At 40.8% G+C, this 144,179-nt stretch overlaps 3 protein-coding genes across 3 annotated transcripts in view; 2 read left to right on the top strand and 1 right to left on the bottom strand.

Moving 5' to 3' along the window:
* The window catches only part of mllt3 (MLLT3 super elongation complex subunit), an 80,367-nt gene extending 57,679 nt beyond the window's left edge, over positions 1 to 22,688 (top strand). The window contains exons 8-13 of the mRNA XM_036146115.1: positions 8,099 to 8,168; positions 10,667 to 10,805; positions 16,740 to 16,836; positions 16,948 to 17,016; positions 17,306 to 17,377; positions 20,952 to 22,688. Of these exons, the coding sequence (XP_036002008.1) occupies positions 8,099 to 8,168; positions 10,667 to 10,805; positions 16,740 to 16,836; positions 16,948 to 17,016; positions 17,306 to 17,377; positions 20,952 to 21,083 (579 nt within the window). The 3' untranslated portion in view covers positions 21,084 to 22,688. The remainder of the gene's footprint in view (positions 1 to 8,098; positions 8,169 to 10,666; positions 10,806 to 16,739; positions 16,837 to 16,947; positions 17,017 to 17,305; positions 17,378 to 20,951) is intronic.
* Positions 22,689 to 55,905: 33,217 nt separating this feature from the next.
* Positions 55,906 to 57,251, bottom strand: LOC105938470 (histone H2A.Z). Its single transcript, XM_012880219.3, has 5 exons — positions 57,117 to 57,251; positions 56,755 to 56,832; positions 56,511 to 56,624; positions 56,305 to 56,434; positions 55,906 to 56,227 (listed from the first exon to the last, which is right to left on the bottom strand). The coding sequence occupies exons 1-5, from the start codon at positions 57,117 to 57,119 to the stop codon at positions 56,166 to 56,168; spliced, it is 387 nt and encodes a 128-aa protein (XP_012735673.1). The 5' UTR covers positions 57,120 to 57,251; the 3' UTR covers positions 55,906 to 56,165.
* Positions 57,252 to 75,863: 18,612 nt separating this feature from the next.
* Positions 75,864 to 135,851, top strand: lrch4 (leucine-rich repeats and calponin homology (CH) domain containing 4). The gene is given in 19 exon segments (XM_036146114.1): positions 75,864 to 76,281; positions 112,237 to 112,381; positions 116,250 to 116,379; positions 117,126 to 117,231; positions 117,851 to 118,100; positions 119,885 to 119,981; positions 120,412 to 120,523; positions 120,654 to 120,718; positions 121,315 to 121,364; positions 126,594 to 126,746; positions 126,987 to 127,055; positions 127,221 to 127,275; positions 127,378 to 127,441; positions 129,645 to 129,746; positions 129,861 to 129,958; positions 134,678 to 134,701; positions 134,703 to 134,816; positions 134,962 to 135,039; positions 135,278 to 135,851. Coding segments are annotated over 19 exon segments (2,124 nt in total). The 5' UTR covers positions 75,864 to 76,109; the 3' UTR covers positions 135,518 to 135,851.
* Positions 135,852 to 144,179: the final 8,328 nt, after the last annotated feature.

Here is a 144,179-nt window from a genome sequence, read left to right as displayed (position 1 = left end):
TTGTAGCGTCAGCCAGAAAAACTGACGTATATGGGGTATAAACGCAGCTCCATCTTGCACAAGTTATGGTGCATTCACACCCAACGCGGTGACCGTAAACTTCCTGGCTGCATCACGCGGTGTTGACCACTGTGCATTTTGCATGCAGAGACAGGTGACATTTGGTTCACCGCGCTTCACCACTTCATCCGCTTCTATCCACTTGTCTGTTCAATACGTCAGAGCGTTGAGGCTCTAGACAGCACGTCGGACTTTTATGTGCACAAGCATCCAAGTTGAGGCCTTTTTGACGCTGAAAAGGCGTTTGGTCTGGACGCAGCAAGGCCGCTGCATACTCCACGACAACAAAGAGGTTGTTTTTATTGTAGTCGGGGGAGGGGCCTAATCAAGAAAATTAAAGTTACGTTTGATATTTGTATATGATTATTGTTTTGCACTTAACCAGAAAAAAGCTATGTGCCTTAAAAATATAGCAGTGAGATCAAAAATGGTGTAATTTATCTTGGTGTCAATACTGGGTTTAAAATAATTGTGTCGTAACAACCCTAGTATCTCTAAACTTTGTTTTAAAAGTCCTAGTGACTAAAACTTTTAATCTCTGTTTAGATCCACTTGGAACTCTACTCCTATGTTCCTTATCAGACCATGGCTTTGATTGTAAACAGCATCTAATACATTTACATTAAAAGAATCCTGTTTTCCAACAACGCCTTGCACCACCAGGAGCCCGTGTTCACATAGAGCTCCTATCAGCCTAAAAAAACCTACCTAGGACTTCAGAGTGAGTTAGGTGACTGCTGAGAGCAACTTTGAAGAAGGAGATGACAGGAAACTTTCCATCTTAGTGAGGAGGTTTGGTTAACCCCATTGCTGGGTGTGACGCTGCCTTTCAAGAGCTGTGATTGGTTGACAGTACAAGATAGAAACGACACAAGTGTGTTCCTAGTGATCAACAGAGGGAAATTAACCTATTAGACTGGATGAAGATGAAATTTAGCAAAATTAATTGATTGTCACACATCATCAAAATGTTTGAACTCACCTTCTTTACATCCTCCTCTTTATTTTGATTTGCTTATTTATTTTTACTCACCCGTCAGTTTACGACGAGTCACATTAATATTTGATTTTAATGTGCACTCACCTTTCAGCATTTTACTGGGATTGCCTTCTTGTGTAAAGCGGTTGGATTTGGCACAACGACTGACAGAAAATGGAGAAAAAAAAGTGAAAAAACCCCGAAAGAAACAGCGCCTCTGTCCCACACAGCTCTGGAAGGAGACTAGAGTAATGTTGAAAACTTATTTCATCCCTGGATCACGGCACACATACACAGACTTTGAAGCGTATCGCCGCAGATCAATGCATCTTTCTCTCTGCGCGTCTTGGTGCTTCTACACATCAGCCTGGAAAGTGAGAAGCGCTCCGTGCAACGATCAAAGCCAGGAGACGGCATCACACAGCGACCTTCTAGATGACCATTTAGGCTACTGACATTATCATGCAATACAGAAATTATTTGTCACCTCTTTTATAAATATTCTTTGTAAATTTCTCCACTTTCATGATTATCCACTGTTTTACCTATTATTTATTATCCTCAGTAAAATGAGGTTAGGTAGAGGCGCCTTTAACACGTCGGGCCACTGAAACGTATTAATTTCCCCCTCTGGGAACTATAACGTTTTTCTTATCTACATATTAATAATTATATGATTGTTCTAGAAGTTTATGTGCCCATTTCCTCCACTGTTTAGGTGGTGGATCAGCCAATCAGCTCTCTCCGTTTCCACCATCTTCCCTCCTTAAGACACTCTTAGCCTCACTAAAAGTCCTCCTCACCACTCCTAACATTTTTCACTTTAGGAGCTCTCTTAAGGCCTAAGATGCTTTGTGAATAGCTTTTATCTTACCGAGGTAAAATTCTAAGGAAAATCTTAGAATTAGATTTGGATACAGGCACTGGCATTTACAAGCTGTCTCCTCTAATTGCTCATTCATGCTGGGCCAAAATAGTAAGTCACCAGCTCTCTGTTTACATTCTCCCATGCTCTTGTGTGCAGCATATATGCAGGACAACATTTTATGGTGCGGTGAGGCATCTTAAAGATGTTATGCATTACCGTCATCTCAATGGTTTCCGTTGTCTATGATGTCTGGGGAGCATCTTTTCTGGCTACACCTCCTTAATTGCCTGTACCAGCAGTTTCTGTTGTGGATTGTTTTCCATTTATTTCAGTTTTGATCTCTTGCAACTTTCTATCACTAACAGGCAGACGGCTGAAAACTGTGAACTTGCACATCTATGTAATTACAGTCAGACAATTCACCTAACATTGAGTCAGTGACTTGGATGCATAACCCAGTTACATTGAATTACTCACGAGACAAAAAACCCTCCAGGCGCCCCCGATAACCACTTTTTGCTCCATCACCTTCTCCTCCTCTTTCTCCTGAACTCTCCCCATCTGTCTCCTCCTCCTCACTCCTATGACTGGCATTATTCTGTCCCTCTACATCAACTCCATGACCTCGATTTAAACTGACCTCCTCAGCTACAACTAACACCAACAGCAATAATAAACATTAAAGAATGTACTGTGTTAGAAACTAATGCAATAGAAAATAAATAAATAAATAAATAAATAAGCAAAGCTCTAAACACAGTAAGGGAATTACTCAATTTATTTCCAGTTTTCTTGGGCTTGTAAAAAATTGTTAACGTAGAAGCACAAGAAAACAGGATGTAGCCTATAGTTATTAAAATATTATCCTTTGAACCCGGGGTGCCGTATAGGGGAGAAAGGTTAGGACAATTCCAAGGGCCCCTGACTGTCAGGGGCCACCAAAAAGAACATTCTATAAATGTATATGAGGTTTTAGGGTGATCTAATTCCTGGCACCACACCTGCTTTGAACACAGACTCTCCCCTGTAATGTCTTTCTTTTTCTGATCAGCCAGTATGGATTGACATTAATTTTAATTGATAAAGCAGAGTAATTATTTATACACATATAGTGTAAGCTTTAATATTCTGTGTGCCCTGAACACATCCAAAACACACTCATAATATCTGGCAGGTGTGGGATGGTACCATGTAGGGAGTGTTTGCTAACCTGTAGTCATGCTCGGTCCATTGCCGGCCTGGCTGACTAATCACACTGACCTCGGCCTCTCCAGTAAAGGACTGCAGTTCCATAGTTAAAAAAACAGCAATAAAAAAACTGTTAATTTTGTGCACAGGCTGCATCATGCAGACATTTTCTCCACTCCACTTGTTCCTTTCTCCTTTCTTTCCAGCATCTTTTCTACTTTAGCTCGCTCCAGTTTCTTGCTTGCTTGTTTTTTTTAATTATGAGGGGCCGTTTGTATCTCGCATATTGACTCAGCCTGATGTTGTACTGGGCCGCCTGGGGCCACGAGGGCGACTTTGCGCCTGTGCATCACCTTGGCTGGGTTATATTATTGGGCAGAAAGAAGTCGGACCACCGACCGGTTCGGCCTGAAACAGACGGGCCGGTCAGGAATCCTCCCAAACCTCCCTGCCACCTCGCCCCTGGGTGAAACTGACTTTAGCCACTAATTCCGTAAGACAATTGCCCTGTAGAGTGGATCCCCCGCAGCCCTGTTTCCCAGTCCATTTGAGAGCCCCAGAGGTGATGTGCTCCTCCCCATGGCCTTTCCTCGTCTGGTTTACAGCCTACAGCCTGTCAGCCTCTGTGCAGGGTTGCAGGATCTTCTCACAGCAAGCAGGGCGCTTGCAGCTGCAAATTCCTCACACAGTGTTAATGGAAAACAGCTTTTGGGTCACAGACGACCTTTTATTTATTTTCTTTTTTTAACTGCTCGTGCCACCCCCTCTATGTCATTGAAAAAAGTGCCGCCCCGATCGGCTGCCCGATACGCCGGTGCCAGAAAATGCACGGTTCATATTTAGATGCATCAACTTGGAGTGTGAGTTCTTTGCTGCTGTCTACGTAAGTCAAACAGGCCCGTGTTGATGTGTTATCAGCTCTGTCTGAATGCTTTGTCATGCTGAGCATCCCATAGGAACTCTGTTGACTCCTTAAGCAGATGCAGCACAGGTGCTTGGAGCTCTGAAAGCCTAGGAGCAAATTTGGTCAGATAGTTAATCATGCCAAAAACAGTTTCCTAATATGTTTTTGTTTCTGGATGGTTCCAAGTCTTGAACAACTGCAAACTTTTCTGGATCCAACTTTAGTCCATCCTTTATGATGTGATGACCAAAATAGCTGACTTCAGGGAAGGCTGTCATGAAAAAAAAAATCATACTCGATACTGATACTGAGAAAAATGCTCAATACTGAAAATCATTTTTTAAACTGTGGCAAACATTTTTTCAAGCCACAGGGTTAATTATGGTTAAGAGCAAAAAACAAGAACTATGACACAATTTAAATGTTCTTAGTTAGTGCAAAACAAATATGTAGGAGACAATTCAGCTCTCGTTTAGAGAAATATATGATTTAAGTCTCACTTGACTTTTTGGCTAAACAGTAGACCAGATAACTGTATAAGTGTTAATATCCTTTATGGAAGAATGTACCTTTGATTAAACCTTGCACTTATTTTATTTTGTATTTTTATATGAAGGGTTTATGCAAATGTATTCAGCAGCAGCATGTACAATTTCTGTCATTCTGGTAATTTTGCATCATATTTCCTTTAGGGCTCAGTTCCATCAGCAGGGTAGGTTCTACAGGTTCCTACTTTTTTTCTGCTCTAATTACCAGCTTTAGTCTGGCTACACTATAGCCTTTATTATAATTAGCCACATTAACCTGCAATGCCTTTGAAACTAAACAGAGGAGTAATTGAGGGGGACGCGCAGGTTTGTGTCACTGCTTCACCATTTAGCAGCCGACTGAACTTTTCCTGCGTTAGCATGTCCTGCTGTAGAGCAGAGGATTGTGTGGTTCAGAACTGCATACCTGGGAAGCACACCTTAGCAGGGGAACTCAAACTAACAGAATACCATCATTGGTCTGTATGTGGGTGTGCCTCGATTCAGGAGCTGCATCCTTTGTAGGACCCAGTCTATGTGGGCTGGGTCCTTCGCTGGCCAGCCGAAGGTTTGTCCCGGAGTCTCCCTTTACACACTCATGAAGGCTTGCAATGTTTTGTTTAAAATAGTATCTTATAATCTTTTTATTTTATTCTTACTCAATCAGCCAAATATTCAAATAAATTTTATTTTGATAGAGAAATATATCACAAAATAAAATGCTTTGATAACAAATACTTTTGTGTAATTTATTAGTAAAAATTTTAACAGCTTAAACACTAACCCTATAACCTTTTGAGCCTTTTAAATAAATGTATTAGTAAAGAATAATAATAAGAATTAACCAAACATTTACGCTAGATATCTGAATGATTTATTTCTGCTCTTAACTCATTACGGAAAGCCAACGGGAGTTTGTCAGCAATGGGCCGGGAGACAGGCAGTCTGCCTCGGCATTGCGAGCTTCGACTGCCTGGTGAGAAGACCAAGCCGCAGAGGACATGTCCAAGCACTTTTAAAGTTAACAGACCAATAAGCGAAATTTCACCACTAGGTGGGCTGTTGAGCTCTGTCTGTAGACCATATACAAGATGTATGACAAGCCACGCCTTTCTCTACCTCCACTCCAGCTGCAAGGTGGCCCCCCTTTCCCCTCCCTTTGTCACGCGTCACCTCATATGTGCATATTTGCAGAGGATAAATACACAGCAAAACAGCATCACCTTTTGAAGGAACATGTCTGGTGAAGAAGTCCCTCATAACTTCAGAATGTTAGCAATTATAAAGCAAGTTAGCTAGAGTACAATTCAATTCGCCATTTTGTTCCTATGCTGCACTGTTCTGATGGTGGCATTATATGGTGGCTATGGTGGCTATGCCCTGAGTGGCAGCTGTTCACATGTTCATACATGCACGTCCGGCCTTGTAAACAAGAGATTGGAAAGCAGCTCAGAGAGATGGTGTGTGACATCATACCAAATTCTGTCTAAAAAGATGCGTTTTGTTCTTCACATCACTATTTTTCAGTTCTTTCTGTCTAAAATAAAGACATTTTGCCAATTGCTTCTTTAAGCGATATGTCCACACACCGAGCAAATATGTCGGGTGTACAAAGCTAACTTCTCACCTAAAAGTTTTTAAAAGTTACTTTTATGTCACAGAATGCTTAATATATCCAGCTTTATTCACAGCATTTCACTCCTCTGCCATTGCTGTTTCTGACCCATCCTTCAAATCAGGGAAAAGAAGGACACATTTGTTAGCTGCACTTAAAGGAGCCTTTGATGGAGTCAGTAATTGGGACTACCATCATTACAGCACTGTAATATAATCGGCTTACAAATGCGGCCTTCAAGGGATGCAGCCCCTGAAACAAGACATACACTGTGTCCATGAAGCTAATATTTATACTTATAGCAATAGCTTATGTCCTCTGTAAGGTTTAATACTTCCATGTTGCAGATACAGGAGCTTTACTGACCTTTTTACGTTGCTCTCAAACATCAGTGTCATAGCAGTAACTTGTAGTGTTAGTGTAGCCTGCAGCATCATTCAGCATTTTCTTTTTTCTCTTCTGTCTGCCTTATATGGAAAGTTCTTCTGAACAACACTTTTGTTCCTACCTTATGGCCATACAAACAGCTGAAATGAGCTTCTTCCACTGTGTGGTCAGGAATCCCTTAATGATAGGATGATGAGCTTGGCTATTTGGGAGGTGTTCGGACTAGAGTCGCTGCTCCTCCACATCGAGAGGAGTCAGCTGAGGTGGCTTAGGGTGTTCCAGGCAAGTCACACCTCAGGCAGGAGGCCTGGGGGTGGCCCTAGACACGCTGGAAAGACTTTGTCTCTCAGTTGGCCTGGGAATGTCTGTTTGGGTAAGGTGTCTGGGGAGAAGGAACTCTGGGCGTTTCTTATGAGTTTGTTGCCCTGTGACCCGGTCCAGGATCTGCAGAAGACGACAAGAATGAGCATACATCCAAATCTATATCATTATAGGCCAGTTCCATGGTCGGCAAGATATTTTCCCTGTTATAGGGTTGCCAGTCATAAACCTTCCAGTGCCATGAAGGGAAGAACTTCTTTGCTGGGCTGAGGACAGAGGAGTATGGTGGAAGGAAAACATTCAGGAGTTCTTCATATTGAAGCAATCGCTGATCTGGGTGGCATGGTAAAAACTCACATTGTCATAGACCATTACATTGCCAGAATTCCTTGTCTATTCATAATCCGGCTGCTGACGCCCAATATCCTTCACAAATGTCAAGAGATGTTGAGAGTTGTATGACCCCAGTATGGCATGACGGTGGCGAACCCCATGTAGGTTGATTGCAGCATATAACGTCACATTGCCACCACACTGGCCAGGGACTGCAATGATGACTCGTTGGTCAGTCACATTCCAGCCTCTCCTCCTCCTTTGATCAGATTGAACCCAGTTTAATCTGTAGCATATGGTCATGCTAAGGAATCCAGTTTAAACACTTTATATAGATAAATACACATAACTTTGTAAGTGGTCCTGAAAGACAGACTTATGCTGTACAGTTGACTGCAGTATGGCGCGCCTACCTGCACATACTGGAATCTTTGCTCCCTTTCTCAGTCGTAGTCAAAGGTTAATGTTGGACAGGCTGACACTGTTGACGCCTTCAAAATTCACATTGTCTTCAATGATGTTCTGCTGTCTTTTATGCAGCTTTCTTGCATTGCTCTGACAGACCATATCAACAATGAGGGTCTCTCCATTTGTGGACAACATAGGTTCCGTTATGCCACCCAAGTGCATCAGAGTGCAAAATGATGTTACAGTGGATAAAGAATGTGTTTGCAAGTTGGGTCTAACAACATGTCGGTTGAAGCAATTTTGGCTGTGACATGAAGCTGAATTTGACTTCAGAGCTTGTTTAAAAGCTCCACTTGGATAGATAAGAAGACAGGTTTTCTATACAGCTGGCATGTGTCCCCAAAAGACTCATTTGCGAGATGTGTTGTTAGGTGGGGTTAACCACTTTCTAAACAAACCCTTTATTTATTCTATTGTCTAAAAACATACTTTTTGTTCTTTGTCTCAGTCTGAACAGCCCAGCCCTGCCAGTTCCAGCTCCAGTTCAGGCTTTGCTCCCACACACCACAAACGTCAAGGTAATATACCTGAATTAAACACCTCTTACAGTAGTTTGTATTAAAGTAATTCAACAGTTCAGTGAAGTTAATATATATGTGCTAATTTACACAATATCTGCAACAGATCATGTTTAAAAACTAAAGAGCTTTGCTGTCTTACATATTTTACTCTGAGATCAGATTCATGGAAAGGTTTGTACACACAAACTAGGAATATGGCTTTGGTCCCACTTTATCTCAATCAAAATGTTTAAAATATAAATATATAAAATGGGGAAGGAGAAAGTGTAAGCTTTTATATATTTGTACATATGTTCTAGGGACACTCTACGTCTATTGTTTTAAGACTTACTAAAATAAACCGGCCCTAATTGTGAATTTTGTCAACCAGGACAGCCTTATGATTCTGTTATTTATACCTTTAAGGCCTTCTAGTAAATTTTACTGGATTTATTTTTACTGTTATTTTTTCACTGAACGTGTATCACAGAACAAAGAGATATAAGCTATTTAGCTATTACAATAAAGATTCAAAAGATCGAGGTTCAGTGTTACTATAAACATAAAATCTGTGTATTTAAAAGTACCATTAGCCAACTAGTATATTAGCCCTATCGGGTCTTTGGAGGGTTGCAGCAGGCTGCAGACTTACAAGCTGTACACCTGATCCAAAGGTCAGATCCAAAGACTCCAAGGTCCTCAGGTTGAACTTAAATGTTTCTGGCAACAGAATTGTTTGGAGGGCCTTCCTGGAGAAAGAATTTCATAGCATGACTTACACTGCTTTCAGACCGGACACAATTTCAGTGTCAAAAAGGTGTCCGACTTGGACGCTTGAGCGGAGCGTTTTTGACACAAAGTGTGGACATACTCGTCTGACACATGTTGGGAAGACCTGTCCTGCTATTTTGCTCAGATGTGGAGAAATATTTACTGTGGTAAAAGTTTTGATAACTTATCTGAGATCCCAACTTTCTCAATAATCCTCCTCCAGGCAAGGTCCTTTAATGTCTCTGTAGTGATAGCTCAACTGATCCTAGATAATAGGACGGGCACAGACAGCAACAATGAGAATGTCCTCCATTATCGACTTCCTGGCTTTTCATGGTCCTTATGTCCCGTCATACATCACATAGAGGGGTCTTTCTGATTGGTTGATTGACTGTATCCAGCTGCAAAAGTTCAGATTTTCCAACTGTAACATCTGGACACTTGAAATTTCAAAACACGCAGCACTGGGCAGGTGAAATGTGTTAAAGGACCTCTTGACAATCCTAGATGTGCATCCATCATAGGCTTTGCATGTAGACCAGATGCCCCGACGCTCAAATTTGGGTTCAGCATAAAGCTTACAGAATTGTCTGACTCAACCACAAGGCAATCATCTTTGGGCAGATGAGAAGGGTTTGGCCATATTGAGCATTTCTATCTTTGCTAAAACCAGCACACAGCATATTAGTGCTAACACTATTGTACCACCAATGCTAACTGTGCAGCAGAAGGGTGGAGGAATTTAGGGTTTAGGCTTAGTTTGCAGCCGTAGTGAGCATCTAGCAGTGATGGAATCTAGGCGACTTCCAGTCACTAACCTGACTATAAGCTCCTCTTTATACCACAATATTCCTGAGTCCAATGGGATTTCACTTTTCCCACAACAAAAATTCAGCCCAACTTAGACCAACAGCAAGACAATGATCCACTACACGTCTGCAAATCGCTGGTTATAGTGGCCTAGTAAAACTCAAGGTCTCAACCTTTATTAAAATGCTTTGATGGGATTTTAAGAAAGTTCTACAGATACAGTTGACTCTAAACGTCGATCATCAAAAGGAATGTTGGGTAAAAAAAAGGCCAAACTTTTTCACAACAATATGGGAGGAAAACAACTCCTGATAGTTCCTGCTCCTAAACATAGTTTCATAAATATTCTCACCTAGTTTTTTTGACTTTGGTGTCAGTTTTATAACAACCGCTTGGAATCTACTGGGCTTTATTGTACTCTTATTGGATTTTAATATATTCTAATTTGATTAAACCAGATCTTAGAACAAAACAGGGGTATTTTTGTTTTTAATGTTCTGTGGGATTAATTAAAAATAAAGTGGCTAAGCGGTATTTCAGCCAGTTGGTAAACATGTTTAAAGATATGGCTATATTTGATGGATGGAATCTGTATCACTATCCTTTTAATATAAACCACTAGATATGCCAACAAAGAACAAGACATGTATTTAATCCAATTCTTGTTATGGCGTCATATCTGAACTCAGCTCTTCATGGCAGCATCCCGATGTACATTTCACATTAAACAGAAGGATGGTAGCTGTCAGAAAATGTCAAATTTCAAAGTAAATGGGCTTAATTTTAGTAATAGTTGTCACTGCCTCCATGTGTTCCTCCAACATCCAAATGTTGTTTAGTGGTGCGGTGTGGTGTGTTGCTTTCCATTTATCTCTGCCTATGATTTCCTCAGTGAAAAGTTGCTCTGTGTGTGTGGTCTTGTATTTAACATTCAGTGCTTGGACCGCTGCAGTCAGTGGTGCAGGATCTGCAGTCAGACGACAACGATGAGGATTCAGAGGACATTGATGACAACGACATGGACTCTGATGCAGATCGACCAACGCAAACACGTCTCACACACCACCAACGCAGGTTAGTAACCAGCAGGGTTATTGCTGATGGACTTCTGCAGACAATCCCCTGTAGGTTTGTCCATATTTAGATATAATAGGTTCTATAAAAGAGTTGCTTTTTTAAAGTTGATGCGACGAGTCATTATTGTCTCCCCAAGCTGGTACGGAACCTGCGGCAAAAGCATTGATTGGATGTATTTTGCCTATGAGACAGACAAGCAGGAAACACCAGAAATATAAAGGATCTGGGTTAGCCCTGAGGCTAACTGTGCTATGACTACAACGCTGATGTATGAGAGCAACTGAAAATGATCCTTTAAAGTTTAGCAGCTTACTCATAGTCCCATCCCGGTGTTGAGTCTATCTGAGCTTCCCCATCGAGTTGTGTGTCCCAAGTAAAGAGTCCGCTCCTTTGCAACGCTCCGGTTTACAGCGGGTACCAATTACCACAAGAAAAACGGCTCTACTGCCTGCTGAACAATGAAGTGACAACGTGACCCCATTGATCCTCTGTGAAAGACTTAGTGGCTCATAATAAACAGTGGACCCAGACTAAAGCTGACTATTAGGTCTGAAACTAATCAGAACCAGAAGCAGGCTATGCTGCTGATCGATAGATCACAAGAAAATAGGAGTACCACAAACAGAAACTGAACAGAGCAGTTTCTGAATACATTCGCATGGACCACATCCTCGTCCACACTGTAAAAAAAAAAAATGTTTTAGAAGAGAACTATCTGTTATTTTTACCTGAACAGGAAAATTTATTTTTCTTGGCAGAAAAAAACTCTTTAAAAGAAGCAATAGTAATAAAAAGAAAATAATTGCACCAATGAATTCACGGTACATATTGTCATAAAGGATAGTAACACTTATTCACAGGTATTATCTCTTCTATCCACTTGGTATATAGTTAAGAAACAGTTTACAAAAAATAGAATTTAAAATGAGCGCTAAATTTCTTTATACTTTATACTATAGAAGTTTTCCTATAATTAAGACATTAACATACTGTAATTGGTTATATTTTTCTGCTATTTTTTTTTTAGAAAGAGCAGAATGCCTTCTAAAAATCAGAATCAACTGTATTTGCCAGGTTTGTGTACGTGAAATCTGCCCCTGGATTGAACACTCACAATGTGCTTCCTTACACAATAATACAATAATGCAGTTTAAAAATTAAACTATAGAGAACACACTAGAAACAAGCGGACAGATTGTGACAGTAGCTAAAATTGCATGGACAAAAGTAATCAGAATAAAAATGTGTCATGTAAACAAGCCAATCAGAATGTTGTGATCGGATTAAGCTCAATCGGAATGAAATTGTAATACGAATGAGAGGGATGGTTTATGCCGATTGATAATCTGATCAACATGCATGTAAACACTTGTCAAGGTCAACCTATTCCAAATAACTGACCCACGTGCGCATGTAAGCCCAATGTAAATGTGACGTAATTTTAGTGTTGTTGAGTGGCGGAAATACGTTGGCAAGTAAAACTGTCAGGTTCCCGATAAACCTTTTTATTCAAAACAATAAAAGAGCTCAAAATTATTATTTATTCAGTAACGACTCAACCATAATTAGAACCTGGTGCAAGTCCAGCCTGGGGGCTTGGAAGACAAACTTGTACAATACCGCCTTGTTTGCTATGTCATGTTCAGCAACGACAGAGGTTCTGTGTTTTTTTAGGGAAATTTAATAACCTTGCATGTCAGAGTGGTTCCGTTCTAAATAAAGCCAGGGGCATATAAACGCACATTATGATTGAATTATGTCATAGATTGTGTGCCCATATAAACTGTACAATCCGATTATTATTTTTTTATTTTTAACCTAAATACATTTCAATCCAATCGTGAAATTTTGTGCATGTAAACATAGCTAATAATGTAACGAGCACTGAGCAGAGTGCAAAGGATGCAACAGTAAATGTTATTTCCACTGTTATTATGTACATGTCGGGGGTGGGAGCGATCGTACAGGTGCACAAACACATGCAAACATACATGTCCACTGTTTGATTAGTGCAGAGAATGCTGCAATAAATTAGTAATTTATGCAGTGTTATGTACATAAGGTAGGTGGATTTGGTATACACTATGTTAGGGATGGGTAGCATTCACATTTGAACTGATATGGTACCGATACCCGGTACCTGGGAATCGATACCGGTACTTAACGGTACCTATTTTTGGAACTTTTGTGTGTTTATGTAGTAATAAATGTTAGTTTATTAATAAAATCTCTACATTTTCCAATTTAACATATTCATTTCTCAACATATAAACTTGTTTGGATTCTAGAAACGAACCTTATGAAATAATTAGTGAATTTTTATACATTGGCTGAATCCACAGCACATAAAAAAAAATTGTTTACCAAAAGGGATGAAGAGGCTCACAGCAGCACTCGCCAATATCTCAAGACAATAACTGCAGAATGATTTTGCTTTCACAAGAAGTCACCAATAACAGAAGAAAGTCGGTAGATTTTTCACTAGTCGATTTTTTACAAAAAGTCGCTGGCTTGCACGTCGCCTCACAAAAATTGCAGTGAGCGTAATCTGCAGCGCATTTTGGAAAGTGGAGCCATACTTTCTATCAGCCATGCACACTTTGTGTATTGGACCAGTGGCTACTGATGTCATCACGCTCTTCAATGCTGTGTTCATGTTTGGCATGGACAATCGCTCACTCCTCCACTTCCTCAGTGTCATAGTAATGTGTAAAGGTACCCAAACATGGTACCATTTGATTTTACATGAATTGGTACTCGGTAGTACCGACGAGATTTGGTCGGTGCCTATAAAAGTACTGTTGTGCTATTACCCACTGTTTTAAAGTTATTTAATGTTTAACAAATAACTCTCGGTCTGTTAGGTATTGTCCGGTGAATATAATCTCTTAACTGATATCAGGACCATAGTTGAAAGGGATGATTCGAGCACTGGCGTTCTTCTAACAGCAAACTCTGCACACATATAGAATAAATGAGTGACAACTTCTCTTCAATTTCAAGAATTTATTAACATAAATTAAATCAACATCCAGAAAATATCACTATATAATGCTGTTTATCTGAATTAACACTGTATTTCAATCAACAAATCCTCTCTACTAGGCTATTATAACAACTAAAACTAAAAAAAAGTGCATAAAGGCATTACTTTCCCAATTTAGATAAGTACCTCAATGGTTCAAAAACTCAGTCTTGTAAAAGAAAAAGTTGAATATGATACAAGCATATTCGTATTTGTCCATTTGCAAGAAAATATCCACAAACTAATTAGTGTTTACTATCAGAACCAATACATTCATTGAATATTAAACTCATTCTTGAATAATTAGTCCAGGAACTTTATATATTGCTATGTAGGAACAAGAGTGCATCTGTATTCTCTGGATTGAGAGTGGAACGTCTCTGCCCAATCAGTCTTCCAGCAGCACTGAAACTCTGCTCAGAAAGAGTACGCCTTGCTGAGATTGCTAGCAGTCTCTTGGCAACTGGCACTAGCCCACCTGACACATCTGCCACACATCTTGCAAAGAAGTTACACACTTCTGTGGTCCTTGTAAGGTCTGTGGTTACAATATGGTCTGCAGTCTGCACAAAAGGAATTAAGTATTTTGTTATTAGGCTTCAAATAGCTTACATAAAATACATGACCCATTTAGAATATTGAGAAATTGAGCAGTTAAAAAATCTAGTGTTAGGATAATTATTGAATAGACTACTGAATGACAAATGTAAAGTTTATGTTTGACAAAATAGCGCTATGTGACATATCTGACGGAGCTCTTCCATGACACGTTGTTTAACTTGGTCATACTCCTCTTCAACATGACTGGATTAGCCTTAAAAAGTGTGCCTTTTGAGACCACTCATCCCGGACACGTTTTACAAGCAGCATACTGGGTGACAACACCGTGACATTCAACTCTCGTGAAGTTCAGTAATATTTGCACCTTTCCTGTCAGCTCTGTGAGTTTAATAGATAACTCCTTACGTCTGACATTGCGTTGCAAGTTCAACTTTTCCAGGTTGAGTTCGCAACTAGTGGTTGCTCCATCCATTGCTGTGTTTGAACGCGGGCGGAAAACATAGATCGGAAGCACTGTTGGCTTTTGGGTCATGTAGTTCTTTTGACACACATTATAGCTTAGGCTTCATGGGGAAAAAACTACAAAATGGTGGCGTTGTTCCTAGATTTTTTTTTTATTTTATATTTTATTTTATCTTTTGGCATCAATGTAGTTTATTTGACCTCCTATTGGTTGGCTCCCGCTCCCGTCTGCTCCCGTTGATATTTAATCCTGTGCCATCCCAATCACACGATCTTTACTAATGCTGACTACCATCCCGCGGGATCCCATGGGAATCCCGTGACTCGTGGGTTTCCCGAAAAAATTTATTTACATCAAAAAATGCCTCTCCTTCAGTCATCTGCCATGACAGGAGCCATCAGCCAGGAGGTGTCATCAGATGGTTAACAACAATCATTGAGTGTTTCAAAGCCTTTACCACAACACTCCCCTGACAGCAGGTCAGCAGTGGCGGCCAGCTAATACTCATTCCCTCCTGGCTGCCAGCTCAACTCCTCCCTCATGTTTCATAGCCAACATGAGGCTATTTCTGCTCCCTCACCCAAGTCTTCGCGCTGCTCGTTTTCTTTCACTTCCTGTCAACCCCACTGCTGTCAGTACCTTCCAAGCTGACTGAGCTGAAAAACCTCTACATCAGATCTCCACTGGGTACAACCATGTCTGCCAACCCTATTCCCTGCAGTCCTGCACCAGCTCTTTGTAACAATCTGACTTCCTCATAAATGTCTCCTCACACCCTCGTCCCATGGCACCGTTGACTCAATCACAATGATTTACATTGCCTCTGTAGAGAACAGTACTACGGGTCTTAAAGTGGTCTGGATGATGTCTGGGAATTGAATATAATAATAATGATAGGAAGGAAGCTTTCTTTCTGTCACTAGAAATTTCCCAATGGGATGGTGATATTTGTACAAATAAACCATAATTGAAGACTGACTTTGTTTTAGCATTTTACTTCATTTCTAGTTATTTAACATTAATATTACTGTTAATAAGGTATTTTTTAAACCAAAATACACAATATCAGAGAATATTTGTTTCTAAAAGATCCATTTAAAATAACATGAAGCTGTATTTAGTGGAATGTTGCTTAAATAATTTAAGCATCTTTAGTCACTGTAAAGCAGCAATGATGTTAATATTTTTGAAACAAAGGAAAAATGATTGGAGTTGAGATTTTACACTCTTCAATAATCTATAAGAGCTATTTTTATAAATCTATACAGATCAATCCTGAGTTAGTTGCCTAGAATTCCAATAGCTGAAAACAATAAAACCATAAACTTTCTTGTAATAAATTGGAATAATAAGACTTTCTTCCATTGCTTTGATGCTTGTTTGGGTGAATGCTTGTATGTACAGCAGACAAACCTTTGTGGAAAATAAACTTTCCTTTTTGAGCCTCTTACTGGCTTTTTGAGTTCTTCTAACTTTATCATACAAACTGAAATGTTTTTTTTGTTTTATTTAATAACTTTGTCACTGAAGAGGGTTGACACATGGACAATGAAAAGATTATCTTCAGTTAAACCAGTAAAATCAGATCCATCCATTCCTTCTTAAAACTACTTTGATGCCTCAACAAACCCTGGGTTCTCAGGGTAACTTCCTCCACTCAGAACCACAGCTCAAACGGACGCACGCTGCTCTTAGTTTGTGCATGATTGCAGCCTTGAAAGATACAGACAAAGGTTTGATCGAGTGTAACGAAATGATAAATAAAAAAAAATTAAATGTTTTAATTACTTTTTATTTGTTATGAACTGGATGTTTCATAAGTGAATTTCTTCTTTCGGTATGTGTGACTAAAGCATTTTCTGGTTGCCTTTCACGTCCACAGGGTTAGTTTAAGTGATGGCAGTGAGAGTGATGGCTCCTCTCCCTCACCCCCCTCCCGCAAAGAGGCTCCAACTTTAATGAAGACCACCAATAACCAGGTAGAATATGAAAGAGTTCTACAGTGATGGATTACATTAATGCTCTGTACTTGAGATGAGAACCAAGTACAGCTGGGTTCTGCTCTAAAGCTCTATGTTGTTCTCCTACAGGTTCTAGAGGTGAAGAGCCCCGTCAAACAGAACAAGCAAGACAAGAACGAAAACCTAGACTGCGACAAGGTAAACTGACTGGCTCAAACGTTTTCTAACACCTGGCATTGCAGTTGTCCTGAAGAGAGCAAGGCGAGTGTGAAACACAACACAAACGTTTGTGGGCAATGAGGGTTGCTCTAAAAGCCTCATTTTCAGTCGTGTTGCTGTAAATGGTTCTGCAGGAGCGGACACAGCTCCCTTTTGTGCACAGAAACAGCCTCTCCAACATGGCTGTGTTTTTCCCTTTTATTCCGCCGTTAGTTTTGATCGGGACCTGGTGGCTGTGATGTTAACCTGATGTGGTTGTGTTTTTCAGGCATACCTGGATGAGCTGGTAGAGCTGCACAAAAGACTGATGACACTAAGAGAAGGTCATATACTGCAGCAGGTGAGCTGGGTTTGTAAATAACCCATTTCAATTCAAACTCTGCACGTGACGGCGTACTCTACATCCTGGATGAGTTCTGGGAATGTTGACTCGGAACACCCCAGTATCTCATCAGGAGTGATAAACAGGAACATAACAGTGAATTAGAATATTAATGAAGAACGCGATGAGTTTAATTCAAAAGTCCAGAGTTGATATTTTTTAGTTTGTGTTCTGCTCGCTGTGCTGATTCTGGCTTACGGCTAATGAAAACAAACATATTCACTTTCTTGGAATTGTTACTTCTGAGCAATAAAAAATATTTTTGATACAGAAATGTGGGTCTACTGGACATTATGTCCATGTTCAGTAATGTATCTGCAGTCAGTACAAGGTCCGGGCTCCTGTTGCATGAAATCCTGCATCCATGCAGCGTGGCATGGAGCGCATCAGCCTGTGGTTCTGCTGAGGTGTTCAGGAAGCGCAGGTTGCTTTGATAGCGGCTTTCAGGTCATCTGCATTGTGGGTCTGGTGTCTCTAATCTTCCTCTTGACAACAGCCCAGATATTCTCTATGGCAGGGATTTCCAGCCCTGGTCCTCTATGACCTCTGTCCTGCATGTTTAAGGTGTGTCCACGCTCCCTCACCCCTGGTGTAGATGGATGAACGATTAAGCAACCTCTGCAGCCATCAGGTGCTGCAGAGCAGATCAGGAACAGAGAAAGGTCTAAAACATGGAGGACAGGGTACTTGAGTACCAGGGTTTGGAACCACTGCTCTATGGGACCAATCAAGTGCAGTAACACCATGGTCACTGAACCAGCTTCTGGTGCCTTTGGTACTGTGGGAAATGAAATGAAATCAACATCTCGATAAAAGTTGTTGGCTGAAGGATGCATGAAGAGCTCTAGAATGTCCTGGTAGATGGCATTAGAAAACCCAGTGGACCGGAACCAGCAGACGACAGGGCACCTCAGATCATCACCGAAGCTTCCTCCAGACTCTGGGTCCTTGATTTCCAGATGAGATGCAAACTTTAGTTCAATCTGTAAAGATGACTTTGGACCTCAGCAGCAGTCCAGTTCTGTTCCTCCTTAGTCCAGATTAGACGCTTCTGATGTTGCCTCTGGGTCTGGAGTGGCTTGATACAAGGAATGGAACAATTCTAGTCTGTGTCCTGGATAGTGGTGGGCAGTGTTGTAGTCAAGTCACTATGCCTCGAGTCCGAGTCCAGGTTCGAGTCACCAGTGTTCAAGTCCGAGTCAAGTCCAAGTCATTAAAAAAAAAATCCGAGTCGAGTCCGAGTCGAGTCACTATTGACGTGTGATGTATGACATGAAGCAGTAACATTCCATTGCACCAATAACTCTTTCGCTGTAGTTACCCTTGGTTTTACTCGGTAAAACTACCGCTTTTTCCAAGTCTAAGACGTCTCCTAACCATGGTTTTTAAACATTGTTGTTATGGAACGTGCAACAGCGACTCGAGGTACGCTGATAGGCCGCATATGAAGGATGTTAAAGCCGCAAGCGGCGTCGATCGGCCCTCGCAGCCAAGCGCACTCCGGCCTATTGGCCACCGTCGCGGCTCCGGCCGGCAGGCGTTCGGGGTTCGCGCACCGCTGGCCGGCCGGAGCCGCGGCGGGGTTCGCGCACCACCGGCCGCCCGCCACCGCAGATGCTGTTACGCATTTTCCTCGCCCGTCCACCGGGCGATTCCCACAAACGTGTTCGGCAGCGTTCCCCCATGACTCACAAAAAATCTGGTGCAGACCGGTCGATGCAGCGAGGAGATACAGCCGTTGGATAATGATAATGCATTTGGCCACCGGACCGGACTAAATTGTTCGGCGGGCCGGAAAATTTATACCGATTCCTGGACGGTGACTACAAAAGGAAAAAAACGTCTGCTGACGCCATGAACACCGAGCAGGAGAAAAACATCGACTTACCTTCCTATCAACTCGGCCCGTTTCCCAGTCTTTCCGAGCCCTCGACACTCAAGCCATCGTTTGACCTGAACGTTGGTATGTTGTTCGACAGTTCTACCAGTAAAATGGGCACCTGGACATCCTCTTGTGAAAGTTTAACAGCTGAAAAGTCGATCATATAGTTGTGTCTGTTGCACGTGTAACGGCTGGTTGCTACTTGCGCTCTCACACTGTTTGCCCAACCTTAGCGGCAAGGGGTGTTGCTCATGAGATGGTGACGTCACGTGCGCGGTACGACATTTAGATATTAAAATCATACACCAAATAATATTCTAATGACATATTAAAATTATAGCCTAATTTCTCAATCTCCGAGTCAGAATGATCTGAATGTAGGAGTCCGAGTCCAAGTTCGAGTCATCAGTGCTCAAGTCCAAGTCAAGTCACGAGTCTCTAAATTTAGCTAATGACTCGGACTCGAGTTTGAGTCTCGGACTCGAGTACTACAACACTGGGGGTGGGACATAAAATCCATTTCATATGTATCAGCAGTTGGACATAAACCATCTTTAACTGAATTGATGACCCAACCTTGAGGAGCTGACGAGGTGGAAGAAGTGTGGTACCCAGACAGCTATGGTGAAAATATAACAAGGTCCAATTCACCACGCTCAGCTCTCTGTTCCAAAGGGGAAATGGGTTGGACGAGAGCCACTCACTACACAGCCTGTGCCACACTAGAAGGAAAGCATTTCATACATGAGGTTCTATATCAGACAGGTTTGAGACAGCACTCTGTAAGCAGCCAGCTTCTTTAGCAACCTGCGAGTCTCTGCAGCTCCTCCTGGGTGTCTCCTCCTGCTGTTCTTATCAGATTGTTTGTTTTTAATCAGTAACGTTCTGCTGTTTGCTTTGGCCATAATGTAACATTTCTGGAGTGAAAACCCTTTAATTCTGGTATTATAGTATTGTGAGGAACGGAATTTAGCTTTTCATCAGCTGTAAGCCAGTATCATCTAAATAAACACTTGAAATCAACAGTCTATGTAGAAAGAACCCTTTTACATTAAAACATTGAAATAAAGCAACTTCCCAGGGATGTTCTAATTTACTGGGCTGCACGGTTAATCTGACTGACCTGCAGTACATCACAAAGCAATCTTCTTACAACAGAGCAGCACCTGGAAGGAATCTGTCAGGTTTGATCCAAATGACACATTAGCCATGGGCAAGAGACAAAACACTGGCCCGTAAAGAGTTTCTGTTAAAGCTGCAGTATTAAGAAGCCCCTTTCAGATCATCGTCCTGCAATAGACATATAAACACAACACTGTCTCTTTTCTCATCTCACGCGGCCCTTCACTGAACCTAAGGGCCCTGGGAGCTCTCACCATCCTCCAGCCAGGGGCCAGAACTTCACTTCCTGAGGTGGATTCATGTGTTATTGGTGGAGGGAGCTCAACGCCTGACTTGTAGATCATGGAAGCAAAGGATGATCTGAAAGGGGCAACAGAAGTTAGCTGGATTTGTTAGAATAACATAAAAGAGCAAATCAAATTCCCTCTTGGAGAAGGAAAGGTTGCCTTGAACAGTGTGCGTTTAAAAAGGTGCTGAAACGTTGGTAAAAACATGCCGTGCTTAGCTGTTGTTTCTTGGTGTTTCCAGATCGTAAACCTCATCGAGGAGACGGGGCACTTCCACATCACAAACACTACTTTTGACTTTGACCTCTGCTCCTTGGACAGGAGCACAGTTCGGAAGCTGCAGAGTTACCTGGAAACCTCAGGCCTGTCCTGAGGCTCTGAGCGGCTATGCTGCTGAATCTTCGATCCTGCTTTGACTTTTCCTTCAAGGTTCATGGTTGCCGTGTGTCCAGCCTGCTGGTGCACTGAGTGACAAGGTCCTCCTGCTGCAGAAAGCAGCGTGAGGCGCTGTGGGGACCGAGTCCCGTCCATCAGGAGATCACCTGGAAGGCCTTGAAACTTCAGTTGAGGAGTGGTGGCTGCGTTGCTCTTAATGAATGTGCATATTGAGGCCATGTATGTTTCTTTATTGCCTTACAATATTATGTCTTATTTATTGAATTTAATTTGGAGGTGTGTGCGTGTGTTTAACATGGTTAAGACAGAATGAGACCGCGGAAGCACTTCACTAAGGGCAGATCTTACAATCGGGGGGATATTTGAAAATCACAGACTGAATCTGAATCACAGACTGAATCTGAATCAAATCAAACTGAATGAAAACAGCCCACGTTTTTTTTTAACTGGAAATGAAAAAAACCTTTCCCTGATCCAATATGTTTTATCCATCAGATATCATTTTAGAATGCAGAGGTAAGACAGTTAGGGCAATGAAACCTGAATGACAAATATGACAAACATGTTGTCACACAGGTGTGGTTTGTAAAGAAGATGCATTTGTGGTTTGAGCAGCAGAGAGGACTGAAAAACGTTCCAAATTCTCACTGCCACTGCCAAACGTTCGGCGGAGGCAGTGTGATGATGGGGGACAGCGGCTCCTCTACTGGAAAACAAGGCTGTCATCGTTAGAGGCCGTCACCACGCAGAGACTTCAACATGAAGTTCTGCAGCCAGTGACAATCACACCTCTCCACTCTTAGGGACCAAACTCTATCCTCCCGGAGGTGGATGTTCACCCCCACAGAGCAGGGCTCATCAGGATCTACGCCCACAGGATGGAACGTCCCGCCTGCATTCCTGACCCCAGCCCCGCTGAACAGCTGTGGGATCAGCTCGGCCGTGAGGTTCCCACCGGAGTCACCGACGCAGCCATGTTGGCAGACGCTGGTTAAGCAACGGGATGCCGTCCCACAGCAGTGTGTGACCAAGCTGCCCATTAGCATAAGGAGGAGGTGCCAAGCTGCTGAGCTTGTCTGGTTCTCCCATACGCCACGGAGGCCCCTGTTTGTTACAGGGAGAAATGGTTCTGCTGCCAACCGCACCAAGCCACAGCCAATAGCAGAACAAGCTGTTTGGCTGACAGGATTTGGCAAGTGTTTCATAGCTGCGACCCACAAATTCATGTTCCTGACAAACGTGGCACCATTTAAAGGGAATTAAGCTTCTCATATCAATGGGACTTATTGTCGAGCAGCATTGTTACAACAAACAAAACAACCAAACACAACTGTTGGTACTTTCTATGTTAAGTATAGTTGCGACAGATGCTACCCTTCTTGAAAATCACAATGTCCAATCCTGAGTCGTTGTTTTTCCCACAAAGTTTCTCTGCCATCCTAGGAAGTGGGCTCCCAGCACAGATCTGCAGCTGGTAGGAAGAAAAGGAGGAGAAACTGCCGTTACGCTGTCCAATGTTAGGACAGAAGTTCTGGATCACCGCGTTTCTCTGCAAATGTCATGAGGGTGGGGGATTTGGGGGGGGGGGGGGGGGGGGGGGGGGTTGGTTGGGGCAGGTACTGTTAATGGATGTGAGAACGTCCGGTTTTATTTATTTTGGCAGACTGAGTTGGCAAATCAAAGTTTTCATTCATTTTCAGCAGAGGCCGTGTTTTCTAGATTTGCCTCTGGGGACACATTTGCCAGCTAAATAAACCGAAGAGGAGCAACGTCTCTTCCAAATAAATCCTGAAGGGTTTTTCTTACCCTGTGCTCTTTCTTAGGGTCTCTTGTGTATTTTGGAGAAAAAAAAATAAATGTTTTGTATGATGTACAGAAACACTGCTTTTCAATGAACTTGTTTCTTCTCATTCCTTTCACGTTAATGAAATGCTGCGTCCACACGCACAGAAATGCTTTTGGGCTTGTTCCAACAGCAAAGGTCGAGGGTTTTATTGGGTTTATGTGATGGAACAAAGTAGTGCATCATGGTGAAGTGGAAGGAAAATGATCTCTGCAGATAATCTAAAAGCTGTGGTGTACATTTCTGTTCATTTCCAGGTGGATTTAGGTCTGTACTTTGACTAGGCCATTCTGACATGTGATTATGCTTTCATCTAAACCATGTATTTGTGGCTGGATGTTTGGGGTCATTCTGCTGGAAGGTGAATCTCCACCCTAGTCTGAAGGCTTCCACATCTTTAACAGGGTTGTTCTGTTTTAAGCTGCCAGTTCTAACCAGTGTTCATCCCCAAAGCCTAATCCTGCCACCACCATGTTTCACAATGAAGATGGTGCGTTCATGGTGGATTGCTGTGTTGGTTTTCCACCGTATAACTTTTTTTCTAATATGTTCCAGCCAACCATGAGAGGGTCAGAGCAAACTGCTGAAAGGATCTCTCATAGTTTTTTCAACAATAATGCTATTAATACCACTCCTCCGTGAATGCCAGATTTGTGCATTGCACACCTGTGAACAGATTTTCAGCTGAACTGAACATCTCTGCAGCTCCTCCAGAGACAGATTCATACTGAGATAAAATTGCGCAGAGATAAACTCTGTTTACTAATTAGGTGACTTCTGATTGCTTGTGTCGTATTTATCGGTATCAACGCAAATGGAGAAGAATAGAAATGCAACTCCACATTTTCTGCATTTTATTTGTGAACACTTTCAAAAATCCGGATTTGTTTTCTTTCCGCTTCACAACTAGGCACTACTTTGTGTTGGTCGGGCACGTAACATCCCAATAAAATACCCAAATACACAATTTTTTTCAGAAAAATAAGGTTTAAATATCCTCCAGTGACCTGTTGAGATTTGTGGTTTGTGTCACCATCATAACTCTATTAAAGATATAAATTATCTACATCCTCCCAAAATCAACTAAAGCCATGCCCCCTTTCCTGTACCTTGGAGGAAAATATAATAAAATATGTAACATTTGCTTTCAGCTTCCTCGTGAACTGCAAAGTCTCAGCAGCAGTTGTGTATTCCACTTAATTGTTTTTATCCCAAAATTAAAAATCCAGCTATTGAACTTTTTTCCAGCACTAGTTTTCTGTGGCCAGACAGAAGACAAAAGTAGTGTAATCATTCTTGTTTAAAATGGTCAGATATTGTTAGAATAGTAAATATACTTGAGGTGCCCAAAATAAATCATTACTATTTAGCCAGAAGTTCAGCTTCCAGGTTCAGACTACAACCCAGGCAGTACTCTAAAGTGGTTTCCTAGATTTTTGTATTCATTTAAGCAGTTGTTCTCGTAGGCAATGGAGTAAAAGAAGGGCAAAGAAAGAATGAATCTTAAGGGTTTGTAGGAGGGCAGGGAAATGGTTCAGAGTCCAGGCGAGTCAGCAGGACATCCTGTTTTAGCTTCCAAATACCACTTCCTCGAATAAAAGGGGAGACCTTCGAAATAATCCTCTACAGAAGAGACACAGAGACATTGATTGTCACCCTGGCCTAAGGCCAAGGCTGCAGAGAAAGGCTGCCCTCCTGCAGAGTCTGGAAGCCAGTCAAAAAGCTCCTCAAGGAAGTCATTAAAGCTGGAGGCTGATGAAAAGTCTCACTTCCCTGAGCTGTCTGAAAGAAAACTGCCTCAACTGCATCTTCTACATTTCAATTTGCAAAGAACTACACACATGCATAAAAAAAATATTTATTTATATATATATATATATATATATATATATATATATATATAATGAGCTGCTGACTCATTATATATATATATATATATATATATATATATATATATATATATATATATATATATATATATACCCCATGAGCAATAAAGTGGATCAGAAAATGGATGGATGGATATATATATATATATATATATATATATATATATATATATATATATATATATATATATACCCCATGAGGGATAAAGTGTATGGAGGACCAAGTCTTCCATATCTAAAAATAAATACAGAAATAAATAAATGCTCAATAAATAAATAAGTATACAATTAATTGCCACCAAATTAATAAATGTAGGTAGAAATTAAATTATACAGTGAGACATAAATGTATATATCTCATTTAATTAGCTTATTTATTTATTTGCCTTTGTAATAATTACCTTATTTATTTATTGTGCGTTATAATCTTCAACTTTATTTATTAATTACTTATATTTTTTAAGTATTTATTTATGTGCATGTTATAATATTTTTGTCTGTTTTATTCTTCCTTTGTATTTTTTTACCCTATATATTTCTGTGATGCTATTTATTTCTGCCTGTCCTTTTTACATTTCTGCCTGTCGTTTTTACATTTCTGTATGCATTTCTGCCTCATTATGCAAATGAGGAGGGGCTGTGTCTTAAGGGCTCAACTTCTTCCCATTGGTTGGTTAGCATTTTACTGCATCGGTCAAATCTACATGGCTTTTCCCCGCACTAAAGCATTGTTTAGTAATGTCAAACTCAGCAGTCAGACGTTCAGTGGCCGACCTCTTAAGGGAAGCTGCTAATAGACTGGAAGAATTAGAACGCTGTACATTTGGGATCTGAATTTTTTTTTATGGTTTCAGATTCGGCTTTTCCAGATCAATAACTCATCGGCGGATGATTTATTCTACAAAACAGACACCTCTCTGTAACCACAGCAAGGCAGACACTGAGCTACAACCGTAGTTTCCTCAAAACGAGTCTCCCATCGCGCTGGGTGAATTACATTGGACCCTATGCAGAGCTCGCTTGATAAGAAAATACTGTAGTTGATTATAAAAGGCACAATATGAATTATCAGATTCACATCCAGGCAATAAAAAGCACTACAGATTATCATTATTCTATCCATGTTGGTCTAATTTGTGAAGGAGGCGGAGTTTCATCAAGCCGAGCCAACATTTCCCCTCAGCTGCAACACGTGGGGTTCATGCTGCGTCTTTAAGCATGATCCAGCACCGCAGTGAAGTTGGTTTGAATTTGGATATTGGACATTCAAGCTCCACGGAGTCATCAGGATCTAGCTCATGGTTAATCCGATTGAGGGACTCCGATTTCGGCCAGCGTCTCTCAGCTGCTCCCTCCTCCCACACGCGGTGGTGCATTTAGGGACTGTCAAAAAACTTTTGAACCAAGCTCTCTTGAGAAATAAAAATCAATAAATGTATTATCTTGTGACCAGCTAAGATAAACTAATATAAATTGATGTCAATAGATAAAATCTGTAAGGCACATTTATTTTTATTCATTTTTAAGCTATTTTCAATTTTCAAGACAAAAATTGGGACTTTTCCTTACAGATGTTTTTTAGTGGCTTGATTTTATATTAGTTTTGTCATAGGTGACAAGATACGGAATTTATTGACTTTTGTTTCTCAAGAGTGCTTGGTTCAAATGTTTTTTGACGGTCCCTAAATGCACCACCGCGTGTGGGAGGAGGGAGCAGCTGAGAGACGCTGGCCGAAATCGGAGTCCCTCAACCGGATCAACCATGAGCTAGATCCTGTTGACTCCGTGGAGTCAACGGGACTTTTATAATCAACTACAGTATTTTCTTATCAAGCGAGCTCTGCATAGGGTCCAATGTAATTCACCCAGCGCGATGGGAGACTCGTTTTGAGGAAACTATGGTTGTAGCTCAGTGTCTGCCTTGCTGTGGTTACAGAGAGGTGTCTGTTTTGTAGAATAAATCATCCGCCAATGAGTTATTGATCTGGAAAAGCCGAATCTGAAACCATAAAAAAAACATTCAGATCCCAAATGTACAGCGTTCTAATTCTTCCAGTCTATTAGCAGCTTCCCTTAAGAGGTCGGCCACTGAACGTCTGACTGCTGAGTTTGACATTACTAAACAATGCTTTAGTGCGGGGGAAAGCCATGTAGATTTGACCGATGCAGTAAAATGCTAACCAACCAATGGGAAGAAGTTGAGCCCTTAAGACACAGCCCCTCCTCATTTGCATAATGAGGCAGAAATGCATACAGAAATGTAAAAACGACAGGCAGAAATGTAAAAAGGACAGGCAGAAATAAATAGCATCACAGAAATATATAGGGTAAAAAAATACAAAGGAAGAATAAAACAGACAAAAATATTATAACATGCACATAAATAAATACTTAAAAAATATAAGTAATTAATAAATAAAGTTGAAGATTATAACGCACAATAAATAAATAAGGTAATTATTACAAAGGCAAATAAATAAATAAGCTAATTAAAAGAGATATATACATTTATGTCTCACTGTATAATTTAATTTCTACCTACATTTATTAATTTGGTGGCAATTAATTGTATTCTTATTTATTTATTGAGCATTTATTTATTTCTGTATTTATTTTTAGATATGGAAGACTTGGTCCTCCATAAAAGTGGATCAGAAAATGGATGGATGGATATATATATATATATATATATATATATATATATATATATATATATATATAAAACATCACCGCCATGCCACGCTGCATTGATGCAGGAATTCATGCAAAAGGAGTCCTGAACCCTTTTCCATTGATCTTATCTAATTTTTTGAGCCACTGAATTTGGGATTTTCATTTTATGTAAGCCATATTCATCAACATTACAAGAAATAAAGGCTTAAAATATGTTACAACGTGTAATGAATCTGTGTTATATGAGACTTTCAGAAATGTGTGACAAGAAAACCCAGTATTTTTATATTTTTGCTGCACTTAAAAATGCATGTAGTGATGGAAGGGGGACTAAAGGTCAGGAGTTAAAACACAACACAAACTCTACTTGAACATACATTATGCTGTCCTGTCTTTCAGGCCAGCAAATATTATTTTTTATTTTAAGATACTACAGCAGCATTAGACACATGGAAGGTTGCTGGTCTTATAATTAGAATACCATGAAGAAGTTGTTTTTCAGTAATTCCATTCAAAAGGTGAAACTTGTATATTATGTTCAATAATTACTCACAGACTGGTTTAGATCAAGTGTTTATTTCTTTTAATTTTGATGATTATAACTGACAACTAATGAAAACCCCAAATATCAGTACTAGAGCCTTACTCTGCCCGTCCTCATACTTGAAAAATGTGTCGAGATGTTGCTCAGTCAACAAGGAAACGTGCGGGGTGAGGGCTGGGCTGCTAGTAAAAGCTAAATAAAAGGTCCATAAGCTAACTGAATGCTAAGCTTGCTAGCTTTGTATCACTAACCTGCAAAAATCGATAGAAAGATCGTAGAACTCACTATTCAAACTGAAACTTAGTATGGAGGCACAACATGGAGCTGCTTTTATACGCCACAGCGGCAGAGCTGCTGACTCGTCAGTTTCTCCAAATGACGTCACAAAAACTTTTTAACCAATGGAAAAGTTTATTCAAAATTCAATGCAAGACCAGCATTTAACCTTGGGTGGGCGCCACACTGACGGCTTTATACACAAAAGCAGGATTTACACAAATATGCACTAGATTGTCAGAATAATCACCAGGTAGACAGTACTATAAAACAACCTCGTTAACAAAAAGTTGATTTGGGGGTGAGTTACCCTTTGACTCAAAACACCTGCAAAGGCCTTTAAATGGGCTCCATCTGAATACCCTTATTGAGCAAGGACTCTAGCCAAAGTGGAAGTGTGTCAGCGGTTGCCATAGGTGTTGTCCGAATAGTGCAGTCAGCAAGGAAAGAGGTAGGAAAAGGAGTCTTTTTTTTGCTTCCTCTCATGGCTAATTTAACCTTGGATCCCTGCAATGTCCCTTACCAGCACTAAGGAGCCTTAAGTTATCCCACAATCCTTTGCGTGCCATGGCATATAAGCACAGCCCACCTCATGGAAATCACCGAAAATATCCAGAAAGAAGAGAGCACGCACCTTGTAGTTACATTTTGTAGGCCCAGATTTGACTCACATAATCCATGTGCGTCACGTAATGACATCGACGTTAAAAGCTGTGCGACATTGCCACAGCAGATCGAGGTTCCTTTCCTACCCACTATAAAGTTCTTACTATTGACACCATGAAAGGCCCCATTGCTAAGAGGAAGTTGCGTTACGGCAGACCTAGCAATGCTGAAGGCCACTATCAGAGCAACCGGGGTTCCCATAACACCTGAGCAGTGCCACAGACTGATGGACTCCATGCTACGCTGCATTGCTGCAGTAATCCAGGGCCTCCCTGTGGCTCTACGCTTCTTCAGGAGGAGTAAATGCTGCTTGTCAAGACTTTGATGCAATCAACTGGGTTCCCTTATATGGGATCTTTTTTTTTTTTTACCAATCTGTAGAATCTCATTGAATTTGACTTTGGAAAGTGCCTTGAGATGACATGTTTTGGTGCTATATAAATAAAATTTTATTGAATTGAACTGAATTGAAAAGGAGCCCCAACTAAGTATTAAGTGCTGTACATGCTCATAATTTTCCTGTTCATACTTTTCAGTTGGCCAATATTTCTGGAAATCCTTTTTTTTTTTTTTTTTTTTTTTGGTCTCAAGTAATATTCTAGTTTTCTGACATACTGAATTTGGGGTTTTCTTTAGTTTTCAGTTATAATCATCAAAATTGAAAGAAATAATCGCTTGAAATATATCAGTCTGTGGGTAATGAATTAATACAATATACAAGTTTAACTTTTTGAACGGAATTACTGAAAAAATCTACTTTTTCATGATATTCTAATTATATGATCAGCACCTGTATATGAAGGAGGTAAGTAAGAGTAAATTTCCCTCAGAATAGATCCACTGATCTCTACAATCATGCACAGAACGTCCTTGAGTCCAAGTCAAAGTTTAGTCACAAAACCAATTTTTTTCCCATTTTTGCATAAATACCTATATAGATATAATATCCTATTTTTATCAAATTAAGAACATCCAGGATCATATACTTCCATATAGGGGAGGGGTGGGCATGTCTGACCCATTTCATCATGATCTGTTTCCTTGCCAACATTTGAAGTGTATGTATAACTTCTTCCTGCTGTATCACCAAGTCTGGAAGCCCTCCAAGCAAGCAAATTAGTGGGTCTACTGGCACAGGCTTACTTATTGCCTGGCTGATGGTAACACATAATGCCCTCCAGACAGTCTGAATGGTGTTATATTCCCACATATAGTTACATTTAGGACAGTTTGGTGAGACTCCCTTTTTATATTTAGTGCAGGTATATGGTGAAAGATAGACACTGAGCAGTATGTTAAACTGTAATTACTTATATCTATTGCATACTGATATTCTGGATGGCAGCAGTAACAATTTATCCCAAACATCCTTTTGTATTTCGCCAGGATTTTCTCAGTCATGTCATTTTATCTTCAAGCTATATGTCAGAATATAAATTGTTGATATAAAATGCTTGTGCTCTTTATGATTCAGCAGACTCTTTTCGAACAGATGAGAGTCTATTGTTAGATTCAGGGAGCCGGCTATTTTAAGCACATAATGTCTGATCTGCAAATATTTGCAGAAATCTTTGTCTGGCAGTAGGTTAACACATTTTCCATGACTTTCTGATTGAAACCTGTCATTTCACAAACAAGTCTCGTTCCTATGGCCAGTGGATTCAGCCTCTGTAGCCTTCAAGGTGCTGTGCAGTGCATCTTCAGGAAATGACCTGTGCTGTTCCTCAAGCCTGTCCTGTCTAAGAAGGAGAACGTTCCCTGGTGTATTCCAGAATGGTTTTGCAGGTCCACAGAGAGAAGCATGCAAAAATATATTAATGTAATTAAATACATTAATTAACACTTAGTTATACCCTCTATTGCTGCATAATTTAAAACAATACTCTGAACGAAGAACTCAACGCCTCTTTGCTATTGTAACTCTAGTAATGCTCTTACAGGCTTAAGCTTCTGGAGGCCATAATGATCACCATCAGCTGAGGTACTGCTGCCAATAACTTGTTCTTCTTCATGTTCTCCTCCTACAGTAGAGAGGATCCAGTTGGCCCTGTCTCTGAGTCGAACCCTGTTTCTCTCCTAGACATAGCTATTGGCTGAGCTTTTACTGTGACTGTGCGTGCTCTCTTTCATCCTCTACACTTGAAAACTGGCTCAGAGCCTACCTGCTTAGCTGTGTGTCTGTCCTAGAGGAAACCACTAAAGGAGCTAGTACACCCATTACGTTTTTATTTTTCTGTCACATAGGCAAGGCAAGGCAAATTTATTTATATAGCACAATTCAGTACAAGACAATACAAAGTGCTTTACATGATTAAGATATACCAAAATAATAAAATGTAGATAGAAAATAGAATAAAAGCAAGTTGGGATAGAATGTAGTAACAAAAAAGAACATTAAAAACAGTAAAACTGTTTAACTAGAACAGTCAAAGGCAATTTTAAACAGATGTGTTTTTAATCTTGATTTAAAAGAACTCAGGCTTTCCGCACTTTTACAGTTTTCTGGAAGTTTGTTCCAGATAAGTGGAGCATAGGAACTAAATGCTGCTTCTCCATGTTTAGTTCTGGTTCTAGGTATGTGGAGTATACTGGAGCCAGAAGACCTTAGTTGTCTGGAGGGTTGATACACTGATAACAAGTCTGTGATGTATTTAGGTGCTAAGCCATTTAAGGATTTATAGACTAACAGAAGTATTTTAAAGTCTATTCTCTGAGATACAGGGAGCCAGTGGAAGGACTTTAGAACTGGGGTTATGTGCTCTACTTTCTTAGTCTTAGTGAGGATGCGGGCAGCAGCGTTCTGGATCAGCTGCAGCTGTCTGATCCACTTTTTAGGAAGTCCTGTGAAAACACCGTTGCAGTAATCAATTCTACTAAAAATAAACGCATGGATTAGTTTTTCCAGATCCTGCTGAGACATCAGTCCTTTAATCCTAGAAATGTTCTTCAGGTGATAGAAAGCTGACCTTGTAATTGTCTTTAGATGCTTTTGAAGGTTCAGGTCTGAGTCCATCACTACACCCAGATTTCGGGCCTGATTGGTGGTTTTTAGCTGAAGCGACTGAAGCTGTGTGCTAACTTTTGATCTTTCCTCTATTGGTCCAAATGTTATTACTTCAGTTTTGTTTTTATTCAATTGGAGAAAATTTTTGCACATCCATGCATTGATTTCTTCTAAGCATTTACTCAGTGCTTGAACTGGTTCATAGTCACCTGGTGACATGGTGATGTAGAGCTGTGTGTCGTCTGCATAGTTATGGTAGCTGATGTTGTTGTTTTTTATTATCTGGGCTAGAGGGAGCATGTAGATATTGAAAAGGAGGGGACCCAGAATGGACCCTTGGGGAACCCCACATGTGATTTTTGTCATCTCTGATGTAAAGTTACCTACTGATACAAAAAAGTCCCTGTCCTTTAAGAAGGATTTAAACCAGTGGAGAGCTGTACCAGAGAGGCCGACCCAGTTCTCCAGGCGTTCTAACAGGATGGAGTGATCAACAGTATCAAATGCTACACTGAGGTCCAATAGAACCAGCACGGTGGTTCTTCCACAGTCTGTATTTATATGGATGTCATTAAACACCTTGATAAGGGCGGTCTCTGTACTGTGGTGAGCACGGAAGCCAGACTGGAAAACGTCAAAGCGGCTGGTCGTTGTTAAGAATGTGATTAATTGTTGAAATACAGCTTTTTCAATAATCTTACTGATAAAGGGGAGGTTTGAGATGGGCCTGTAGTTTTGGAGTAGAAGTTTGTCTAAATTGTTCTTTTTCAGCAGTGGTTTGATAATTGCTGTTTTTAGGGACTGGGGGAAAACACCTGACAGAAGGGACGCGTTTATTATCTGAGTCAAATCAGATGCTATGACAGGTAAAACTTTTTTAAAGAAAGCTGTGGGGAGAACATCAAGGCAGCTTGAAGAGGAACTTAACTGCTGAATTATCTGCTCTAAGCTTTTGGAGTTTATTTGGCTGAATTGGGACATTTGGTCAAAATCAATTCTGGTAGGAGACAACGTTGGTACTGAACTTAGTATGGATGTACAAACAGATCCTCTAATCTTTTGGATTTTTTCAGTAAAGAAGTTTTCAAATTCATTGCAGGCCCTGGTGGAGTGGAGTTCTGAAGCCACGGACACAGGAGGATTTGTTAATCTGTCGACTGTGGCAAATAAGACACAAGCATTATTAATGTTTTTCTTGATGATCTCTGAGAAGAAAGATTCTCTTGCATTTTTCAATTGTAAGTTATATCTGTAAAGTCTCTCTTTATAGATGTCATAGTGAACCTGGAGTCTATTCTTTCTCCACCTGCGTTCAGCTTTTCGACATTCCACATAGAAAGTATCCCTGGGTCAGTGATTCTGTGGTCTTTTTGTGTGTATGCTCTATCCTCTTAAACCTGAGTCAATCGCAGCAGATGGCCGTTCTCACTTCTGCTGGAGGTTACTTTCTCTTAAAGGGAAGTTGTCCTCTTTCACTGTCGCGACATGCATGCTCGGTATGAGGGGTAAGTACAGTCACTGACACGATGCCAGCGACTGTCCTCTGTGGCTACGTCCAGGAGGAGTGAATGCTGATTGTCAAGACTCAATGCAATCTGCTGAGTTTCCTCAGATAGAAAACCTCTTAAAATGAATTTTTTTGTAAAGTGCCTGGAGATGACACGTGTATCAGTAAACTGAATCAAATTAATATTTGATATGTCCACTTTGACCTGCTGGGTGTTCCCTTTAATCTGCACTGACCCTATGTTCTTCTGGAGCTTAGCACATAGGAGGTCCACATGCAGCATGCTGTGGTGAAAAAGTTCCAGAAAGAACTTAAAGCTTAGAATATTACAGCAGCATTTTTCAAAGAGATGTTTAAGGTCCCTGACCCCCACTGTTGTCCCACTGTTTTTAAAAAAAACAGGCAGCGGATAAAATAAAACATTTCTAACGCCACATCTAGCTAGCCAACTGTGTTTGGCATAGGACAAGCAAGTCTGGTCAGTCTAGTCTAAATACCTTTATCTGTTTGTTTTAGTTTTCTTCTAGCAAAAGCCTCATTGGAATATTATTTTGTAAATTAATGGCAGACTTTTTTTAGCTGCCACCAGTCTCGTCTTTTCGTTGTTGTAGTCTGACTCTTCCTTTGTCATATGAGTGTGTGCATCTAAACTGCCAGGGGCGAGACTTTGATAGCTATCCCCAATTAATCAGATTGGATGAAAAATGTCTCAAAAAGCTCTGATTGGCCACTGGTATAGAGAGCTGTGCCCTGAGGAGAATCTTTAAATGTATTTCCAGCAGCAACTCAAGAAGTCAAAGCTACTACAGGAGCCTTGTCTTGTTCACTGCCATCATTCAGTGTGTCCTTTGTCCATCACTGTGGGTTTGGCTCATCTATAAAACAAGAGGTACAAACTGCAACAAACTTTAGGGAAGTGGAGATCATCAGGGCCCGCCCTCTCTCCATCCAGAACCTGTACAGGTCTAGGGTCAGAAAAAGCAACTAACATCTCTGCAGAGCCCACACATCCTGCACAGAATCTGTTTATACTTTTAAACAGCTACAGAGCGCTACTTACAAAAAGCAGCCACCATAGAGACATATTGGTCTGTCAAGTCTGTCAAGGCTTAAAACAAAATCGATGATAAAAGGACCTAAACTGAACAGTAACATATTCTATAGATTTAAGATGAACTTGTTTTTCTATTTTCCTGAATTTAATGTGTCTTTAAACAACACCTCCTCTTCCTGTCCCAGTTTTATTTGTAAAGCTAAAGGTGAGAGGAGCTGCTTTCATAAGCATTGCTGTTATCTCTTGGCCTAACTAAATATCCCTTTGAAACATAACATCAAGGTTGTTTGAGAATACAATCTAACAACTTATATTAAGCAAATCTACATTAATCTTCACAGGTTTTCCATAAATGCTGCAGACCTGGACCTGTATTTTGATTTTAAATGACTCTGTGTTCTAATTTTAATTTATTTCTGTTGCTTATACGGACCCGATTAAACACTTTGCCTGAACACAGGACGAGCAGACAGGAGTGGCCACTTTAAAGCCCAGTAGGTCTGCAAGTGGTCCATCCTATCTCTATGTTCAGATGACGGATTGATCAGACCTCTGAGGTCTTCAAAGAACTAACTGGATCTCTGTAACGCTTTTCTAATCATACTGACTACTCAAAGCACTTTACACACATTCATATACTGATAGTATCGCTTATACTGATACGGTGAGCAGTAGGCAGCTAGGTGTTAGTGACTTTCCCCGATGCACAGGCAGGAAGAAGCTGGAAACTTGCAGAATGCACGGCAGCTATTCTACCTACCAAGCCACCATCACCCCCTCAGATTATACGATACACACGTAGGCAGTTTCTCAATTAGCTGACTTCTGAAGGCAGTTATTTACAATGAATATTATTTAGAGGTGTAAGAGTAAAGGAGCACACCGTATTTTGTGATCATATTGTTTTTGATATAAATTCAAAATTATGTACAATGTGTTGGTTTATCTTTTAAAATCCATAGAAGCTTGTGGTTGGAACTTGGCAAAATGGGAAACATTCTAGTATAATGAATATATATTTGCGAACGCGGCATATGAACAACTTTGAGTTATTCAGTAAATAACCACAGGGAGAACATTCAAATAAAAGCAATAAAACTGCAACAACTGTTGGATCCAGTTCATGGAAATTAGCTCAATCAGAAGTCCTTTGATGTGTTTGGCTGCCCAGCTTATTGCTGTCGACACCATTCAGACGCTGACAGCAAAATAAAGACCACCAAAGCATGCACTGTTTTTGTTTGCTGAGGGATTTCAGCCCCCTGACCATTCGGCTATTATGACAAAATTTGCACAGAGCTGCAATAATTCAAAGACACTTATTGGATGCTTTTGGCTTGCTTGTGTCCCCCGTTTCCCCCTGCGGCCAATCGTGTTGACCTTCCTCTCAGATCCCCTCTGGAATTCTGGGTGGCAGGCCATTCTGTACCTCCCACCCCTAAATGCATACAAATTAGCCTCAGAAAAATCAGATCAAGTTATGTAAAGAACAAAAGCAAGCAGACTTCAAAGGGGAGAAACAAAATGCAGAAGCTTCAGTCAGTTGGAATAAACCAGCCTTGCCTCCAGACATGGCGGCATTTGGTAATTGCTTTTAACTCAACCTCTCAGTGTCCTCCTCCTCCTCCAGGCTGTTTCAGACCCCCTGCACCACCTAAATGGGTCCAGTCTTTTGGAGCAAATCCAAAACTTGGTCTTTGAATTGGGCAGGCTTGGCATCGCTTCTTCAACAACCCAAACCCCCACCCCCAGCCCCCCTTTGTTCCTCTTCATGGATCTAGGCGGGCCGATGGACCGTGACCTTTGGAAGCCCACCCTGTCTGTGTAAGGCAACACACACATAGACACAGACAATGCGACACTGCTACAGAACCCAATGGGAAAAAAGGAGGAAACTGAGGGAAAATAATGTCAACAAATGTCCTGAAAGTGTCTGGAGGTCAGAGTCTCATCCCGGACAGAGATTACAGGCGCAGTGAGTGTCGCTGCTGCTTTCATTGTGCCTCTTCTGATAAGTTAGCCATGTGTGATGGCTGAGGGGGAAAGTCTGGACCACTGCCTATTCAGCTGTCCTGAAACACCTGCCACCAGATGGATCTAGGAGTGAACTTGAACAAGGAGGAGAGAGATGAAAACAACAGTTCCATTCCCAGCCCTCCCAGCGGCTGCTTCATTCTAAAAGTGTTATTAAACCTGGTTTTATATCTGCTTTGGAGCGTTCTCTGTGCTGACTTTAAAAGGCTGAACATTTCATTTGACACGTTCAAAAACATCAGAACATGCAGTTTGGATATTTTAGATTTGATAGGAATTGTGTTGTTCAGACAAATATAAAATATATGTATGTTTCATTTTCTAGAATTGAAAAGATTTCAAGTCCCAGTCCCATTGTTCTTGTTTCCTAAAACGTATCTTAGTTCCTCAGAATTGGACTTGTTTCCAAGTTGTTTCAAATGAAAAAGATTGTTTTGTAGTTTTCTTCACTCAGTCTGCTGAAAACTGACCATGTAGTGAAAGTAGTGAAGTATTTACTTCCTAATAAATTTCTGCTGTTCTTGGTTTATTACCCCATTAAATGTTTCAGATCATTAAACACATTTTGTATCATTGATAACCTGACAAATCTGAAAAATGAGCTATCCAAACCTGCCATGTGAAGAAAATATGGAGCAATAGGAAATCTGATGTATGATGAAGCTTGATTATTTAGACCTTTATATGTGAGAAGGAGAATTTTAAATTCTATTCTTGAATTATCAGGAAGCCAACGAAGGAAAGCGGTCAAGATTTAGGTTTTTGATTGTTTTGAACTTTTCTGGACTTGAAGTTTCAGGTCTGTCACCTCTCAGCCTCAGAAAACCTTCCTATTACTTCAGTCCACTTCTCAGTCACCAATCATCTGCCCAGACTAATTCCACCTGTCACTAATTAGTTCCAACTCTGCTCACCTGCCTTCATGTACCTGCCTCACTGACCCACTCGCTGCCAGATCGCCTCATCACAGCACCTCATATCTCATCTCATCGGCTCACATTGCCTCACTCGTGCTCTGCCGGAATGTTTTTGGTTTTTTTCAGTTTGTGTACGTGCTCCATCTGCATCTCCTGGTCTGTTTTATTTATTTATTTATTTATTTTATCAATAAACCCTTTTTTGACTTAACTCTGTGTTCAGCTCAATTTCGGGTTTGCTCTTACAAATGTTACAGAAGATAAAATAGGAGAAATATGATCCCTCTTGTTGATTTTCATTGGAACTCTCGCTGCAGCATTTTGGATGGGCTGAAGGCTTTGAACTGCATTTTGTGGACTTCTTGATAGTAAAGAATTTCAATAGTCCAGCCTTGAAGTAACAAATGCATGGACTAGTTTTTCAGCATCACCCCTGGACAGAATATTTCTAATTTTGGCAATATTCCGGAGGTGAAAAGGGAAACCCTGGAAACCTGTTAATAGGATTTAAATTATATGTCTCGATAAAAAATAACACCAAGATTTTTTGCTTTATTACTGTCATGGTTGTTTTTTAAGTGTTTGGCCCACATGCAGATACAGACAGAAACAGGAACAGTTTTAAGATGTTTATTTAGGGTCAACAAAGGGAAAGCACACGATGTGTGCAGCAAACAAGGTCGGAACCGTCAGAGCTGGAACGACTGCGGGAAGAAAGGGGATATTTTACCGAGGAACAAACCAGGAGGAAATCTTCCACAAGTTGCGGCGCTTACCGTTTGGATGGGGAGACCTATCCGTGGGGGATGAGTGAAAAAGGAACTCAGCGATCGTAACTCTCTGATGGGAGGTGGTGGCTGAGCGACAGGAGGGCTGTCGCTCAGTAAAAAAGGTGGGGGGCCCGAACAGCACCAGGCAGACAGGAGGAGCAGCTGGAAGAACCGGAGTGTGACTGTTGAACCAGGTGAATCCAGGAAGGGGGTTCTCACGCCCGGCTTGGTACTTCCAAGTGAGTATGAGTGGAGATGCCAGAGCAAAATCTGAGCGGCGGGGATTCGGACGACGGGTCCTCAGAGCATGGAGCCAAACACGACAAACTGGTGAAGACAGGAGGCAGGATTAGTCCAAAAACAAGGTTTCCAAAAACTCACAGGTACAAAGTTTGGGAGACAGATCAGTGGCCTAGGCATACCACGATGGGGTAACACTCTGGTGTCTTCCAGCTGTCTGTGCACTCCTTTTAAGCCAGAGATGAGAGTTTCCAAATGAGCCGCAGGTGCGGGCCATGCCCACATGTCAATTGCAGCCACCTGTGAAGCAGAGTTAGAAAGCACTGAAAACAGAGAACCCGGACAATTACCAGAGGCTCATTTAATGGCGTCCAGATTAAGGGATTGATTAAGAAATTTATTTTTGAGGACTCTGGTCCACAGATTACAACTTATGTCTTGTCAGAATTTAAAAGCAGGAAATTTAAAGTCATCCAGTTTTTAATGTCATCAAGACATGCCTATAGTCGTAGTAATTGATTGGATTCATCAGGATTTATGGATAAATATAGCTGAGTGTCATCAGTGCAACAGTAAGAATGAATTCCATGCTGTCTGATAATTGTGCCAATCAGAAGCATATATATATAGTAAAGAGAATTGGCCCAAGGACTGAACCCTGTGGTACTCCACAGGTGAGAGTTTGAGGAAGATTTATTATTAAATCCATGGTTTTCCCCAGCTATTGGGGCTCTGCTTAAACAAAGAGATACAGCTTGGGCTAGAGCAAGAAAATTCAATACTGAGGAGAGCTGGCTTTGTTTTAGGAAATTGAGGAATAATTGTACATCATCAATTAAGAAAGCAAAGTCAGACTATTTCCTTGCGGAAATGACAAAAAATTTAAATGATCCAAAGAAATTTTGGAAAACAGTTAAAGCAGCTACTGAACAGGCGCCACTGAGTGACTTTCCTAATTTTGTTTGGAAAAAAAGTAAAATGGTGTCTGATAAATTAGAAATTTTAAATTATTTTAATGAGCATTTTATTTCTGTAGGTTCTCTATTTGATGACTTAAATTCATTCGGCCAAAATGCAAATAACGATGAACTGTTTTCGAATAATAATGGTAACTCCACCTCTTTTAACTTTTCCCCTATTTGTACAACTGAGGTTCTTAGAGAACTAAGGAACATAGACACCAGAAAAGCGGCAGGGCCAGATAACTTGGATCCATTTTTTCTAAAGTTGGCTGCAGAGTTTATAGCAGAGCCATTGTCTCATATTTTTAATCTAAGTCTAATCACTAATAAAATCCCTAGTGTCTGGAAATCAGCATTTGTTTTGCCTCTATTCAAGGGTGGGGAGTCATCGCAGGTAAACAATTACAGACCAATTTCTAAATTATGTATCCTAGCAAAAATTTTTGAAAAGTTAGTTGCAGATCAACTAAAGAATTTTTTAGATTCCAATTGTATTTTACAAAATGTACAGTCCGGTTTTAGAAAAAATAGGGCTGGGCAAGTTAACGCGTTAATTTCGCGTTAATTCATTACCCTATTAACGGCGATATTTATTTTATCGCGCATTAACGCATGTTGCTCACATGCTTCCAGTTAGTGTCAGTCAGCACGCGCGCTGACTGCAGTGCGCTGTCACGGCAGCACTCTCCCGCTACCCCTCCCCTCTCGTACATGGCTCAGCGGCGCCAGCCAATCAGCACGCAGGCTCAGCCTGGCCCGCTCACTCAGCTCTCACACAAACTTAATACACAAACAGCTGAGAGAGACCGCACCGCAGCAGCGAAAAAACATGATCAGGGGAAGTAGCACCGTTTGGCTTTATTTTAATACCGTAAATGAAATCAAGCTGTATGTTTTGTAAAAAAGCCGGTTCATTTCAGTGGAAACACAACAAATTTATCTAAGCACGTGAAAAAACATGAAAACGTCGAGCCCCAGAAACGGAGAGAGGAGACGAAACTTCTCTCATTGCCCCGACAGACCCACATATATTAAAAAGTGTTATTTAAGATAAGATAACATTAGCTAATCCTTTTTTTATCCCACGACGGGGAAATTTATAGGATTAAAGCAACAGGCAGGTGCACACAACACAGACAAAATTACATAAGGATTGAAATATATAAGAGGTGGATTAGCGAAAAAACACTGAACATAACATTATTATTGTTATTATTATTATTATTATTATTATTATTATTATTATTATTATTATTATTATTATTATTTAATTGTAATAATAAAATAAATAAAAACCACAAAACCCAAAAGGTCAACAGTTTCATGATACATCAAGCTTAGGGACTGGCTAATATACAGCAGGTCAAAAAAGGCCATATTTTGGCTGCAGTGCTGCTGTTCTCTTATGAAGAAAAGATCAACTAGTGCACTAAATTCAATAGATGGGTTGAAAATATCCAGTATAAAATAAGTGCTACAAATGTTACAACACTTTTGTTCATATGGCAGCAGAACATTAAAATAAAAGTGCTCTTTACCCTACTTTTGAATTCATTCTTGGAGTTTGTAAATACAATGCGATTAATCGCGATTAATCGCGATTAATCAGGGCGATTAATCGCGATTAAATATTTTAATCGATGCCCAGCCCTAAGAAAAAAACATAGTACTGTTACTGCAACTTTAAAGGTTTTCAATGATCTGATCCAGGCTCATGATAACAAAAAACATTGTGTTGCTTTGTTTATCGATCTATCAAAGGCATTTGACACAGTAAATCACACGCTTTTAATTGAAATTCTACACAAAATTGGGCTTTCACATCAAGCTACCATGTGGATAGCTGATTACTTGTCAAACAGAACCCAGAGAGTCCAATTAGCTGGCTACACGTCTTCTAATTTAACTATTTTAAATGGCGTACCTCAAGGCTCAATTCTGGGTCCACTTTTATTCTCCATTTATATAAATAATTTGTGCGTCAACTTGTCAAATGCTTTTTATCATTTTTATGCTGATGACTTAATAATGTACTGCAACTCTTCATCATTATCACAGGCACTACAGTATTTACAGTCTGCTTTTAATGTAGTTCAAACACGGTTACAAACTTTGAAGTTGGTTTTGAATGTGGATAAGACTAAGGCAATGGTTTTCTCCCACTCTGCTAAACTACCAGAAATCCCTCTATTCCTTACCACTGCAGTAGGTGCACAAATTGAGTTTGTTAGTAATTATAAATATCTTGGTTTTATTCTAGATAATGAACTTTCTTTTAAAAATCATATTGCAAATCTATTACGAACATTGAAAATGAAGATTGGGTTTTATTATCGAAATGGACCGTGTTTCTCACTCAAAGCTAGAAGTAAATTGGTTGCAGCAACATTCCTGCCACTTCTGGATTATGGAGATGTTTTATATATGAATGCTTCAACCAAATGTCTGAAATCTTTGAATACTGTTTATCATTGTGCTTTAAGGTTTATAACTGGGAGTAGACGTTTGACACATCATTGTGATTTGTATGCAAAAGCTGATTGGCCTCCTTTAAGTGTTCGGAGAAAACAATCATTTGATGATCCTGATCTATAAATCTCTACTTGGACTAACACCAACTTACTTAAGCTCTCTTTTGCATAGATCTAGTAGTTCACATGCTTTACGCTCAAATGACTTTATCCTTCTACATGTTCCTCGTGTTCGAACTGATAAAGGAAAGAAAGCATTCAGTGTGTTGGCTCCTATAGCGTGGAATCAGCTCCAGTCTGAGCTCAAGATGTCAGAAACTATTTCATTGGACTTATTTCGAGCGGTTCTTAAAGATAGACAACAAGCTTGTATGAAACAGTGTCACTGCTTTTAAATTGTTTTTATTGTTTTATATTTGTGCATATGTATTAATTGGTTTTATTTTTGTAACCAGGTTGTAGTGTTTTTGCAGATTTCTGCCCAGGTCCCCCTTGAAAATGAGATCCAGATCTCAACGGGGTTTACCTGGTTAAATAAAGGAAATAAAAAAAAAAAAAAAAAAAAAAAATTAACATGAACAAACTGGAATCTGTCAGGCAGATGAGATTTAATGCTTTCCCCTTAATCCCTACAGTATGTTCAAGTCTTTCTAGGAGAATATTGTGATCAACTGTATCAAATGCAGCACTGAGATATAATAGAACAAGTACAGACACAAGTCTATTATCTGAAGCCATGAGAATATCATTAGTGACCTTCACCAGAGCTGTCTCAGTGCTATGATGAGCTCTGAAGCCTGACTGAAACTCTTCAAATAGGTTATTACTTTGTAAATGTTCACATACTTGATTAGCAACTACTTTCTCGAGAATTTTAGATATAAAAAGAAGATTAGATATAGGTCTGTAATTTATTAAGTCATCTTGATCAAGAGATGGTTTCTTAAGTAAAGGTTAAATAACAGCTACTTTAGAAGCCTGTGGTACATATCCATTTACGAAGCATAGATTAATCATGTCTTAAATAGGGGCATTAATCAAAGGGAACACCTCCTTAAATAACTTGGTTGGGATTGGGTCTAACATACAAATAGAAGGTTTAGATGAAGCTAAAATTTTAGGTAGCTCAGAAAGCTCTACTGCGTCTAAACAGTTCAAACACCGATCAAGTTCTAAAGATTCCTCCTACGCTGCCTCACTTACTGAGGACGAGGTAATTATGTTTGGGAGGATGCCAATGATTTTATTTTCAATGGAATCAATTTAATTTAGGAAGAATCCCATAAAGTCATTACCGCTGAGAGCTAAGGGAATAGATGTATCAACAGAGCTATGACTCTGGGTAAGTTTGGCAACTGTACCAAAGAGAAACCGAGGATTATTTTTATTCTCCTCTTTTAATGATGAAAAATACGCTGCTCTAACGCTGCAAAAGATCTTTTTATACAACAGTATACTGTTGTTCCAGATTAGTGCCATTTTCTCTCCAATTTCCTAAAATTGTGCTTCAAAGAATGCATCTCTAACGTAAACCAGGGAACCAGCTTCCCGTGAATAATCACCATGTTTTTCAAGGGGGCTACATTGTCTAATGCTAAACACAAAGAGGAAGTGATACTGTCAACAAAAGCGCCAATTTGTGAATGGGAAGAAACAACATTGCTGCCATCTGCTGGGCATTTCTGTGATACTGAGGACATTAAAAGGGGGACAAACTCTTTAAAGTTTATACAGCATCATTTGATAAATATCTACTAGAATGGTTTACTTTATGTGTTTTCACTGTGTTTTAGAAACACCTGGAGCTAACACGATAGCTTCCGCTGGCTTCTTTGAACCCAATCTTTGCTGATGTGGTTTGAGTGTGTTTTTGCGTATATAACACATTTTATAACCACCGAGTCAATATTTGTTTTTGTTTCACTTTGACATTGGTCGGTAGTGCTAATGAATGCTATTACCATATTAATATAGAGCATTAGTGTCAATTTAATGGTTATGTATAACTCTAGGATTAGCCTATTAAGCGACCGATCGTACAGCGCCCTTCCCAGAGGAATAATAGCATTAACAAAATCAAGTAGGGCTGCAACTAACAATTATTTTAATAACTAATTAATTGGTGGATTATTTTTACGATAATTAGATGAATCTGACAAAAAAAAGTTTTATTTCGATTTCTTTTTTCCAAAATTGAACATCTGGAATGAAAGAGCTAATAACGGCACAAAACACAAGTTGCTTCTTAGCTGTTCTGTTACAATAATATTGGGTAATAAATAATTTTGCTTCAAATAAAGAAGTTTATGTTGACAACATGGTAGTCAATCATTTAACAGTCAATGTCGTCTATATGAACAGTGATTTAACACAACAAAATTGAAGCTGCAAAACTGTGGTGTCAAATGGTTACATAACAACAATAAAGACTCTTGATTCTTAAAAAGTTAGTTTGGTCTCCCATACAGTACCTTCACTCAGACTTTGTCTGCAAATTAATACTTAAAGCTTAATCAACAAATTATTACCATCAGAATGAAATTGCATTCCGATTGAGTGGGCTGGTTTATGATCCATAATCACATCAGCGTCCATCTAAACACTTGTTTCAATTAACTCATGAACTCACTGCGCATACATGTGGAGGATAGGGCCGCAGCGCTGCGCAGCACAGAACATTTTTGGATAGTCATCATTTCCTCCCGCTCTCTCAACAGCAACAGCGTGAGTTCTCAACCCCTCTCGGAACCTGGTGTGGTCCATTCTATACATTCAGAACAGGCAAAACCAACACACCTCCGTGTTTATTGTTGTTTTTTTCCGCATGGAGAAGTACAAAACTTTATTATTTGATTTTCAGCCTATATGAACGGTGTGTTTGGAGTACTTTCTTTTCTTTTAATCCAAATACATTTAAATCTGATCAGGGAAAGTTTCACATGTAAACAAGCTCCTGTCATTAACCATTAAAACAAGCTGACAGCTGCATTAGACGGGCTGTCAGGCAGATTGACGTTCCGGCAGCACCCTGAAGCACGACTTCGGGCGTGCAGGATTCCGCTCACAGCCCCGAGCCAAGAGCTGTTGGCCTTTCCTCATTTTGAAAATGAACAAACGTCAGGTATAGTAACGACTTACCCTGCTGTTGAGCTCTCTTCACCCTCACCCTCATGACTCCACTGTCTCAGGTCCTGTGTCACTGTGGAGCTCTCGTGCCAAGTCAAATCTCGCATGTTACTTATTTTTTGGTTTTGTGACCCGCAACTTGCTCCCTATCTTTTGAGAACTTGGTTCGAGCCCTTTTCTCTGTGTCGTCATTTGTAAAATTTACTTTAAAAAAAGCTACAAAACCGCGCCTCCACTTCACCTCGCTGCGTTTACATTGCTCAGCAGCCAGTCAGTCAGTCAGCAATCATTAACGACCGCCTGCAGGTGAGGTAAACGGCTCCACGAGTTTACCTCACCTGCAGGCGAGTGACGCATTAATAGCTCGACACAACAAATCCATAACGAAATTTGTTGCCACCACTTTTAGCTGTCGATGATTTTTTTCGATTTTATCGATTCAACCCATTCAATGACCCTCAATTTAGATTAGTCAAACCACCTGCACTGAGCTCATTATCCAGCATCTGTGACACCTGTTTTCCTTCTTATTTATACCTGCCTCCCACAGGCAGTTCCTGGCAGATTGTCAGAAAGCCATTGTGTGACTAAGCCTTCCAGCATTCCTGGTCTGCCTGTCTGCCTGCCTGTTTTGACTCTAGCCTCTGTTTTTGGATTTTCCCTGTTTGCCTTGCCCTTGTTAGACACCTCATCGGCTCTCTGATTCTGAACATGACCTTGGGCTGTTTTGACCACGATTCCAGCCGAGCCCTTCGTTTTTGTCTGTTTTCTCCTGTCTGTCATCTCCTGCTTCACTCCTGACATTTAACCTGTGTAATTTTTTTAGTTTGGGTTTCTATCTCAGGTTTGGTCTTTGTGGTTATCTGTGTTCTGGGTTGGTTCAGTTTAGTCTTCTTCTTCTTCTTCTTCTACTGTTTTATTGGCGGTTGGCAAACGACTTTTGGTGCATTACCGCCACCAACTGAAATGGAGTGTGAATAGGGATGACCTACTCTAATATCCTACTACTATAAATAATAAAAATAAATAAATAAATAACTAAATCCGTTTTATCAAATTAGTCTTTTTAAGGTATCTTAATAATAAAGAATAACCCTCTGATTTGGTGTTCATATCTTAAAGATATTTTATGTTTAACTTTAATTTACTGTTTTGTAATCTATTTATCAATTAATTTCTCTCAATATGATATTTACTGCAAAATAATATAACGTGCTCCACTGTTTCTTCAACAAAACAAAAATCACACTTTCCTGTATCATGAATCCTCATTTTAAATAATGTGCTATTTAACCCTGTATGTCCAAAATGTAATCTTGACATTACTGTTTCTTCCCTTCTATTCCTTGATGTCATCCTCATTAATCCTACTTTTCTTTGAATATTATAAAACCATCTTCCAGTTCTTTCTTCTTCCCACTGTTTCTGCCACCTTGCTCTAATCCTTTTCTTAATTACTGATTTTATTTCACCTTTACTAAATGGAATTATTATATCAATTAAACTGTATTTACTTGCTCTTTTTGCATATTTATGCCATCTCATTCCCTTTTATTCCTATATGAGAAGGAATCCATATAAAAGAAACAGTTAATCCCATTGCTTGAATTCTGAATAATAGTTGCTGAATTTCTACCAATAAATCGGGTCTGCTATCTGAATGATTGTTTTTAAATGAATATAATGTTGAACTAGAATCTGAACAAATTACACTTCTTAATGGTCTAATTTCTTCAATCCATTCTAATGCTAACACGATGCCAAACATTTCTCCTGTGTAAACTGAAACTTCATTACTAATTCTTTTACCTGATTTAAAATTAAATTCTGGAACTACAAACGAAACACCATTCCTATTATTTGAATCTTTTGAAGCATCTGTATAAATTTTTACATATCCATAATATTCTTTATCTATATATTGCTCAACCATATTTGAATCTAAAATATCCTGTTTATTTTTCCGTTTATACAACAATCTTAAATCTACATCAATTTCAGGTAGGATAGATGGATGAAGTATTGATCTAATAACTGTTCTACTGCCATTTATTTGAGATAATTCAAGATCTATTATATTAGAATCTGCTATCCACCCAAAAGAATTTAATTTCTTCTTCCCTTTTTCCCAACTTGGTTTTAAAATTTCTTGACATGGATGATTTTCACAATGATTTTTTAACTGAAACCAGTAAGTGGAAAGTAATTGTAACTCCTCAACTTTAGTGGCATTTCTCCCATTTCTACTTGTAATGCTGAAGTTGGTGTAGTTCTTATGGCCCCTGTGCATAATCTCAAAGCTTGATACTGAACAATATCCAATTTTTTAAGTAATGAAACTGATGCTGAACCAAAAGCTATACATCCATAATCAAAAACAGACCTAATTAATCCTATATAAATTGATTTCAATGCCTTCCTCTCAGCTCCCTTATTCATTCCCAACCAAACATCTCATAACATTTATGACTCTTTTGCATTTATCGATCATCTTCTCAATATGAACTTTCCAAGTAAGCCTTTCATCCAACCATATACCCAAAAATTTAAATTGTTCAGTTTAGTCTCTGTCCCTTTCCACTTATGTTCTGTCAGCTTGTTTCCTCCTTCAGCCACTTTCCTTCCCCTGATCTCCTTCACCTGTTTCTACCTGATTAGTTCATTCTGCCCACCTGTTAATCAGCCTATTTAAACCTGCCTCTGTCCTCAGCACTCTGCCAGAACGTCTCTATCCTCACGGTGCAAACTTCCAGCGATCATTGTCTTGCCTGCCTGTGTTTTTGACCTGTTTCTGCTTCCAGTTTACAAGCCAGCCCGACCCCTGTCTGTTTCTGTTTTGCCCGTCTGGATTTTGGACCTGATCTGTTGCTGGACCTTGGTTTCTGTTTCTGACCTGGATGGTCTGCCCGTGAGCCCGACCCTTGCCAGCCTGTAAGTTGCCGAGCCTGCCTAATCCCTGTGCTTCTTGGTTGCCAGTTTCTTGGACTTTGTGTGGACTGCTACCTCGGAGTCCCCTGTCTGGACTGCCACCTAAGCTCTGCCTCTTCCCTGGATTTTCCCCCGGTCTGTGTCAGCTCCTAGCAGCTCATCCTGTCCGTCTCCCCTCTGGACTCTCCCAAGGACTGTTTCTGTTTTTGTTCTTTCATTTAATAAACCTTCTCATCGTTTCTCCTTGTGTCTGGCTTGAATATCGGGTTCTCTGATCTGCTGCACATTTCAAATTAGAAATTCAAATTAGTTTACTATATATCCTACTATTTTAATATAAAAATACGAGACAAAATTAATCTGAAAAGTTTACACTTACAATGAATTATGGGATGATCTTAGGTACGTTAGTTATTGGAAAGGTTGTGCTAAAAACTAAATGTGTCATTACATTATCCATTGTCATTTAGTTTTTTCCTCTTCTGGAACATGCCTCGACAGAGGAAAAATTTCAAGGTCCTCAATCATTTGGACAACTTAGACAAATTCCACATGTAAAATTTGTTTTAGCAGACAAAACTTTCAATTAATGACATAATGTCCACAAATGATAAATCTCTTTCACATCAAAACCCTTTTGGTAAATAGTCATAATTTAAAATCATTATTTTTATTATTTCATAAAATAAAATGTATGTGCTGTTGACATTTGAAGGTGTGTTTGTTTTCATACATTACAGTTCAGTTACTGATGTCAATAACATGAACCAAGAGCTTTTAAGTTAATTCAGTACTGTCATTTTAATGCAGGGTATTCTGTGGTGTTTATGGAATAATGAATCCAAGGATTTAGGATGAAACATTTCAAATGTTTTATAAAGGGAAGCAAACTATTTGTTCAGTATTACCAGTTATATTTTGCAAACATGTGCTATGACTATTATATTCTAAGAAATGAGAAACAACCATCTGTGGTGAATTCTTTCATCACTAAACTACCCCAACACTATCCTGTATTATACTGTCTCTGCTTTCTTCTGAAAAAGAACATTCAAGTATAAAGTTTTGATGTAGAGTTTATAAATGCCATTGGAAAAGAAACATGTCATTCTTTGTGGTGAGTGTGTGTTCTTACTTTGTTGTAAAGCTGAAGTCATGAAACAATGGAGGATTTCCCTGCAGATGTACTTTAGGGGTTTGAGTCTGTATACCCTTCCTACATAGGCTATACATGCACGGCACGACAGCTACATCATCCTCTCCTAGTATTTCAGAGGCTGGAAGCTGCAGCTTCTGTGCACTTCCTCTTCAATTATAAAGTAAATCATATGAAATATTGGAAAGCTTTCAGTATTTATCTGAAATTGAGAACATTTACCTGCTTTCTTGTCTTCAGTTTGTCATGAGGGCAGCTGTTCCAAAATGCAAAACTTTAGCGAGGTAATTAATAACTTTTGCGTCCTCCGTATTGCCTGCTTGTAATTGTAATTGCCCAACTACAACCTGTGTCTTTATGTCAGACAGCACTAGGTTCAGGGCACAAATCTTTTTTTCACAGCTAAACCCTTCTTTTCTGCTCTGCTTTTCTGTATAAACCACCACATTATAGAATACTCTGAACTAGTATTTACACAAGTGAAATATTAGGAGGTTTATGCAAAAACAGTAGAGCTCCTTCATAGCTGGTGCAATATGAGGACCTGCTGCTTTGAGCTCTGTGAAACTTAATTAATGTTCGATGGGTCCAGTGAGGCCAGATGTGCTAATGTGATCTAGAAAGTTGCAGAGAGACTCTGTAGCCTGAAGGTAACTAGTTGAATTCTGCAGCTTCACTTCCTGCACTTTAATTAGAACCAAAAGGAGCCCTCCCTCCCTCCCTCCCTCCCTCCCTCAAATTGAGCCAATGCAGTCTCCTCTTAATTGACTTAATGGTTGAGTGGTGCCCTGCCCGGCTGGAGCTGGCTTTGGGCTCAGGAGGGGGGTCTCATTAGCACGTTGGTTTCCACCAGGCCTACAATACAAATTCATCAATGGCTCAGCAGACAAATGTGCTTGTTAAGGACTCCAAAGGTTAATCATGGATCAACGGGCCACATTTTAAAGTTCACTGCACCCATTTTGACTTCTGGAGAGGCTTTTCATTTTAATAAGACCTGATCCAGGGTTGATACTTTAAACTCTTGACTTTGGATAAATACCTTGCAGTGTCTCTTTCACATATTATTGAAAAAATAAAATAATTTCAACTGGCCATCACAAGATGAATTTAGAATAATTGTGAAAACTTCCTTTGACATAAACTTTTACCCTCATTGATTAATAATCAGTCCTAACTCATCTTTCAAAGGAAAACCTTTTGCCATACTTTGGGTGAAATCATAAAAATTCAACTGAACCAAATGTAGAGTCTCTTTGGCTAAATAATGAAAGCAAGACTAAAAGAACCAAGGAAATGTTCCCAGTCCTCACAGATTAATGAGGTCATTTTAATGAAGATTAAAATGACCTTTTATTCATTTTGATTTTTACAGATAGTTTTGGTCATTAATGGGTCAGCAGATTAATTTATTAAGAAAGTGATTTGTACTGTATGTCAGCTTGTTGGACCGGAGATTAGACGTTCAGCCCGTCAACAAATGATATTAGTGTAAAATAACTCAAAGCAGGAAAATAGATATGAGGTGCAATCATCTTTAACACCCGTTCAGCATTTTAATAGCTGGAGGCAGAGCTGTAGCCTCCTGGTGGTTCTGCAGGATGTTTGTCTGATAGCAACAGTTCAGAACGTTAATGCAGGCACTTCAAAGTCCGGTCCAGTCAGCAGCTCTGAGAGAGATGAGTGTTTCACAGTCACCAGATATTGTATAGTTAGTTTGAAGATGCTCTTTATTCCAGTGTCGCTGGCTCTGATAAGTGAATAATAAAGTCTTCACTTTATTATTCACTGACAGTTGACTGTCCTGTTGCAGCTCAGTTATTTAAAGTATGATCAAACATTTCATGTATTTCAGTAATTGATCTAAAAACCTTAAATTTACATACAGCTATACTCATTGCACTCAACTCATGCATTGCAAGAACTTCATTTTGATGAGTCTGGCTTAGAGCTAATAGAAAACCCCAAAATCTGTTTATCATAAAATTAGAAAACATCATCAGACCAATAAAACACGATTTTTAACATCACAATGTCCCAACTAGACATTGCATCACTGTAAATTATATGAACTCATTTCTTGCTCAGAGCTCCTTGGGCAGGATTTCCTGCATCAGAGCTGTGCAGCTTGGCAGTGATCAGCCTGTGGCCCTGATGAGGTTTTCAACAAACCCCATAAGGCTGCTTTTAAAACCAAAAACCCTTCACTGCCTTCTACAGCAGCACCACAGAACTCCAACTTTACAAGGAATTTATCCTTTTGAGATTTGTCCCTCGTTTTCTGATTAGAAATATCTTTTGAAAGATTTCTTTTGATTCTGGTACTGGATTTTGTAGAGCTTAAAGGAAAGTTGCTCTTATCCTGTTGTCCCGGCATTTCAAAAGCTCAAACAGCAACCAAATTTGGATCTCTAATCCCAGAACAAAAAAAGTTAAAAAGGAGACGTCATGATTGCAGAGCAGAAAGAAAGCGGAGAGAAGGAGGAAGGTCAAAGCGCCTCGTCTGTCAGTCATAATCAGGAAAGGGAGATCTCTTGCAGATTAAACAGGGCGACATGAAACACTGGCCAAGAACGCAGCCAGAGGGTCAGGAATGCAGCGTTGTGTGTTTCACTGACAGGTGGCTGCACAGAAACAGGTAGACCCCTAGAGGAAATCAAGCGCTTGCCCTTTTCCCAGACGCGTTCGAGTTGTGAGGAAGGCAGATGGAGGATTGTGACTTGAGCGAGGAGAAGGTGACGGCTGAGGCGTTTTTGGTGCCAAGCTTACCACAGCATTTAGGATTAGAGTGTTGCTTCTGGCCTGATGTGTCCTTAACAAAGGGAAAGGGGTGACTTTATAGGCAAACCTTCATACAGGATCTATGGGTAACAAAGAGACCACATTTTGTTCTCATGAAATCCAGGATTTTAAAGCCATGTCCAGCTGTTTCCTGACATCAGGTTCAACCAGGGGGGCGGGGGTGGGAGTGTGTGTGTGTGTGGGGGGGTGCAGACAGCTGCAGAAATACAGAAAGGGAATTTAAAACATTAGTTTTGTTTCACTTCAAATTGTGTTTATTTTTTGATGCGAAAGCCTGAAAGAAAAAAAAAACATCATGACCAGAATTATGTTGCAGGAGTGTGTCAAGAAGCTCTCCCAATAAAGTGTTGAAAATAGAAACAAACATCCACTATTTTAGAATTACAGGATCCTGGCCGAAACTCTGCTCTCTTTAGTGAAGGCGTTCTTTTTCTGGAAGCATTTATGCTCCAACAGTTGAGGAATCCTTTTTCTGGCTAGTTAACGTCACAAACAAATATAGATGTAAAAGGCTAACTATAATGCTCTATGATAGAGAGCATCATACAAAACATATTGAATAAAAACAAGTTATTTATCTGTACAGCGGTGCAGTTACAGCAAATGAAGGTCCTGGGTTCAAATCCCAGCCTGGAGCCTTTCAGCCTACAGTTTGCCTGTTCTCCCTGTGCATGCGTGGGTTCTCTCTGCTAGGTTAATCGGTCTCTCTCTTGGGTCTGCATGTGTGTGCATGATTTGTTTGTCCTGTATGTCTCTGTATTTCCCTGTGATGGACTGCCGACCCGCCCAGGGTGGACCCTGCCTCTCACACAGTGAGGTCATAGTGGAGTGGGAGCTTTACTATTTGGGATTTACTGTCAGAAACTCCAGAAGACACAGGTAGAAACCTCAGCAATGGCTGGATCATTGACTACCTGCCAAACGGACCGCAGTGTGTGAGACCTAAAGGGCAGTGTGTAAGAGCAGCTGGTCAGCAGCGCAGGAGCACTGCCTGGACCTGGACTCTCCCCATTCATCTCCTCTTCATCCCTGAGACGTCCAATACAAGACAGATCCCTGTCTTCCCTAAAAATATGGACAAGAGGCTGAGTACGGAGAGCTGATGGACCGCTGTGGCACTGTGTGGGAAGCATCATCTCGCCTTCAATGTGAATAAAACAAAGAATTGTAAAGTTCAGGAGAAACATGAACAATGAAATATTTCTGAATTGAAATTGAATTCAGTTTGACTGCATTATCGACTCTGGAGCAGGAGGGAAATGTTAGGACAATTCCTTAATGACACAGGTCACAAAAAATGAAATTTTAGACACACACACATAGATAGATAGATAGATAGATAGATAGATAGATAGATAGATAGATAGATAGATAGATAGATAGATAGATAGATAGATAGATAGATAGATAGATAGATAGATAGATAGATAGATAGATAGATATGTACTGGAAACTTCACTCTGGATCTTAACCCGCCTGGAATCTGGGACTCGCCACTTTTCCTCCAAACTCTGGGTTCTTGATTTCTAAATAAAATGTAGGATTTCGTTTGAAAAGAGCTCCAGGCACTCTAGTGTAATGTGTTTTGATTTCAGCCATTTTCAAACCATATGTATTGATTGGATTCTGCTTTTAGAAATGAATTTGAAGGACAGTATGAAATGACCCTGTGTCCAAGAATTGCTGTATAAATGACACATTGTCAAGCCTGTCTGGAATCTCAAAACACTGCAACTCTGTAAAAGAAAATTGTCTTCATTCTGCAATGAAAGTCCTGCAGATTTGTTTTATAATCTGAATATCTGAAGATGTTTGGCTCCCTGCAGAGAGACTGATTGTATCTGCACTGCTTCCTTCAGTGGTTAGGTGATAGTCAGTCAGCACCACATCTGACAGGAAAATGCTTTGTGAGCAGAATGCCTGTGATACTACAGCGCCATCTATTGGCAGGGTAAATGCACAATCTACAGACAGAATCATTTGCAAAATAGCTCACACGCGGTCAGATTTGATGGGCGGAGCGCATCTGTGATCATTTTTCAAGCCTTGCCAATAATTATTTCAACTTATGTCTGCGCTTTGTACAATGCTAACACAGTTTCAATGCTTTTTTATGAGGATTCCCCAGATGTTTGACTTCATCTATTGCCCCAGCTAATGAAAAGCCTCCCCACAGCATGCTACCACCACCTAGTGAGTTCAGACTAAAAAGTTGCATTTTAGTCTCTTCTGTGACCCAATCATCCACATGCTCTTAGCCTACATGACTTGGGGCAAACAGCAGATGAAAATTCTTTTCACTTCCAACAGTGTTTAAACTAGTCCATAGAGGCCAGATTTGCGGTGTGATCGATAGCTGTTCTGTTGACAGATTCTCCCACCTGAGCTGTGGATCCCAGCAGCTCCTCCAAAACTACCATCTGGCTGTGGTTAACAACACTCTCCGTGATCAGCCTGTCAGTTTAAGGTCAGTGGTGTCCAAAGTCTGCAGGTTTTAGAAAAGATCTTAATCCAATACAGCTGAATCACTTCTCAGCAGATCACCTGTATATCTGCTGAGACCTTCTGATTAACCAGTGATTCTAATGCAGGACACCAGCTCTCTAAAAAACTGTTTGATTTCTGCAGCTGTCAGCTCGCGGAACTCAGTGTTATCGCCGCTGCCTGCACAACAAAATGCCCGTCGGGGGGTGGGCTAATAAAGTTTACCTTGAACCTTCCCCTGACTCTGGACACTGCTGCTTTAGGTGGACTAACACATCTTAAGGTGACCAGACGTCTGTAATGAAAACTGGGGATGTCTCTGAAAATGGATAATGAAACTTAAATGGGGCCCAGTTTAATAGAATTGTGCCCTTAAAGCACTTCAAATACATCTAACTGATGTAGTTCATATACAGAAATAAATCAAACCAAATAGATTTAAATTTACTTAATTTCCAATTTCATCTATGAAACTGATATGTAATGTGGAACAGTAGAACTCTCCAGCTCAGTACCAGCAGCTGATCGACTAAGTATAGGTATAAGTATAATACGGTATGGCTTATATAAATAAGCCATACCGTGTACCACTAGAGTGGAAATTTAATTCGATACAAAGGAACTTGACATGGTTTAAATATATGGATTTTGCATATCTGACAAATTTGAGCCATTTCTGCAGTAATGCTGACTGGAGATCTCAAACTCCGCCACCAAGGGCTTATGTTCTGCAGCTTTTAGCCATCAGCCTTAATGCAGTCATTTACAGAACAAGATATTTTACATTCTGGAGAAGCTGTTAGATTCAGGGAAGTTGGATCAGCAACACGTCTAAAAGATTGGAATTTGGGCCATCATCAAAAAACATCCAGTTTTATTTGTGCAGCTCAGTCTTTGCAAAGTTTGGCTGCCAACTTTAGATTGGACTTTATGCACAACTGGATCTGGCTACAGTACTGGAGCAGATGTGAGTTTAACACTCACATTGATGCCATTAAGACACAAAGACTTTTATAAAGCACTCAGAACGTCTTTAAGTGGCATCTGATTTAACTTTGAACATCACACCCATCTTAAAGTACATAGAGTCAGAATTTAACCAGATTTGTCATAGTGCCAATTGGCCACACCAGCATAGACGGACCTCATCTGTGTTTGCTCAAAACGTAACACGTCCAAAAAGACATTTCTGTACATTACAAGAGGGCTAGGGAAGTGAATGCGTGTCAGCTTCATTACATATACACACGCCATGTTGGACTAACCCTGGGTTGCTTTACTTTAAACTGTAAGCTTCAACAGTTGAATTGAAGCTTAAGGGGGTGATTGTTACATTACCAAAAGAAGTTTGGTGGAGTTAAATGGAGTCTTTCAAGGATAAAGCAGACACTTTAATGACAAGTACCTTGAAGAAAAAAAAAAAAAAAAGCTAAAGGAAAACAAAAAGGAAAAATAAACAGAACATATGCCCAAGAAGGGCTTTATTAAAACATCACTTTAAAACATGGGACTGCCACACAGCATGGATAACAAATTGCAGCACCAGAAAAACTGAGAAAAAAAAAAAAGAGCTTCTTTGAAGCCACTTGAGACAGGAGGAAAAAAAAAAAAAAAAAAAAGAACCCCAATGAATAAATGCAAGGATGCAAGACATTTAACCACTTCAGATGCAGACTTAAATCCTGAGAGGCACACCATCCAGAGCACCCCAAGTTATACAGTCTTCTGCTGGCCCTTCTTTCCGATTAGAGACTTGTGGATGTGCGGGATCACACCTGGGAAATAAAGAGTGCATTAAATATGAACCAAACTAAAGAATGTCTAATACCAGAGTGCCAAAAAGCATCTTTACCTCCACCAGCAATTGTGGCCTTGATGAGAGAATCTAGCTCTTCATCTCCTCTGATGGCAAGCTGTAAGTGGCGTGGGGTGATTCTCTTCACTTTAAGGTCCTTTGATGCATTTCCTGCCAACTCCAGAACCTGGAACAAAGTCAGAATGCTGAAATGGATGCAAGATGGCTCACCGCACTACAACCTCAAAACAGTTCAGCCGTACCTCAGCGGTGAGGTATTCAAGAATAGCCGCGCTGTACACGGCTGCTGTGGCGCCCACTCTGCCGTGGCTGGTGGTTCTGGACTTCAGGTGTCTGTGGATACGACCCACTGGGAACTGCGTGGAAACCGACGGAAAGAGGCCGTTAAAATTCGAGCAACAAAAAGGGATGAGTGGTCAGCGCGCGGAGCAGCCTTAGGGAAGTGGCCGTAGGAAGCGCGGCGGCAATGAATGAATGCGTTCTGACCTGCAGCCCTGCTCTCTGTGAGCGCGAAATAGCCTTTGTCTTGGTCTTTCCGGAGTCCTTCCCAGCCTTACCGCCAGCCTGGAAAAGACGGCGAGGGGCCACAGTTAACAGCAACCGAGGGGGAACATCACAGCCAAGCACAGCACACAAGGAACAAACGACATAACGCGAACGTATCTTTTTGGCTAACCAACTGCTTTTTCGAAGCAATCGGTTAGCATGCTAAGCTAAAAAGCAGCTAACGGCTAAGAGCTAGCGACCGAATAAATTGGGGTAAAAAACCCTGAAACATGACTTGTTTTAAACCAAAAACGCATTACAGTGTAGCTGACGCTTTGGTCAACACAATAAGCGGTACTTGCCATTTTATGTTCTTCCAAAAATTACACCTTACGCCGCAGCAGAAATACGGGTTTCCTTGCTATCGTCTTTAGCCGCTAACGAAACCACTTCAACCGCTCGCCAACCGTTCAGTATTTAAGCACTTACTGTATCCGGGTACTTTCCACTAGCCAATCAGATGTCATCTGGTACCCAGCCAATCAGCAAGAGGTTTCGTGGACAATTTCCGTGTATCTTGCCTATGGGTAATGTAGTAAAAATGTTTGAATGGCGGTCTTCTGTAGTTTTTGGCTCCTTGGAAGAAAATTTAAAGGAAACCGAATGTTTTGACACAAACTTTGGAAGATTTCATAAAAAACACTTATCTCAAATCATACATAAGTGCTTTTGATGACACTGTGGTTAGCACAAATATCTGAAAGAAATAATAAAATTTAACACTACATTACGCATGTGTTGTTGTATCACCACATAAAATACGTTTTTGCTTTTGTGTCGTCTTAATGATTCTAAATGTTTCAGATTAATAACTTTTGCATCTTTGGTGATCTGACTTTCTAACGTCAACTTTCCTGACTTCACACTTATGACCGCATGGGGTCAGTGTTGGTTTGTATTTAAATCAAGATGAACCATAGCCTTTCTTCCAGTGAGCGGTAAGGGTTTGTACTTTATAATAAACAATCCAGTGGTCTATGGCCACTTATAAATAATAAGGAAAATTAAGCTAATGCTCCCAAATTGCAATGCTGAACGTCACTCCAACATAAATATTAATTATTTATTTAAATGCAAATAGAGGTAACTTAAAAAAACAGTTTTAGTTCAGTCAATGCTTGCATTCTAGGATTGTATTCTTGTTTTGTATTGTGGTATTATTATTAAAAATTGTACAGCTGTAATATATGTAGTACATTTCTGTTATTGATTGTATAGCTCCCCATGATACATTGCAAAAAAAAAAAAAAAAAAAAAGATTAATAAAGTAGCCATATTGTAATTCTTTGATTACATTAAGGGATTCAAAAGATTTTTGTACTTACACAGGAAAGCATCCTGTTTTGTAACATTTCATCAGTATATTATAATCATCATTTGAAGAGAATAAAGATGTAAAAAGTACATGTATGTGTGCACTGAGAAATTAGAAGAAGAGAAGTTAGCTGGAGGAGTGTGAGCAGGCTACCATCCAACTGGAGGAATATATGAGTACGTTGGTTGGTGCAGCAATCTGCAACAGTATTCGTCCTTTTCACAATACAATCGAAACATCGAAAGTTTTGTATTGGGATTTTATTTTTTGTGACAGACCAACACAACCTAGTGCATCATTGTTAAAAAAGTAAGGATTTTTTTCTTCTTCCCTTTTCCTTTTCTTTTTTCACCTATGCCAAACTAAAAATTGCTCTCAGACGTAAAACTGTATGTTACTTATTTACAATATAAATGCAGCTGAAGGCTTAGGAGGTTCATTGTTTGTTGGAGAACATTAGAGAACAACCAGCATCATGGACAGGAACCCAGCAGACTGGTTGGGGAGAAAGTTGGGGAGAAGTTCAAAGCAGGGTTAGGTTCTAAAACTCTAAAGCTTTAAACATCTTCCAGAGCTCTGCTCTGTTGAATCCATCATCTGAACATGATGATGGATTAGTGATGGAACATTTCTTAAGATATTAAATAATGTAGATGTAAACAATGTTTTTAAATGTGAAGATTGCAAAAAACCCAAGTTAAATTGTTTTCCCCATTGTATTTTCATGTAAAATCTGCATTGAATTTCACCAATAGAATGACAAATTTTCCCTTTGATTAATTATAAGTAAGAGACTTTCTACTCAGCAAAGTGTGTTCATTCTCCTTTTGCAAATGTGTGACGTTTTTGTTGTTCTGAAACCTAAAACATAAATCAAATTCCGATTTGTCTATCATACAACAAGTAATGTTGTTTTATAGTAGGTATTTATAAAACCTAATAAGATGTTTTTTAAGTGTTGTGTAGGTCCTGCAGATCAAGACACATTTTAATTAGAAGTAAGTGCAAAAAGGGATTTTGTTCTACGTCAAAGGTTGTGGAACCATAGTTTCCATGATAGAACAGCCCAGTCTTAAATCCAGACCTATATTCAGTTGAGAATGCTCTGCATAGATTCTGTTCATGCAATCTGATTGAGCTTGATATTTTTTGTAAAAAGACAGTCTATTGATGTGCAAAGCCAGTAGAGACAGTAGAGACATACCCAACAATCTGTTAGACATCTGCTCTGGAACTGCAGTGCAAGGTGGTTCTGTGGGGTTCTGACTCGGGGCCAAATATAAATGCATACTGCTCTTCTCCAGATTCTCATTTCACAGTCATGCACACTTTCCGTTGACTAGTTACATAAGGTCCCAGAGCTAAAGCAACCAGATTTCGGGCCAGTGTTCTAACGGTTCACCACCATACCCATCGGAACTGCCCACCTCAGATAATACACACGCACTGCAATGAAACCTGCATAACTGAGCATGCGTTAAATTCCATGCATCATTTCAGCATACGTCTGACTACGAGTGGTTTATGGGTATTATATTGAGTATCAATTAGACATTACTTAATTTACATGCCTTGTAATAAATCTACACTGAAGTTTTCTATATTTATTTTAGCAAGTGGAGCTGTAAAATTGTTTAATATCCTATTAAATGGCCCATCCTTGTGTTGGATCGCATTATTGCCGTTTGGCAGCTTTCCCCAAACTGAGAATATTTAAAATCTTTCAAAATATCATTCGCTATCATAAGTTGTATTTTCTAACAAGCACCACCAGCATACCGCTTCACAAATGTATGCTGCTTTAATAAAATAGTCTACACTGATGTAAAAATCAACTACTGGCATTCTAATCTGACACCGACAGAACACCGGCTCTTTCTGCTCCGATTGCTGCAGGTTTGATCTCAGCAGCAGCAGCAGCAGGAGGAACAGTTACCAGAAGTAATGGAGATCTCAGCATTCTTTCAACATGTTTCATGCTTTGTTAATGTGTAACGGGCTGAAGTCAGGCTGTGTGTGTGTGTGGGGGGGAACATGATAAGACTGTGTGTATTATGTGTTCGCCTGAGACAACACACACAGCTGGTGGGCTTGTGTACCCTCAGTCAAATACCATTCATTCTCAGGCTCCACTTTCAGTGGTCAGTCATTCACTCTCTCTTCTGACCTCTGCTGCCTGTGCTTGCTCTCTTCTTCCTTTTTTTTAGGATTTGAGTCATTGTCTACCACCCAGCAGTGTCTCCACGCTCCTATCGCTCTGTTTCAAATGCTTGACTTCTGAAAGGTTACAAGCTTTTTTCTCCTCCATTTGTGACAACAGTTGTAGCTTTTCTTCCTACTGGGGTGCTGTCAGGACTGATGCACAGAACACAAGAACTGTGTTGAGGGTTGGGTTGTAAGCTTAGAACCCAGATCTCTGAATCAGGAAGCCAATAAGCCCCACCTGTTGCAAAAACATCCAGCAGAAATCGTAGTGTTCTGATGGGGAACTCAAACCCGTCATAAAGGGTATTTTTATTACTCCATGAATAAGCAAGTTAGACTCAACTCCGATAGGATCAAGCTGACTGGGTACTGCAGGCTCCATATTTGGCTTTTAATTCGCTTTACATATGGGTGTATTCACACCAGGAAAGACCTTTGGTCAGCTTGTTTAAAAATAATTTAAAAAAATTATTTTGGTGAGGTTTGCTGTTGCATTGTTCTTTTTGAAAGTGAGCTATAACTCATAACAAAGCCACCCGTGTGACAATCGTTGCTCCCATTGGACAGAAGTGACTAGGGCGGGATGTAGCACAGACCTGGAAATGGAAGAAAACTATGATGGAAATCCTGAATGCAGCACCTATTTGCATATTTTTTGCTTTTATTGCAGCAGCTAAATCATAGTTAGTGGCAAGAGCAGCTCATTCAATGAAGGTTTCCAGACATTTTATTTCTAATTTTGACACGGTGTCAGAGAATGTGTCCTGCAAGCTGAAGGAGTAGCACAGCATACTGGCAGCAACGTTGCTAAGCAACTGATATGATTTCGTTTCTACGTTCACTGCTACAGTGGCTCATTAATTCCAAAGATATATATGTCTTCTGTGGTTGGTTCAGATCAAGGCTGTTCCGTGTTCAAACCAGAAACAAACTGCACCAAAGGCCGCCTGGAAGAGGGCCGGGACCACCTCAAAAAGTGGGTCTCAGTCCGGTTCTTTGGTCCGGAACAGGTTTTGCATGAGTGTATTCACACCAACAGTACACCAACCAACAGTATTTGGTCCATTTAAAGCGGACCAAATATGCAAGAGTGAATACACCCTATGTGAACTTTCAATTCAGCAAACTAAAACATTCAAGCACTCATTTAAAGATAACATATCAAACAGTCTGTTTCAATCTGAGCCAAAGTGCACATTTAATAATGTCTTATATGGCTTTGATAGTTAATTCACTGACTGAATTGCTAAGGGCTAAAGCAAAAATACGGCTAAGTATCATCTGCATGACAATGTAAATGCATTTTGTGATATAAACTTTTAAGACAGATCATTAAATATGAAACCAAGGAGTACGGTAAGTTACCCCAAAAAAGAAGAGATAAAAAGTCCACAGATTATTTAGCCACTCGTCAGTTACATAAACATCATTCAGATTCAAGATGCATTGAATGAAAAGGTTGTCATACCATGTGAAACTTCCCAAGTGCGCCATTTAATTTTAAGGAAAATGTAACACCACTTGCCCATCAGCCAAAAGAGCGGCATTTGTCGTTCTGTCAGTTTAAAAGAATGACTCTCCTTCATAAAAGAACATTTCTTTTGGATTACTTAACCTTATGCACGCAAAGCCTATGTACAATCTTAAATCAAATAGTTGTGCCTTACACAAATGGAGGAGGAAAAGATTATCTGAAGGATGTTATGCCACAGATCATCTGTGATATTTGTATCACAATTTTCCTACAATACCAGATATAGATGTGTGCAGCTTAGATAGAGATGTCTAAGCAAAGGGCAACTAGACCTTTTTGTCTTGTTTCTTGAAGCCATCTGACCTCTCGTCTAAAAGGGATTCTTAGGTTCTGGGCGTGGATTGGTGTTATAGACAGGCTTATAAATGTTCCCACTATTGGAACCTTTTTAGTATACTTTTCTGAGCTGTGTTTTCTCCCCTGTAGATTTCTACTGCTTAAACACAGGCCAACTTAAACAAAAGCAGGCAGAAAACCATCCCCAAAATTTATCTTGACAGGGATGTAGGACTTTTTGGATGGACCCTGGCCTAAAGGTGGAGGTTTCTGGTGGAAAGGTGTAATATATTTTTTGCTGGTATAATATCCCCAACGCTCTCCCTTTTCCACTTTATACTCCACTACAGTTCATCTTTTCTGCTGAATTTGAATTACTTGATGGATGTTCCGTATTTTTGTTTAAGCCCAGCCACCCATGCTGAATATAGCATTGTATTTTGGGTTCCATGGTTGCTGTGTCCCCACATTGTAGCAGTACTCCTTCAGGAAGTGGACTTGCTCAGTGTCAGGGGATGTGATCTCAATAAATAACCTGGTTTCAGACCTCAAGTCAAAAGGCACAAAAACACAACGTGGGTAGAAAGAAAAGGTTTTGGTAAGATGAGTTCATGTGAAAAAAACATTCATGATTTTATGGTAAAAATGCCCCTGAAGTTGTAGTCAGAACAATCAAAACCAATAGCGCAATTAAGCCACTAATGAGGCCATTAAAGTCACATGAGTCTCTGGCCCTACCTTCCAATCAGCTCAATGGTTGGGTCCTTGTTCCTTGATGATAAGTAAATCTACCTAATGATGCTGTGTGAGTTGTTTCATGCCCTGTGCACACAACAACAATGATCCTTAAAAATGGGATTGTTTTTTTCTGTTTCTGCATTGGAAATGGATGGTTAGCTGCAAAGATATAAATGGAGGCTATATCATAAACCAGATCTTTAGGGAACAAAGCACAATAACAGATCTGGAATCTTAGTGGATGGATCAGCACAAGAGAGCTGGAAGTGAGACTGGACTCCAAGATATAGATTTAATTTGTTGCAAACCTTCAACATCCATGGAGGATGTGTCCATGAGGCAATACAGAAAGCATGTGATATTTGCAGCCCAAAAATACGTTTAAAAATAGTAAAACATACTACTACATATTTAGCAGAATTTCCTAATTCTTGGTATTTATTATTCTAAATAAGAGATATAATATATCTCAAGCTTTGAAGAGTTATAACAATAACACATAATACACTGAAATAAAAACAATAATTTTGGGAGAATATTCATTTTTATTATACTAATTTAACCAGGTAATGTTAAGGGCAGCGTGGACCTGTGGGTAAGTTGACCTGCAGCAACTGAGAGTTTAAAGGAGCATTGTGCAAGTTTAAAGGTTAAATATTATTTATTTTAATACCGATACATGCATTTATAATTGCCTGAAGTGTAAAATGAGTAATCTTCTATTTAGAATATGTGGAACTGATGTAAGGGCAATCAAAGATACTTGCTGCTTTTCCAAGGGATCCACCTGACCTGGCTCTACTTGGCTGGCTTTTTTTTGTACCTCCTTAGGAGGCAGTACAGCCAGAGGTGAGCATGTTATGATTCTGGTAGGCCGGCTGACTGTGTCTTACTCTGCATCTCCTAATTAGAGTGAACAGCAGTACTTGTGTCTCTCCAGTGTCAATGCAATCAGCCTCTCTCCATTCCCTGTTTCTCTGCTTTTATATATGGGACTTCCACTTTCAGCTAGTGCCAGATTTTTGAAAGACACTGAACGAGCAGATGTCCAGCATTCTTTGCCTGCCTTGGTCTTCCTGTGTTCTGGATTTCCTTGTCTCGCCTTGGCTCTCTCATTTCTGGACATTGACTTTCTGAAATGTTTTTGGACTAAGCCCTTTTCCTAGCCCTCTGGATCTTTCTGCCTTAGTCTGCCTCTTTGTTTATGACCATCGGCTGGACCATAGATTCCCCTCAAGCCTCAGTAGAATGATTTTATGGACGTTTGCACTTCAGAGAGAGATGGGCTTCAGGTTGTCAGGATCTGACAGGAGGAAAAACACAAAAGCATGGGATATGTAAGACAAGAGGGGCTCACAGGAAGAGGGGTCGGGCAAAGAGCGTGAGAAACTGTGATGTCACTCAGGGCTGAGGCACAAGAGGAAGCAGGGACAGTAGGTTTGGTGGGAAAATGTAGCATGTCAAATAGTGGTGTGGAGCACTTTTTCTTACCATTCTGCAAAGAGTTCTGAAACATGCAGGTAGATGTTTGATTTTCTGAAGACAAGAAGCTCAACTGAGGTTATTTATGAATACTAACAGCCATCACGGGACTATCAGCTCTCTTAACTGGTGACAATGTCAACTGATGACATTTTACAAGGAAGTGACTCAACTCAAGGCAGAAATATTCAGCCTCATCAGGGTGAAGCTGAAAGTGCTGCTGCTTCATTCCACTCCCCTTTGCATTCACTTTCAGTTGCAATCAGAGTTATGCAACTCACCTTCCAGTGATTTACCTGTTCAAGTTTAGTTTAAGAGCTGAATTCTGCTTTGGATGAATTCCTTATGAACTTGGTAATCCATGATGTCATTTTTATGTTCAACACTATACTACAAGACAGCCATCCCATAATTATTCAACCCCTACAAAATATTACTGCTTTTAAAGCTGACAGTTTTTCTGGGCTAAAGTGGGTTTGAGTCATAAGCAAGTCGTTTGGAAGTCTATAACGAGCATTGATTTGCTTCAGCTGTGATGTGTGTATATATGAATTGCCCCCATGAAAGTATTAGGGTTATCAATGAAGGAAAAACAAAGGAGATTCCTGAGAGAGGAGTTAATTTCAAGACACCCTTGGGAATATTATGAAATGCTTCAAAACTTATGGAACACCTGTAAACCTGCCTGGCCATGGAAAAAAGCCCAGTATTTCATCAAGAGCACTTGGCAATTTAGTCAAGATTATAAGAAAAATCAATGTGTGACTGCAAGACACCTACAGGATGGCATGATGAAGGCTGATACTAGTGCGTCAGCGGTAACCCTAAGACGTACAATGCATGGACGAGGAAATCATGTTCGCACTCCAAGGCACACTCCCCTCTTGACCACAAGAAACATCCAAAATCAACTAGAATATTCAAGGACGGATTAGGATAAATTTACCGTTGTGGTAGAGTTGTATGGAGTCATTAAACCAAACTGAAACTGTTTGTACATAAAGGCTGGCGGTATGTGTCGTGTGTGAAAGTCCAGACTTGTAATCAGACGAATACCATCCCTACAGTCAATGTTGTAGGGCTGGTTTTCTGTGACAGGAACTGAAAATCTGGATCTTGTTCCTGGCATTATGAAGTTCCAAAGATATCAGGCCATTTTGAAGGTAAACTCAACGACTTCTGTCAACAAATTAAAAGTTGGTGATCACTGGGTTTTCCAGCAAGACAACGATCACAAGCACCCTTTATAAACTCTCTTCACTAGATTATCAAAAGCTTTTTGCCAGTAGAGGTTGACAGTTCCTTGCATGCCTGATTACTATGAAGACCATGATCACGTTTGAGCCTGCAGTCTGATCAGCCCTCAGCCACCCTGCCTTAAACCTCTCCCAGGAATAAGCCAGCGCTCATCACGGCCAGCAATCCAGCTGGCTCCTGCAGATAATCTCTGATTGTCGCCATGTCTCATTGCAATAAAACTTTAAAAATGCAACTGTGGAATTGTCTGGTGTCTTGTCTGGTCCTGCATTTCAAAAGAAGTGGGGGTATCTGCTTGTAACCTTTCTGAGCAGTTGTAGGAAAACTGAGTTGAGAAGGCGTGGAGCGGTCTCCTCTCCTGTGGCCAGGTGAAGCTGACAGGAGAGCTGATCTGAAGTCGCCTGCTGCAACCTGCACAGGCCCTCACAAGAAGCACCAACGCCAGGGAAGCCGAGCAGGGTTCCCGCTTTCACAGCCCAAATGCAACCCTTCCCCAGTCCTGGTTTCCCAAACGACTGCTGTTTTCCTCTTAGCCACCTGCTCACTACTGAGATAACCAGCTTTAGCTCGGAGTAATTCACTGCAACCGGATGCCCCGTCGCTATGACCAGAGACAACGGCAGAGGTTTTGGAAGAGAAATAAACAGGGAAAGTTTAGAATGGTTTACTTAATGTGTGTTTTTAAACCTTGATCGAGTTATAGACTAGCTTCCGCTAGCATTCTGGAACTCAAGCTTTTGCTTTAAGTTACGGTTATAACAAACTTTATTTACATAACAGTTTTGTACACCGATGGGGTATAAATGTTTGTGTTTTCCGGTCCATTCATTACGACCAAATAGATCTTATAAGTATTTTTAAATTTGCACCAAATGTCCACTAGCATAGCGTTGCAAACTTCCAGATAGCTTACAGCTACGGCCCTAGCAAACACAATTATGGTTAGTTTTTAAACATAATGTTTGTTTGTTTAACTCCGGCATTGTTCGATAGTGCTATGAGCGTTATTACAGCATTAATTGGGAGCATTAATGTCGATTTAATGGTGTTTGTGTCCGCTTACAGCTCCCCCTAGCTGTTGCAAGTTACCAAGTCGAGTCTAATTATTTCCCAGAGAAATAATTACATTAATAGAAATCAAGTGTCCTAAAGATACAAATTTTTACTGAACAAATCATTCTTTAAAATTTTGTTTTCTCAAATTAAGTTTTGTTTAACTAAGGATTTGCATTGTGAATGGGTTGACACACATATCAAATGTTGTTCTAAATTAGTTAAGCTAATTTGATCTCATTCCACGTTCTTTAAGATGAGCTTTAGTTCTCTAACTTAAATCTGCAGTGAACCAGGATTCACTAAATCATTATGATGATGCTTTTCAACCATTTTATTTGTCTTTTGTTTCTTTTGTGTGTACATTGTTCCTTATCCTTAGATTCTTTTTATCTTAATTTTGCTTAGTAGTTTTAGTTAAGCTTCACTAGCACAGTAGAGAAGATTTGTTGAATGAAATATAGCGTTAATTCAGATAAACAGCATTCTATAATAGTGTTCTCTGGATGTTCATTTTATTTCTATTAATAAATTCTTGAACTTGAAGAGAAGTTGTAACTTTTTTTCCATATGTGTGCAGAGTTTGCTGTTAAAGGTATACTATGCAACCGGGGTTGATTTTCCAGCGAGGCTCCCCCCAGAGGGCGAAAGTAAAAGTGCACTGTCGTAAAGATGCTCAGCTGTTCTGGTTTCTCCGACAAGCCAGGCGCGGTGGTTTTGAGCTTAGCAGACAGGCGAACGCAACGAAAAGTGGAAAAAACGGCAGTACAAACAATGACTAACACAGTGAAGGTATGAACATCAAGCTTCCCGCAGCGCTATCTTGGCGAGGCGGCGGCCGCTGCCGCCGCCGCCGCCGCCTCGCCAAGCCGCGGCCCCTGCCGCAGCCGCCTCGTCCGTTTTATTATTATTATTATTATTATTATTATTTTTTATGTTGGCGAGACGCTACCGCCACCGCCTCGCCAAGCCGCGGCCGCCGCCTCGCCGCGGCTGCCGCGGTAGCGTCTCGCCAACATAAAAAAAAAAAAAAAAAAAAATAATAATAATAATAATAATAATAAAAATAAAACTCGATATGCTTGCATGTTTATGTTGTTGCTTTCGCGCGTGCATATAGTGAATGGCAGGGCAAAAACACATGGAGTTCTCCCCGTAAAGCAAGACTTCTGTGGGTGCGGGCCGTGAGCTCTTGCTCTTGCAAGTGCGGTATTTCCCCCACAGACCCCCAGGGCGGCCGAGAAAACCTTTGTTCGACCTGAAATGACTCATTTAATCATCCAAAATGGTATGGAACACATTAATTAACTGAAAAATGTTGCATAGTATGCCTTTAAAAGAATGCCAGTGCTCGAATCACCCATTCAACTATTATCCTAATATCAGCTGTATGGGCTGATATTCAAAGGACAATACCTAACAGCCCGAGATTATTTATTATACATTAAATAACTTAAAATAGTGCACAACACACACTACCAAAATTTCTTTTGAGGCAGAGAGAGTTGGATATTTTGGTTGCAACTGTATCTGTATTGTCAAACTACGAATAAGTACAATTTCACTGCAATAGCTTTAGTCTAGTAATTCTATTTGTTTTTGTTAGAACGAAGTACTCTATATAGAGAAGCTGTGTATGAAGTATGGCTAAAAATACTCTAATTTCTCTAACAGAAATGTTTGGTTAAAAAAAAACACCCAGAAACTTCCAGAAGCAAATAAAGAAATAAAAAAATTCCTTTCGTAGGCGTTTTATGCACTGGTGAAACTAACGCCAAAACTATTCACTTTGCATTAAACGTCAAATTAATGCCAATGAGGAAAGCATTTAGAAGGTGTTAAGCTCCGAAATAATTACAGTTTAGCCTAAATGAAGGAGTTAGAAACTAATAGTCTTTGTAGAGATGCTTGTCAGCTAAATATCTTCATACCATCAATTAAAATTCCTCCCATGGTAATGACGAACCTGCCGGAAGCTTATGTGGAGCAAAAAGAACTGGCCCTGTGATACAGGATAAAGATCTATCTTTATTAACAAGAACAAACTGGAGTTCGTCAAACAGATGTGATCTAAATCACTCTTGCTCTGTCCCTTTAATTTCATGTTCAAGTCCCTAGAAAGGAACCTTCTTGAAATGCAGCACTGAGAGGGAGTGGCTCAGTGGTGTGTGCCTGATTCCAGCTTCCACATGTTGATGTGCTTTTGGGCAGAGCACTCAACACCTACCAATCTGTTTCCTACCAATCTGTGCATCAGTGTATGACTATGTGTATGTCTGAAAGTGCAGCTTAGCGGATGTGTCTTTTGTATAAAGTGGTCAGTAGGACTAGAAACGCCTAAGTTTAGTCCACTTAGCATTCGAATATAACAAGACCAGTATAAACACAAACCCATTATATAATGTTGATGATTTGTTGGAAATTGATACATTGGTACAAAAAAAGCTAAATTGAAGTTAGACACATGATGAATGGGAATCAAGTGAGTATGTGGAGAATGTGGCAGTACCTCTCTAGTCCTCTTCCACCAGTTTTGTTCATTTCCTGTTTGTTTGCGCTGATTCAGCTGTGGTGGCTGGACGTGGTTCCTGTAACTCCTGTTCCACCACACCTGTGACTCATCAGCCTTCCACGCAGATCTCCATTATTCTTCTCTACAGATACAGCCAGTTTATGAATCATGTGGTACTCATCAGGCTTTAGCTTTAGGTGTCATCATGAGTGCAAACATATTCTTACCCGCCTCTGCAGCCACGCCTTGGCTCATACACATACAGGACTGTTTACCTGGCTTCAGTCTATTGTAGATAATACGCTAGTCACAGTAAAATGCTCTACACCTTCCTCCATACCACTCAGAGAAGTTCCTTGTCTGAAAATACATTTCTCAGCCTGTGTTTTGTCCCCATAGCCATTTGGGGACCAGGTTTCTTTACTCAGGGAACCAATGAGAGCTGTCAGATATGAAAGCCTCGTAGATAAATGCAGACCTATCAGAAACCAACGGAGATTTATGAATGTACTTTTTATTTGAGAGATTATAAAATCCTTTTTTGTTTCTATCTGCATTATAATCGTTCTAAGCAGATAGCAGCTAATTGAATACCTGCAATATTTTAAAAGATAAATATAGTTTGATCTTACCAGGAAACATTTTTTTTTAAAACTGGACAGACAATGTTCTGGTTATTCTTATACGTTCCTGTTGGTTCAGTTTTTAAACCACAGCGGCACAGAAAATGAAATGGAGTCGTATCGATGTGCAGTTTGTCTGCTCCTGGGCTATCAGCCAGTCAGGTCATTGTGAAAAGAAAGTACACCCTCAATCAGCCTCCATGGTTTAAATGTGTAAAAAAAGGACTTTTACCAGGCTCTAAAATCATATAAGCGCGTTTCTAGGATTGTAGGATATTTTCTGAATATCCCACAAAATATCTAATAAAGCATGCAAAAAACACTAACACATACACTTGTCAACTTATAGTTATAGTACTCTTGAGACAAAATGTGACTACAGTTGCAGCAAGGGAAGAGAAACAACAGCGAGTCACATGACACACAGGAAATGATGTGACCCGTTCTTCCCACTACGGGTACAACTAAGGTCACTCCTCTCTTCTGTTCAGACTTTATGTATTAATCTATCCATACTATTAGGGGAACACAAAGAACATACATCTTAAATACACGACAGAAAGTTGAAAATTAAAGGGTTGATTTTTTTTTAAATAAAGTTTTAAAGCCTAAATTGTCCTCCAGTTCTAGATTGACTCTCAAGATCTCAGCACAGCAGCTCTCAAGATTCCGAATTTGCAAATCTTTACATCATTAATTATTAAATAAGGATGATGTGACGTGTTGTACTTTATCTCAGCATGGTAGGCATGACAGATAGGTTTACCCTGCAGATGATAGTGAGGGGAGCTGTCTACGATCCATTTCAGAGTCTTTGCAGGAAAAGGGCCCTGAACATCATCAGACACACCCTCTCAGTTAACTTTCTGAACTGCTTCTATCAGACAACTGGAACTTCAATAACAATGACCATCTACTTTTCATTAGTTGCACCTTATTATTAGTTTTTATCTAATTGCTAATATCTGCATATTCAATTATTTTCACTCCAATTGGCTGTAGATCACAGATAAAAACGGTCTCGTTTTTGCTCTCTGATGAATGATGAGTGGGTATGGACAATGCATGGATAGTTAGTCTAAATGGTGTTGTAGCTACTATCAAGCGATAAGACTCCAGTTTTCACACAGGTTCTTGTACCTACAGGCTCTGCCAACTGTCCCCAACTAGTGCAGACTGATTCAGGCTTTTCCAGACTCTGAATCAGTGGTAAAATTGAGCAGAAAATGGCATAGTGTCCCCAGTTTAATTAGCAAGTGATTATAATTTGTATGTGTAGCGGGATTTTGTTTGGGTGAGGCTTTAAGACTGGCTCTAGTCCAGGGGCCCACGTTTTCCTAAATTTGGTTCTGATTGGGCCAACAAATTAAAATCTGACTTTTGTATTTTAATATGAGTCCTCATGAGTTTGTTTGGAATTAGTTGTGACCACAGATAAATGTGTCATCCAACAGGGTACTTAGTGAGTTTACACATTTTACTTGTGCACTGTGGTACTCCTGATGCTATTTTTTAAGAAGCTCCAGTTACCAGTGAACCTGATATCCTCACTGACAACATGTCAAGTTATAAAGTCTGACAACACAAAGCATGCACTGAACTCCTCTACTCTGCTGGAGATTTTATGGGGTGGGAAAAAAATGGGTAATGCTGAGGAGGGCATTGGGATTTTACTATAATCTGTAGAAGTACAGCAGACAGATGGGGTTAAACGGTGGCTGTTAATGGATTTTTAAAAGTACACTCAGTTAACCCCCCCTCCACAGACACACACACGTGCACGCACACACATACAACATTAAAACACAAACATTCACATACAATGGTCCCTCTTGCAGCTGGATGTCTAGTCCACGAAGAATTTGACAGATGGTCCAATGAGATTCTGTGGTCGGAGGGAGGAACGGATGGAGGTGTGTGTGTGTGTGTGTGTGTGTGTGTGTGTGTGTGTGGGGGGGGGGGGGGTTACTTTTATTGTACTCTCTGGAGTGCAAAAGTGGAGCTGTGAGTGCATATAAGTACAGATACAGATAAGGGGTAGGTAAAACAGTGTCATTTGCAGTAACATTAAGTTTTTACTAAATAATTTTAAAAATTCAACCTTTTAATATGAACACATTCATACAGGCAGCAAAAAAAAAAAAAACATGTTCTGGGCGCAGCCGGTGGCGCAGGGGGAGCGCACGGCCAATGTACGGGGGCCTCAGTGCTCGAAGCGGCTGACCCAGGTTCAACTCTGGCCTGGGTGTGTTGCATTTCTTCAACCCTCTCCTGTTAGCTCACTCTCAATAAAAGGGCCACTAGCGCCGCAACGAATATTAATGTTAACGATTTGTAATCATTTAAAAAAAATAGTGAAGCAAAATATGGTCTTAATGAAACATGTTTTATAATACTAACAATTATTACAATATGTGGTTTTATGTATGTCAATGTTTCTATGCTCAACATGCAAAAAATAAATAAATGAATAAGCTGTATTTTTCTGTTCAAAACATACAGTTAGTTTAAAGAGCAATTACAGGAAATACTCTCCCATTAATGGCTTCGTGTGTTTTCATGTATTACCCTGGAGTAACACTGTTACTGACACACATGGGCATATGAAATCATGTTTGTTTATGTAACATGACTGGTGAGAACTGATTCTTGAAGAAATGTCCCATTTCTTAGTGGAATAGTTGCATTACTTCCTGAATTCATCTTCATGTCCATCCTGCTCATTGGGTGTGGTGACAGGATAAATATGGTTTTTCGTCCAACCTGAAGTCCAGTGGCTTAAAGAAAGGCACCTCTGTGTCGCATCATATCTATAGGCCAGGGAAACAGGAAGTCAGAGATTATTGATGAAAAGTTCCAAGAAACATTGAGCATCTTAAAAAAGTAAATTGTAAATGAAAAAATCTTTTAAAGGGGTTGCTAGTGGTATCAATAACTGTACTACCACTAATTTTGTTCAAATCCCTTCTTTCTGGATATGAGATTTTTCACCCCACTCTCTATATATCGAATATTTGTCCATATTTGCATTCTGGTGGTTGCACTCCCTGATGTTAAATGGGAAGAACCTGCATGATACTGAAAGATGCTGATGGTGAACAAGAATGGACTTAACCAGATGAACTCATTTATCAACTCTTGGTTTCTTTAGAGAAACCTAAAATCCCATGGTGTAATCACAGTATTTAACAGGTTTATTCTAAACCAGAGTAAGATTTTTTTTTAGATCGTTTATGTAAATAATAATCACTATTTTAGGATGTAAAGTGCATATCGTCTGTGATGTCTAATGTGTCCCCAAGCGATGGAAGCGGTTAGGATGATCAGCTACAGAAGGCATTGTTCAGAAAGAAGGCATCTGTTTTTGTGCGTGCGTGCGTGCGTGTGCGTGGTGGCGTAGTCGTCTGTTCGTGAATGAATGGAGGAATAAGAACAAACCTCTCGGGAGCCCTGGGGGACAATGCAGTCCTGCTGACGCTGCATTTGCACAAATCCAGCGCTTCAGACGCGTGTGTTCAGCCGCATTTGACAGCAACACTTCCCATCGCTACCTGATAATGAACCCTGCTCTAAGGGCCGCAGCAGCATGGTGGGAGTCAAAGAAAATAAATAGTGCTATAACAGAATTTGTCAGTGAAATCAGCACAAGCCCCGCCCACTTTCATGTCGCTTCATCTTCACTGCAGCCACGCCCACACCTCCTCGAACCCTCGCGCTGGCTGCACCCTTCCCAAACACACAGTCAAGCCTGACACACTGAGGCAGTCGGTTTCCGCTCATGACTATCATAATAATAATAATAATAATAATAATAATAATAATAATAATAATGTTCATAAAAAAATCTGGAAACTTTTATTCATCTCACATTTCCACTGAGAAGAGGAAGCATGTAGTACACCCAATTAGTTCTCGGGTTTACTGCATGGAGGGTCATCACCCCTCCACCAACATGCCTGACCATTGATATAGGTAGTTTTTGCTGCTGTGCTGAGATTTGGTATGCTCAGTCTCATCTGTCCCAAGGACATTGTTCTATAGATCTTGTCGTTCAACGACACGCAAGTTTTCAAACCTAAGTTGTATGCCTTTTTCTTTTTAAAGAGTTTTTTATAGCATTCAGCATGGTGGTTTCTGATGTTCGATGATTTCTTTAAACATTGTGTTGTAACTAGTGTTGCACCGATGCCATTTTTTGGCCCCGATACCGATACCCGATACCTGGCTGTGCAGTATCGGCCGATACCGATACCATTACTTTGAAATTTATGTGTGTGTGTATATATGAAGAACAGCATACAACTTGAATGTAAAATAATTGCTATCATGGCTTTGTCAAGCTGCTACCTTATTAAAGCAGGAAAAAAGACTAATACAAAGTGAATCCAGTAGAACTAGTGAGTGTCGGGAGAGAGAAGGCTGCGTTCAAGTGACATAAAAACATCAAAATGGTATCTGTGCCCTATTTGTTGGTACTCACCGATACCGATACCACCATTTTAGTGCGATATCGGCGCCCCGGCCAATACTGGTATCAGTATCGGTGCAACACTATAACCCTGGGTTTCATTTAATTTCCTAAGAATATTTGTGTTAAATGTTTTCCCACTTGTGAATTCTCTTTTTCCCTTCACAATAAAAGTCCTTGAGCTGCTTTTAAATGCTCTTACGATCTTTCCCAGACAGATGGGCAGCAACAGTTACTTCTATGAAGCCATTGCTCATAGCTTCCATTCTTAGCATTGCGTTAGCACTCACCTGTATGCTTCAGGGTGGCAAACTTAAACCTGTGCTGTTGTAGAGTAGGCTGATGATCAGTTAATCTGGTGATTTAGATTGGTAGCCCCTCACACTGCTACATAAATCCTAAGGAAGAGAACTCTAAAGTTAAAAAGAATTATTTGTTTATACCAAGTGTTTCATCCAAAAACCTACAATGAGCTATTTTATGTTGACAAAAAAACTCCCAAATCTATTTTCTTATTTTATAAACTGGACCTTCATTACTGAAAACTGAGAAAACCAATATGGTTGTCATAACCTTAGTCAAATACATGCATGTTTAAATAGAGTTCAACCTGTTCATATTGGAGTTCTTTGTTTTGAGACATGTTGAAACATTAGCATCCTGCAAATGTGAATCAGAAACCATTAAAACCTCTAGAAATAATTTATGTCGTAAAATCCACACAATCTGTCTGCAAAATACGATTTTTTTTGCCAAGTTTATGCAACTGCTGGGTCTCTTTAACCTATATTTTAAGGAAGACATTATTTCCTTGTGTGAGCGCAAGTAGACCTTTCATGCACTTCAACATTTTTTCTACTTTTAATTTTTGAACTGTGACTGGCAGAGACGTAAACCATTTTCAATAATTCTGTTTATTTGTCTGACGTTAACTGTAGAGCTGTGAGCTGCCCCTAAGAAAATGTGTGACCATAGCAACCAGTGAACTCACTATTCTGGAGTCTGGTACTTGACAGTCACATATTCCAAGTTCTCAGTTTGAATTCATTGAGCAGCACAGAGCTTGGTTCCCAGTGTGGTTAGCTCGTATATTAAACATACTGAAAGTTATGGGCATTAAGGGTTATATCATCACTTCTGACAGTTTGTATCTCAACCAGTGTCACACACTGTAATCTATACAATCTATTTATGAACGTGTTCTTTTAGAGTTAACTGTTCAGTAAACTGTAGCACAACCGAGGGCATCTGACAGTCTTTCTGCCTTGCGACCTTCCTCACTAGGGTGTAACTTCTGATCAAGCCGAGTCCTAAAACAAATGAAAAAGTGATGAATTAGTATATTCCTTTTTTCTGACAGCAATGAATCATTAAATAACCTACTAAGTATTCCATGGTCCACAGAAGAACGGTATTTGATCCACTGTTAGAAAAAAAGCCATATTCAGAGACCAGATTAGCTCACAGATGATGTACTGAAGGAGCGCGCGTAGTTTTCTAGTTAAATGCTTTTACTTTGAAGGAAAATGAATTCCTGGAGCACAGTCGTGAAATGCTTGTAGCTTGATGCGACTTCCTGAAAGATTGACAGCTCGTGCCTCCCTGGCTCGCGGGTGGGACGCGCGCAGCAGCACTCAGCAGCTCGGTCGTGTGAAACGAAGCCGACGCAACTGACGCCGACAGTCGGTTTTGGTTTGTTTGTTTTTTTTCCACTTTTCAGGGAGTTTGAAACCAGCGAGACTCGGTGTGTGGACTGTCCACGAGCCCGCGGGCTATGAGATCGGGGCGGCCGCGGCAAACAAAGTAGAAGAGGAGGCAGACCCGTCCGTTCTATGGCTGCTGGGGATGGAGCCCAGCTGCCGGCCACAGTAGCGGCCAGCCGGAGCGTGGAGAAGGCTCTGGAGGAGGCTGCAGCCAGCGGGGCTCTCAACCTGGCCAACAGAAAGCTCAAGGAGTTTCCTCGCAGCGCCAGGAACTACGACCTGTCCGACATAACGCACGCAGGTCGGTTGTCTCTCTAGGTCCTTTTATTTATTTATTTGGGTTTTATTCAGAACTCAGAAGAAACGCCTGGCTGCTCGCTGTTATAACGAGAAGCGCCTTTTGTTTTCTCGCCACCTGCTTCTTTTCTTCTATAACGGGGAAGGAACATCCTCCCTCGACCCTCTGCGTTGCACAATCCTCTTAGAAGAAGAAAAAAACAACAAAAAAAAACAAAAAACCAACCCGCTGTTTCCATTTCTGTCCTCTGCTTAGTTGTCACAACACAAATGGTTCATTTAGTGGATTTAAACTCCAGCGTATTGCCTTTAAGTGCAGCTTTATGGCCGTGAGCGGAACCGCCGGAGAAGCGAGCTGCGCCGCGTAGCGTCGCGGTTAGCAGGCAGTTTCCGCCACTTTCAAAGTTTACTAAGAAATGTTTTATGGCCGGCAGATCTTATTAACTTCACCAGCGCGTTCAGACAGACGCACGCAGTTGGCTTTTAACGAGCCCGTCGCGTTGTTTTTAAAGTAGCTTCACAGCAAAGATAATGGAGGAAAGACACGACCGAGTTCCTCTTCCTGCTGAGAGGCAGCAAAGTGCGAACGGCGCTGCATGGCGGGTTACCTGATCGCCTGTCTGCAGCATCTGCCTGGGCTTTGTGTTTGTTGGATCAGAACAACGACTTACTCCAGTTTGGTGGTTTCGACTTTGCTCTGCTTTCCATCCTCTATCGGACCAGAGAGAGCGAAGCTGGGCCAGGACTGTGCAGAGGACAGAGGACAGAGGACAGAGGACATCAGCAGCGGTCCAGCCTGAAGGTGGACGCTGAGAGGAGCCTCTAAACTGGCCACTGAGTGTGCAGGTCCAGAGCTTTGGGACATGCAAAGGGCAAACTGAAAGAAAAGCCCACTTTCATTTCTATTTAGGTCAATGACCGAGGCTGGGACTGTGGCTCACTCTCTATTCTAAATCTTTTCTGCCTTCTGCAGTCAGGCTCTTAAACTTGAATTAAGTGTCTTGTTTACATTTCTGACCGTTTTGTATGAAAGGTTGTAGCCCTTCATGGGATTCATAAAGTTTTTCTGATTCTCAATCAGTGGGAGCAGGACTTGTCTTGCAATGCAAACATTGTGGGATTCAAACTATCCCCCTGTCACATGCTGATGTGCCCCTGGGCAAGGGACTGTGCATATTTGTGAGTGTGACTGGGTGACTGTGGCGATGGTGCATAGCAGGGGTCACCAGCCTTTTTCAAACTGAGAGCCAATTCATTGGTGTGGTCATATGAAGGGCTACTAGTACTGACCTTTGAACTACAAGAGTCAGAGTTCATCCTAACTTTATGTCAAATAAGCATATTGTTCATGCTTGGTTGTAGATATTGTTGTTTATAAATCTATATAAATGCTAGTGTGAATAAACAGGAAGAGTAACGGAATAAAATAAAGTTTTAGATCCACTCACTGGTGCATTGTGCTGTTTTTAGAAGTGTTTCGTGGGCCCCCACATGTGGTCCTGGGGGGCTGCTTGGTGCTGGTGGGCACCATGTTGGTGACCCCTGGTGTATAGGCTAAAGTGACCCTAGTTTGGAAATGTTATGGCCGACTGAGCCCTTAGGACGGATTTTGACAGATTCTGAAACGTCCCGGTTGCATTTGAGTTTCAAACTGCGTGTTTGAGCCAGAGTTGCGTTCTGATCGTCTCCAAGCCGTGAAGTTTAATGCTGTGGAAGACAGGATGGGGGTAAACGGTGACTATACCACTTTAAGCTTCCAGGGAGTAATAAGAGTTGTCAAAGTCGTTCTTTTTGATCTTTAGACACATGTCTGTGACTTTAGATGCAGGTCTGTGGTCGCTGATTTCCCCAAATTAAAAACGACCCACGTGGGCTCACTGATTTATGATCCATGGTGGACCCATCACAACGTGAAGAGCTAGTTTTTGGCTGTGTACTTCCGCTGTGAATGACTGACGGCTGTCGGGAAAGAAATCTGAGAGCGGTGCTCAGAAAAAATAAAAAATAAACTCCTTAGGAGGTTTAAGAATGACTAGAAACTGCAGCGAGGTTTTAAAACAACTGTCAGTGAAGATAATCCTGTTGAAGGAGAGAAGGAGGAGATGCAGCCAGCGCAGGTGGACGGCAGGCTGGGAGCGGACAGGAGGACCAGGGAGGAGGAGTTATTAAGTTTGGCCTTTATAACGGTGTATAATTCACTTCCTCTGAAGTAATCTGCCCTGCAGCATTAAGGCTTTACTAAAAAAAGAGGCCGGTTCTTCAGTTGTTTTCTTGTTGAACCTGCAGTTCCCAGTAAAAGAAATAGTAATTAAATGTGTTCTTGTTTTTGACCCAGATTTGTGTTTGGGGTCTTTTTAACCCCAGCCTTCTCCAACTGGAGTCTTCTTCACCTTGTTGTGTTAAAACTGCTTGTTTTAACACAACAAGCAGTCAGTCTTTTTTATCACTGATACAAACCATTTTCACCTTTTTTAAAAAAAACCACTTTTCTAATGTAAACATTCTAGTAAAGTTCCCAGATTTATGGAAATAGTTGAAATAGGTGGGAGAAAACCCTAAAAACAATCAGTTAAAAATGATCTGATTGGTCTCTCCCTGTTCTAGATATAGGGAGAACAGATTGTTTTAGAGAGACAAGAGACAGGTTAAAATATTCTGTTCCTTTGTGGAGCTTTAGTAAGGAAAGTGTGTATGATGTGTGGAAGAAACGATGTTACTTCATTGGATTTAAAGTATATAGTCATGGCTTTTGCTGCAAAGAAGACTAGAGAAAACACACTTCTAAAAAGGTAAGAGTGCTATATTTATTGATGTCCAGCACCCTGTTCAGGTCTTTGAAAGTTTTAGTTGTAAAATGATTTAAAAGGAATGTGCATTTTTTCATGCTGCACAGTGGCACTGTGGGTAGCGCTGTTGCCTTGCAGCAAGAAGGTCTTGGGTTCAAGTCCTACCCTTGCCCTGGTAGGTGTTTCTGCATGGAGTGTGCATGTTCTCCCTGTGCATGTGTGGGTTCTCTCTGGGTACTCTGACTTCCTCTCAAAAACATGACTGTTCTTTGCTGCATATCTTCCCCCTCTCTCAGCTTACTTTTGATAAAATGACCACTAGTGCTGTAAAAAATGAATCTGTGATTTCTGGCATTCAGGCCATGTCACTATAGCTGTGCTGTTTAAATGGTGTGCTTGTAATCTTGTAAATAGATCTCAGGGTATGTGGAGAAAAAGCTTCTACTTTAAACTGTTCATGGTTTCCTTTGCAGTGTTTTACTGGTTGGTTTATTAAATGATTTAAATTATGACGCTGATAGTTTGCTGCCATCATCACAGTTTGTGTTTCAGTGAATGGGGAAGGGCCTGCCAGACCCCTTAGGCCCGGGGCCTACCAGCACTTTAAGTAGGCCCTGGCCATACGTGCCTGTGTTTGGTAAAAGGAATCAATGGGATGTTCTGCGTATAGAGCATTAAATAGTTTCCTGATCTGCCAGTGCAGAGGAACTGCGGGCCGTCTGGACTTCCACCACCTGGACAGCTCCTCTCCCTCAGGCTGTTGAGCGGTGGATGTTTTTACAGACTTCCTCCCTCTGCTGTTGACTAGATTGGTAGCGATGGACGAGGCTGTGCTGTAGGTGTCGGCGGGGTGAGGGAGGCTAACTGGGAGGATTGTCTGTTTGAGATATATATATATATATATATATATATATATATATATATATATATATATATATATATATATATATATATAAATAAATAAATTGATAAAATAGAAATCATCTTAAGTTCAAAACACATATTTTAAGGGCAGGCCATTTTACGCTGTTGTTTAATAACTTATTTTTAGACAAACACTGAATTTAAACTCAACCCTGTATTCAACCAACTATTTACCAAAACCTGTAAGTTTTAAAAAAAGAAAAAAGAACATCTTCTCTGAAATCTTTGAAGGGGGCGGAGCTTGGTGACTGAGCATTCCTGGTTCTCTGATTGGTTGGGAGGATATAAAGACTACACAATTAACCTCCATGATGGTCTAGAATGCAAAAGGAAGGAAAACTGTTCTTCTATTGGAGTTTTTATTGACCGTTTATTTTCAATTGCACCACACGTCTATCGATGGATATAGATTAATGACTTATTGTCCGGCCCTAGCTTAAACTCAGCAAAGAATGAAGTTCACAGATTTAATGTGCTGAATTTAGGAGATATCTGAGCGCGGTTTACCTCTCCACCTGTTTGAAAAACTTGTCCCATCAGGGAGCATGCATAAGGTCTCACTGTTGGTGTTGAGGTGCAACAACTTAAGAATCCAGAGATGAAGTGTCTTCAAAGTGCTCTGAAAAATGATGGCCAAGTTGGTCAGTGTGTTGGCTCCCTGATGATGACTCTATTTTATTTTTCTAAGCTCAGCTGAAGCAGCATAGGTGACTTTAACAGAACCACTTATCTGTTTAAATGAGTCCCAGGAACCCTTTCTAGTGCATGTACTGTACGTAATACAGTATACATTCTCTCTGCTTTGCTGCTTCTTAGCAGGACCTTTGTTAGCATGAAGGAAGCCAAGTGGGTACAGATACATTGTGTCAGACAGAACCAGGCAGACGTGGCATACGTAGTCTCCGGCTACACAAGTATTAAGTTTTGGTTAGATGCTGAATACTACGCTACAGCAGGACCCAGACCCTTGCATAGCAACAATATGGATTCATAAACTGCTTAACTAAATATCGGTTCCATTTAGATAAAAACGAGAGGAATGGAGAGTCAGAGGTTTATTGATTCTAGCTTTAAAGAGGAAATGTTCTAACCAGCTGCTACTTCACTTCAGTCTTTCTTTCTGCGTTGCTAATGCACCAGAGACAATGAGTATTACTGTATTAATGAGCTCGCTCCCACTTTACCATAACCCAGAGCTGAGTGACTGTGAAGGGCCTTCAGAGTCCACAGCTCCCCACGTTTCAGTTCTGGTTAGTCTCATCCAATCACACGTAGCGGTGCCAGGTCCCTGTAGAATGGCCATGTTGGGTTAGAATATTACACGTTCTGTGCTCCAGCTAAGAAACATCAGTTTTCTTTAGTTCCCTTTCCTTCGTCTTCATCCGCTAACTCCGATGGGGCACGGAAGAACAGACACTGGTCTTAATGAGAACCCTGACCTGATTCGGCATTAATATTCTGTCTTATATTGAAGTAATGTTGCAAACCTAGTCGGTTACTGCACTATTTAAAACTTTTTGGCTGCCCAGATGTTGGTGGATTTTCTTTGAGGCTCATGCAAGCAGTAGGAGACAGGAGTAGTAGTCGTCTCCCCCAACAGCCGTTAGCAGTGAGCTACAGACTGGCTAATGCTACATAAGTGAAAATTTAGCTGGATGATGGAGCCTTCTCCATCATGGTTCTTTTTTTCTACTTTATAGCGTAAGCGCAGCAAACATTTGCAGTAAGAACCTTTAACAATGTAAAATGTGTTTTACATTCAACTTTAAATAACATCATTTGGATCCACGGCGTGTTTGGGTTGAAACACTGTAATTCATTTCTGACTGATATGATGCAACACGGAAAAACATATGCGTGGATATATTAATTATGCAGAATTTAAATGAAGTTCCATTATAATAGTCTTGATACAAAACGTTCATATTGTCAAATTTTTATTTTGTGGTAAATGTTCGCTTTACCTGAGCGATGTTGGTGTTAATTTTTAGTAGGGCTGTGCATAAAAATCAATACAAAGATTAATATCAATGTTTTTAAAAACGTTTGGCACACTTTTGGTTTCTGCATTAAATGCTTTGAACCAAATGCAATTAATTTTCCTGTTAATATATCAGTGTTCAACAAATTGAACATAAATATAATATTTGGCTGTTTTTGTTGAATCAATGAGTTTGAGCATTAATTTAAAAGTAATAAATGTCGATAATGAAGTCAAATCAAATAGCTGCGCTATATCGATAATCGTATCGAAGGATGGATTTGACTTCAAGAATGAAGCATACCCTCGTATTTATAAAATCTTGGCTGTGCTTGAAACAAGTTGAGGAAAGCTGATGAGAACTTTTAGCGATTGACTTTGGCCTCTCATGCCCATGTCAGTCACACACCCCTGATAATCAGCATTGGCGTTTCTGATGAAACTCAGTTGTTGATATCGGATGTTGGTCTACAACACGGTGACGTTTCACTGTAAAGACAGGACTTTTGATTCTTAGAAGATATTTGCTCAGTCTCCCGTTGAGCCAAATGACATCCCTGCTAATCCTGCTGCCTCACCGTGACTCATCGTTCTCTGTTCAGCTGGAACTCGAGAAGCAGACTCCTCAGTGAGGACAATTGTAGGCGTCCACGCTTGATTTGATGCTCTTGCAGCACTCTGGCTGTTTTTGTGGTCAGACTAAAGTGAGTAATGAGCTGCTCTGGATTTCTCGGAGATACCTGGCAGTTACGCCTGCTCTCTGAGACTACATCATCTGAAGGCCCCTCCTCGGCACCGTCTGGTCCTGGTGCTGACAATCTGCTGATTCACCAAAGCGTCTCAGTGGCTGTCAGGTTAGGTCCAACCTACTTTTCATGTAGACCCAGAGTGGAAAAATTCAGGTTCTACTCAGAAAGTAGTAGTATTATGAGTCCAGATAGAAGTATTTGGGTTCTGGGATTCAGTTTTTCTACTTTCAGCAACCGATGTGTGCTTTTTCCTGAACTAATGATTATCCTGCCAGCCTCTCCAAGGTATGAAAACAGCTGAGATCATTGAATCATAAGAGAAGACGTGCTCTTTCTATTTACACTCTGGTACTGACCAGATTAGCAATTATTAAGGAGTCCAAAGAGAAGTTCCAGAGGCGTTAGCGTCCGTTCTCCAGATATCCAGAACGTTGAGCCGTTGGGACAAAAGCAGACGGGGTTTGTTTTTTCTATCGTAGTTGGCTTTCTTTTTTGTACATCATTGATGTTTTAGCCTGAGATCAGATCAGCCTCTCAGACGTTTGGGAGACATCATCCCCCAGCGCCGAAAGGAGCAGCTTCCCTCGCAGAGGTCAAAGGTTCACACACACAGTCACACACACACACACACACACACACACACACACACACACACACACACACACACACACACACACACAAAATGGAGAGTTGGCTCGCCTCCTCCTTCATGTTTCCGGGTAGCCCAGAGCGGAGGGAAACAAAGCGTCGCCATTGTACGCTGTGTGCACCTTGTGGACCCAGGGGCATTGGTGTTGCAGCCGACTGTTGTTTGATGAATGTTCTCAGCTCCCCCTGAGGGGCAAAAGCTTTTATTACTGACTCTGTGTGGAGCTGAGGGGGCGATTTAAGGCCTCTGTAATTAAAGCCTTGATGCAGACCTAACTCACTTACAGTATATATCTTTGAATCTGACTTAGAAACGAAAAAGCTGTAAAACACGAGACATATCAGTACATTATGAACCATCCCAACCCCCACCACTAAGCCCAGTCTCTGTGTTCATCGGTACCCGTTATCGTCTCCCAGTACTGCCAGTTGGTTGGGACTGGGCTAACTGGCCCACATAGGTTTTACAGGATATTTCATGCAGTTTCAGGAGATTTATCCAAATGGAGATGAAGCAGGAAGTATAAAGAGAAACCATTCAACAAACATAAAAACCCAGATTAACTAGATTAATGTGATAAAGTCTGAATGGTGTATGTAGCATACGCTGATCACCTGAGCGATGTTTGCTAGCTCGCCCTTTTACCAAACCATTTCCTTCTGCTGCTGTGCAGCACGCACCGACCAGAAACAGGCCGTTCTAGGATGGTGAAGAGTCGGCATCTAAACCTGTCTACCAGGAAGCCGTCATTGACATTCATCTTAATGAAGGCTAATCGATTTATGAACCCAGAACTAATTCATATTTAACAAAAATCAGCAGCACAAAGCCATCCATCCATCCATCCATTTTCCAAACCGCTTTATCCCTCATGGGGTCACGAAGGGTGCTGGTGCCTATCTCCAGCGTTCACTGGGCGAGAGGCGGGGTACACCCTGGACAGGTCAGCACAAAGCCAATTCAATAAAATTTTATTTATATAGCGCCAATTCATGAACCATGTCATCTCAAGGCACTTTACAAAATCAAATTCAATCAAATTATACAGATTGGTCCAAAATGTCCTATATAAGGGAACCATTTGATTGGATTAAAGTCCAGTTCACTCCTGGAGAAGCGTAGAGCTACAGGGAGAGTCGTCTACATTGTACATGGCTTTGCAGCAATCCCTCATACTGAGCAAGCATGAAGCGACAGTGGAAAGAAAAACTCACAACTTTAAATAACATCATTTGGATCCACGGCGTGTTTGGGTTGAAACACTGTAATTAATTTACTGCTGGAGGTGGCACTTTTTCCACAAATGTGCCACCTCCAGCAGAACCGGGCTCAGTATGAACGGTCATCTGCCTCGACCGACTGGGGTTACAGAAGACAGAGCAGAGACACAATAAGAGAGACAAAGAAGCACAGAAGCACACATTGATCCAGGAATCTGTTAGGCCAACAGTCATCAATTAGAACAAGTCCACTACTGGAACAACGAAACACCAGGAAAGAGTTCCAGCTCAGAACTCATTCATTCATTTTTTTATATTCTGAGGAAGTGAACTCAAAGATCATAATTTTTCAAACCATACAGGAAATGCTTGAAGGACTTAAAATGTTTTACAAGATTGGCTGACGGTGGTAGAGCATGGCTATTTTAGTTCTAAACATGCTTTCTACGGTTATTTCAGACCTTATGGTGACAAAAACAGGCTGAAACTGGGACTAAGCAGTGTTAATAGTTTAGGCTGCGCAGTTATTTACAGGGAGGTGCTTATTGTGCGTCCAGATAAACAAATGACAAACCACTGAAGTAAAGGTAAATTACATTGATACCATTGAGTAACACCTTATTTATTACAAAAATATATTGTAAAGAGGAAACTCATCTTTCCATGAGACGAGATAGTTAAATTTATCCTTTAACTTAAACAAGCGAAGCCAGTTCTTAGCTCATTGTGTAAAACCACTAGCAGCAAACATTTAGTTATATTTTCATTGTTTCCGCCATCTTGTTTCAGCAGCATGTTTCACAGCTTGGATGTAGATGCACTCTGAATTCAGGTCAACTCCCAGACCAAATGCTTGAAATAACAGCACACTTTTTGAAATCATTTCTTTATGGGAAATCAAAAGGAGGAAATAAAATCAATTAATCGGAGGTTTTATTTTTAAGCCACATTGCCCAGCCCTAATTGCAACTAATGATAAATCTAACCACTTACCATAGCGTCCTCACACAGCTAGGGCGGCACACTATTAGGAAACTCTGCAACTGCGACGATACTGATGAATGTTATGCTATGGGTTGTGATTACAGCAAATAATTAAGAGCTGTTCATGTTTTTCTGCTTGGGTTCACAGCAGACATGGATCCTAGATAAGGAGTTTATCCAGCGACTGGAAACCAAATAAAAGCCCTTCTTTCTATCTGAACAGCAAGGTTTTTCTAGCAAGGCTTACGTCTGCTGTTCTGCAAATATACTGTATCGCCTGAATGCATGGTGATAAAATAATAAACATTTATTGCTGCGCAAGCAAGCAGTAAGTCAGTATTTCTACGTGGCCTGCCCTGTTATTGCTATAACGGTAAAGTTTGACATACTGTGCGGCCCCACGCTCAGTGTGTGTGTGTGTGTGTGTGTGTGTGTGTGTGTGTGTGTGTGTGTGTGTGTGTGTGTGTGTGTGTGTGTGTGCCAAGGCGGCGCACATTACAAAGTGCCGCCTTGGCAGCTGGGATTCGTACCCCTGCGCCACACAGACCCATCAGTAGGTGTAATTAATGAAGCATTTAGGGCTGATGGCAGAATGGAAGGTCAAAGATTAATGCTTAAATTTAGTCTGGCTGTAAGGATGAAACAAACAGAATATTGTCCGTATACCAGGACCCAGGCGGGGAGGAACACCTCCTACCGCATGTTACTTTCTGTTAGTTCCTGCTTTACTAGCAGAGGTGCTGCGCTTGGTAAACATCTGAATATGATGTTTGTCCGGCCCACACGCCGGCGCAGCGTTATTACATTTTCTCCCCCAGCTTATGACTGGGGGTGGGTGCTGGAGGCCGAGGCCGTCGTTGGGAACGGATCGGGTTTTTAACAGCCACACGCTCGAGTCGCCACATCTGAGAGGCCCAACAGCTGACGAGGCGGGGGTGGAAGGGGGAGAGGGCTCTTTATGTCACGCTTGGTTTTTCCTATTAAACCGAGGCCACATGTTCCTTTTCTAACTGTGTTTTTGTTTATTAGCCCTGGATTATTACACACGTTTTTTCCTTTTTCTAATTAAAGGCTGTCTGTTATTGGGCCTAAATAACAAACATGCCAGAGAATGAAGTCAGCTGATCAGAAGCTACAGTAAAAGAGCCGTCAGTCTGGCTCTGGACTTGGCAGCCGCTGGACCCACCTGTAGCAGAACTAACCTGAGCTAACGGCTACGTTTAGACTCGGCTGTCCACTCATTCACCCACCAACCCACCGCATAGCCTTGACTTGACGAGATACATGAGGGGTTATCTCATTCAATTCCTCTCTATATTTTTAGCCAATCAGCGGCTATAAGAAAAAAACACTTCAAGCTTTCCTTTGCGTTCTAAAGAGGCCTGGATCACAGCTGTGGTATTATGGGGGATCTTTAGCTCCTGGTGTCGTCATGGGCCAGAAGAAAACTAGCGTATCAGTGTCAGCTGCTCCGCAGTGATCAAGCCCGGCCATCTTTCACACATAAATTCATGTGCTTGTACAGTCAGACCTGTTGTGTCTATTGGTTTTAGTCGTGATATGAGATGAAGACAAACCCAACTGGCATCCAGCCGGTAGCTGTTATTTACTGGAGTCAGATCAGCTGTAGACTGAGCAGATCATAGGATATTACTTTAAATGGTCAGCTTTCAAAGCAGGTGGACATGGAAAAAGACGGCTTCTGTCATTGTTCTAACTGGACTATTATGAACTTTACCATTGAACATGGTAACCGAGGTCTATAGAATGGAGCAATGGGGCTCTCTGTTCTTTTTTTCTTGCCCTTTCATTCAACATCTTACGCTGTGACCTTAGAGCAACTCTGTCAGCTCCTGGGAGGCTTGACTTAAATATGAACCACTTGAGGACAAGCTCTCGCTTTGGGTTGATTTAAGTCCAAATAGTTTGGAAAAGACCTTAAGACTCCAGATCAGTGAGCAGCAGCTCCAGTTTGTTTCTCACACAGGCTATGGTTGTTTATTTCTCTCTTTCCCTGCGTTCTCTAGAACAGCAGACTGCTACGGCAGGCCTCTGTTTACAGCGTCACACATCTGCTGCGTAGATGGTGGCATACACCTAGACTTCTGAAACCCGTGCTCTGGGTTTAGGCTTTGCTGAAAACCGTGGTTTTGCTGCCAGAGACGACCAACTTGGCCTACCCAGTACCGTCGGGTAATGCAAGGCTGTGTGTGCATCTGTGGACTAAGACATATTGAAGCAGGCTCCTGTCAGCAGGTTACATCTGTTTAGTGTCGCCCGGTGTGTGTGTGTGTGTGTGTGTGTGTGTCAGAGAGGGTTCCGCCCCATGAGTCTGATTTCCTCTGTACTGCGGATGTGGGTTGGCTCTACAGACACTGTTCACTTCTGCTTGGCCCGCCGTCTTCTGTGCATCTTCACTACCTCGCCTCTGTGGTCCACATTCAGTTCAGTTTTACAACACGTCACCTCAAGGCATGTTACAAAGTCCAGGTTAATCATCACATCTCCTACAATCCACCATGTTCCAGTGTGTTTCTGCGCTCAGGGTGGTTATTTGGAGGAACTCTCTTCTAAGGTCAAAGAAGATGAAATTCTAGACTGATTTGTTTCCATCAGTTGGAGTAAACTCAAGGAAACGTACATTTCTGTATTAAAAAAGGCTAAGGCTAGTTTCTGGAGATTTGTCTTGGTTTCCATGGTTTGAACATGGTTTGTCTTGCGTGCGTGTCTGCCAGGAACTCACTGCTGTGCTCTCTCTCTGTCTCTCTCAGACCAGAGCAGCTGGAGTGGAGGGGGAATCCCTTCTAGGTCCCATGTGTGGTAACCTGAGAAACAGATTAGGAGGCTGGAGGACAGGCCTGGCAGATTAGGACTGAGAACATCTCACAGTTTGCCATGGCCACTGTTGCTTAGCTGCAGAAAACAGCTACAGCTAAGGAAGTAAAGGTGGAAACAACAGCTAGGTTGACCACATGGGCAATAATGCTCCATGTTTATTGGTCAGCAGTCAGTGGGCTGTCCAGATTAATTGAAATGCTTTTATTGTGCTGCTGTTATTTTTTTCCTGTAAACTCTTTTATGAGCTATTGAAGTCTAGAGGATCAGAATCCTGTAAAATTAGTAGGCGTCTACGAAATCCTAAACAATATAATACGCCCTCATTTAGTTTTGGGGAAGCAGTTTGACAGTGGAACAGAGCTTTCCTCTTGTGGTTTGCTGAGTGGATCATGGGAGTTGGAGTGTTTAGTCTTTAATCACATAGTGGATGATTAGTATGTAGGGGTGCTGCAGGACTATGCCAGGGTCCTTTCTGTGGGTTATCTGGGCAATCTGCACCCTGTGCAAGAGCCTGGTGTGAAAGCTCTGCTAAAAGGTTCAACTCTTTGCGGTCTGGATGGTACTCCAGTTCTCTCTGTGGTGCTCATGGACAGGATCTTGAGGAGCGTGTCTGGTTCAGGAAACTCCGGGTATCCTCTTTACTTGGGGAAGAGGATGTTTTTTTGCAGTATTTAAACTGCAACCTTTTGGGGAGTGGAGGAGGGGGGGATCTTGATCACTTTCTCATCTGGCCTGTGGGGCACCTTGGATGGAGCTCAGAGTAGAGATTCTGATTCCCTGTACCAACAGGAATGAGTTAAGGTTGTTTGGACATGTGATCAGGATCCCTCCTGCTACCTTTAGACATTTCTGAGCTCCTGGGAGGAGACCACAGACCAGATGCAGAACTTTCTCATCTGACCTGTGGGGCACCTTGGAAGTCCCCCCTGAGGAGCTGGGGAGCATCACCTGACATGTGACCTCCATCAGCCAAACTCGTATAAAAGGAATAAGTTGGATGGATGGATTTATTTTTTGGATTGTATTTACTGGTGATATAGATTTAAGCCAGTAAAAGACACATGTTGTTTGAAAGTTAATTACGAAATGTGGTATATCAATAAAGTTTTACTCTCAGTTTACCGTATTTAGTTGTTTGTATAACACATAATTGAAACAAGTTATTTGTTCTTACTGAGCTTCCCAGTTGTGATGCTGAAGCTGGCCTCTGATTTGAGGTTTATAACATGGCCCTAAACTCAAGGGCCAGTTGACTGTTTTTAAGGGACCTGGTCTTTGTGTGAGCCTCTCTGTGAACTAATCAGAACGCTCAATCCTCAATCTGATAAGTGGGCTTTGGAAATAGATTTCTATGGAAAGTTGAACACGTCTGAAACTTTTCTTCCAACATCAGAACCTGCTTGGATTGGCTCATCCTGTGAACAGGTTGTTTGGCACATCCCTACGACGGATTTCTAATTGTGTTCAGGTTGCAAGTTTTTGTTTTTTTCTTCTCTTCCATGTCGAGCTATAACACAGATCTGGGGTTGGATAGGATAGCGTAGGACGGGTTTGACACGCTGTAATTTAACACTAATTTATTCAGGTTAAGGAAGCGTGAAAAAAGAATGGCAAGAGAGCCGTGGCTCTGGCCCGCCAATGTTCCTGGCTTCCCCCAGCACCCGTCTCTCTAGTTGCTTTTGAAAAACACAAAATGCTAACAGATTTCCAGAAGAACTGCCTCCCTCAGTTTGAGCTCCTTCTTTGGCCGTACAGCTGTCTGAGAAACTGAAAACATTTTTTTTTTGCAAACGGACCTCCTTATCAAGGTTGTTTCAGTCTTACACCATTTTCCTGTTGAATTGGTGAAGAAAGTTTGGATTATTTTTTTTTTTAACTGGGCACTCTTGCTGGAACAAGCCTAATAAACCATTTTCAAATGCCAGCACAAACATGTTTTCCCCCAAAGCCTTTCACACAGTCTCTGTTTATCAGCAGAACATCTAAAGCTTTCTCCAAGCCAAGCCAGGAGAGGCGGGCTGAGCCAGCCAGCAGAACCTGGAAGCAGGACATCACAGCGGCCACGTTTCCTGCTCTTCGCTCGGCAGCATGCCGTTCATAGCTACATCTGTCCCTGCAGCTCATTCTACACCACCATGATCTGGTGGTGTAGAATGGACAGCCTGCTAAATAATACAGGCTACGGCTCCGTCTAGCTGACGTGACGCAGCGGATCCATTAAGTCCTACGGCGTTTGGTATCCAGGCGGTTCACTTACTGATGGTCATTCACTGGAGAGAAGGCACGGGATGTTGTCGTGTCCTAACGGTGTCATACCCCCCCCATCACCTGAAAACACGTTATAATAGACACAATGTAGTTAATAGCCTAATTGCTTATTTTACTACTTGGTGTGTTATTTTTTGTGCATTATTTTTTGTATGTGTGACATTCATCCTGCCAAAAGGGAGCTGCTAAACAGTTTTTCATTGGATGAAACGGTGGCGATATCAATCAATAAAATCGGAATTAATAGGGAATTTCTTGCAGCGGCGTACAGGCCGTACGCCGCTGCAAGAAATTCCCTATTGATTCTGATTCCGGTAATCGGACCCACAACCGCATGCAATTGATGAGAGTGGGAACATTGAGTTTTGGGTTCCTTGCGGCGCCACAACCGTATCCACACAGCATTCAATATGAGCCCGGGGTAATTCAGTTTATTTTCTTTTCTGTTAAAGAAAACAGTGTTCCCTCGCTGGTGACACTTTGTCGTTTTCTCTCTTTAATTTTGCTGTTTAAATCCATAGCGGATTATCACATTAAGGCATCCATGTATCAGCCTCGCGGCTATCATTAACAGAAGTGAGAGCGATGTGCAGCACAATAAGCATCCGACCAGAACTCTGCACTGAACAGAATTTAACGAAGCCTCAAGGCGGATCAGTGGCCTCAAGGAACTTTATTGACTTAATTGAATCTTTTGTGAATCATTTCAGCCCTACATCTTGTATTTAAAAGAACCAGAACACCTTTTCATTTCTCTGGGATGTAAAGAGAGCTTCTTTTGTTGCTGCAGCCATTGCAGCAGTGTGGTAAAAGTGGGTCAAATAAGCTGCTTTTGTCCATTATTCTGCTCTGGGTGGGAGGGTGGCTTTAAGGGGGAGTAGCTGGTAAAACTTTGCTGTCGTTTTGTATTGTTTTAATCAAAGATTTGTCACTTTTAAACGCTGGGCTGGACTGAAAATGTAAACATTGTATTAACAGGGCTCATCAAAACAAGAAGTTATTTTTTTCCAGAGTTAGAAAGGATAACCACATATGTTAATATGCTTATCAATGATCTTACAAGATTAGAAGAGATGACTTAGCAGACTGTACTCGGTAGAACAGGTACTTTTTGAAGTGTATGGCTTTTTATGCGTCAATAACACTTGATTAGTTTAAAAATGAACACGCCACACTTTTTAACTAGAATCATGTTCCCGATTACCAGAAAGAAGATAACGGGTGTGGCCCAGTTCAGGGGCTGCATCCTTCAAAGACCCGGTCTAGGAGGGCCGGGTCCTTTGGGGCTGCTGTAAAGAGAAGACTGGAAGAGTCGGCTTGCGATTTGGGACAGTCTAGCCTCCCCACGCTGTCACCACCCTTACCTTAGCAATACTCCAGCTGCTTAGCATCCGAGACAGCGCGAAGCAGCTGTGAAGCCAAACAACTGCAGGCTGACGGTTAATCCGCTGACTCCACTGTAAATAACTGTACACGGTTTTATTTTTCCCTTTACGTATTCATGATGGCTCAATTCAATTCAATTTTATTTATATTGTGCCAATTCATGAAACATGTCATCTCGAGGCACTTTACAAAGTCAAATCCAATCATATTATACAGATTGGTCAAAGATTTCCTATATAATGGAACCAGTTGATTGCATCAAAGTCCCGACAAGCAGCATTCACTCCTGGGGAACCGTAGAGCCACATGGAGAGTCGTCTGCATTGTCCATGGCTTTGCAGCAATCCCTCATACTGAGCAAGCATGAAGCGACAGTGGAAAGGAAAACTCCCCATTAACGGGAAGGAAAACCTCCAGCAGAACCGGGCTCAGTATGAACGGTCATCTGCCTCGACCGACTGGGGTTACAGAAGACAGAGCAGAGACACAACAAGAGAGACAAAAAATCACAAAAGCACACATTGATCTAGTAATCTGTTCTACATTAGATGGTAATTAGCGGGTGATCTGTCTTCCCTGGATGATGTCACAGTTAACAGAACGCCAGACCAGGTGTACCTACTATGAAGAGAATAAAGAGAGAGAACAAAAAGTTAAAAGCTGAAATGACAACAGTCATTTCAATGTAATGCAATGCAAAGCTGGAGAACAGTAGACTGAAGAACAGTAGAAATCAGTAGAGTGAGAAAAATAGTCCCTGATGTCCTCCAGTAGCCTAGGCCTATAGCAACATAACTATAACGTCAGCTCAGGGTAACATGAGTCACTCTAACTAGAAGTTAGAGTGACTCAAAATCTTTTGTTTAAAATGTTGCTTTATTATTTTTCATTTTATTCTTAATCATTAATCAGCCAAATATTTAGTCATTTTATGTTGATTTAGAAATATACCACCAATAAAATGCATTGATGACAAGTACTATTTGTATAATTTATCTAGCTTATTTGCACCAATCCAACCATGTCTTCCCCTTTTTTTTATTTGAAAATGTGTATATATATTCAAATTTGCAAGAAAATATTTCTATTTACTTTGTTGTATATTGTACTAGTGTTGCGCCGATGCCATTTTTTGGCCCCCGATACCGATACTCGATACATGGCTGTGCAGTATCGGCCGATACCATACCGATACCATTACTTTGAAAATTATGTGTTTGTGTATATATGAAGAACAACATACTACTTGGATGTAAAATAATTGCTACCATGGCTTTGTCAAGCTGCTACCTTATTAAAGCAGGAAAAAAAGACTAATACAAAGTGAATCCAGTAGAACTAGTGAGTGTCGGGAGAGAGAAGGCTGCGTTCAAGTGACATACAAACATCAAAATGGTATCTGTGGCCTATTTGTTGGTACTCGCCGATACTGATACCACCATTTTAGTGTGGTATCGGCGCCCCGGCCGATACTGGTATCGGTATTGGTGCAACACTATATTGTACATAAAATGTCGTACTTGAGAGCAAAGTTGAACCAATTTGAAAGTCCTTGTTGTATGAAGCAATGCGGCTATCAAAACTGATTTTTGAAGTGTTTATATTTATAGTATTTAGTAGATGCTTTCAAATAAGTTTCATTCATCATACATGTTGCATTTTTTTTCTTTTCATCTGTTTTCCTCTGTAAGTATAACTTGTGTCCAGAGTCTATTACCTCTTTTACATAAGAGCCCTCAACTTTGCATTGGAAACCAAAATAAACCTCGCAGCCCATTTAAAGCAAACTTTACAAACGAGGGAGTGACAATTTTTTTCCTTGTGGAGAGATACGTAATCTCTGAAGAAGTGACTAACACACCCATCTCCACGCAGCGGACTAGTTGAGATGTTAAAAATGTAGACCTAGTTACTTTTAGCTTTGTGTCATCTTCCCACAGTGAGATTGCTAAAAACGGGTAAAACTGTAAAAAACCAAAGGGCATGCAATATTTCCAAAATATCAGGTAGAATGAAGACACGGTGCATTTCTAGTTTACAAATAAGTCAGGTTAGCCACATGTTGTATCTTGTTTTATAGCTGAGTCACCAATGAGACAATCCTGGCCTTTGTTTTGCTGAGAATAATGTATTAGATCTTATGTAACCCTTTTTTCCTAATAAAGTCAGATGTATGAAAATGCATGTGGAACATGCAATTACAGGCACTGAATAAATAAGACAATGTTCCATGACCAGTTTTCAGATTTTTAAGTTTAACTCAGAACCTACGTCTGTCTCTCAGAGGACTGTTAGTTGACATTTACATGACTATATAGGTTTAACTGTACAGAGCTAAAGTATTACATAAATGCTACATTTTGTAGTAGCTTGTGAGTGCTTTTTGTGGAAAATATTGGGTTGGGTTGCACAATGTATCATTATTGCCATAGCCTGTCTGCAATATCAATATTGCAAAAGAAAACTGCTTGGACCTCAATAGGTATTAACTTATTATTTTAGTACTTTCCATTGAGGTTCTCTAAGCCTTGTTTTGTAATGACATATAAAGCTAAAAAAAAATCTTTGGGGTGGAAATATTGAGTTTGTAGCTTTCTTCAGTAGCGGGATATCCTGGAGTTCTATATTTGAAATGAACCCAAAGTAGACAGACATTTATCGCAAAATCTTTTTCATGACATTCACCTCCATTTTTGCCTGAAACGGATGGACTCCTATTGCCTACCTTTTAAGATGGGAGAGCACTCTGCAAGCTGAACAAAAAATATCCTGATCTCATCTTACTGGAAAAGTATTCCAAGCAGAGTGGGCAGCAAATCCCTTTGCAAAAAATAGTTTATGATCCTTGTTTTACGTTGTTATTTTTATGGCTGCTACCTGGGTCAGGCCTCCTTTGTGAACGAGATTTTAATCTCAATTGGACTTCCTGGTTAAATAAATGAACAAACCTAATGCTCCTTTCCCCTATTCAGGCTGGGACATTCAAACAGTCAGTACTACAGGGATGCAATGCAAAATGGCTTTTCTTTGCAGCTAGGAACATAAATAAAGGCTTAGCCAAGACAAGCCTAGGAAATTAGTGTAGTAAGCAACTGTTTGACCTATTTAGCTAACTTTGGGTTGATTGGTGACAGAATCTTGGAAAATGTGGGACAGGTTTGAAAAAAACCTAAAGTGGCTTCCTTGTTTGTAGAGTTGTAGATTTTAGCGCTGAAAGTGTTGATGATCCATAGCTAATGGGTTACCGTCTCATCGTTTCCTAAGACCCTGTGTCCGTTCTACAGGGTCAAACTGACCACAGTGGAAACCGAAATGCAAAATCAGTTTTTCAGGCGTGGGAAAAACAGAAAAACATATTTGTTGTGAAAATGTCTTATCACTGTGTTGCTGGGCAACACCTAATTATGCGTACATAACAGTGAAACTCTTGTTTCTTTTAATATTTGGGTGTGCTAATTAATGCTGTAAATATGCCAGGCTGGGTCCATCATGCACTCCATGTGTGCCAATAGGCTGATGCTTCCCTTTTTTATGATGGAATCCAGAGATTTGAAGCAACGGGTCTTTCTGCTATCCTTAAGCAGCCTGCCCACATTTCAGAAAAGTAAATATAAAAAAAAGTTTTAATCAGAAAATGATTCCAACATCAAACAAAATGGTACACCTAACCTACGCACATGTACAGTATGTCAGGTATATTTTTTTTACTATTAATCTTAATATATATTGTGAATTAGAAGTGCTGATTCAGGTGTTGAGGCTGTTCTGCACTCTCACCCACACACATGTGTAGTGTGGAGTTCTGTCTGTCGAGCTGCTCATCAGCTGCTGTCGCTAACACTGTAACAGGAACCAACACAGCCACATCCTGTCTTACATCAGAAACAGACTTGTGTTGTCAATGGCAACTTGTGAAATAAAAGCCAAACAGTGTCAGATCAATGGCAAGCTGCGATCCGGCGCTGCCTCATTAATCAGGCAGGGTAAGCTGTAGCTGGATGGTGCAGGACAGCAATAAAAACACCGTAGAAAGAGTTTCACCTTTCCATGGGCTGTTCTACTACTCCATTGGCTGTATGACACGTCATTTCTCTGAGCCATAACACTGATCCGTCATAGATGTTGCAGGAAGCATCAGTTTAACACAAACTGTGTGTCAGTTTGCAGAAAGCAGGTTTGTGTTTAAACCAGTTCTCTCTGGGCTTTTATTACCTACGTTTCCACCTTTCTCTTGTTATTCTGTTCCCTGCTGGTGTTATCTGCCCTTCCACCCCACCGTGTCTTGGGTAACCTCACCATTCACAATTCCCTTAAACTACTTTCTATCTTAGTTCACACACACGCACAAAAAGACACAAACTCCTATTTAAGACTTTTTTTTAACCGTCCTAAGTTCATTGACATTTTATGTGCTTTGTTTTTTTTTTTTTACATACATTTGGTTGTGTTTATGCTAATTACGTAACACTTGTGTATTTTGGAGGGATTCGTTTTTTTAAAATGTGTTTTTATTAATATGCTGCACTGCCATTACAGTTTATGTGTTTAATTTCTCTAAATCTCTTCAGAATTTCATGTTGAACTGTTTTCCTCAAGGTAAAGATATTTTTCCACATATGGTAAATTACATATATGGGGAAAAGAAACGGTTTAGTGACGATGTGTATACATTTGATCTATTAAAAACCTTTCTGGCAAAATTGTTTGTGTACAAAGTGCAACGTTTTGTTTCTCCTTGGCCAGTTGCTAAAAATCCAATTTGAATAGATGGGATCATAGTTTTTTCTCTCAAAGACAGAGGCCTTTATTCTTAAAACTGACATTCTGGCATTTAAAGGATTAAAAATGATCAGTATCTTTTTAAGGAGCATTTTTAAGGGATTCAGGGAGAGCACAAAATGAAGGAACCCAAACAATTAAATGTCTAAGGTTCTAAGCATGCTAAACAGTGTTGCTAGGGACTGTGTTCATGCACTCATGATGTCATTATGTGTATTTGCATTCTGCTCTTCTAAAATGTTTGCTTATTTCCAGCTCTGTTCACATGTGCTCGTGTGTTTTTAGATGAATTTTAAGGTGGTAGAATAGCACAACTTGGCTAATATCATGTTTTGATCCAATCTTGACTTATTTAGGTCATGCCTGGATGCGTTTTTTGTTGGGTTTCCCCTCCTCCACCTGTTGCTGTGGTCACTCCCAGATTTTCCCCTTATTTTCAAGAGAGATGAAGTGGACTGTTTGGAGAGTCACGGTGTGGAAAGTGGAGCAGCCCCACCTATTAATCTCTTTAAAGTAACAGTGCTTTAAAGTACAGAGTGAGAAGCTGAGACAGCATGTCTACTGTGCAGCTCACTGACTAGCCAGCTTTTTTCAACATGTCAGTAGCTTTCTATAAACAACAGAATGGCGATGCATGATATTATGCAAAATAAGCATGTTTATTCTTAATTTGAAACCGTAATTCCAAACGGATCCTTTCTGTCTGATTTCAAACAGCAGAGACGGTGTGCAGACACTCCTGATACATTTGGGGTTGTATAACGTTTATAGAGCACTTCTGCATGTTTTTTTTTGTTTTTTTTTGTTCTAACAAAGGTAGTGTCGCATTAGTAGGATAGACTGCCCATTGAGAAATTAAAATAGCAAAAGATACAATCACCTTTCTGATCAGAAGCACATCTGCTCTACTGAGTCTGTTTCCTAGGCTGAGGTTGTAGTTATCCTTACCAAAGTGTGACACCTTAAACTTTAGCTCCAAAGTCCCAAACAACAGAATCATTCTTCTGTCTCGAGCTCACAAAGGTGGTGTTGTATATGTAGTCTAATATGCTAGCTGTTCAGCTGTGCTTTTGCTGTTAAATCTAGGGTGACCAGACTTCCCCGATTTCTGGGGACAGTCCCTGTCTATGATGACCTGTTCCTGGAAATGTCCCCGATTTCAGTGTATCATGATGGAGTAAAAAAGTTTAACGCAGCTAGAGGCATTTACCTGGTCCTCTTGCTGTCCCGACGTAGTAGAGCAGCTGAGCCGAATGCGCTTTCTCCGCCCTGTCGGCGTTGCAGATCAGGCAAAACATACCAACCCCCTGACACTGTAGCATTGTTATCGCTCGCTATACCCCCCCCCCCTCCACTCCCCACGCTTAAACACAGAGATGTCCACGGTTTCCATTAGCGAAATCTGGCCACCTTAGCTAAGTCCCCTATCTTATCTGTAATGCCGCACTTTTCAAAGCTTTAACTCACATACGCCATAGTCTGTTGTTTATTTTCTAAAGGTCAATGCAAGTAAAGGTGTCAGAAACAGAATTGGGGAAGTGGTGGAACCAGGTGGTCAGGACCAAACATCTCATTCAAAGTGGCACATTTCCTTCTAGAGCTGAACAATAAATCTAAATACAGTCATTATCTGCAATATTTCTGTGTGTGATATAGGAATGCCAAAGGACACGACATGGTAGGATATCATATTTTTAGTGCCATGTACTCAAATTCTGCCTGCCAATACTATATTTGGCCTGTTTGATAGGTTCTGACTGCCCCTAGTGCCCACATTTTCAGTGGCTGAGATGCAAAAGCTATCAATAAAGGACAAAGGAAAATGAAGAAAAGCATCAGCTAAATGTGGGTTAATTGTAACAATAAAAGTCACCCATATATGTTCTTGATGTTTAGAACGTAGTAAAATCTGATAGGCTCCCATGACAGAAAGGATCTGCAATAATATTGACAATTCATACAAACATCTGATGCTTTGTTCGGTATGTAAAAATATTGTGTATATACTGTAGTTTGTTGCAGATTAAAAAAAACATTGTTTTTGTTTTATGAAATAGAAAAAGAAGGATCAGTTCTTACATCATTGCTCACACAAATGATCTTAAAAACTGTTGGATTAATACAGTTTTGTGCTATAATTCCGTACTAAAGTATAAATGATTGGATAAACCGGAACTTAAAAATAGCTGAACCCATATTTGTTCTGCTGCTCAATTTCTCCTTGCCTGCATACCAGGTTCTGTGTGACCATGGTCCTCATGATGTTTGCTGTGTTGCATGTGTGTCTGAAGAGAGTATCTTTAGGTCATCAACACATCCTTGTCTGATGATATGCGTTTAACCTGTGTGCTGCTGACCTAACTTGATGATATGGTCCACAAACAGCAGACAAGATAGTATTTCACGCTCGCCATTTCCAACTGTTTACTCTTACAAGGAAGGTTGTGCAACGTTGCAGCAATGAGTGTTGCTCACTTCATATTCATCAACAATTAGACCTCAGGAATCCCACTTTCCATTCCTTTCAGGTAGACACTCCAACTTTGTCTTTCCCAGATCTGGGATCTCATTGATAAAGCTTGTGTACAGAAAAAATGGGTCCTGAAACGTGTATACATCACTTTCCACGCAAAAGTTTGGATCTAAAAAAGAAAAAACTTAATGCGAAAATGAAAAATTTCAAGGATCCTGGGCATTAATGACTGGCCAATATACCACTTTAGACTCCAAACATTACATTTTGCTATAACCCACAGGAGAAAGTGGCTACACCCACTTCCCAGGTGATAGCTAAAAGGCACCTCTCCAATCCCCAGATCGCAGAGAAGGTGTCCATCGGCTTCCTAAAATGCTTTTTGCGTGTTTTGTTTTTAGGGGGGGCAGACTTCAGTGCTTGGAAGACGGGAGGGGCAGGGCTCGCAGCAGCACTTTCTGCTCACTAAAAACAGTAAACTGCACACAGATCCATGCTTTTACGTGTTGTTGCCAAAGTCTCCAACAACACAGAGAAAAGTCGCTAGATTTGTCGCTAGTCTCGTTTCTGAATAAAAGTCACAGGAGGGGTCTTAAAAGTCACTAAATCTAGTGACTAAGTTGCTGAGTTGGCAACAGTGTCTCTCTCTCCTGAACTTGCTCCTCCTCCCATCAGCAATGCTGTCTGCAGCGCTGAAAGTACCGGTACCATCCAAATGCAGCATAGTACCGTATTAATTGCCGCAGTACCCAGGTACCAAATTAGTACCGATATTCCAAACAACCCTAGTGTATGTGTACTTTAGTATGGATTCCGCACAATGTTTTATAACCGAGAACCCAGGACAGGACTTGACAATGTTGACATGTACAGATAGTGGTCCTTACTGCACTTGTGACATACCTAGTGGGAGTGGTGGCCTAGGGGTTTGGCAGCCAGGCATCTTGGAGAGGCCACAAAGATCACCGGTTTGAAACTTTGTCACTCTTGGACCATGACCAAAACCCTTGACCACAGATTGCTCCCAGTGCACCACTCAGTGTGATTGCACACTGCTCCCTAAGAGATATATGGAAATGTTTATTTCATTTATACCCGAGTTTGTCTTTGTTCCTTTCACTGCTTGCCTGTGCCTTTAACCTAGTTTGGCTGTGCATAGCCGCTGTGCATATCAACCCAATTTGGCTGAGATTAGGGCAATAGGGGAAAGAGATTCGAGCTCTGGAATACTCTAACAAAAAACTCTGCACACATATGGAATAAAGTGACAACTTATCTTAAAATATAAGAATTTAATAAAAGAAATTATTCAATTTCATGTCAAACATATTTCAATGAACAACTCTTTAACTAGGCTAGTGAAACCTAACTAAACTACTACGCAAAATTAAGATGAAAGAAACCAAGGAACGATGCACACACAAGAACAGAGTCAAATAATAATATTTAAAACAATCACCAGAAAATCATTCAATGAGTTCATTGAGGATCTTTAAAGAACCAAACTTAATCATAAAGAATCTGGAATGAGGGTAAATTAGCTATTTTATGAACTATTTTAGAACCACAACTGGCATGTTTTTAACCCATTCACAATGCAACTCCCAACACATGTCTTGATGTCTAAACAATAGGGAGATTTGGCATTCTTATTCACCTATATGATTCTTTGATCAAAAATGTCTCTCCAACAGTTTACATCCAAAGTCTCCATGGGAACCAGCTGCTGTACTTGCCTAATCCCCCTACATTACTACTGAGAGTTTTAGCTTAGATCTGGAGCAAAGCACCAGGATATTTAGGCTTTGTGGCTGAGGCAGCCTGCTCAGAAGGATGTTGGCTCCCAGCACTGCTTTTGTGTGAAGTAGGATGTAGATATGTTGCTATGAATACAGTCAATGGTCCCAAAGGTCTGCTCTGAACTGTCCAGCCTCTTCAAAACCGTGGCACTCTGTGCACCCCCACTCGGTCAGATAGCCTTCTCTTTGCAGCTCTTCCTCTATAATGACATGTCTTTAATCTTTAATACAATGTTAAAACTCAATCTAATCTCCATCAAAACCCTGAAATGGTGAAGCACATGAAGAATATAGACTGGTTGCTGCTAACCTCTGTGTTGCCATTCTAAAAACACACAATGCATATAATTGGTAAATACTGACATTATTCCTTTACACACATTATTTCAAAGTTTGAGCTATTTTCCTATTGTTATCTGAGTTGATCTCACTATAGTTTTTATTGACTGGAACACCAAGACATGAGAAACATTTGAACACTAATGAAGCGGTTTTCCACGTTTAGTTCTGCTTTGGAACAGCCGAGGAATGACTGGGCTGTGTTTGTCACTGGGCTGAGGTTAGGGCCCCTGATTATGTAACCTAAGCAGAAGTTTGAGAGAGCTGCTGGATTCATTGTCTTTTCTTCATTTATAGTGAACAAACAACCCTTTTGGAAAGACTTGGCTTTCCTTTTATTCCGTTGGGTTGTAAAGAGCTCTGCTTACTGCTAAATTATTGAGGTCAGTGGGTCAGTAGTTCTTAAAGTGTCCAGGGTAGTTACTCCTCCTCCACCACAAGCCTGTAAGCGGACTCAATGCTCTGCGATGATGGGAAAGTCCTCCTCTGTGCGCTGATCCTTTGAAATCCTCTGACACTCTTTAATGCTCTTTAATCAGTTCTCTTGTTCCATTATGACGCTGCTCTCTCTTTCAACATATGGAAAGCTTGTACACCTAAAGCAATTTTTACTTGGGGTAATAACCTTATAATGTTCGAACATTTGACTGTGTTACATATGGATAACTGTGGGAAAGTGGACTCAAATGCAATGTATTGCGTACATAGGGATCCATTAGTAATTTGTTTGCCTGATCATAGCCTGTTTTGATGACGGCTGCCAGAGTATGTTGTTAATGATCAGATGTTTTATAAGAGCCATCTGTTGCCCCATGCAACATTTAGTACCACATCAGAACAATCATGCTGTGCAGCTATCCTGTACAGTAGAACAATTGGAAGCAAGTGTGTTATGCAACAGTGATGTCATTGAAGGTGTTTTCCATTAGCTGTCCCCGTCTACATGGAAAACCACAGGGAAATCGTCTCTTATAGAATTCTATTTTCCAGTCATGTTGTCGTCGTCTATGAATGAGTCCCCTCAGTAACTCCAGTGATCAGTGACCCTGTTCTCAAGCCCTTTAGAAGGTTGTTGTCATTGGTCGTTATGTAATGGGGGCAGTCCCGGTCTGCACTGATCTTCCTTGATATCACAGGTTCATGCAGATTTTATAAATCTGCATTATACGTTATACGTAATGGTAGGAAAGTAATTTTCATGACCAAAACAAAACTTTGTTTGGCACTAGTACAATGTCTGATCAAATCAGATGACATACGCAAAATCAGGTTACGCACCTTTACATAGGGATAGCATGTAGATCACTCGCTCCATTCACCTTGTTTTCATTCTAGTTCACAAGAATAACACGAGTTTTTAGCTTTACTTTTGAAGACGTAATTCATTCATTCATTTAGTTTATTTATATGGTGCTGATTCACAACTAATTTTGTCTAAAGGCACTTTAAAAACAAACAAATCCTGTTATTAAATACAGTCACTTTAATTCAACTATGCCAATAGATGAAATCTAAATGTATGAAAATTATATTTTCATTCATATTATGCCACACGCACATGTACAATGGGTAGCGGTAATCATCTGCCGTGGCTAGGCTAATGCTCAGCAGATCACCCACGATCAACTGCTTACTGTAATATTGGTAATAGGCTGCCTCTTTCAGAACACTGTCACAATGTTAAAGAAAGCACAACTAAAACAAAGATTTGGTGGCATGAATGTTGCTGTTTTCTCCGACACATACCACAGACTGTGTTACAACCACATACATGTACATTAGTTTTTCATAAATGCAAAAAGTATATTGTCAATAAAACCAGAATACGCCATTCAGCGCCCATGTAGGTCGTTTGGTGAAACTGGCATATGCCACTTTGAAAACTGACATGCCAGATACCACTTTTCCCTTTGGCTGTCATTCCTTCCCTTTGGACACAGAATGGAAACCAGCCGGCTGCAAGGTTTGGAATGCAGAATCAGATGGATACAGGTGATGGAGGCAGCTCAGACTCTCCTAACACAAATTAAGTAAATTTTTAAACATTGTAAAACAGCCCCTTTTTGGATAGGCAGCTCTTTAGGGACATTCTTTCTGTGGGCATCATGACTGGATGGCTCCTCCCCTTTAGTGTGCTCTGTTGAGCTGACAGATTTGGCTCTTGACCACGGAGCATACCTCTTTAATGTGAGTGTCCTGCTGTCTGAACAATGGAGAGCCAGCTGGAGGCTGGATGAACTGATTCTTTGCTCCCATTCCACAGCACATTTCCCATGATTCCAGTGTTGATTCAGCCTGCCCGTGTTGCACCATCTATCAGATTTCCAGGCGGTTTCCAAGTCTGTCAGCTGTGCTGTGGCAATATTTTTAGCCAAACCGCCTGCAGTTTTGTTCTTTAATCTGTCTCTATAAATACTTGTGCAAAGACTAAAATCACTGCAACTTATACATGTATGTTTTATGTCTGTGTGCTGCTCTGCATGGTGTGTAACATCATTTCAATCTATGCTGTTAAAATAAGATCTCGGCCTCAGCTTTCTCTTTTCACCTAAACCAGAACCCCCATTTATTTTGATACAAACACAGACCATTTCCTTTTTATTTTCATTGAGCAAACCCACACACACACACACACACACACACACACACACACACACACACACAATGTCCACCCCCACCTATTGTTCAGGCTGCTCCCCTCTAGCTATGGGACAGTGTAAGACTGGGTGAAATCGGGCTGTCCCTGAACACCATCTAAACGTATCCCAAAAGCCGACAGTCATTGACCGACTTGCCATCACTGGACTATATGGCTGCCTTCACAATGCTTCTTGCAACTAGTCATGTTAATGAAGCACTTTCTCCTCTTCCTGCTTCATGAAAGCCATGATCAGACCTCCGTTGTATTTATTTCCTGCTGCCGTTTTCCATCTTTCTGCGACGCTACATATGTTTTGTTCAAACAGGCAATTAGCTGTTTCTGTTGCGTTTTGTTTCTTGCTGCCTGTTATCATTTAGTTCTGAATGTATTTTGACTGGTTTGACTGAGGCAATATTTTTTTTACCAAAAAAATGAAATTCTACAAAATTTAAAGATGAGATTCCAACAATTTTATAATGTAAATAACCCGCTTAGAGCGTAAATGTACAGATACTAAAATGTGACGATAAAAAAACACAATGCAAGCCTGTGCGGGTAAAAACATATGTACATAAAAATGTCCTTGCCCTTATGTATATCAGTGAATGCTCAACTAAAAGCAACAGTAAACATGGCCTTGAAGTCAAAGATGTAGATCTGCAAATTTTCCTTCAGAGTCCATAATAAGAGTCTCCATAGAAGCCGTGACAAAGACCGGAACCACCATCTCTTCTATCCATGCTTTTCCAACAGCGATCAATAAACAGCCACTGGGCTGTCTGCCATTGATGGACGCCTGTCTCATCCTGCTGCCAATGGATGCTCAGTGCTAATGGGACGTTTTGAAACTACTGCAGCTCTGTAAACGGGCAGCTGTTCTACCTGATCTGCTCCATTCTCACCTTCCTCTATCTCTACTAGTTGATGGGGGGAAAATAGCCTAATATCAAATAAATCAAGGAATGGATATTGGTGTTATGATAAGACCCTCAGATTATTTAGGTGTTTTAGAACCGGAGGTTCTGTAAAAGGGTTAGCCCGCAGATCCTTAGCTATGAAAGCTCACCCTGATTCACAAATTCTCTTCCATGATGTGGAGTTTAAAGAAAAGAGTTTTGCACGCTTTAGTATCTAATCCAGTTTTTGTGTTCTGTTCATAATATCCAAAGAATGTTAAGGTGTCAACTTTGAGAACACTGCTGCAAACCTGACATTATTTATCCATCGCTCACTCACTCGCTCACAAGGCAACATGGAGACACCCGATGCGCACACACTCGCACCCAAAGGCAATTTAGAGAGACCAGTTAACCTATGAGAGGAAGCCGGAGTACCCAGAGAGAACCCGTTGATGCATAGGGAGATCTTCTCTGTTGAATTCCCTCTCGCTTCTCATGGATTTTTCAGCTCATTTGAAGTAGGTTTTCTCCAACAACTGTTATTTCAGTAAAATAAGGAAGTAACAAAAAGTATCCCTCTCAGGAATATTGGACTTGGGCAGGCATAGCTAAAGTACCAACATTTGGCATCTCCCTAAATTTGATGGTTAAGGACTTTGGCCAGATTTAAAAATGAAATTACATTCTTCTTTTCTCACATGGATGTAAACACATTATTAATAAAATGTCAATTTCCTGGTGTTAATTTCGTAGCTTTTAGTGTTTGATTTGCACACTAACTTATTCACTTGCAAATTCCCAGATGCAGAGCAGTCATATTAATATTTTGCAGAGTAAAATAAAAGGCCACAATATATTGTGCACTCCTAGCAAGCTTTAATATTAATCTACCTCTGTGTTTTTATTAGCACATCTTGCCAGGATCTTTGTTGATCAGAATGATCTGTACTCACCAATGTGACCAGCTTAATCAAAACAGGGAAAGAGGGAAAAAAATAGCAACTTAATGTAGCTCCTTTTATGTTCTGAGTTTTAGAACGGGTAAAATGTGACATCCTTTGATTAGGAATTGTTTGGGTGTGAGTTTTTAGAGGTCTCCACTTTGGCCAGAGTTTTCAGAATCATTGGATTTTAGGGATGTAAAATGAAAGAGATATATATATACTGGCGCGGATTCAGGCGGGGGCGCAGGGGGCGCGCGCACCCCCCTTTTTGAGACCAAAAGTATTTTTTAAAGAGCCCGAAATTTTAAACATCCTTCATAGAATTAAGATTAATAGCCAGTACCTGTCATTTAGAACGCACTGTGACGCCGGCGCGGCATAAATTGTCGTCGCAATCACCGATACTGGCGGCGGCATTTAGTGCCCAAATATGGGCAGTAATGGCGGCCTGACGTCACATCCTGTGTTGTTTCTTAGCAGAGGCACTGCGCTCACACAGGTGTGATAAACAACAATTATTTCAGATTCCCAGAGGACTTCACCATTGAAATTTTCTAGAGCTATTATTGAAGCAACACTGCCCACGTGCATGGCAGTTTGATGTTGCAATACATCGGGTAAAAGTGGAAAAAACATCTCAAAAATAAGGAGACCGCTGCCGCAGCAGACAGATTCAACTCACATCATTCCTTTTTGGTCTCCTTGCCTCAAACTGGTATGGCTGGATTTTGTCAAAAATCAGGTTGCTGTCAAGAAAGTCTTCTATATAATCCAAATCGCTCTCAGATGATGATGATAAATCCATGAAACTCCATCACTATCGCTAAATAATCACTCTCTGCCGCACCGGTCGTCGCCATGTTGGATAATAGCACGCAGTGACGAGCATGTTCTTCTACTACTTCTTCTTCTTCTTCTTCTTCTGTTGTGTTTTCTGGCAGTTTACATCCTGCGTGCATTACCGCCATCAGCTGGACGGAGATGTAATTTAGAAATATATTTTCCTATATATCTTTATATCTTAATGAAACTAAATTATATCTATACTTACACACTCACACACACATACACACTAAATCCTCCCAGCTAACTCTGTATCTTTTAAATATTTAATAAGTGCTTTAAATATTTTATCTGATTGATGCTTCCCTAATAAATCAGCCATCTTTACTGAACTCCCCAATACCCTTTCCAGTTCTTTCCTCTCTTTTATATATTTTCTACAATAAATCAAAACATGTTCTACTTCTTCAATTTCTCCACAATAAGAACAATTACCTGTTGGATGTTTCCCTATTATTTTTAAACCAGTATTTAAACTAGTATGCCCTATCCTCAACCTGTTTATCTATATTTCCTCTCTTCTATTCATTATACTATTATATCTTATGATAATATCTTTCTGTATTTTATATAAATGTCTTCCTTTTTCTTCTAAATTCCATCTCTCCTGCCATATATTATTTATTTTATCTTTAATAATTACTTTTATTTCTTTTCTACTTAGCGGGACATCATATTCAATTTCTCTTGCCTTAACTGCTTCTTTAGCTAATTTATCTACTTTTTCATTTCCTAAAATTCCTTTATATGCTGGAACCCATGTAAATCGAATACTTATTTTTTGTTGCTTTATACCATATATTAAATAACTGACTTCATCTAGAAGATCTTGACGGCTTTCAGATTTTCCACTTTTAAAACTAGTCAGGCAAGACAATGAATCTGAACAGATAACTACATTTCTAGGCTTCACCTCCAGCACCCATTGTAATGCCATAATAATTGCCAACATCTCTGCTGAAAAAAATTATAAATTATCTGTTGTTCTTCTTTTTATAGAAATTTTTTCTTTCAGAATATATACTGCTACTCCTGTTTTACCATTTTCCTGTTTTGATGCATCTGTATATATTTGTGTCATATTTTTATACCTTATAACTAAATACTGCTGCATAATTTGATACAAACCTCCACAGGACTGTTCTATTTTTTTGGTTTCTAAATTTACTGTTGACATTTCAAATAACCATGGCGCAATTTTAGATGTAATTACAGTATGCTATATTACTTATACCAGAATACTCTGCATAAATATTTCCTTCCCATCCAAAACTCCTTATGTGATGGCCATATTCCCAACATTCTCTGAATATCTGTTTAGTAGGGTGATTTTCCTCATGTCCTTATAAATTTAACCAGTAATGTATTGACAGTTTCATTCTCCTTAAGTCCAGTGGCATTACTCCAGTAATCACCTGAAGAGCAGGAATTAGAGATGTTCTAAAAGCACCACAACATATTCTAAGCGCTTTGGCTTGGATTCTATCTAAATCTAATAAAGAATTTGCAGCTGACTTATAAACGATACATCCATAGTCCAACACATATCGAATTAAAACATCATATATTCTTTTCAAAGATGTACTAGTTGCCCCCCAGTCATTCCCTGACAAACATCTCAAAATATTAATACCTTTTTTACATTTATCAATGATCTTCTGTATATGTATCTTAAATGAAAGTTTTTCATCAAACCATACGCCGAGGTACCTTACGATATTTACCTGTTTCAATTTATGCCCATATAATATAAGATCTACTGTTGGATTAACCCTTTTCCTTGAAAAACATATTACTTGTGTCTTCTCAACAGACAAATGAAACCCCCATTTATGTGACCATATTTCAACCGTTTTAATTGCTGATTGCATTCTATTTTTTAAATCACTAATATTTCCTCCTCTCACCCATAATGCCCCATCATCTGCATATAATGCTTTACTAATTCTAAAATCTATATTATCAAAAATATCATTAATCATTATATTAAAAAGCAATGGACTACATACACTACCTTGAGGAGTTCCATTTTGTATAGCATAAATATTTGAATAATTTACCCCAACTCTTACTTCGATTGTTCTATTCTTTAAAAAATCCTTAATCGAATTAAACATTTTTCCTTTAATTCCCATTTTATCCATCTTAATTAATAAACCCTCCTTCCAAAGCATATCATACGCTTTTTCAATATCAAAATGTAGCTAAGAGCATTTATTTATTTACCTGAGCCTTTCTTATTTCATTTTCTAAACAAACAATTGGATGTACCGTTGTCCGTCCACTTCTAAAACCACTCTGATAAGGAGATAAAAGACCTCTTTTTTCTATTTCTTACATTAATCTCCTAGTTATCATACTCTCCATCAATTTACATAAATTAGAAGTAAGAGCTATGGGCCTATAACTAACTACTACTTCTTCTTCTTCTCTTTTTTAACAGTGGTTGGCAAACAACTTTTAGGTGCATTACCACCACCTTCCAGATTGGAGTATGGATCAACCTTAATCTTATATTCTCCCCACAGAAAAAAAGTATGATGATCGTTAGAAAATGTTGATAATGAGAAAACATGGAGTTCTCACAAGTTTCAGGAAAACTTTTTCAAGTAACGGCAAAGTTATGAAAATTTTAATTTTGTTGCAGTTTTTGAGAAGTAATGAAAAAAGAGTGTAAGTAAAAAAAATAGTGGACATTGACACCCATACAATAGTTATTGTGTAGTTTGTATTGTCTGATCTAAACCTTTTAGTGCCACATGCATTTTATTGTTAAAACTAAGAATCGTCTCCTTTATGAAAACATACTAGGCTTAAAACTGCTGCCAAGCAACTTGCATATGATGAACGATGAGAGTGAGAAAGAGATCTTTACATCATATAAAGATGATCTACCATCAGGATCAACATTCAGGCAGGAAGTGAAGTTGTGGCACACAAAGTGGTCATCATCAGTGGAAAAACCCAGCTCTCTCCCTGAAATTCTAAGGATAACAAATATGAAGTGCTACCCAAACATTTCTATGATTCGTCACCTTCTGTCAGTTATACCTTTTACCAGTGCTTCTGTGGAACGTGCTAACTCTGGCCTTAAAGCAGTGAAAACTTTGCTGAGGTCAACAATGGGACAGGAAAGGTTTGTGGCTTTGCTACTTATGTATGTCCACAAGGACATTCATTTAGACATCAACAAAATCATTGACATATTTGCCCAGAAGCATCCCAGAAGGTTGACATTCATAAACCCATTATCATCATCAGCATAAAGTTGAAGGTGTTGTAGAAGAGAACAATATTCTTTGTCAAGTCTCACAGTTCTATTATAGGCTTAAGGCTTAACTTCACCGTACATGTTCATTGGTTTAACTTACTTTAAAAAAAAAATTCTCAACATGGTTTATCTTGTTAAAATGTGTTAAAAAATCCTTTGTCACTTGAACTATACCAAACTGTTCTTAAGTCCTTGGGTCTTTCTAAGTATTTTTTTTCTTGATATAGTTTATATGGTTAAAATATATTGTTAAAATACATGTATATTTTTAAAACTCTTTTGTCACTTGAACCATACCAAACTGTTCTTTAGTCCTTGGGTCTTTTTATTTCATTTTCTGTATACATATCATTTCTGGAAATAAAGAAAATCTTTGTTTGATTAATTGTTCATAAATGTTCATCCATTAAAATTATTATCAATTAAAAAATCCTTAGATGAATAATTAGGGTAGTGTGAAAGAATAAAGATGGCATTCTTTGGTCGTTTAGCCTCACATTGTCTCGACCCCATGACCCTTGACCCCATGACCCTTAGGTGCGCACCCCCCTTTGAAAAATCCTGGATCCGCCCCTGTATATATATATATATATATATATATATATATATATATATATATATATATATATATATATATATATATATATATATATATATATATATATATATATATATACAGTTTACCAGATACCCGGCTACGTGTGGACTAGGCCATGCTATAGGATGATATGGGATCGCTCAAGCATGTATGGGAAATGTTTCTTTAATTTATCACCTTTTCAGCATGACTGGAACGGTACAAAGACATTTTTGAAATATTACAGGAAAAACTAAAGAAAGTTGGTGTGGAGATGGCACTGGCAACATTGGAATCTAGTCGTGGACAAGGACTGTCAGTAACTCAATGCAATTGGCTAAATGTCCTTAGATCGAAAATATTTTATACTAATATGAATAAAAATCTTTTTGTGTGTAAATTTCCTTGTGACAATACTTGCTCTGATTTGACCCGTATTAAACAAAGTTGAATAGTCAGACGGTCCATTGGAGCCTGGATGAGACTACAATGTTAACAATAGTGTCTTATCTACAGTAGTCCTGGAGACAGAAGACTGGTGGGTGCTATTAGCATTTGGTCTAAATTCACCTAGCTTGGGCCAGAGGTGGACCTTCCAGGGTCCTATACTAACGCTGTTGAAGTTCAGACCTCATCTTATTCTTAAGCTTTCTGGACTTTCCAGTCTCGGTGACAACTTAGACATCACTAGATATAAACTTGATACGTTTGCACTGCAAAGAATGCTAAATGAATGGGTGCCAAAGGAATATCATAAGTCATTACTTCCTTGTTGGGTTGAGGTTCTCCTTTTTTTTAATATCTATTCATGGTTCAAATAATCTTATAGCAGCAATAAGCGAAATTTCATTATTTTAGATAGAACTAAAAAATCTCTTCAGATGGACTATGGTTAAACGTCACACACCTCTCTCTGTAGCGTTCTCAAGTCTCTGGTTTACATAGCCGGGCCGGCAGTGTATGCACCTATGTGCACGTGAACAGCTGCCACTCAGTGCTTAGCCGTCACCCTGCTCATAAAATGCCCCCGTCAGGCACAACATGGCGGAGAGCACGCTCAGCGGATCAAACCGTTCTCTTGCTAACAGCATTACAAAGTTAGGACTTACTTACTACTTCCCTGTTCTGCCCTATATTTATCTTTTGCAAATATGTACATACGAGCCGGGTTGTAGCTGAAGCGGCCGAGAGAGGCGTGGCTTGATGCACGTCTTGTTTTGGTCGACAGACAGTTCTCTGTGCTACAGCCCCATCAAATGGTCAAAAATCGCTTATTGCTCCTTTAGGCTGTAATCATTTTATTTTAAATTTGATCAAGTCAAATAATTTATTTCACAATTTGAAAAACGAATTTTTGGTTATTCCATACTGTTTTTCCTGATGATCCAAGCAATACCCAGAGGACAGAGACATGAATTCCAGAGGATCATTATGTATGGCACTAATTAAAAAAATACCATTTATAAAACTGTTAATTTAATCAGATTGCCCCAGTTTGTCAGCTTTGGACTGAATTTATTTTAAACAGTAGTATTTTGTGTTATTGTTCCTTGATTGACGAAAGCCCATCTGTAGGGATGAGTCTGAGGTTTATTTCTGTGTGTTTCAGATCTCTCTAAGAACCGGCTGTGTGAGCTTCCAGAGGAGCTCTGCCAGTTCATCTCTCTGGAGACGCTGAGCCTGTACCACAATGGAATGCGTCTATTGTCCCCCAGCCTGGCCAACCTCCAGGCCCTTACCTACCTCAACCTCAGGTAACTCTACACCTGCACTGCACATCATGAGCCACGGGTTCCGTATAGAGCTCAGTGTTCAGCAGGCCACGGGCCAGAGTTACAGTCCGGCTCCCAAGTCACCATGTAGTTCTGTGCGTTTAAGTTAGTGTTTGTCCTGAAATGTTTTGTTCATTGTTTGGTGTTTATTGAAATCGTCACCTGACCTGGTCTGGTGACATGAGCAGACTGCTACTCGTGTCGCCGTTTAGAAAGCCCAAGGACAGAAAATATTGGCGAAAACTGAAAATGAGTGCATACATGGAAGCACTCCTAGCAGGAAGGTGCTCATTGTAACACAAGAAACAAGAAAGATGCGCTGGTAACAAATACACCTCATAAATTTGCCAAATCGTAAAACCAAACGGTGTAACTAAGTTGTATAGGTGAAAATGTGTTGACTTTATCGCCGTATTAATTGATATACACCAGCTACTGATAATTGGTGTCTTGGTTTAGTGGCTGCTTGCTAGTTTAGCTTTTTATTTGAAAACATGAAATATTAGGCAAGCCCAAAAAAGGGAAGTAGTTAGCTGTTAAATCCGTTGTATCCTGGGATCAAACCTTGCTTTTTACATGGGCTATCCCGAACAGGATCCCAAACAAAACTTAAGTCGAAGTGCTCGCAAAGGGGGCGGAGCCAAGCAGAGCCGGGCCAATCGGAGCTCTAGCAAAGAAGCTCTATTTGGATTCTTCTTCAGAGTCGGTACAATCCTCATGTGTACACTAGAAGCTCTTTAGCTTTCATATAATTGGTGACATACAGGATGCCTACAAGCTCAAGAGCTTTAAATGCAGTAAAATAATGGGCTAACATGGCTTCATTCATCAGTATTTAGGGATCTGTATTGAAATCGAATCGGTGGAGCTCCTAACTCCCCTGGCAAGGATGTTTCAGATGCTGCACTCTGTTTGTCTTTACTTTTTTTTTAACAGGAAATAATATTTTGTTCCAACTGGAGTTCCTGCAAGATATTCAAGATGCTGCTCCAACATAGGTTAACCTTGTTAAAAAAGCTCTTAGACTGTTCTGACAACATTTCACCAAAACCACACACTTGTTTCTGAAACCAAATCTGATCTGACTCAGACAGCATGCTCCACTCATATTTCTGTTTAGAGCAGTGTACTGACGTGCTACGCCAATGTTAGCATGTTTACTCTGTTTTGGTCAAATGTAGACATGATTTGGCATACAACATTTTTCAACCTGGCTCCAGTTTTATTTTTTGTTCAAGTCGTGCTCTTAAAAATAGGCTGTGATACCTAAAAAGCAGCTCGGCCAAGGCGCTGCTACGCAGCTTCCTGGGTGCGGCTGACATAAACAGCAGCAGCACGTTTGGAGCAGAGTTTCATCAGAGCTTCTGAAAATTAACTGTGTGGATCAGATATCCCTGCAATTTTCTCCGACAGTCTCAACTTGGCTCTGTCTGATTAGCGGGTAACGGGTTGAGTCCAAAGTCATGACCTAAAGCCCTGAAAATGAACACATTAGAACCTTGTTAAAAACGAGAAGTAATACTGGAAAAGCTATTGAGTCCAATAAGCACTTATGAAACATCCTCCTCACCACAAAAGCAAACTTGCTGATCAGTCTTCATAGACTCTGAACTTGGGTTACACAATACAGCACAAATTAATTTAGGGCTGGACCATATAGAAAAAAAAGCATATCAGTAAAATAGAAATCATATTGATCGATATTGATAAATATCAACAAATTCAAAACAGATGTTTTAAGTGCAGCCCTGACCATTTAATGCTGTTGGTTAGTGATCCATTTTGAATTAAAGAACACACAAACACTGAAATCAAACTTAACCCTTTATTCAACCAACTCTTTACCAAAACTGAAAGTTTTACCAAAAGAAAAAAAGAATGTGTGCTCTCTGAACTCTTTGAAGGGGGCGGGGCTTGGTGACAAAGGGTTCCTGGGTCTGTGTTTGTGATTGGAAGGATGTTATGACTGTAATAATAACCTACATGGCTAAAATGCAGAAGGAAGCAAAACTGGTATTCGATTGAACTTTTCATTGACCCTTTTTTTCTATCATCGATATAGTTCTATCGATCAACATATATGCTGGTATTGAATTATTGTCCAGCCCTAAATTTATTATCATTGCAATATCAGTGTGCACAATACCAATGTGGCAAAGGACTGCTTGAAAGGGTGTCGCTGCAGTAGAGACCCACACCCATTATAGTGCCATAGATGTGGGAGGACACGTTAAAAAGGAAGGGACTGAGGGAAATAGGGATTCACTGCTGACTATACTCCCGTAGCACTTTTTTAACAATAATATCGCCATCACATGACTTTTGTAATTTAGTGAAGTCCTACAGCAGGAGAATTCCTTGCTGAACTCAACCAAATATATCCCTGTCTTCTAGAAGTTTTGAACTAATTCAACTTTATTTGATGATGGTCACCATTAATTTAAGCATAAAACTCCCAGCAGGAAGCCTGTCTTGCTAACATGTGAATGCGCATCAAAATAAACCGGAATTTGATTTTGCATCTGCATCTCTAAATAGTCTTTCATGCAAATCCATGTTCAGTTCCAGTTGTTTCCCAGTCGTTTTTTTTTTTTTTTTTCCTAACCAACAGTTTACTCAGGCCTTACTTACACAACGTTTAGATGAAGTGACGACAGTAGATGTTTTTGCTGACGACGACCCAATTTGAAAACGGGTTCCAGAGTGTAATGATTTGAACTAGTTCTGGTCTCTGTTGTTGTGTGAACAGGAAAAATTTTAATTTTCTTTTAGGGAATCCCTGGATCACGCACAATATGACATAAATCTATAGCAATTAATGCTCACAAGATAATGGCTGCCTGTAGTTTATTGGCTGCCTGGAGATTATGGCTGCCTGGAGACGTTTATTGTGGCGGCTTTTCAGGCAGAACTGTTTGTACGCATCCACATTGAGTTTCAAAGAACATAGCAGACTAGTGGTGGGTCAAGGCAATTACACAGTTTTCACATCCCTACTGTTTCCGTGTGAACGGAGATTGGAATTAGAACGTTGTCAGGTAAATGCGTTCACAGAACAGAAAGAAAATGCTTTTTTTTAAAATGGATCTTTGTTGTTTAATCAGGGCCTTACTAGGACAAAACTGAAGTAGCAATGATGAGCTGTATGTACTCATCCCAGGCTGCAGCAAAACTGTACACTGCATCAGTTAGTTTGGGGAAAACAAAGTTGTTCTTTAGTAGTTTAAATGGAAGACGTGGATGACTAGACTTGAACCTGTACTGCAAGAGACTGCATCAAACTAAGATATGATAAGCCAAATTTCAACTTAAACCATTCTCACACGTTTCTAGTTTAATCTAAACATTCTGTTTTACCCAACAATTTCAGGCTTTCTGGAGAAGCTCCAAAATAGGAAGATTTCCTTAGAGTTTCGTTTATTGTTTATAGTGCCAGTAAATTGAGAGTGTTTTCCAATGTTTGGTACACCACCCAACTTCAGTGAGAGTTCTCACTCCTCCACACTATGATTTTACTGTTGCTAGGAGACTAAAACCCCCCTCCAGATGGCTGTAATACAGGCAGCATAAGTCAGCTCAACTAGGCTGTATGACAGAAATATCCAGCTTCTAAAGTAGCTGCCTTTTAGCTCGAGCTCCATGAGGAAAAACTCCTAAAGTAACTCAGATGTTGCCACATTTCACAATGTTTTTGTTAATTTTTTTTTAATTTTCCTAAAGCAAACATGTTTAAATGATTAGCTTGACCTTTGAAATGTAATCTCCCTGCTTCCAGGGCCCAGGCGAGGATATCTCTTGGGTGAAATCACTCTTTGGCCGCAGGTTTTCATGTGTGTGCTTGTCTCCACAGTCGGAATCTCCTGTCCAGTTTGCCTGCGTCCGTGTTTCAGCTTCCCCTCCTGCGAGTGCTTATCGTCAGCAACAACAAGCTGTCTTCACTGCCCTCATCCATCTACTCACTCACACACCTCCGACAGCTGGTACGACTCACGGGTTTTTAGCATCGCCGCCTCCTGCTCACTCCTACTGATTCTCACGTAAAGATCAGATGATCTGCATGTGAATGACGGGTCCTTAAAGCTGGTGGCCTATTTTTTCTAAGTTTTCTATGTTTTAGTGATTGATCACAGCCACATTTTGATCACACATATTATCATTAATATGCTGATTTTATTGAATTTCTTTCAGTAATTAAATGCAGGTAAATTCCTACACAGTGATGTAAAACACAAGATTCAGTTTCTCAGAAAACCTAAGTCACATGAGACAAAAAAAAAAAAGCTTTATTACAGAAATGTGGACTTTGATGGCAGCCGTTGGCTCATCTTCAGTGTTAACCGCCCATAGATTCTCTGTGAGCTTCAGCTCAGGCCAGTTTGCTAGCCAATCAGGTACAGTAATATCACGGCCTTTAAAGATGGTGTCGGTAAATTTGGCAGTGTGGGCAGGTACCTGAATTGGATCCAGTGGTCAGCTAGCTTCTTTATCCATGTGGCTTTGTTACGTAGCGTTTTGGTGAGCGTTTAGTGGACACCTGCCAAGTCAGCAATTTTCCCAGTGATTTTATTGGCCATAAAATGGCTGGAACAGAATATTTCTGTATGTAGTATAATCAGCCATTGGTCTTATGTAACAATCGAGCATTTTGATTTGAATTACTGAAACAAATTGAGTTGTTAATGACGTTTTGATTTGTTGTGATGCTTCTGTATCGTTTCCCTCTCAGGATGTCAGCTGTAACGAGCTGCAGAGTTTACCAGCAGAACTGGGTCAACTGGAGAGTCTGAGAGACTTAAACCTGAGGAGGAACCAGCTCACCACTTTGCCTGAAGGTAGACACACACACACACACACACACACACACACACACACACACACAAACAACTAGCCACAAGACAAACCCCATAACGGGTTGAGAGAGCGTGATGCTGAAGGTCTGTACATGGATCTTAACAGACCTCTCGTCTGTGCGGCCAAACGGGTCAGTCCATGTTGTCTCGTCTGACCATAAAACTTCTCTCCAGGAAGCATTTAGAAATGCATTTCAAATTTTAAGCTGTGTTCATTTTGAAGCAGGGGCGTGTTTCTTGATTGAGACCCTCTCTCCACAACTTGGTGATTATACTGCATGTCAGTAGCTTACTGCACTTTGAAATGAAGGTTCTGTTGATCTACTTCAAATTTAATGAAGTTCTAATGGGCCGTGTGCAGTTAAGGTCCTGCAAGGATAAAAAGGAGATGTGTTTTTACAGTAAGCTGGACCAACTTACAGCAGTATGAAGTTGCTGAGGTGACTCAAGCGGAACAAATGATTCACTAACAGATGATGATCTCAGGTTTTAGATTTAGTGCCAAGATGGAACCTAATCCTGCATCTGAAGTACTGAAAGAGAAAGACGAATAAAGATCCTGACACCCAACTGAAATGTTCCTTCTCTGAATCTCATCTAGAAATATCCGAACTTCCACTCGTCCGACTCGATGTGTCCTGCAACCGAATTTCCCACGTGCCTCTGTGTTACCGTCACCTCAGACATCTGCAGACCATCTCACTGGACAGCAATCCTTTGCAAATGCCGCCTGCACAGATCTGCTCCAAAGGCAAATATCACATCTTCAAGTACCTGAACATGGAGGCGTGTAAAGGCCACGAGGAGCTGGAGAAGCACCTGAGCCTGAGGCCGACGGGATTTAAAAGCTGGTGAGGGTGAAATAAAATAACATTTTCCAACAGGGGAAGAGATTGTGACTTAAAACTAAACTTAGAATTCATTTTGTTTAGCTTTATAGTTAAGCCCATCTGCTTAGGATTCACACTTTTTCACATTGTGTCATATTACAACTAAAACCTTCATAGATTTTTATTAGGATTTTGTGTGTCTGGAACATGGTTAAGGATGGGAACCAACAAGACCTGTGGTTTTACAGATCAAACTCTGCAGTGTGTGAAATGTGTTTGAATCTGATATCGCCGATTCAGAATTTTGTAGAACCGTGTTTTGCTACAGTTAGTCCACTGAGATATTTCTCTGGTACTACATCTAGAAACTGAAGGTTTTGCACGTTTTTCCTTGCAGAATAGTTTAAGCTCTGTCAGTTTGGATGGAGAGCATCGGTGAACATCTGTTTTCAAGTCTTGCCACAGATTCACTGCTGGGTTTGGGTCTGGATTTTGAGCAGGACACATTAATAGGCTTTGATCTAAAGCTTTCCGTCACAGTTCTGGCTGGATATTTAGGGTGGCTGGAAGGTGAACCTCCACCCCAGTCTCAAGTCGTCTACATCCGTATTATAGGAAGAGTTTGGGATGAATGTATGATGCAGCTGTCCTGGGCTCCATTCCCGACCCTGGGTCATTTCCTGCATGTCCTCCCCCTCTTTCTGACCTTCTTCCTGTCAAGCTGCTACTAGTGACACTAAATCTTTTTAAAAAGCGCTTTAAGGTAGTTATGTAAAATAATAGAGCTGTGAAGACATTTGCAAGGACCCCTGTTACTATGGTGATCTAGACAGTTGACACAGCTTTGTGACAGCAAAAACTTGGACATCAAGACATTTCTTCCCATATTTATCCTTCATTTATCATTTAGTGTCCTTGAAATCCCAGCTAGTATTTCAGTTTCCATGTAACCTTTTACCTCAACAAGCCTACAATCATGAAACAAAGAACTAGCTCTAATTTAAAAATCAAACTATGTCCAGTCTCCTTGCTACCTTGAGAGCCAACAGCTCTTCTCACCAGTTAGAGTTGGCAGCACATGCTGAAGCTACAGATGCTGCACATATGTTTTCAGTGGATACTGAGCTCTATGTGTACAACTTTAGCACATTAGTCCTACCTTTGCAAGAAGCCAGCTGCCTTCAGCTTAATGCTAAGCTAGGCTAACCTCAGGAATCTCTGAGCATCATAAACAGGCCAGAGATTCCTGATCTCTTTTTCTGAGACAAACCGTACCAGCTTACGTCCAACAAACTGGAAAACGGTTTGTGAAACAGCTTTTAAAACTTAAAGCACTCACATCAGACTAAGGACAGCAAAAGTCAAATAGAAACGTTGGGGGGTTTGCACATCATGGATCACAGAAATTAGATGTGGAATATGTGTGTTAAGCTGAACTAGAAAGAAGGTGAGTAGAGTCAGTGACATAGAAGTACCTCAATAGATGAGTTGAGAGAGTTGGAAAAATTCAGCAGAAGTAGAGTTGATTAAAATATTTGCAAAGTTGGATGAATCACTTTTAGCTGCTTCCTGAAGCTGAAATTATGGAGCAGAAACTAAAGAACCTTGGACAGAGATAAGAGCGAAGGAAGGGAGGAACTCTGACTGAGACAGAGAGAGTGACGCAATGTTGCTCTGAAAGAGAAATAGCATGTCTTGTTCTCCTTTTTAACGACTATCAGAGAAGCTGTGTGAGCACACCTTAGTCTTGTCATGTTGTGCACTTTTAATGTGCTCTACCGCTTCGTCTCCATTTCTCCCTGCAGCCTGTCTGACCAGGAGCTGTTCCCAAGTCAGTTTGGTGGCCTGGACTCCGGTTTTAATAGCGTGGACAGTGGCAGCAAAAGATGGTCTGGGAACGAGGTACAACTGCTATATTATATATATCTATGTCTGGAATACTGAAAAGATCTGTCTGTCATAAAGCTTGACTATATATATATATATATATATATATATATATATATATATATATATATATATATATATATATATATATATATATATATATATATAAAAAGTTTTAATTAGACCCATTTTATTCAAAGAGGAGGAGAATTAAGAACAAACATTCAACAAGCATGACATAACATGCATGTTGAATGTTCATGCTGCCAAGGGCGGTTTAACCAACTGTTTTAACATCAACATCTGGCTCTGCATCGACGCCTTTTCAAACCTTGTTGACAACCAGATATTGTTCTGATTTGTCATTTTCTGAATGACAGTATTGCTCCAAACTGCGCTTGTTATTAAGCTGAAATAAGTGATTCTGGGTTCCTGATCTGTTCAGTCAGCAGATGACTTCTCAGAGCGTTCTCTTCAGATGGCTGAGCTCAACAGGGACCAAAGAAACCTTGAGGAGGAGGATGAAGAAGAGGATGGGTCCCTGGAGGCCAACAATGGTGGGGAAACTCTCACTTAATATCCCTACTAAAACATTGTATCTTGTATCCTATACATTGTAGCATGTATAGCTGACCAAAGATTGTAGGAAAGTTAGCTTCTAGACTTTATTTGTTCTGCTTCTCTCAGTGAATGGAGCAGCTGAGCCGGTCAACTTCATCAGCAGTGTGACAGAGGAGGCAGAGAAGATCAGGGTACATCAACCTACTCCTCCACTCATCATACCTCCTTCGGTACACTCCTACACACTCTTATCATTCGTTGATGTTTGACATGTTGGACCTGTTCCACCATCCAGTGCCTGGTTTAGCAGCAGTCTGAAGCACTCATTGGGAGATAAACTGCTACCATCCACTTTCAGGGTTTCTACTCGCTGTGGAAAATTATGGGAAAAGAAAACAAGAGCATGGACAAATATTAGTATTTCAAAATGTCGTCGCCTATACCAAGGTCTAAATCTGTCGTGCCTCCTTCCTTGTTTTCTACTCCACTTTCCTTGTGTCATTACCTTCTTTTTGTCTGTGGGTTCTTCATTCTCTACGTATCTAAAGTCCACCTGCCGTAGAACAATTTTTTAAATCTTTTTTTTTTTTTTTAGTAAAGTCATATTTTAAGTTGAATGGACACAGATTTGGGAGCTCGAGGGAGTTGAGTTTGTCTGGGATTTGAAGCTGAAAATGTGTAGGAAGCCTGCACTTGGCTGGACTAAAATGAACAGGCAAATTTGTAGAAAAAAAAAAAGAACCTCCTCTGTTGTCATGTTTACTCAGTAAAGTCTCTGAATTTTCAGGAGCAGGAGACATCTTCATCATCCCAAAGCCAAGACACAACAACATGCAGGTGAGTCTTTGAAAACATGCTGATGGGCTTTTACAAAACACTCCTAGTGCTGAACATTGCAGAAGCCTGTATGGTGGCGCTCAGCAGCCAGTGAGGGGTCAGACTCAGCCAAGTCTCCCCTGATCACCTCTGACCAATGAGCAGCAGCTATACGTCAATACTGAAGGGTTTTCCTGATCCTTAAATGTGGAAACTCCCACCTTTTTGGACATACACAAATGTGATAATACACATAAAGCTAGTCTTTCTCTAAAGAGAGGAATGTGGTACAGCACGCATAGTGTGGGATGTCACGCCCTCGCAGGTCCAAGCTGAACTCACCTCTAATCATACCTTTAAGTGAGGAATAATGTTGGGCTGCACCCAACCCATATATATATATACATCGCTGTCACCGTTATTCCTGAGTTCAGCACCACCGTTCACAGAACCCAGGTTCATACATGGTGGCAAACAAGGGTTGGTTATCTGTATAACATCATGTTCCCTTTGACATGATTCACCCTCTACAGTGCATGTAGAATGAGACATATATACATCCTCTGTAGAGCCTCTGTCAAACATCCTTCAGTCCAGATTTTAACGCAGGCCACTCCCTCTTTTTGGAACAACAAAACCACCTTTGCTTGTTGCTGACGGTGGGAACACGTGTCCCTCTTGCCTATGGCAGATGTGGGTCTCACATCAGTCCTGGGGATTATGCTGCGCTTCTGTTCTGTCTGCTTCGCCTTTGCTCAAACTTTGCCTGAATGCCGTCGAGTCCATCTGCAGACATTTGTGGATCCAGTATCTGCAGCCATGTGTCACTGTGCAACCATGGTTGCTCAGCCAGCAGGAGCCACAGAGTGTATGTGTAACGTGGTTAAGAGAGCCATGAGTGGACTCTCTGGAGGAGAGTTGGCACCAAGCTCAGCCAGACACATGGCTTGATACATCTAAAGCATCGTCACAGTTTAGGTCCCAGACTGTGGTGGCTGGCACTCTTTTTAAGCCTGAGCCGTGGAAATCTGCAGTCTCTTAACTGAGATGGAAGTGTTGTGGGACCGTTTGCACTATGGTTGTAGGAGGGGACCAGCTTTCTCTGCACCTTCCAAACCCAGCCTGATCTCTCCACACAAAGACCAGAGAGGCTTGCTGCCAGACATTTGCGCCCCCAACACATTTTCAAGTTTTACCTACCAGTCAAAGGTAAAGCATTGAAACTGGTGACAGAAGCACATGCCTCAGGCTCAGTCAGTGTTGTCGTTGCACGGACAATACCCAGGCAGAAACGCCATGCCTTATCCTGGTCCTTCTCATCAAGTGAGAAGCTGAAGCCCCTGCTTGGGGCAGTTTCATTTGCTTTGCTGTAAGACCCCCTAGTCAGCAGGCCGAAATTGAGCTAACTCTAATCCTGTGGAAAGACTAGCAACAACTAGTTGGTCTGTGTGACAGGTGTTCTCAGGGAGGCGAAGAGGAGGAGAACTGAAGAATAACAGTGATTATGATCTATATTTGGGTGAGATGGGGCCCAACATCTTTAGCCACACATTATTTGCCTAAAGGCTTAATTATAGACCAGGACATGCGAGGGCATTTCATCCCATTCTACATGTGTTGTACCGAGTGACGGGCCTGAAAGGAAACATCTCTATTGCGCTTTTTCTGAGTTTCCTAAAAGGTTAGGAAAATATTGTTAGATATATAAAAAGGGATAATCTCATAATCATGCACAACTACTACTTCTACTAAGGAATTTGCTCAATTTTTTTGCTGCCAATTGGTTATTTTTACATGTTGAATTACAATAGTTGTAATTGAACATGTTACAATAGTAATTACAAAGTTGACATAAATCAGTTTGGATGTGTTATAATCCTAAAAGAGAAATATATATTTCAAAGCTCCTATCAAAGATGTAGCCGTGTTTGCCCTATCTGCTGGATATTAGTTCATTTATTTCATGGAAGGGTGCGTTGTAGTAGGAGGAGGAAAAATGATGTTAAAACCAAATAACTGGCTACACACTGGGCCCATAACAGGAAGACGGGTTTTTTCACCGTTTCTGTGTGGTTTGCTTGTTTCACGGACTCCTTCAGCAGACATGTAGATAGCTGGGAAGACTCATTCTGAACTTCTCATCACACTTCTTTACTTCATGGTCTGTCAACTAGATAAAAAAAAGTTTCTATTACATCCTGAACCCTTAAGAAGTGCTTCATTACAATCCAGTGTTCGAAGCACCAGAGCCGTCATTTGCTTAATCAACATTTAATGAGACGCTGTCTTATATTTACCATTCCCACATTTCAAGCCTGGCTAACAACAGGGAGAGGTGTCAGCATATTGACTTACCCTGAATGCGCTGCAGACAAGAAACACAGCAGCCGACAGAGGCACTGATCAGAGTAATGTGGTCCATTTCTAAGTTCTGGTTTTTGGAGCTTTGACTCGTCAATGTGGATTTTACCCAGCTCCAAGCAGAGCTGGGAGCTTCTTGTTTTGGAGCTTTAATATAAAGAGATTTAAGAGCCATAAAACTATTTCTGTCAAGCCAACCTGCTGCAAGTGTCATCCATTATTTTTTTAAGAGGCGAGGTCACTTCTGCCGGCTGTGTGTGAGGGAGCAGTCACTGTAAAATTTGGCTTATACTATTGAAACAATGAGTATGGAGCTGACATTTTAAACCATGTTTAACCCTGAACACCAGTCCCTGTGTTTATTCCTGAGAAAATGTAGTTCTTTACTTTAACCTGAGATTTTCAAATATGTTTCCATATCCAGCATGTCCCACAACAGATGGGTTGATGGCTCATTTGCTGTGATACATCCAGCTTTCCTCTAATGTGCTGAAAGGGTCGCTCTCGCTCGCTCTCTTGCAGCCTGACTGACCTGCAGACGTGTCGTCACATGTTGTAAAAGAACAGCTACGCTCAGCTAGCTGATGAAGCTGCAAATCACTTGATTCCTCTGTCAACCATCCTGTCTGCTGTATAAGCAGGATACAGTAAAAATGCACAGAGTAGCAAAATGGTTGTGTTTTTAATATCACATTTAGATGCAGGTGTCTAAATGTGAATGGGGAAAAAAAATAGGGGAAAAAGGTGGCAAACGGCCTCCAGAAAACCCCATGGAAGCACCTGTACAGATCTGGACGCATTCTGCATCCCGTTCTACCATCAGACCTAACTGCTTAAAAAAATGAACCTGAATTAGTTGTAAATATAATCCACTGAGAAAATGGGACACTGTGAAGTCTTTTGGATGAAATAGAGTTTGGTAGTTTAGTTTTGGAGCCAAGAGAAGCAGAGGTTTCTGTCAGCTAACGGAGACATTACATGGCAGTGATTCCATCTGGTGTTTAAATCCTGATTCTTCCTTCAGCCCTGTATGTCAAAGACGTCAGATCCATTCATTTAGCTGTGATGATGCTCAGTCTCCTCACAAACCTGTCGGCACCTCATGAATAAGACCCACGCTGCCAGGCTTTTAGTGCCTTAAATGTTTGACTTTAATTAGCTGAATCCCACCTATGCTGAGCTTCCTGATGGCTCCCTGTCCACTATTCAGACTGGGTCAGCGGGCTGTCACTGTGCTCCTGCTGAGCGAGGACGAGCTAAGCATCCTGCAGCTTGAACTAACGGATGTTCCACATTTTGGCCTCCAACACTTCCTCTGGGACTTCTAAAAATAGGACGACGGAGCCTGGAACAGACGTTCCAAGCATTTCTGAACTGGCTTCCACTGTGGAACAAGGCTGTAGTTTTTGGAGGTAACCCAGAGTCTGCTGGTCTGAAATCATGACGGTGAATAAAAGGTTTAATCTTGACCTATGAAAGTATTTGTGATGAGAACACATGGAGAAGTAGGTCAGCTTGGAGTTCAGGTTGTTATTGGGGAGGTCAAAGTTCACCTTTCTCATTTTTACCAAAAAAGGCACTAATGTCTTGTTTCAAATCATGTGGTTTAAGGACATTGTGCCTTACAAAGGTATTAACACTCTTAGACTTTTTTACATTTTACATAATTACTAACCTCAATGCGTTATATAAGGATTTGATGTTGACTATCACTAAGTTGTGCAAAATTGTGAAATGGAAGGAAAATCACATATAAGTATTCAATATTTTTTACAAAGACAAGTCTAAAAAGTTAGGTGAGCATTCTTATTCAGTCCCTTTACTCTGATTGGCCTAAAGAAATTCAGTGTACCTACAGAAGTTACATAACCAGTAAATAGTCTACCTGTGTGTAATTAAACCTGAGAATAACTGCAGCTGGTCTGATTCTGGCCTCAGGGGTTTGTTAGAGAACAAACAGCATCATGAAGACCAAGGAACCCAGCAGACAGGTCTTGGAGAATGTTGTGGAGAGGTTTAAAGCAGGGTTAGGTTCTACAATAATCTCCCAAGCTTTGAACATCTCCCAGAGCTCTGTTCAATCCATCATCTGAACACCTGTAGACCTTCCAGGACATGAACGTCCACCTGAACTGACAGGCTGGGGGAGCGTTGATCAGAGAAGCAGCCAAGAGGCCAATTGTTACCGGCAGAGCTGTCAAGATCTACTGCTGTGCATGTAGAAGAAGGCTATCTGGCCTAGATGTAAAATGTTTTGTGTAAATGACATGAACGTTCACAAGACAGAACACAGGGTCTCTGTGGTGGCAGCATCATGCTGTGGAGAAGCTTTTCTTCAGCAGGGACTAGGAAGCTGGTCAGAGTTGATGGGAAGATGGAGCTAAATCTAGGATAACCTGTTTAAGGCTGCAGAAGTCCTGAGACTGGGGGAGGTTCACCCTCCAGCAGGACAACCACCCTGAGCATACAGCCAGGGACATTATGGATTGGTTTAGATCAAAGCATACCCATGTGTTAGAATGGCCTAGTCAAAGTATTAACCAAAATATATTTGTAGTTTGTAGTGACAAAGCAAGGAAAAGCTCACTGGGTTTGAGTACTTTCACCCGGTACTGTACAGTATATACCAGCTGGTTATTACACAGGGGAAACAATAACTTCTGTCTTCATCAACAAACTGTAAAAAGAGCTGCAATTAAGTGGGAATGGTTGATTTTAAAAGCAGGGGTGTAGATTTTCCACAGGATTACACCGATTAGACCTGAAAATTCGACCCCAGAAACGGTTTGACTAAAAGAAGACGGGAGCGCTGTGACTGGAGCTTTCTGTTAGTAGGACCTGAGCCAAATGAGCGCCCCTCTCCTCTCCTCTTCATCTTCTCACACCCAGATCCAGTCCCCAAATTGAGGGCAACTCTTATTCTTCGGTGTCATCGTCCCCCATGTCGCCCTCCAGCCCCACTCTGGAGGAGCGGAAGAGGCCCGGCACCCTGTTCATCTGGCAGGAGAGAGAACGGCTACATCAGCAGAGGGAGAAGGCCAGGTAGGCACTCTTTAGCTCATTAACAATGTAGAAACTGTGGGACTGAAAGGTTTTGATGCAGCCCAGAATGTTGTTAGAGCAGATAAAGAAATGAGGCCAAACATGCAGCACACCCTGCAGCACATGTAGCTGTGCTGCAGTATTCCTGGCTTTGCAGTCGCCGTCTGCAGCTTTTTTTGCTCTGTCTCCACTGCTCCCATTTATCTGTGCACGCTCAATGCAAAACTCTTTGTTTTGCAGTTTGCTGAAGTCATCCGCTAAATCTGGAAGTCATGTGGCCTCAGCACCACAGACAGGAAGCAGCTCATGGTGGGTTGATTCTGAACAGCAAAGGAGCTGAGCAGCGCTGCGGTGGTAGTTAGTTCTACTCCCGGTAGTTCTTCAGTTCCTGTCAAAATAAGATGGTAGAAAGCAGGAGGGGGTGGGAATTTGTTTTTTTACTTAGAATTAAGTTCGGTGTATGTCTCCCTCTAGTGGCGGCTCACCAGAGAATGGAAACACCCACTCTGGCCTGCGTCAGAGATGTGCGGTAAGTACCATGGTTCCTAGTAAGGAGAGACCAGGAGGTTGAGGAGAATAAAATAGCTGTTGCTCTGATACTACTGAACCCTTTCTATGTTTGTGCTTTTAGAGTGCTGAGCAGATGAGCACAGTGTCACCCTCGGTCCTCCTGCAGCGCTCCAGCAGCAGAACAGGTACGGCTGGGTTCCAGTGACCAGCGCCTGCTGGATGTGAAGGAACCTGACAGCAGATTCCTCACGACTACTTTTTAGCTGTAGGACTCAAAGACACTATAGGTTCAGTGGTTCCACCTGTAGTGGGAGCAGGTCGATCAGGATAAATGTGTCTGCTGCTTTAGCTCCACACACTGAGGACACGGAGGATGCAGCTATAACACATTAATACAACAAGCTTTAACAATCTTTTCTTCATCTTCATGTAAAGCAACAAATGGTGCCTGCTCTTTTTGGAAGCATGTTATTGCAGCTTCTGGCATCTCGGGTTTCGAGTATAGGCAGTGTTCTAGAAGTTCACTCGTAACACAAACTAGTCCTGAGCTGACAAAGGTTAGAACTGAATCATTTCATCTTCATAGATCACAAGCTATACTTCTGAACTCAGTTCTCCTTCCTTACACAAACCTGTTCTAGCTGTCAGAAAGCCAAATGAGTCTGATGGAAAATGAGCTCATTAGGGTTATGGTTTTATTGTGGCCTCTTTAAAGCACTGCCTGGTATTCTAACTATATTAATGTTAATGTTGTTCAGAGAGCAAAGTTAGACATGACAGAACATATTTTGGTGCAGCTTTGTCCCTCTGCTCAATTCTGCTGTATTTTCCTGCTTCCTGTAAAACTTCCTGCTGCAGGCCTCCATTCACTATGAAAAGAAAAATGCAGCTAAAACACTCTGTTATCAGTTTGTTTGTTAGGGCATCTGCTACGATTACGTTTAAGGGGAGGAAACGGATGTACATCATCAATAATGTGTGTAACGGCCAGTCTAGCCTAGCTCCAGGTAGCAGTGATTCATTTCTCCGCTCAGGAGCTGAAGTTTGTAATAAAGTAATCTTCATTTAGCTGAATGAAGATTAGTGATGCGTGGTGAAAACCACTCACAAACAAAGCTCATCATAGGTCTGGTCAGATATTTGTAAGAAAAGATACCTGGGGGCAAAAACGAGTGGCTGAAAAACATATTTGAAAGTTGAACTGAGTTACCCTCTAGCTTTTTGTCGGTTCAAATGGAAAACAACTGCAACTCGTTTTTATCTAATCTAGAATATGCTTACTGTGCATATCCGCGTTAAGGCATCAGGTTTAAAACCCCCCCTGATGTTTTACTAACATGAAGACTGTGATTAGTCAGAGAACAGTTAAGTGCCACGTAGCAGTGATAATGCAGAGGGTTTTTTTTTTTTTTTTCTTTCTTAACCAGCCACCGGACTCAACACATTTCAGCTCCCAACAGCTTAAACTACACGGCTCAAAAAAACAAACATTAAAGGAGCTTTTTGAAAACACGTCAGATCTCAATTTATAGAAGGATGCCACATCATTTAATAAAAGTGATCAACCCACAGAGGGCGTAAACCAAAGTCACAGATAAAGTGAAGCTGAAGAACAGTGCAGCAGCTCCTAATGGTCCTCGGTAGTTTGGCCCCCGCAGGCTTTACGCATGCCTGATGCCGTCAGCTCATGCTCCTTATGACATGAATGATGTGTATCTCCTGCCAGATCCTGGCTGGTGCAACCTTATGGCATCAGATGGACCTAAACATGACGTCCCACAGATCTATTAGATTTAGGTCAGAGGAGCAAGGACAGTCGGTGATATCACTCCCTTCATCCTCCTGGGATCTCCTCCAGGTCTGGAGACTTTTGGCTACGGCACGTTTTGATGAGGCATCCTGGTGGAGCTGGACTGCCTGTGCAACCTCAGTAGGGTCCAGGTTATCTCTTCATGGTACCAGTGGTGACTCTGACCCGGCACAAATATTGACAGAATCACACTGCTCCTTGATGTCAGGGCTTGGTCTACTAAAACCTATATTAGCTGAACAGATGTTTATTCAGGCTGATGGATTCAACGTTCTCTAATATCCGTATAGAATCTGAAGGTTTGTGGCATTTACATAGCGTCCGATGTAGCACCGTCAACAGGTGCCACAGTTTAAAAGAAAACGTGTCAAGTTTCTAGAGCTGCTTACAGAGGACATGGTGTTTAACCGGGGCATATCGAGACGTTTTTAAAGATCTAAATGAAAACAAAAGTAAGAGAAGAACAAATGTCACTATTCAGCCCTTAAACCGAGTGTAGAAAATGTGTAACAGATCAAGTGATAGTCTTGAAATGCTGACAAACACTTGTGTAATACTGACCTAAGTGTTTGCAACAGATGTGCCGTCCTCTCCGAAGGCGTCATCTCCTCCCGGTCAGGCTCAGAGGCCCAACAGTTTCCTGTTTCGCACCTCGTCACGGAGCAACGTCAAACCCGCAGGTAAACACACACACACACACACACACACACACACACACACACACACACACACACACGTTCCAGCTGCGCTCCCTGCTGCAGCCTCAGTAAACTCAGCTTGCTTCACCTTGACAGGGGCCAGCTTCACTCTGGGTGATTCTGGCAGGAGTGAATCTCGCACCACTCTGCGTTCGCCGAAAGAGGAGAGAAGAGACATCACTGAACTTCGCAAGGTAGTACCAGTTCTACTGTTTTGGAATGTGTTCGTCGCACACAGATGGCTTGTTGTAGATTTCATCATGGCTGTGCGTACAAGCCGGGCCAACATGAGATTCTCACAGCATGAACACTGTGATGGGGATGTCCCCATTCCTGATGCTACCCAATATTGCTCCACTTCATTTATCATAGAGTGCCATCCCTCACGCAGGGCTTGGACTCTGACTATTGTCTGCTCCACTTCAGTCCAACCTACAAGCAGAAGCTGAAAACATGTCATTACAATCCTTTATGGCTCAGTTTGCCAGATTGGAGCAAAGTTTCAGGGCCTCCTTGCCATGCAGCAGGCACACACACACACAGAGCCTGGCTGCAACCTGACAGCCTGCTGCAGAGCATGAAAGTTGATGATGATAAACTTTATTGTCCCAAAGGAAATTTGTCATGAGGACAGACTCTGGTTGCTGCACAGTCCAAACCATGGCCGTAACATTACATTCACAAAAAAAAGAAACAAAACAACCCTTCTAAAATAAATCCATAAAAGAAGCATGTCAGTTTAGTTTACAGTTGTAGAGAACATTGCCTACTTCCACATTTTTCTGTATGATGCTGTTTATTGCTTCAATAGAAAGCGGAACAAATGAATTGTTATAGCGGTTCAGTCTACAAGCGGGGACTGTAAGACGTCCACCTGAAGGAGGAAACTGATGCTCTGAATGAAGAATGTGAGCGTGGTCTGAGACGATTTTCTGGGCCTGTCTGGTTATTGTTTCATTAAAGTTGATCTGAAGTGAGGGGTGGAGCTTGACTCCCATCAACTTTATAGCTGCAAGTTGCAGCTAGCTCAGCGACCATGATGCAAGAATAAAATGCTACGATCCCCCTGCCAGATTTGGAAACATACTCCTGACGTCAACAACAAGCAGCAGACTGTCAGCCTTATAACCAAGCTGATGCCCACTGAGAAACTAGAGAAGCCTGCTGTCATAGATGGAGTGCACTGTTCTCTGTCTGACACCTCAAGGATCTCATTAGGCCTTTAATTTGGGGGACAAGTCCAATGACCTCAAAAAACGTATTTTCCAAAATAATATGGGGCTGCACAGTGGTGCAGTGGGTAGCACTGTTGCCTTGCAGCAAGAAGGTTTGTCCTTGATTTGAGCAGGTAAATAAGATGATTTGCCAGTGGAATAAGATTGTTGCATTTAAAATAGGAACAATTCATCTCCATCTTATTTCAAGTGCAGGATGTCTAATTATCTTATTTTAGGGGTCAAAATACTCATTCCATTGGCAGATCATCTTATTTACCTGCTCAAATCAAGGACAAATACATTAACTTTAACAACATTTTACATCTTTTTAGATCTGTTTTTGCAGTGTAGGGAGTTGAGATTCAGAATTTTCTTTAACTGACAGGGTGGATGGGTTCGATCTGTAGTTTTACTGGACTTTACAGGGCATCCTGGGACCCCCTGCTGCTAAGAACGATTTCTGACTCAGAAATAAAAAGGCAAGGATGAAACAGACCCCAGGAACTTGGGTGCCGATTTCTCTGTTGAACTATGATCTCAGTTATCATGAAAGTGTTGACGTCCAGATTAGCGAAGCATGTAGCTGCTATAACTCATCCTGACCAAACAGCCACACATTCTTTCTGCAATGTGTGTAAAATTGTTGATGCTTTATATACAGATCCTGCTGTTGGAGCATCCTCTCATTGGATGTCCACAAAGCATCCAACATGATAAAACGGGCCCTTAGGATACTGTAGGCCCACCCACATCCACCATACTTATACATGGACACAAATCTAAATCAGCATTCCCAGAGTGTGGAGCTTGTCGAGGTGATCCTTTGTCTCCATTGCTTTCCATTTAGCTTTGGAGCGCCGGGCGGTGGGACCCAAACATTTAGGAGTTGGAATGGAGAGTCATGTAACCATGCCGACCCCCCCCCCCCCCCCTTCTTACCCTGTCTGGATGAGCCATAGGTTTCCATCTATGCTCTCCTACAACATATAAACTGTTTAGTTTATCTGACTATAGAATAAAGTGGGAAATGCAGACATTTGCCACTAGTGGCCACTCTAACACAAGACTTCCTAAACACTTTTACTGTTAGGCACATATTCAGTTACATAGCAAAAAACAAAGGTCACTTTAAGGCCTGTATTTCTTTTTCATTAGATCATTTCTCCTGATAAAAAACTCAAACAACTTTGATGCTCTTCAACCCTTCTCTCTTTCTTTTGACTTTAATATCTAGTCACTTATGTGTATAATGTCAAATTTTTCTCAGCCCTGACTTTCTTGTTTGCCAAGCCACTCCTGTCTTGGATCTCCCTGGGTTCCATCAGTCAAAGTGGAGAATCTGGGCTGGCTCGCCAAATGCTGTGGGAAATAAGGAGACTGAATTCCCCAGTTACTTATTGAAGGAGGAAACGGTGATTCCATCAAGTTCCAGCCTTTTACTGAGAACCAGAGCAGAGACAAAGTAATCACACCCCTGGCTAGACCGCAGCCTGCCAGCCTGTCTGCTCTCCAGCTCCGGTCCCTCTCTGAATCTGCCTCTATCCTTCTCACACTCCGTTATGACGGCTGACCAGAGCAGACGTAGCACATCTCAAACCCAAACATTTACAGTCTCACGCAGAAAATACGCAAGCGTTAACCTTGTTTTTAACCAGCGCAGTGTAGTCGTCTTCTCCCTGAACACAGCTGCTTACATGTTTCGAAGGAGATGGGTCAGAGGTGATTTTAATCACACTTTGTCACACTTTGTGAAAGCTGTAGAGAATTGAGGGCTTGTATTGATAGCTTGAAGGTTCTGCTTTTTTCTAGGTTTGGATGACTGAATGCTCCAAAGATGGAGTGTCTGCCAAAGCTGGTGTATTTTTTTTTTTTTTCCAAATGCACCTTCATTTCTACCTGCATTTCTACCTTGTTCAAAAAGCTTGACTTCATCATACGTCTATCTGAGGTTACAAACCCCACAGAATGATTCATCTCTACAAACCAGCCAAGAAAGGAGTGTGTCCCAGTTTTAAAACATTGTTACTGGCCTGCTGACGTGAGAGCTCCACTTACTGGAAACAGAGGTTCCTCCAGTGCTGCTTCAGGTGACCCCCACTAAGCCCACAGATGGAGGTTTCTGACAGCATGAATGTCCCCCATTCTGGCCCGTTGGCAGCAGATAAGCTACCCAACCTCCGTTTTACCCTGAAAGATTGTCTGCCCCCTCTCAGTCAGATCAGAAAGGTTTCTAGAGTCCCTGATATCCAGTCCCATTCGCCACAGTCGCACATTTAGACCAGGACACCAGGATAGGTGTTTGGAGGAAGAAAGCCATTTCTGCTTTTCAGTCTTCTACACTGACGTTCATTTCCCATGAATTTTACAATAATGTAGCACGCGCTACACCTGGGGAAATTTCCACCTATTTGAATCTAAGTCCTCTTCTCCATGCTCTTTGTCAACATTTACAATCTTCTCCAGATTCCAAATGTTTAGTTTCTACTTTTAATAACCTTTTCAGCGTTTCAGTTCATCCCCAACATGACCAGCCGGGTCATGAGACCTGGGCTCAGGGGTCCCAGATGTCTTTGGGATGAAGCAATTTCACGAGTCTAGTTCTGCTCTGACAGTACCCGGTACCAACTTGTAGAATTCAAAGTCAGGCATAGTGTGCGTTGCTCTAAAGTAGAACTGAAGTGCACCTTCCCCTCTGGATGCTCTGTGCGGGACAAGTGGCATTCCACTCAGGGGTCTCTGGCTAGCTTATTTTGGTTTTCCTCAGTGTTGACTGAATTCTGGACTGGAGATGTTCAAATGTTTTCTAGATGATAACATCACTCCAGAACCACGTTCTGGGATTATTTGACTCCTCAGAGTCACGTCAGTCCAGATGGCTGTGCATCTTGGTGATGGCAAAGAAACTCATCCTACTGACAGCCCAACCAATAAAATCATTATAATGGAGCAAACGTGGTACCCAGGAAATATCTGGGATGATGAGGGGTCCACTGCATCATCGGACCTCCTACTGTTGTTACAGGTTGCAGACAGTTCTCTTTAGGCTGGTAGCTGGTGCGTTTGTTGTCCTCGGTTTTATTTTGTCTGCTTGTGCTTGTCTTAAAAATGCAAAGTAAATATGTAAAAAAATTAAATTATCATAACATAACAAACATGGGTTAATGTTAGGATGCTAGTTTCATTATTCACCAGTCAGTTTCTTTTAAAATGGATCATTTAAAATTTAAGAATAAAATTCAGATTCAGTCACAAGTAAAGAGCTGAAACTAAAACTCATAAAGTCAACAGATGTACACATTCTGACGGTCCTTAGCAAAATTTCATTTAACTACAAAAAACTAATTAAAACAAGCTCATGTTAATTAGTCAGGCCATCGTGTTCAATTTATTGGAAGTAAAGACCAACGTAGGATCAACCGGCAGTGTGCAGCAACAGGTGGGGGATGGACGTTCACCATGTCTGCTCCAGCTGCAGAACGTTTTCATTGCTCTGACCCGTTCTCTGGCTCCTCAGTAAAAGGTCCTGGGAAGGGAGGAGCACGTTTGGAATCCTTCCTAAACCTTGGTGCACATTTATAGTGGAAACTGGCCCAGGCCTGGTGGACCTTTCTACCTCAGTCCTGTATAAGGAATTAAATGGTTCCTTTTCCACTAATCCTGCTGTAATGTGAACATGGAGCCTAACTCTGTCCTCAGATTTTGGAGTCTCGACTGAAGATCCACTCTGCCAGAGGACCTGGGTGAGGCTCTGTCCAACGGGACCGTCCTCTGCCAGCTGGTCAACCAGATCCGACCGCGCTCTGTGTCAATCATCCACATTCCCTCCCCTGCAGTGGTGAGTGGAGCAGAATGGAGCCCTGATCAGCGTTTTATTGCTTCCATGGAAAATCGCACATCACACTGAAACTCTTCTAAAGAGACTGGAAGCTTTCAGACGTGTGATCATGTCTCTGACATTAGATGTTCTGTTTTCTTTTCAGCCAAAGCTGAGCTCAGCAAAGTCTCGACTTAACGTTGAAAACTTCATCACTGCCTGTCGCAAGCTGGGAGTCCCTGAGGTAAAAAGCCAGTCCTGATCTGGGATTTTATGTTCCTGAAACAGAGTCAGAGTCAGAGAGGAGGATGTATGTGCTGACAGCCAAACTGTCACCGTATGCGTGTACGTTCTCAGGTTTGGACTGACACCGAACGCATTTTCAGACGTTCCCGTCAGTCCTCCCCTGACTGCTTTCTTCAGTGTGCACCGTTGTTTTGTCCTGGTTCTAACCATGTTCTTCCTCCCGTGTGTGTGTCCAGCCTGAGATATGTGTGTGTTCTGATGTGCGTCTGTGCAAGCTGCCTGCTGTGCTGCGCTGTGTGACGGCCTTGCTGGCCGCGGAGCCCGAGGAGGAGCGCCGCTCTCACCCCGCGTCGCCTGCGTCTTCGCCGTCCTCCTCCTCCTCCTCCTCCTCCTCGCTGCTGTCGGCAGACTTCCTGTTCTTTTACTGTTCCGTCATGGCGCTTCTCTACGTCGTCTACTGCTATCTGCTCACCTAAAGCAGCTGCACAGGCCCCTTCCAGACCCCGAGCGTGAGCCGCTCTACGAAAGCGCCCAGCTGTGGTTGAAACAATGTGAACAGTGTGTTGAGGACACACTGGGACTGTAGAGCAGGCGGCCGAGGCTCTCAGCTGCCAGGCTGGACTGTGGAGGCATAAAGAAACACAGACTGATGGTATGAGAGAGGACGGACGGACGGGGAGATGCCTTAACCTGATATAGCTTTGATTGTGGAAAGCACAGCATGTTTGGAGAGGTGGGAGGTGTGTCTGAAACGGAGCTGCTTGGTGGCACAGAGTGTGGCTCTGGCTGAGAACGGTAGAACCATAGCGTGTAAAAGCATAGCGGCTTTTACGGATGGTTGGAGTATAGTTTATGTTCAGCTAATATGTCTGCGTCCATCAGCAAGTCTACATGCGCTTCATTTCTGTTAGGATGGTTATTAAAACAGCTGAGGTCCAGGTAGAGGTCCCACTGGAGCCCTGATTTTTTTTTTTTTTTTATCATTATTATTCTGCCTTATGAGAGGCAAAAGTGTCTTAGATGTTTATTTGAATTCTATTTGAAAGCAGGGCTAGACTTAAGGTCGTTTCCTTTTCTTTGGTGCAATAGTGATAAAACCCACTGCTGAGCCACTACATTTACCCGTCCACCTAAACGACTTGGAACAAATACCCAGACGAGGATCAATTAGTTGCACCTCTGGAAGAAATGTGGAAAGCCATTAGAATAAATGCCTCTTTTATTGCAGTAGTATAATCTGAATTGGATCATTTTAGAAAACTCCAACTTTTAATTTGATCATACTTGAGCATCTTTTTATTTATGTTTTCAGCAGAAAAAGCAGCAGGTTGTATCCCTGCTGGTAGTACTTTGTACAGCCCCTAATGTCCCAGGACAGAATGAAGAGATGCTTCAGAGTTGCATACCCTCTTCCTGTCAGAGGATTTAGGTCTAGGTGCTGATGTACCCATGGAAGAAGGTTGATTTTGTGTGTGCTGGACCATTTCTGGTGGTTAGGTTTTTGATCTTTGTCCAGTTGAAATAACAACCGATTTTCTTTCTTTAGGTTGACTCTACTGGGTTTTTTCTATTTTAAATGTTCTATTATTTCAAATAGCTTATGATGGCATGCACTAGCAAGGATCCCAGGGCTTTTGGAATACAAACAGACCCAGAGCCTCACAGGTGCTCCACCATGCTTAACAGCTTGCCTGTGGCAGATTTCCACATTTATCTTTGGTTTCCCAGCAGATCCAGCTGGACTGTTTGTTCATGAAAAGGTCTATCCTAGCATCATCGGACCAAAGCTCACCGTTCTGGTTAAAGTCCCAGGAGAGTTCAGCAAACTCTACAAGTTTCTGTTTGAGAGTAATGCCAGAAAAAAAGCCTTTCCTGTCCAACCAGTTGGTCTCTAGATGCATCTAATGGTTGCTATAGAGACATGGTGACTCCCAGAAGCCACTGTGTGCAGCAGTTCTCTAACGGGGCGCTTTGGAGAAGTTTTTACCTCCATCGCCATCCTGCTCACTGTGTGGTGATGAGATAAATATGGCTCCTCAGCCAGCCTGGCGACTGGTGGCTAAAAGCAAGGCACCTATGTGTCACATCATATTCATACCCCAAGGAAACAAAGTCCTGGCTTACAAATCAGAAGTTGTTAGACACTCTCATCTCTCAGGGATGGATAAATTAAAAGTTTTAGTTGCATTTATTTAAAAAGGCCAATAACTGTGCCGTCTGTGATTTTTGTTAAGGACAATTATTAACAAGGGAGTTTTCTACCAGCTGAATTTAAAGGGTTAAATTTGCTACATTTTATGTGGGAGATTATGCTGCTGCAATAAAAGTTGTATTTCTTTTAGCACGTTTTACACATCGGGCCAAACAAATTTGTCAAGTACTTATTGATTGAGCAGATTGTTGCAGCTGCATCCTGAACATTGTGAAAAAGGTCCCAGTTTTTCTTCTGACTTGACAGGTCGACTATGCACTCATTTTCCCCTGCAGAAAAACATTAAAACATTGACCTTATTTTAAAGAAGGGAGTTATGCTGTTTGTGACTTACAGGGACCTATTCTTGTTGGTAAATTAAAAACAACAGCCCCACAACCGTGTAACAGCCATCCACTGTATGAAAGTACCATCTAATATAGTATTTATCTAGTATACCTAGAGCCTATGAAAACTCTGTATCTTTGCTGTAATTTGCATGTTAAAGTAATGAAAAGATGTTTGCACATCAGGTTAATATGTGAAGTTAAAGCAGGATGAGAGTTGGACATGTTCCTCTCTCCTGCAGCTGGGTGAAGTCACTACCAGCAGCATCTCTTAAAGTGATTTACATCACAGTGCCAAAATATCCCATAATGCAGCTTTAGGTCAATGTCTGCACATCTAACAATGGGAACACTACAGACTCTACACTACAGACTGGTGGGACGTAGCTCCATTACTCCTTGATTCCTGCAGTCTGGGGTTCTATAGGTCGGCTCTCAACCACTAAAACTATTTGTGCCTCCAGAGGAGCTCCGAGGTTTTATCCCGAGTTTCCAGAGACTGAACTATGAATGTGATTTTTAGCTAGGAGGCAGATGCAAGTTCATTACGTGTGGAAGTTGGATGTGAAGCGATGTTTGCCACTGAATAATGTGACGGGCAAAAAGCTGAAACGGTGCCTGTTGCACAGCACTGACCTTTTTTTTTAATGCATGCTGTTTTGCCTGGGAGCAGCAGAGGGCGATGTTGCTACGTCAGCCACTTAACGGTACAAAGCCCTTCCAGGAGGTCATGTGCGGAGTCCTCTTTGTCGTTAGCACTGGTCTGTTTGACCTGCTGGCTTTACTTGTATAAATGTAAACAGGTTATTAAATTATTGTTTTTATTTATTTTTATTCTGTTCTGGTATTGTTTGTGTGGGCAAGCAACAGAAGCTCTCCAAGGTTTGCGAAATCAGTGCAGAAACTCCAGATCACACAAACCAAATCTGCGCAGATCAATATTTAATTATTATGAGTTAAACTAACAGTGAAGCTTTGATTTCCTCTTGGCTGCACACCTAACAAACCATTAGACAGCCTCTGCAGTTTCCACCACGCATTCTCCTTTTTTTGTGACTTACTGCTCATACAAGGTCAGTGTCTGCAGATAAACTTGCAATAAAAACTCAGCACCAGGTTTATTCAACCTATGTGGAGCCTCAAAGCAAACGTGGGAGACTTAGCCTAGAGCAGCTTTAACTGCCTTAAACATACAAAACTCTCAAATGAAAGAAAGGGCTGAAACAACTTTATTGCTAAAATTGATTGTCAAAATGAGAGGTCCTTAAATTGCCAGGTATAAGTTCTATGTTGTGAAACAGGATCTTATGGAGAGGTTAGGAGTGGTCAGTATATTACCTGCAGTAGATATTTCTACCAGCATAGAAAGGAACGACTCCTAGGTTTGGGTCTCTTTCTGATTGGCTGCTCCATACTTTAGTTATCTAGACTGAGGTCAGTAAAATATTTACTCGAGGTGAGATGCTCCCCATAACCACAACTTCCCCTCGTGGCTGAGCAAATAGTCATAAACAAATGGTAGCGGCAACCATTTCATATTAGTAAAAGATTTCATGCTTCTTTCACACAGAGTCAGTTCATGTCTTCATATTTGCAGACTTCCTTAAGCTTCTTGAAGCCTTTGCTGTCCTATTCAGCCAGTTAGCTCCTGGCTACAGCTTGGACATTAAGTTTCATTCAGCAGTCTAGATGAGTACCAGTGCTACCTGCTGACCAGGTATAGAGAGTTGGTGGCTTCACCGCCAACTGGGGTTCATCTCACATATTGCAAAATACACTCCGTGTCTGCCCAGCGCTGGCTGCCAGCTGCAGCTTTGCTAATGTTGGCTTCTGCGGTCAAGCTGTGCTCCATTTCTACTCAGAAGTTGTTTCTGTGGTCCAAGAAAGAGTTGACCTAGATGCACCAAGAAAACTGAATCACAAGTGGGAAAGTGTGAGCTTCCTCCCCCGACCGCAACACCGAATGTAGCTACAGTGCTTTAAACATTTAATGAAGGGATTAATAGGTTTTTATTTGCACTTCATAATAATACATTTTATTTGGAGGAACCTTTCGGGACACCGAAGGTCACTGCAAAAAAAGCAAAGACCTAAATAATTAGTGAGAGTGGAAAAATAAAACTGAAAATGGCCTTCAGAGACCGTTACCATAGTGGCCAGACATTTCTCAGAAAGGCCCGCTCACAAACGGTGTACAGCAGGGGGATGCAAACTACACAGAACAACCCAAATATGATTCATTCATTAATGAAACTTTCATTTTGATTTTCTTCCATTTTTTTGGTCCAAATTGAAACCTTGTTCTCCATTCTCAGCAATAAGAGCAGGATATAGCTCACTCTTTGCTGTACGTTGTGATGCGGTGTAAAGATTGGGTTCTTTGAGCACCCGTTGGGTCCAGCCTCTGTGAACATGTTCTCATGCATCATTTTCTGGCTTGGACCTGAATTTAGAAATCCAAATTCCAAACCAGAAAACCATACTGGATGCCCCATGAAGCTGAAATCCTGGAAGTGTCTCACCAACTCACCCTCAAAATCCAACATGGCTGCCACATGAGGAAAAACAGTAGTGTAGTAATAATCTTTTGCACTTTTAAGAGTTTGTAGCATTACAAATGAATCCCACATTTAGTGCTACACTGTTCCTGTTCGAGAAACTGATGTTGACAGTAGCTAGCCTAGCTTCTACAACCATTTTTAGATCTAGAACGCAATTGTTCCCACATCTGCCTCCCAACTTCCAGGGTACATTAATGACAGTGTAATATTGTGTTTTTTAACTTGCAGCAGCATCTGGGTTGATTTGGAATTGGTTTTGCATTTTTGTTCAGCTAGCTGGAGCATACCAATTAAATCTTTCTGCAGTTCCGTAGCTTGTTGGCTAAACATCAGAAAAGCACACTTTGAAACAAAAAAAAAAATGCTGTTATTGAGAGCTGGGGAAAGAGCAACAACATGGATACTAATGGAGAACACAGTTTCCATGCTCATCAACTCTAATGTAAAAACCATAGTTACATCATTGTTTATTTTTTATTTCTACATTGTTTATTGGACACTGTGAGTGTTTAAGCTTTGGTTTAACTGCATACTGTCAAATGAGGTCCTAGAGAGGTAAAGAAAGGTCAGAACATTCACTGTAAAAGCATCCCTTGTTTCTGTTTATTAGTCTGCTGTTGTCATTGAATTTATTTCAGTTCAAATGTATATTTTGAGTGAAACTGGATTTGCAACATGCAATAATTCCTTCACTGGCTTAGAGCAAGCTATAATGCTACATATGTTAGTGGAACAGAAATACTGTTGTATTTTATATTTATACAATACTCTGACTTCATATGAATTTATATGGTTGTTTTTCTTCCTGCTGTAAAGATTAAAAAGGAAACCTTGACCATGTGCTTTTCTGTGCCAGCTTGCTGTTGTGCCTTTGCTTTATCAGCGGAAAAGTTTGTGTGCTCGGGGTATCTGCAGTCACCTCAGCATCTTGTTCAGCAAATGCAGTGACCTCGAGGTCTTTTTATTAGCTTTTCATGGACCTTCATCAGCAGATCTACCGCATGCCAGTGGATGATGCAATGACCAATGAGCCAAAAATAAAATGATATGACCATTTCTTCACTTCATGAGACAACGATGGAAAAGTGGCTGGTTGTATTTTTTTTATTTTCTCCAGGCTGATTTGGTCAAACCAATCCAACAATGATCTGAGGTTGTAGTTTATGTTGACTCATTAAGCTATCTTAATTACAAGTTAGTGACCTGTAGCCGAGTGCAATAATTGGCTCATGAACATAGATGGACTCATTTTAGTTTAAGACAATAGAGATGAAAAACCCCTTGGTTCTCTCACAGACTTGGCTGCACAGCAGAAATCCCATTTAAAGCTGTGTGATGAGCTGGATGTGCGAGGGGGCGAGCAGATACCCTGAAGTGAATCCTGTCTGCTCTTTGCTTTAACTCCTTTAAAAGCTCCTGTGTGCTCTCCAAACAGTAGGTTTACCATCTCGACTTCCTGCTGGCCGGTGTTTGAGCAGGTGAGTGTGCTGAGCCAAAGTCAGAGGAAAGGTTGCAATCAGCCCTGAGGTTTGTACTGCACCGGTCATGACCGGAGAGCGCTGGGTAAACTGCTGCTGTCTGCGTCTGCTTGCTTCACACATCACTGCACAGGTCCCGTCCACCTAAGGACTTCAAGCATCTAGGTTGATCACAAGAAAAAAATGACAAAGCCTGATTATTTATGCAGGTCAGCATATAACTGCATCCATTCAGGTTCACAGACAAAGCAATGTGTCCTGCTCTCATTACATGGTGTACCTCTGACAGGTTACTCTGTCTCCCATCATTAAACGAGTCTGCAGCAAATAGAAAGTTAATACACTGGTCAAATGCTATACTGTCCATCCGTGGGGAAATTCAGGTGTTAGAGCAGCAAATAGAGGTGCTCATATACAGTGGCAAGAAACGATAAGGTCAAAATTACAATGTAAGGAAAAACTAAATATGAAAACAGCAGATACTGATTCTAAGAAATGTGCCACTAAGAGCTTTCAAAAATATAAACACTGCTCTGTATATTTGTGCAATAATAAAAACAAACTACCTGAATCAGGAAAATGCAAAAATTGGAAATAACGTAAAACGGTTTGCTGGGAGCAATGATGGTGTAATGTCCATCAGCTGCTGGTGATGGCACTCCTTTGTGCATCTAGGATGCAGCAGTCTGTCACTGGAGGAGTTCTCCAGCTCTGCAACAGCTTCATGCATGGGGTGGAAGACATTGTAGAACAAATTATCTTCAGTAAACCTCTTCCTCTCAGCTGTAGATGAGATGCTACTCCAACAAACCGCCATAAAGCTGATGACTCCACAGTAAAAACAGGTTTTCAGGAGTGTTGCACTCCTGGCTCCTTTCAAAGTAGAGTCAGTTATGACTCTTCCTGTAGAAGGGCATCGGTGTTGTGAGTCCAGTCTATGGTTCTGCTGAACACCCAGGTGTAATAAGTTCATGACCTCAATGTCAGTTCCCTGGATGTTCACCGGTGGCAGTGTGGTGGCAGGTCAGGTTTTCCTCACATTGATCAGGAGATGGTTGTGCTGACACCTCTTTACCACATGCAACACTAGAAGTAGTTTTCTCTTTGAGGCCTTTCCTTATTAGCAGAAGTCTGGGGGGTGTTTGATAAATGCAAAAAGTTAATCATCATCATCAAAAAAAAAAAAACTTAACCATAACCTTCTAATGCCCTAGAAGAGCCGATCATATTCCAGACATTTTCCGAAGCGTTAAAATAGTGAGTGAAGGTCAGCAGAATCAGGATGTCATGGATGCGTTGGGCACCATTAATAGAACTTGTCTGATTTTGATTGCATGAGGACAATGTGTTAATGTTGCCGTGGTTAAACATTAAAACTAAAGACAAAGTTAGACATACAGAACCACCTCAGATATAGATCATACATGGTGGCTCATGACACACTGACTGATTAATGGTGTTAAAACCTGCAATTGTTTGATCTATTCTTAACAGTTTTTCATCTTTTCCATACATTTATATGCAATTTCCACAAAAAAATGGCAGAGTACCAGTAATATATTTTCAGATCTATTTTTCTTGTCAATAAATTAAAAGTATGTTTGTGTTTTAATCATAATTTTACACAAATATCAACTCTCCATAGAAGAATGGGCATCCATCTTCTTTGAAAAACTTTGATTTACTTATTCCAAAACTTAAGCATAGAAATAAAATGTTAGTTTTATAAACATGACAACTTTACTATAGTGTTTTTGGCACTACTGGCATTTATTTGACAGAAAACGGATTGGAGGTATCTCCTAGGACTCCTAGGACTAAGGCATTCGGACATGCGTCTAATTCCCTGTCACGGCCGCTATATTAGATAGCTATTAAAGATTCAAAGTTGTCTCTTTTAAAAAGGCCATCTAACATTAACAGATCTACAGGAGTTTTATTTAGCAGGACTGAGGGTAAAATGGCTCTTTGCAGACCTCTGCCCCAGACGGATCACTTTGTCTACCAAGCAGCAGGGATCCTTATATCTGCGCTGCTATCCAGACACACAACAGACATCCATGGCTGGACAAGTGAGCGAGGCCCTACTGTGTTCTGTATCAGCATGGATGACCCTCATTGTGCACGCACAGCTGCACCGAGGGGAGAGGACCAATCCTGTCACTGCTGTGGAGAAACAATGGTTTCATTTCTGGCACCGTGGTGTGGGAAGCTAGAGGAAAAGACTTCAGGTCATCTCTGAAAGTGATTCTGGAAACCCTGACGATAAAGCATTCTTCTACATCCTGCCTTCATGTCTTAGCTAAGCTGAGACAGCACCCTGATGCAGTCCAAACGCTCCATGTGTCTGTAGGCTGTCTGAAACATGTTGAGATCCTTGCTGCCAGACGGGTTCCCCAATAGAACCTGTGGCATCAGCTCAGACTCAGCACCCTTACTGCCAATCTATCCATGTGATCTGAAGCCACCATCACTCAGGTGCAGTCACATGACCTTTCAAAACATGCACTTATTTCCCAAAACCATCTGACCGCTTAACTTTTGCGGTTAAAGGTTCTGAA

The sequence above is a fragment of the Fundulus heteroclitus genome, chromosome 14, assembly GCF_011125445.2.
Source record: "Fundulus heteroclitus isolate FHET01 chromosome 14, MU-UCD_Fhet_4.1, whole genome shotgun sequence".
Lineage (NCBI taxonomy): Eukaryota > Metazoa > Chordata > Actinopteri > Cyprinodontiformes > Fundulidae > Fundulus > Fundulus heteroclitus.
The sequence above is the reverse complement of the archived record's forward strand: the minus strand, read 5'-3'. Positions and strand labels throughout refer to the sequence as shown.

What these genes read in the sequence shown, in the direction of transcription:
- LOC105938470 (XM_012880219.3), bottom strand. An exon ending in TTGAATACCTCACCGCTGAG is followed by an intron (nt 56,435 to 56,510) that starts GTACGGCTGAAC and finishes ACTTTGTTCCAG; the next exon opens with GTTCTGGAGTTGGCAGGAAA. An exon ending in GGCCACAATTGCTGGTGGAG is followed by an intron (nt 56,228 to 56,304) that starts GTAAAGATGCTT and finishes TTTATTTCCCAG; the next exon opens with GTGTGATCCCGCACATCCAC.